The 121,896-nt window shown below is 37.5% G+C and overlaps 1 protein-coding gene and 1 pseudogene across 1 annotated transcript; one reads left to right on the forward strand and one right to left on the reverse strand.

The window, feature by feature from the left end:
• Positions 1-59,565: 59,565 nt before the first annotated feature.
• On the reverse strand, positions 59,566-80,182 carry GDF6 (growth differentiation factor 6). The gene is made up of 2 exons (XM_074207033.1): positions 79,717-80,182; positions 59,566-60,482 (listed from the first exon to the last, which is right to left on the reverse strand). Exons 1-2 carry the CDS (start codon positions 80,180-80,182, stop codon positions 59,566-59,568), a joined length of 1,383 nt encoding a protein of 460 aa, XP_074063134.1.
• Positions 80,183-118,634: 38,452 nt separating this feature from the next.
• Positions 118,635-119,481, forward strand: LOC141502344 (small ribosomal subunit protein uS5 pseudogene; annotated as a pseudogene).
• Positions 119,482-121,896: the final 2,415 nt, after the last annotated feature.

Raw genomic sequence — 121,896 nt, forward strand, 5'->3', positions numbered from 1 at the left:
AGTTCGAATGTGATCTCAGACACTTAATAATTACCTATCTGTGTGATCTTGGGCAAGTTACTTAATCCCATTGCCTTAAATAAATAAAAAAAATTTAAAAGAAGGGAAGGGAATATCATTTATATATTGCCCATGGTGGGCCAACATTTTACAAATATTAAGTCATTTGATCCTCATAATAACCTTGCTTTATAGTTGAGGGAACTGAGGTTCAGTGACTTTCCCAGAGTTACATAGCTAATAAGAACCTAAGTCCAAATTTGAACTCAGCTCTTCCTGACTCCAGGACACCTACTTGTCACTAAAAAGGAGATAGAGGAAACAGAAACAAAGAGAGAGGAAATAATTACTAATAACATTCTATCTTAAAAAAAACCCATAATCCAATAAGCAATGAAAATCAATGAAACAAAAACGGTGTGCCAGGGAAAGGGAATGAGGTGAAAATAGATATACATCTGAACCAAACTCCCTCCTGGATTTGCACCTGTTCAAGATTTCCAGGCTCTATTGTAACTACATGATGCCCATGTGAAGTGTGGTTAGGTAACTAATCCATTGACCATATCCAAAGTTGGTTGATTTATGCATGGACAGCAAATTGGAAGGAAGTTTTTAGTGGAATACTTTTGGGCTTTGCTCTCAGTCTTATTCTGTTCAATATTTCCATTTGGTGTCTTCTAGGAGAACATTAAATAGAATGCTTATGCCTGAAGCTGGAGGGAAGAGCTATTGTGATGGATGTCAGAATCAGGATGCCAAAAGATCTAAATAGTCTGGAACAATGGATGAAATATTATGAAATTTAATTTAATAAGGATTCATATAAAGTCCTATAATTAGCTCCATCCCCCCCCCCTCAAAAAAAGCTACACTAAAATAGAAATAGAGAGGGCTGCCTTGACGGTCATTCATATGAAAATATCTAAGAGTTTTAGCTGACTTTGCTCTCAACAAGAGTAAACAATGAAATAAATCTTCCCCAAAAATTAATACCACCTTCAAGTATAATAATGAATATACAAGGTGAAAAGGGAGGACAGTAATAGGCCTACTACATTGTACAGATGTGGACAGACACATATGGAATATTATGTTTCATTATAGATGCCCTGCATTTTAGAAAGGACATTTGACAAGTTAGAGTATGTCCAGAGGAAGGCAATCAGAATAATGAAGGGATTAAAACCAGACTACATAAATCAGTGAAAGAGACCAGAGAGGTTTAGTGTGAAGAGAGGAGTAAAAGGTGACATGATAGTCATCTTTAAATCTTGTCCTTTAGACAAAGAATTAGATTTGTTCAACAAGGATCTAAAAGGCAGAATAAATTCCAGTGGTAGAAGTTAAAGGAAATATATTTAGCCTCAATAATTTATAAAAATTAATTAATTACTTCCTTATAATTTAAACTGTTCAGTAATAGTTGCCACCATAGGTAGTAAGTTCCCCATTGCTAGAGCAGGTCAAATAGAGGTAGTTGATGATTCCTACCATAAGAATATTGTAGAGGAATTCAAAGAGTTTGGAGTTTATGGTCAGGGAAGTATAGTGGAAAGGAACCTAAATTGGGAGACAGAGGTTATGGGTTTGAACCTTTTCCATTTACTTCCCAAGTGACTTTTGGATTAGACAAACTTACTTTTCTGGGTCTCAGGTTCTTGTCTTTAAAATGAAGGAATTGTACTACATGACTTCTAAAGTCCCTTCCAAGTCTCTTTTTCAATGTGGTTCTTTCCCTCTCTTGCATACCATAATTATACAATAGGTAAGTGGCTATGGATGGTGATTGAACTAGAATTTATTATAGTGTTTAAGGTTTGCAAAGCTCTTAAATAACATCCTGTTTTGCCCTCCCAACAACCGTAAGAGATTATCCCAATTTACAGATGAGTAACGGTGGCAGATGGAGGCTAAATGACTTGCCCAGGGTCACAAAGCTACTATCTGAGGGCAAATTTAAACTCCTATTTCCTGACTCCTGGGCCAGCATTTTGTCCACTGCGCCACCTAGTTGCCTAGAATGAAACTGAGACAAATATCCTTGAAATTCCTGCTCTTAACTGGGAAATACTTGACTTTTGATCAAGTCCAACTCAAAAAAAAAAAACAAAAAAAACAGGTCCAGTTCTGTGTGATTGTTTTTCCAAGAGAGGAAGATCGGCTCTGGTTTGTTTTTTTAAGAAGCTGTATTTTTAGTGGAGCCCATTATGAATCTAACATTTTTCAAGCTGTCTTGAAGCTTATTTTATGTTGACATGTATCAAAGCCCACAGAGTTCTTTCTCAAACTGAGATCAGGAGCTTGAAATGAAAGGAAAATCAGTAGACATGAACATTTCAAGGGGGTGGGGGAGAACATTTGTGGAATCTTTCACTTTTAACATCCAGATATTGTCAGATCATATCTATTTACAATGGGCTGCAAACAGTGAAAGTTCAATTTAAACAATATGTCCCCTTTTTGCTGAGTCTTCAATACTTGTGCCTTTATCTTTTTTTTTTAAACTGTAGTTTGGCTTAGTGGAGAAAGGGTCAGCCTTAGGATCAGGTAGACTTGGGTTCAAAATGTAGCTAGGTGGCTCAGTGAATAGAGCACCAGCCCTAGAGTAAGGAGAGCCTGAGTTCGAATCCAGCCTCAGACATTTAGTAATTACCCTGTTGGGTGATCTTGGGAAAGTCGCTTAACCCCATTACCTTGCAAAAAAACAAAAACAAAACAAAACAAAAGATTGTCCTTAAACACATCCTCTCAAGTATGACCATAGACAAATTGTTTGATCTCTCAGTGTCTCGGGCAGGAAGCTTTTTATACTATAAATTATGGAGTCATTCAACTACATTACCCATTAATGATGAAATCATAGGTTCAAAACAAAGCAAAAAACAAACAGTCCAAAAAAAAAAAAAAAACCAAGAACCAAAAACCTCTTCACCTCTCAAGACATCTAATGTCTTTGACAGGGTTGATTTTTTTTAATGACTTCATACCTCATTATAAGATATTATATTCAATGACCCTATAATATTTTGCCACTGAACAGCTTTAATGTTTTTTAAGGTTTACTGATGCTTTTGTTTTTCATATTATATATTACATTCATATAATATACATCATATTCATATAATATTTAATATTATACAATATATTCATATTGTATTTCATATTATAGCCATATCTGTCTTGCCTGCCACCCTGCCATCCCCTCACCAACAATGAACATTCACAAAAACAATCAAGCAAGACCTGTTGATAAAATGACCACATGAACTTGGAGGTGAATGGGACTTTGGAGGCTATTGGGTATAACTCCCTCATTTTCCAAATGAAGAAATTGAAGTTGAGAAAGGGCAAGTAATTTTCCCAGAGTAATATAAAACAAGCAATTGTCTGAGGCAGAATTTGAAGTCAAGTTTTCCTGACTGCAAGTTCTAGCACTCTACCCATTGCATCAGATGTATTTCATATCCATTAACCACCACTCCCCCCAGCCCTCCACTTCCATATGGGGAGCAGAAAGATGTTTCATTATATGTTTTCTCTGACTATATTCAGTGATTTAGCAACTCGACTTTCTTTTGTCAATTTGTGCTATTCCTTTGATTATTTGCCTCATTTATTGTTCTCCTAGTTCTATTAGTTTCACTCTGCATGCTTCTCTGAAGTCATTTCTTTTAACAAAACTTTTATTTTAATTTTTTCCAATTACATGCAAAGATAGTTTTCAACATTCATCCTTTTGCAAGCTTTTGAGTTCCACATTTCATACTCATCATTTCTTACTGTATAATAAAATTCCATTAGTTACACATGCCACAACTTAAGTGATACCAAAATTGATCTGTTTCAAGCGCTTTTCTAAAAGAAAAAGTATTGTTATGAATATTCTTTTACATTTCTTTCTCTCTTTGACCTTCTTGAGATGCATGACTGACAGAGGGACCATAATGTATAAGATCATGGGTCAGGACATCAATAGACATGCCTAAGATATGGACATTTTAGTCATTCTCTAAATTTTCCCAGGAAGGGTCAGAACAGTTAATAGCTTCATTTTATTTCATCAGTATGGCTATTTCTTTGAGGAGATATGGAGTCATCCAACTACATCACCCATAATGATGAAATCATAGGTCCTCTAAGGAGCTTCTAAACTAACTTCCTTCTTTTTTTTAATCTTCATCAATCATCCCCTGTGTGAGGTAGACAAGTAGTCTTTAACATGGTTGTTAATAGTTAGCCATCCTTCTTTCAAGAACTTCCTGGTTCATCTCATTGGCTTGTTACTTATTGCTCTGATACAATTGTGTAGATTGCTATGTATCTTGGTTATCAGAACTGACACTATTATCCTAGGACTGTCATTTAGAGGTGTTTAGAAACTGTTTAGGAAGGGAAGGGAATAAACATTTCTATGTTTCAGGTACTCTTATTAAATACTTTACAAGTACTATTTCATCTGATCCTCACAACAACCCTTTAAAGTATTATTATTATTATTATTATTATTATTATTATTATTATTATTCCCATTTTATAGTAAAGGAAAATGAGGCAAACAGGTTAAATGACTTGTCCAGGATCACACAAATTGTAAGTATTTGAGATAAGATTTGAAAGCAGTTCTCCCTGACTCCAAGACTAATTCTTTATTCGCTGTACCATCTGGCTACTCCAAAAAAATTCCTTCTAAGTTTCCTTGGTGCTATATCCCATATTTAAGGACCACTGCTTTTTGCCTCACTTCTCAGTCAAGGACAGAACCAATGTTTTCAACATAATCCAATTCACTAGCTAGAAAACTAGTGCCTGATATGAGGTTGCCCACCAGCTGGCCAAAGTTGACCATTCCAGTGAACTGGGAAGGCCATTTGGCCATCTCTGATTTTCCACTCAAAGCTTGAATGAGCTCTCCAGAGTCTGTCAGACTGGATCAAGTTTACAGGACCTGGCTTATTCAACTGTCAGCTGAGTAAGTCAACAAAGTTCATAACCAGGCTTTGGCAGCCTGGACAAAACTTACACAAAAGGAAGTCTATGATGTTTAGAGTGAAGAAAATGCTCTTTGTAAAAATTTGATAATTGGGAGCTTTAATTCAATCAGCATATATAGCATTTACAATAATTAGCATCTCCTCCTCCACTCAGGTTCCAAACACATCTGGCTCTGATATTAGCAGGAAGGGAGAGTAACCTGGAAATCAACAGCAAGAATAAGCTTCAGCAAGTTTAAAGGCATTAGTCAGGCAAAACAAAACTAGCATAGTATCTAGCTAAAAGATCTTTGAGGATTAAAGTACCAGGACTAATTTTTTTGGAAGGAAGGAAGGAAGGAAGGAAGGAAGGAAGGAAGGAAGGAAGGAAGGAAGGAAGGAAGGAAGGAAGGAAGGATGGAAGAAGATAGGAAAAAGGATGAAAGATGAAAAAAGGAAAGGGGAGGGGAGGGGAGGGAAGGGAAGGGAAGGGAAGGGAAGGGAAGGGAAGGGAAGGGAAGGGAAGGGAAGGGAAGGGAAGGGAAGGGAAGGGAAGGGAAGGGAAGGGAAGGGAAGGGAAGGGAAGGGAAGGGAAGGGAAGGGAAGGGAAGGGAAGGGAAGAAATTTGTTAACCTCTCAGTGCTCTAGGCAAGTTTCTAAAATCATAAATTACAGAAAGGGTTCTTATGTACATTCTTGAGGAAGTTTTTTCATCCAAGAGTTCCCTTTGCCACTGAATAATAAGCTTACTGACTGACTGACACCTCCCTCATCTCTATTGAGACCACTTCCAATTCTAGATCTAAGTGCTCATGGGCAGTATAACTTTAGACCCAAAACAGTCAAAATGAATCTTCTGGATCTTGGGCACAATTAGTAATAGGGAGCATAAACCTTAGGTAAAAGAGGTTATCAAGGGGCAGCTAGGTGGTACAGTGGATAGAGCACTGGCCCTGGAGTCAGGACAACCTGAGTTCAAATTCAGTCTCAAACACTTGATAATTGCCTAGCTGTGTGACCTTGGGCAAGTCACTTAACCCCTTGCCTTAAATAAATAAAAAGGTTATCAAAACCACTAGGATTCTGGTTTTGATTCTACTAGGATTCTACTTGTTTCCTCCCCTCTCCTCTACTTCCCTTCATTTCTTCCCCCCACCCTTGACATTCATATGTCCGTTCTAAGAATGTGTTTTCTTCTATCAATGACTTCGTTCACCCTAGAATCTCAGATCTAGAAAAGAGATCCTGCCACATCTCCATCCCTATCTTTATCTCTTTTTCAACATCATTAACTTCTAAGGTATAATTCTACTTGTTCCTCTCCTCCTGCCTTGCAGTCTCAGAAAAGATAAAGAACTTTCATAGAAAGTTGAATAAGAGAAGCTAACAATGGTGAACCAAGATTCTGAATATTTCTTAGGCTTTCTTTTCCTGCTCTTTCATCTATTTAAATGTTTCAGTACAAATATCTTAAACAAATAATGAAGATGTATTAATTTCATATAACATTTGAATTACACTGTTCCTGCTGACTCATGGGATAATGGGTTGGCTATACCTCACTTGAAAAGATTATTACTGCCCCCCTCACTTAAAGTAAGCCCCCCCTCCTTCCCTCCCTCCCTTTCTCTAACACATAGTATTTTACAGCTGGTGTGTGTTATGTAGAACTTGTTTTATTTGCAAGTCTTGTTCTGAAAAGTGGTTCTTTTTTTTAAAACAATTACCTTGCAAATATTCTGTTATTCTGGGACATTTAATTGAGCTGGCATCATCCTGTTTTAAAACATTACAGTGTTAAGTAAACTTGACCTATGGTACCAAAGCTCTCATTCTTCCCCAGCGACGTCATACCATTGAAATGCATTTGCACATACGTCGTCCCCACCATAACTCCTCCAGCTGGAAGACCAAAGTCAATCTCTCTTAAAAATAATGAGGATAGTACCTTCATCTACCAAGAGTCCAATCTGACACTCTTTATAAAGTCCTAACTCCCACAGAGGCCAATGACATGTGTAAAAAACACCAAAACAAAGGTACTTTCAGTTCTTTTAGTGAGTTTGTGGCCACTATGTCTTCATAAAAACTTTGTGGGGGGTATAGAAGGTCAGAGGGGCAAGGATGAAGGGAGATGGCAAACAGAGAGTTTTCACCATATACACTCACAGGTGCTAACACACCTAGGAACTGTGCCAACTCTTGAAGGAAGAAGAGCAATGAGATCTAGAGCAGAGGCAAGTTGGAGACTAGGCAGAGTTGAGGTCATCTTTAGAAGGGACTCTAAGACTGAAATCAGAGGGGGAATGGAAGAAAGAGCTGGACTATCTTTGGGACCAGGGATTTTTAGACTTTTAAAAATAGAGGAAAAAAAGAATTAGTAGTGATTTATCATTCTTGGAGAGTCTTTCTGGCATATGTTCTAGGATGCTGTAGGAAATTAGTTTTGATGGAATAGACCAAGTTCTGGGCCAGCTTCAGAAAGAAAGGGAAATTATAAAAATTTAGAAGAAGAGGGAAAACAAAAGTAGGCAGCTTCTTTGGAGCTAAAATTAAGGAATACTCCACACATTTTATATGTTTCATCTTTATATCTTTAGCTATATATACATATATATATATATTATGAAATCTTAAGAGCATATCTTAGTCATAGAAAACTCCACTCTCCATGACACATTGGGATTTATTTCACAATATCTAGTCACATGTGTCAAAGTGAAAGTTAAAAACCTCTACTGAATGATCACATAGGGGAGCAAATTTGAAAGTTTGTCTAAGATGCACAAATGACTTATTATGACTCTCTGGAAACCACACAAGATTTTGAGACAAATAAGTATCTAGAAACACAAGGAGGGAAATACATAAGATGGAAGACACAAGGAATGATTGTAGTCTATTATTTAAGGGTGGAGAGGAAAGCTCTTTCTAAATTTATACCTCTTTTATAAATATAAAGACAACAGGATATGTTGACTTAAAAGGCAATAGGATATGCTGAATAGAGAGCCAGACTTGGAGCCAGAAAGACTTGAGTTCAAGTATAGACCCTGATCTGTCTGGGTGATCCAGAGCAAAGCAGTTAACCTCTCAGTGCTCTAGGCAAATTTCTAAAATATAAGTTACAGAAAAGGTGCTTGTGTGCATTCTTGAGGAAGTTTTCTCATCCAGGAGTTCCCTGTGCCAATGAATAATAAGTTTGGCCACTATCCTATCTGGCTGACACCTCCCTCATGTCTATTGAGCCACTTCCAACTCCAGACTTAAGTGGTCATGTACAACTTTACAAAACAAATTGATTAATGCTATCCAACTGAAAATCAGACAAATATTACTGCAGACAAACTAAAAGACTACATTCATACTCAATTGAATGTAAAAATATTTCAGTTATCTAGAATTTCTATCTCCAAGATCTGCCCAGTGAACTTCCACAGTCATTAGTCTGATAAAATATAAGGTACTTGAGGGCAAGAAGTATCTCATTTCTGTTATTTTGCTGACACATAGTAGGCACATATTAAATGTTTCTGGGATTAAAATTATTTGATATACAAGTTATTAAATAAGTTGGGCAAAGACCACAATATAATTTTTGTTCCCATTTTGTAAATGGGAAAACTAAAATGCTAAATAGAAAATTAATTTGCTAAAGTCGCTCAAAAATTCACTGACTGAACTAGGGACAGTCCTAGGTAGGGATTATAGTCCCCTGTTCCAACAAACTATGTCGGTATTTGTCAAGAGGCGAACTGATGACCAGGTTGCTCATGGATTTCATGTTATCAGCACAAACTTTTGATTGCTGCATCCCACTGTACCTCTTGCTTGTTTCTGTTTGTTTTAAAGAGATCATACAACCCTTTCTGCCCCCCCCCATCCCCCCCCAAAAAGAGCTCTCTCTTGCTTACAAAAATCACATAGCTATGTTATGAGGACCAATAAAACTATTAGCTGCTGGCTCAAAGCCAAGAATCCATTAATGACAGACTGGTATCTCTCCAGGAATGTAAAATGTTTTACTAAATAAACAGTAAAGCAGGAAACATTCAACTTATGCCATTTTTGTCATTATATAAAAACTAATTGTGATACTTTCCTGAAGAAAAGAAAAAGAAGTAAAGAGAGAGAGAGAAAGAGAAGGGAGGAAGGAAGGAAGGAAGGAAGGAAGGAAGGAAGGAAGGAAGGAAGGAAGGAAGGAAGGAAGGAAGGAAGGAAGGAAGGAAGGAAGGAAGGAAGGAAGGAAGGAAGGAAGGAATAAGAAAGAAAGAAAAGAGAAGGAGGGAGGAAGGGAGGAAGGAGAGAAGGAAGGGAGGGAGGGAGGGAGGGAAGGAAAGGAAGGAAACTCCTTCTATTGAACAACTTTTTTTTAAAGCTCCCTGGGTTCAAGAGGAACCAAAAAAACACAGTGTACAGCATTCTACAGTGTCTTACAAAGCCTAGTGTAAGGGGTTTAATGTTGTTGAATAGTGTCAATAGTGGTATTTAAAGAAGAAATGAAAGCCAGAGAGCTGTTTAGAAGGAAGTGGTGTTAGCCACCGGGGATAATGGTTAGTAATTAAACTATAATGACTGATTTTTACAGCTTCTCTTGGCTATGCAAACAAAAGATTAAGGCTAATTGAAATATAAGATTAAAATACCCCTCATTATTTGTTACTCGGGGCTAACTGTAGCTTTCTAACTTCTTTTGGGCAGCCATTTCTTTATTAAAATAAACTTATATGAAAAAATTAACAAAAAGATCTGTGATCAGTTCCCCTAAGGTACAAAGCAAAATAAAGAGTAAAAATAAATCCTCACTCCTCCAAACAAAGGTATGCCAAAACAATTACTTTTCCATGTGAACTTTTTCTGACTCCAATGTCAGTTTTACTGAACATTTTTCTTTCTTTTTTTTTTTGTTGTGTCGATAATACCTTAGGTATAATTAAGTTTCATAAGAGAACTTCATATTTAACTGCTTATATAAAGACAAAAAACAGCAATTAGAGACAAATTATTTTTTTAAAGTGACTAATGAGAAAATCTACAAACTGGACAATGAAAGGCATTGGCAGGAACATTGCAAAATTGTGTCACCAGGGAATTTTAAAAATTTGTCTCATGAATGGTATTAAGGAAGACAACCTGGCTCAAAAAAAAAAGTCTCATTTAACTTGAAAATATCCAGTATGTAATTTCCCCAGCTTAGCCTCTCTCTTGTCCTGTAAGGTTGAGTCTGTCATCTAAGTTTGAACACTCTCCACATCTTTCATCCTTAGGAAACCAAAGTGAATGCTAAGAAGATGACAAAGACATGAACTCCACTCTTAAAAGCACCTTCGATTGTCAGTCAATGATGACCTAGCTCAGACTTCACTTTTTGTAAGATGAGGCCATTTTCGGGAGATAGTTTTTCATCCCCGGTTGTCAGATGAAAGCTCAGTCACATGCTGTATGACTTGCAGGAAAATGCGGCCTTCAGACCAAAGAAATGAAAGGGAATTACACAAAACGTCCGGCAGCAGCTATAGCCCCAGTTTGACAGCAAAGGATGGCCCATTAAGTAGCTAGGAATTTAAGGGGTAGTTCCTTAGAATGCCAGGGTCAAGTTACTAAAGTAAGACCCTTGATCTTTTAAATATTGTTACCACCTGTAGATAACATAAAAGTAGGAAAAGCTCTGTGTGATGGCACTGAACAAAAGGTCACTGGCAGAATAGTATTCACCTGAATTATTCTGTTAAATTCTCTATACTCCTATTTCAAAGTCTAATTTTCTGGAAGATTTTATAAAATTTTTATTAACATATTTTTAACATACTATTTCCAAAAATGACATGTGAAAAAGTTGCTATCTGCATCTATCTGCTATCTGCAGAGAAAGAATTGATAAGTAGAACTATGTATAGAATATATATATATATATATATATGTTCATTTCTATATATTTATATATACACACACACACACACACATACTCATACATACCTGTGTCTAATGATAGCCACCTCTAGGACAGGGGGAGGGAAAAAATTTACATGATAATTTTTCTGTGTATTCGAAAGGAAGTTGTGCATAGTAGATATGCAGTTTCATATACTATGAAAGAAAAAGAAAGATAGAAAGAAAGAAAAAAGAAACAGAGAAAGAGCCAGAAAGAAAGAAAAGAAACAGAGAAACAGAGAAGGTAAGAATGAAAACAAAGAACAGAGGAGAAAGAGGAAAAGGAAAGAAGGAAGAAAGAGAGGAAAAGAGAGAAAGAAGAAAGAAGGGGAAAGAGAGAAAGAAAGAGAGGTAGGAAGGAAGGAAGGAAGGAAGGGAAAGGAAAGGAAGAAGGAAAGAAGGAAGGAAAAGGAAAGGAAGAAAGAAAATAAAGGAAGGAAAGAGAGAGAGGGAGGAAAGAGAAAGAGAGAAAGTATTTGTACTATACCATGGAAATCCTTTTTTATTCCATAAATTAAAAATAAAACTTTTTAAAATACTGTTCTCAAGCATCTCTCTTCCATCTTCCCCAATAGCAAACCAACTCATGTGACCTTTTTTTTAAATGAGGACTGAGGGGAACAGTCAAACTAATCAACATATCAAATAAGTCTGACAGTGTATGCAATATATTCTATAGCCAGCTTCCCCATCTGTCCAAAGAAGGGATAGGAATTTTCTCCTCTGATCTGTGGCTCTAAACTTGGGTGTTATAATACCAGCATTCAAGTTTAGTTTTTGTCCTCATCTCAGTCTCCTGGCTTAGTTTAAGTGCCACCTAAAATCCCACCTTCTGCCTTTCCTGATCCCCTTTAATGCTAGCACCTTCCCTCTATGATTATCTTCAATCTATCCTGTATATAGCTTGTTTATACATGATTGTTTGCATGTTGTCTTCCCCATTAGATTGTGAGCTCCTTGAAAGCAAGGACTGACTTTCAACTTTTTATTTTGTATCTCCAGGTCTTAAAACAGGACCTGATATAAGAGTAGGTGTTTAATAAATCCTTGTTGGCTTGACTTGACTTGACTTGTTCTTTCCATTCACTGGTTCCTTTAAAATTTTTAATGATTCTCTTTTTTTTATTCTTTTTTAATGTTGTACAAAGCACATATGTAAATCTTGTTTGTGAGCTAAGGTTTTTATAGTAGAACCAATATTCACCAATAAAAAATGAGGAATTGAAGAGCCTGAATTAGTTTTAAAAAAAGGCTAAAAGACAAATTTTTTAAAGAAAATAAACATTTTAATTCTTTCAAGTAAGTAAACTAATAATAAAATTGATAATGTTTCCAAATAAAGATGCTACTTGCTTGATTCATCAAGATTAAATAACAAAGAAAACCTAGAAGGAAACAAAAAAAATGCTGGTAGCTTTGAAAACAATGAATGTATAGTATTTATTATACAGGTTTTCTTGAAAAGGAAATTCATTGTTTTAGATTGAATTCTCTCATATTCTGCTGTATACATGCAAATGTTTCTTTCTTTTCTCATTTTGTATTTGTTTAAAATGAATAAAAGTTTATGCCAAAAAGGAATGAATAACTTATGATTAGTAGTGGCTGAATGATTATAACATTTATACAGTAATCACAGATGTATGATTATAGTAAAAATCTATTGTGAATCTGAACCTTCTATTAACCCCCGTATTACACTCTGTGTGTGTGTGTGTGGGGGGGGGGTGGTTAAGTGACTTTCCCAAGCTCACATAGCTAATAATTTTCTAGTGTCTGAGGCCATATTTGAACTCAGGGCCTCCTGACTCCAGGGCCAGTGCTCTATCTACTGCAACATTTAACTGTCCCAGTTTTATACTCTTAAGAGAAAAGACAGTCACAACAAAAACAAGCCTATACCCCTGATTTATTCAGAGAAAATGCCCACCTTACATTCTAAAATGCTTTCTGCACACACACACTTAATCTCAAGCAATCAGCAGTTATTTGTTAAGTACTAGGGTCTATGCTAGACACTGGCAATGCAAAGACAAATCAAAACAAACTCCTTGACCTCAAAGGAACTTCAGATTCTTCTAGAATGGACAAGGATCACTGCTGCTCTGAACTAAGACTCTGAATTCCTGCAATCACATCAAAAGAATATTCAATTATATTCAATATATTCTACTGGCATTGGAAAGAAAATATTGGGAAACTGAATTAATACATTTTAGAAATATTTTCAACAAAAGTTAAAACAAATGAATCTTTGAGACTTTGATTTAATTGGAAGTTAAATCAACCAGAGTACTTTCTTCCATATTAAAAAGCAATTTGCTCTCTGAGGTAGGCTAAAGATGCTCTCTACAGTTTTGTTCCATTTGTTTTAAGGATTAGTTTATTAATTTGTTTAGCAAGCTCAATCCTCATAAAAAACGCAAAGATAATTTTTTTTTGGGAGGGTTATTTTGATCCAACATGCAAATTGTATCAGATCAGGTTTGTTTTAATTTTTTTCATTTAATTCAGTTTAATGTTTATGTCTATGTGGCATTAGGGATATGAAGGAAAAAATGGGGGTGAGGAGCAAACATTTGTTATCTTCAAGAAGTTTAGTTTTTGAGATGGGGAGTAAGGTTGTCAAGGAATGTCTGCACCAAAGAAACTAGTGTCTATGTGTACACATATATGTATTATGTATATATGTATATGCATGTATGTATGTTTATTTCAGTCATACTTGATGCAGCATCAAAACTCAGGGTCCCTCTTAGAAAAGAAAAGAAAGAAAATGCAGGACAATAACCTGCAATGCTAAGAATAATAGCAGAACTAGGGGAGGTCAGATTCTGTTTTTGACAGGGTACAAGAATTGGCAGTAGCAAAGTACAATTTTTGAAAGGAAAGATTAACCTAAATTCCAGGAAAACCTTTTGACAAGAAAGCCTGCTTAACACCAGGACTGTAAGCAGTCTTGTCATCTGAAACATCAGGGTAAAAAAAAGAAAGTACAATCTATGACACAAAGTAGTTATGGAACAATTCAGAACTGACAAGAGGGGCGAGGTCACCTAATTAGTTGGTTTGGATTTTTTTTTAATCCTTAATGGCTCCGTTCCAATTATTAACTCAAAAGGAACATTTAACATACAAATGGAAAAGTAGTATATTGTGCATGAATATGAGGTATGGGTTGATGCCATGAGTTTTTTTTTAAATTATTCACATCAGAACATGCATAAAAGACCTTTTGCCAGTTCTATTACACAGCAAAGTTTTTTGTGAGAGTGCGAGCATGCACATGAGTGTGTGGCTAAACACTCTTTTCCACAACTGGCCAAAGTGTTCCTAAAACATTTGAAAGCTAAAAATAGGAAAAGTGAAGGAGGAAAAGAGTGATAAAGTCCTTATGACTCCTCTTAAATAGAGTTAAAACCTATTAGGTCAAATCCCACTGGGAAAATAAACTACTCCCTGGTGTAAATTGGAAACTTTTGGAGATGCATTAACTTCTTTTGGCCCCTAAGGTCCTATTTAGTAAATTACTGCTCCAGTGAATTCAATGATACCCCAGGGGTCTGAAAGAAGTAATACACCTTCCAAAAATGAGCAATTGACTCTGTTCTCACCAGTAGGATATCACCCACCTGCATGGGCTTACCTCATCCAATCTTGTGTTACCCTGACACAGTGAGCAGACACTTCACCTCCTGGTAAAATAAAAGTAGAGTGTTAATTAAGAAATCAGAAAACTAACCCACAAACTATTTATTTATTGAAAGCCTATCAGGTGTCATTATTGGGACTCAAACTGATGATGATGATGTTTGTCCTTCATTCTTGAAGAAGACCATGACATAAAGAAAGTGATGCCAGGATTTGAGGGAGGATGTGCTGTACTAAGTCACCAGTCTCAGTTTCTCCTCCATCAGTGGCCAGATATGGATCAAGATGACTGGAGATGGCCCTAGAATGAGCAATGCCCAAGGTCACACAGCTAGGGTCTGAGGTCAAATTTGGACTCAGGTCCTCCTGTCTTCAGAATTGGTGCTTTACTAACTGGGCCATCTATCTACCATACAACTAAATACATAAAGGATTGCCACTACCCCCACCACCACCACCTCGCCCCCCCAAACTTAAAATATTTTCTGTATGCATATTTTGCATGTCCATATTTCCCACCTCCAATCCTTCTTGGAATATCCTTCACTGAGAATAGGAATTATTTTTTGTCTGGCCTCCTCAATATCTAATATTGTATCTGATCCATAGTGGATCCTTGATAAAAGTGAATTGAATTGAAACTACGCAGTAGAAAATTAAAGCCAAGAAATTTGTGTCCAGTACTGCTAATACTACATATTTCTAGTAAAGTTCAGTTCTAATGGTTCATTATGGGGGAGAAGTAACCATGGATTATCTAAGGTTTTTCCAGTGAAGTACAAATTCAGGCAAGGCTCACCAAGTGAGAACCTCTTCAAGTATAGAATGATGATACACTGTCATCTGAGGAACAGATTTGAGGAGCAGGCTCATTATCAGAAAGTTGGTCAATAGGGTGCTGATTTGGTTTGGTAGAATAAGAATTCCAAACAATCTTCTCATATTGGGATAGAATGGACTAAAGGTAAAATAAATTAAAATTTTACAGGGATAACTTATTAAGTTTTGCACAATATATAGATGTCATAGTAGAAAGGCAATGGTAAGTTTTAAGTTACATCAGGCTTGACATGGATTAAGAATGTGATATAAGTCCAATGAATTAAAGCCACCACAGGGTTTTTTTTTAAGGTTCCTGGGTTCAGAATAAAGAAGATGATCATCCCACTTTGTTTTGTCCTATTCGGGCCACATCTCAAGTGAGTGGACTTGTAGACCAACTTGTAAGAAGAACATTGGCAAGCCAGGCAACTGGAAAATGTAGGATTAGTAAAAATAAGTAAGGAATTTTTACCTTTAAAAAAAAGCTCTGGAAGATCTACGATCATTCTCTTCATGCTTGGGGAAGGGAGTGGGGATGGGGGTAGGTGAGAATGCTATCATATGAAATGGGAATTGACATTATTCAGCAATAGGTAGAAATTACATTGCAGGGCCTGAAGGGGTGGCTAGGTGGAGTAGTGGATAAAGCACCAGCCCTGGAGTCAGGAGTACCTGGGTTCAAATCCAGTCTCAGACATTTAATAATTACCTTGCTGTGCAAAAACCTAAAAACAAAAAAAAATATTGACTGATTGATTGAAATTCTAAAGAGGCAGATTTGGGCTCAAAATAAAGAAAAGCATCCTAGCAATTAGACTTGACCAAAAAAATGAAATAGACTTATTCTAGAACAAGAGTTCTTAACTCTTATTTGTGTCATGGAAACTTTGGTGTCTGGCAAAGTCCATAGACTCTTTCTTTTACTGATGCTCTGATGCTTTTAAATAAGCACAATTTCATACATACATACATATATATATATATACTTACCATATATACATACACACATATACATACATATATATATGATTATAAAGGAAACTAATTCTACCAAAATACAATATTCAATATATCAAATTAAAAAGTTCATGGAACCTAAATTAAGTAACTCTGCACTAGAACTATCAAGTTCCCTACCACAAGAAATCTTCAAGTTGAGTCTGGTTGGCTTCTCTTTGAGAATGAGATGATTCTTGATTAGATACAGGCTCAATAAACTCAGAGATTCCTTTCAGCTCTGAGATTCTAGGTTAAAAGAAGGAAAATTCTGTTGCAACCTTTCATTGCATAAAGATTAGACTCAAGAGCCCAAGTAGTATTTCCCTTGAATATGTGAAGATACTTTAGAGAAACCTGAGATTCCTACTTAAAATAGTAGCTAGCAGGCACAAAGAGTGAGCAGCTTCTAATTAGGAAAACCTGAGTTCAAGTTCTGTCTCATAAACTCAGTAATTTTGTAAGCCAGTAAGCCACTTGACTTCTACTTATCTCAGTTTCTTCATCTTTGAGAGATGAGATAGGTTCTATTATTATTGTCCTAAATTCTGTTAAATCAGTGTGATGGCTCACACACAAACCCACCTTTGCAGAGGTTCTGAGATTTGTTTGAAGAAGGATATGGGTTTCCTTATCTTTTCCCCTTAGATTACAGCAATTCTACTTGAATTATGCCCAAGTTGTGTTTTTCTTACTCATATCTAGTGAAGTGGGCATGAAGCCAGAAAAACTCATTTTTCATGAGTTCAAATACGGCCTCAAACACTTACTAGTTATATGAACCTGGGTAAGTCACTTAAGCCAATTCACCTCAGTTTCTTCATCTGTGAAATGAGCTTGAAAAGAAAATGACAAACTACTTCAGTAGGGTCACAAAAATGACATCTCATGTCCACTCAATCCAAAAAACTTAAACGTAATTTCTGTAGGAGAGAACTCCTCTGGTAGTATATCAAGGCACATAACTTTCTTTAATTATCTATTTCCTCAACTATCCAAAACTAAATTGTTATAACATCTTTGTTACTGAAAGTAGATAAAAAGTTTCAAATGAAACATGAGATGTTTCAATGGAGAAGTGGAGAAGGGGATTATCTGAACACAATGTTACACATATCAGAGTATCAAAGTCATGACCTATAGGCAGCATACAGCCCCAGTGCTCCTGGGGAAGCAGATTAAAATGTAGCTGAGAGATTTTTAATAAAATAAGCTTTTAAGAAATAGATAATGCTCATCTGGGGTTTTCTGAATCAATATGCAGCAAAGGGAGAAGATATTGAAGGGATTTATCACTTCCTTCTCCAGCTCATTTGACAGATGAGGCAGAGTTAAGCAAATTGCTTCAGATCACAGTAACTATTAAGTGTCTAAGAGTGAATCTGAAGTCAGGAAGATGAATCTTCATGACTTCAGGTTTGGCACTCCATCCTCTTTTCTACCCTGGGTTGTGTATTCAATAAGAATTAAGTTGAGAAGCTGTTTGGCTTTGATCCTTCTTGAGCAGAGACTGTGTTCCATGTTTCAAATTCTAAGCCAGTCTAAAGCCTATAGGGTACTAATCCCTGACCAAAGGGAAACCTACAGTGGTTTTTACTCTGAATCAGTAGAGCTTTACAGATGGCTAATAGTAGTTGAGTCCAGCAGCAGTCTAATGAAACTCCAAATGCTAATCCAGGTCAGAAATTTGCAGAATTCAGACAAAAGGAAGAATAATCAAATTTTACCTGGATCATACCACTTTTGAATCACTGAAAACTTACAGGTCCCTAGCCTGAGCTGACCTTGAGATCTTGGAATAACGTATCACTCAGTATCTCAATAGAACAATCTCAGACCTTCTTTCCAAAGCACACAGAAATCCAAAGTCAAGAAGTAACCTGAAATGAGCAAACAAATTAAAAAAGAAGAATCTGATCATAAAGTATTATCATAGTGGCAGGGAATAGCAGGACACAAAAAGAAAAAGGTAATACCTTCAAAACATCTATAAGCAAAGTCTCAAAATAAAACATAGTTTTAGCAGGAAATCAACTAGAATTTCTGGAAGAGATGTTGCAAGAGTTTTGGGGGTTTTAAAGGCTAAAAGAATTTTTAAATAAATGAAATGAGAGCACTAGAAGAAAAAACAGGAAAAGAAATGAGAGGTTATATAAGACAAAACTAAGAAAGGAAATTAATTTTTTGGCACAAGAGGTACAAAATTTGGTTCAAGCAACAAACTCCCTGAAAAATTTGAATGGATCAAATTGGATTTAATGGATTATTAAGTTAATAATAAATATTTAACAAAATCAAAAGACAAAAAGAAATAGAAGAAAATGTAAAGTATCTCTTAGCAAAAACAACAGGTCTAGAAAACAGAGGAGAGATGATTAAAAAAGAACATTAGCTACCTGAAAGTCATGGCAATGGAAAGAACCTAAAAATCATATTTTTAGAAATCACAAAAGAATACCACCTAGATACTTTAGAAACAGGAAAAAAATGGAAATAAAATTCACCGATCAATTCCTGAAAGAAACTCTAAAGTGAAAACTTCCAGAAACATTAAACTCCCAAACTCGAGTTTTTCAATCAAGGAAAAAAATTTTGCAAGCAACCAGAAAGAAGGAATGCAAGCACCAAAGGACCAGCTCCAAGATTATACACAATTTAGAAGCTACCACTATAAAGGAGCAGAAAATTTGGGTTATAATATCCCAAAAGGTAAAGTATAGAGGCTTAGAGAAAGAAGAAAAACTTACTCAAAAAACCAAGTAAAGGGGCAGCTGGCCCTGGAGTTAGGAGTACCTGAGTTCAAATCTGGCCTCAGACACTTAGTAATTATCTAGTTGTATGGCCTTGAGCAAGCCACTTAACTCCATTTGCCTTGTAAAACCCCCCAAAACTAAGTATAATCATTCAAAAGTAAAAAACAAACTTTTAATAAGAGAACTTCCAGGCATTCCTAATTTAAAAAGACTAGAGCTTTGTACAAATTTTGACAGGGAAAGGTGTCAAGAGAGATATAACAAACACAGCAAAAATCATTACATTCTTACATAGGAAGATGATGTGTGTCCCCTCTGTACCCTATTATCTTTAGGGGTCATAGAGGGAGTCTAATTAGAAAGAAGGTCTGGTAGTAGTTCTATAATATCTTGATTACCTTAAAAGAAGAATGGAATGAGAGAAAAAAAGGGAAGGGACGGGGCAGAGAGAAGGTTAGAAAAAAATAAGGGTGTGCAAGGAGAGAGTTATACAATGAAGAAGGGTTGGGGTAGGGGCTGGCTCTTTAGCTTCATTTTCATGTGACTTGATCAAAGGAAAAAATAATATACAGTTACAGAAATTCATTCTCTAGAGATAATATATTTCCTAGAATATGAGTAAGAATTTGGGAGTTTGAAAATAGTAGGGCAAGTGAAAAAGATTAAACCTAATTTCCAAGTACTACCACATATCAAATATGTCAAATAAAACAACAATGATGTTAGAATGGAAAATTTAAAAAAACCTTCCAACGAAAACTACACATAAACAATAGAATTGAAATGAAGAAGAAAAAATGACCCAAATACAATGAATAAATACTACAGTGTATAACTTTTTATTTGCTCCAACAAAGAAAAGGAAGAAAAAAAGCAATATCTGTTCTCAAGGAGCTCACAGTCTGGCACAACACACACTACTATGTACAAATAAGGCAGCTACAAAATAAATTGGGGATAATCTAGGGAAGGAATGAATAAGCATTAAGGAGGATCAGGAAATGAAAAAAAAGAAGAAATCTCAAGAAGGAAAGAATCCTGCAATCACAATCATAATATCTATAAAAGAGAAAATGAAAATTCCAGTATAATCTTCAAAATGAACATAGAATTAAAATAGGATATATAAAAGAAAGTCTGGCATTCATGATGTTGGGATTATCACAGAAATATAAGAATAGAAATCCTAAGAATAAAAACAGTGGAGTTAATTGTCAATGAGTCAAGTATTTGAGTAAAGTATCCAAGAAAAAAAATGATCCAATAATGAAAGAAAAGAGGAAAAGGTGTAAGTGGCAAAACTGGGGAAATGTTTCAGATTTCTACAAATAAGTAGGAATAGTGACAATTACAATAGTTGACATTTCTATAAAATCTTAAGTTGGAGGCATTTTACAGATGTTCCTCACCACAACTCTATAAAACAAGTGCTACAAGCATTTTTAAACTCATTTCACACAGAAGCAAACTGGGACTGAGATGGGTTAAGTGACTTACCCAGTATCATAGTGAGCATGGAATAGGGTTCATACCTCAGCATTCATGCTCTAAGTCCAAATTTGATCCACCTACATAGAGGAAAGAACTTGGAAACTTAGAAAGAATATAGAATATTGATAGAGAGGAAACTGAAATTTAGCTCACCCAGAAATTTAGGTACCAGACACCACCAGAATTTTAGTATAACAGAGTCTTACAAACAGAATGAAGCAGTTCACATACCATGAAGCATAAATTTGAATTATGTGAGAAAATTCAATAATAATAAGATATAAAATAAAAGATTGAAATGTGGCCCACTGAAAAGCAAAAGAAATCACTCTGGAATTTAAAATTATCAATCTTACAAAACTGATTATAATCTCTTCAGAAAATTTTATTCTTTCCTATTGAGAAACCCAGACTTTGGAAGGGTTTTATGACTTGCAAATTGAGCCAGCAAGTAAGGTTTTGTTTGTTTTATTTCTTTTTATCTATACTCTGATTTTACCAGTGTAGAGAGCTCCTGTTGAGAATTTGCCTCTGTCAGTGCAAGGTAGCACCTTTTTTTTTTAAAAAAAAAAACAAATTATAAAGTCTTAAAGGATTTCTTGGAGTACTGTCAAATTAAATAAATTAATTACAAGGAGTCACACAGGCTTTATGTATCAGAGTTGAGGCTTGAACCCAGTTTGTCCTAACTCGGAAGCCAGAGTTATCTCTATCCACTATACTATGCTGATGAAAAAGAAACATAATTAATAAATTAATTTTAAGATGGTAATAAATATTTAAGTTAATTTCTTAACAAGGCAACAGACTTAAATACAAGTAATGAATAAAAAATCATTCATTGTCTACATGTTTAAGGAAGGCAAAGGCTCTAACTCAGTTTTTAAGTCACAGGTTGGACAAAACTCATTGAAAACAAAAAAAAAAAGGAGAAAGTCCCTTGAAAGCTGAGCAGATAGAACTAGATTATTTGGCAGAGTGGAGAGAAGTGAAATATTATTTCTTGAAATCAGACACTACAAATAAAGATCAATGCAAAAGAAAGATGTAATAGGTTGATAAATGTAAATAATTTCTAAACTATACTCTTATCTGAGCTGAAGAGATTGGGACAAATGTGTCTGTGGGTGTATTCTGTCAGTAAAAGTTCTGTCTGTTGGTGAAAGAGGAAAGGAAAGTTAAATGTTATATTTTTACAAAGCAAGATAACCTTTACCTATGTTTGGTTTATGTGTGACTGAGGGTGAAGTGGAGAGGGAACTTCTTGGAAATAATATTGAGCAATGAAAAAACAAAATAACTAGTACAAAGTGCTGTACTTGTGATGATGACGATGGTGATGATGGTGATGGTAATATTAAAGATACAATGGTATCTAAAGGTAAGGAAAAACTATCAGAAGGCCAGATAAGGATATTAAATGATCCAATCTCAGAAAAGGAAATAGATCTTGTTTCAAAAGAAATGCCAATGGAAAAAAAATTCTTAATCTGATTGATTCGCAGGAGAATTCTATCAAAACTTTTAAAGAGCAATTAGTACCAAAAAAAGAGAGAACAATTAGTCCCAATCCTAAGCAAATTATTAAGAAAATTGAGAAATAATACATACTATCATATTACTTTTGTGAGGTAAATATAGTCCTAATATGTAAACTAGGAAAGGACAAGAACAGTAGATCAATGTAATTCATGAACATTGATTAAAAATCTTAAATAAATCATGTCAAACAGACTACAATGATTCATCCAAGAGAGCATTCAACATGACCAAAATTAATTTATACAAGGGATACAAACATGATTCAATATTATGAAAACAATAATCATCATAATCATATTAAGAACAAAACCATCCCAAACCATGTAATTATCTCAATAAATGCAGGAAAAGCCTTTGACAAAATACAATATTTATTTATGTTAAAATTCTACAAAGTATAGACATAGAGGGATCTTTTAGAATATCATAAAAATCTAAAACCAAAAGTAAGCATCATGTGTAATGAGGAGCAATAAAAATTTTCTCCAATAAATACAAGCCAATCAAAAATGCCCAATCTCTCCACTATTGTTTTGTATAATTCTTGAAATGATAGCAAAAGCAATAGGTCAGGACAAAAAATTAAAGTCACAAAGAAAGGGAAAGAGGAGCTAAATATCCACTTATTGTTGATATGATAGCTGGTTTAGAAATTTCTAGGAAATCAGAAGAGATGTTAATTGAGATAATAACTTCAACAAATTGCTGAAAATAAAATAAAGCCTCAAAAGTCAACAACTTTTCTAAATAATAATTATAAAAATCCAAAAGACAAAAAAGAGAAAAACAAATCTCTTTCAAAATAACTACAATATTCATAGACATCTGGGGAATAATCTATCAAAGCTGCAAAAGAATTATATAGATTTAATTACAAAATGCGTCTTAAAGAAATAAAGTACAATTTAAATAAGTGGAGAGTCAGTGCTCAAGTTAGGACCATGCCAATATAACAAAAATGGCAATACTGTCGAGGTTAATTTACATTTTTAATTCTTTACCAATCAAATTATCAAAGAATTACTTTATAGAACTCAATAAAATAATAAACTCATTTGGAAAAATAAAAGATTATCAAAAGAAACAATAATAAAAATGAGTGGGTATGAAGAGATGAAAACTTTCAGACTTCAAATTATAATATAAATCAGCAGTGATAAAAACCATCTGACAATGATTAAAAATAGAGAGATAGATTATTAGAAAGGACTAGACAATAAACTGGAAAATAGAAACTACTTCCTGTTTGATCAAGAACTCTCTCTACTTGATAAAAACTGCTGGGAAAACTAAAATGAAGTCTAGACAATATCAGGCTTAAATCAACAATTTAAATCATATTCTACAATATGTTTAAGTTGAATATATAAAAGATATAAGGATCATACTCCAAAAAAGTAGGAGATCATAAACCTCTCACAGTTATTCTTTACTAAACAAGCAATGAGGGGTGGCTAGGTGCACAGTGGATAGAGCACCGGCCCTGGAGTCAGGAGTACCTGATTTCAAATAGGGCTTCAGACACTTAATAATTACCTAGCTGTGTGACCTTGGGCAAGCCACTTAATCCCATTTGCCTTGCAAAAATCTTTTTTTTTAGATTTTTTTTTCAGGGCAATGGGGTTAAGTGACTTGCCTAAGGCCACACAGCTAGGTAATTATTAAGTGTCTGAGGTCGAATTTGAACTCAGGTACTCCTGACTCCAGGGCCGGTGCTCTTATCCACTGAGCCACCTAGCCACCCCTGTAAAAATCTTTAAAAAAAAAGTAAAAAAAACCAAGGAATGATACCATTATAAAAGATGCAACAGGCTAACTCTGATTATATGATATTGGAAAACTTTTACCCAAAATCTTAGGATAAGAAAGGATATATTCAAATTAAAAAAAAATGTGTCAAACATTTGATACAGGTTTGGTATTCAAAATAACATAAACAATTAACAGAAGTTAATAACACAAAAGTCATCTCCCAGTACATGTGTAATCAAAGGATATGAACAAAATGTTCTCAAAAGAACAATTGATCTTGTTTCAAATGGAATGATAAATGAAAAAAAATTCTTAATCTGATTGATTAAGTGGATAGATTAAGTAGCACAGTGGATAGAGCACCAGCCCTGGAGTCAGGAGGACCTGAGTTCAAATCCAGACTCAGACACTTAATAATTACTTAGCTGTGTGACCTTGGTCAAGTCACTTAACTCTATTGCCTTGCAAAAAAAAACAAAGAAAAAAGAAGAAAACTATTAACAACCATATGAAAAAATGCTCTAAATCATTAATAATAAAAGAAATGGAAAATAAAACACCCCTTAGGCTTCACTTCATACCCTGAAAATTGACTAAGGATAACAAAAGATGGGAATAGTCAATGTTGGAGAAGCTGTGGAAAGATAACATACTATAACATTGTTGGTGGAGCTGCAAATAAGTGTAATCATTTTAAAAAGCAATTTGAAATTTAGCAAGTAAAATGATGAAATGCCCATATCCTTTACTCCACGGATTTCATTACTAGGTTTATACCTTAAGAGAACATTTATAAGAAAAAAGTTATCATACATGCCAAAATATTTATAGCAGCACCTTTTATGCTAGCAAGGAACTAGAAACAGTATATTCCCATTGTTGATTGGTTGATGACTAAATGAATTATAATGCATGAATATAATGGAATATTATTGTTATAGGAAATAACAAATGTGATGAATGCAGAGAAGCCTGATCTCTGAATGAATTAATGCAGAATGAATTCAGTAGAGCCAAGAAAACAATATACACAATGACTACAACAATGTAAACAGAGTAAATATTGATACACCCCAAATTAAAGTCAATATTGCAAAATTATAAAGAAGTATGGATCAAAAGAAATGATATGAAAAGATGCTCATATCACTTTACAGAGGTGGAAGGTTCACTACTGTTTTACATTGTACATCTATTTCCAGACTTTTTTGATATACTGATCAGTCATGTTGATTTTGACTTCTTTTTTTTGTCTTTAAAAAAATACTGTTTGTTTTGTAGGGTGACTCTCTGAGATGAGGAAGGAAAGAAATTCTGGAGAAACTTTTGGTGACATAAAATAAGGTATCCATTGAAAATTTATTTTTAAAAATATATGTGCTACTGAGAGGAAGGAAAAGGATATGAAGAAGAAGGTAATAATAAAGCTAAAAATAAGAGTCAAGGAAAAAGCTTTTTCAATGAAGTGGAAAGGGGGAAGGCAAGGGGGAATGAGTGAGCCTTCATTCTCATCAGAAATGGCTTAGAGAGGAAATAACATACACACTTAATAGGGTAAGGAAATCTATCTTACCCTACAGAAAAATAAGAAGAAAGGGATGGGATAAGGGGCAATGGGGGGAAGGGAAGGAGGGCATAGGTGATAGAAGAGAGGAAAGATTGGGAGAGAGGGTACTCAGATGCAACACACTTTTGAACAGGGCCAGGATGAAAGGAGAGAGAGAGAGAGAGAGAGAGAGAGAGAGAGAGAGAGAGAGAGAGAGAGAGAGAGAGAGAGAGAGAGAGAGATACAGCTAGTAATGGCAACTGTGGGAAAAATACTGAAGCAATTGCAATTTCTCTGGTGGACTTATGATAAAAAAAGCAACTCACTCCAGAGACAGAGCCATTGGAATCTGAACACAGACTGAAGTACAATTTCTCTCTCTCTCTCTCTCTCTCTCTCTCTCTCTCTCTCTCTCTCTCTCTCTCTCTCTCTCTCTCTTCTTGAGGTTTTTCATCTTCTTGTTTACTCTTATATTTACTCATATAACACATTCAATTTACATCAATGTATGGCATGGAAACAATGTAGAGAGTGTCAGACAGTCTTCTGTGGGGGAAGGGAAGGGGGGTAAAAAAATTGAAGAATTCAGAACCTTGCAAAAATGATTGATAATATTATTATTGTATATAATTGGAAAACAAATAAAATGTTAAAATGTTAAAAAAAATAGAGAAAAAAATATATGTACTAAAAACAGTAAATTTTCCTAAAGAAAAAAACTAATAAATGGGGGGGGGGTACAACACACAACTAATAAGTATCCAAGGCTAAATTTGAACTCAGATCTGCCTGACTAAAGGTCCAACACTCTATTAACTGTACCACATAGATGTTAAAGAAAGATAGACAGACCTATCTGTATATACTTGAAGAAAATACCAAAAAAAATCTAAACAATAGCCCTATGGATATTCCTTAAGGGAAATCTTTAAAAAATATACATAACTGTTAGACTCTTAAATAAATCATAGAAATTATACAAAATTTCATCATATACTAAGAAACAAGAATGCAGAAAGCTAGAAATAATAAATTCAGCATTTATAGATTGTAGCATAGTTCTTATACAGATCACAGCATGATTGTAATCAATAAAGAAAATACAAATAAAAGATGAAAATACAAATGGAGACTTAATAATGACAACCTAAATTATAAATGGGTCCAAAAATTATAGAAACTATAAAGAATTATGGGAAAGAGAATGGTAATACTGACACAACATTCCAAAATGTATAAGATGCAACTAGAGAAGTCCTTAGAGGAAAATGTATATCTTTGAAACTTTATATTATCAAAGGAGAACAAGAGAGAACTATTGAAATGAATAGGCAATGTTTTAAAAACCAAGAAACCAATAAAAACAAGAATTCCAAAATAATCACAAGAATTTTTTCTAATAAAGAGAGTGGAAATTTTCAAAAATTAAACTCATAAAATAAAATTCTATGCTAAAAAAGAATAAAAATTCACAAGCCATTATCTAATTTGATCAAAGGGAGAGATACCAAAGTAGCAAAATGAAAAATGAAAAGGTGATTTCACAATAAATGGAGAGAAAATACAGAAAATTATCAGATACTATTACAATGAATTATTTGGACCAAAAAACCTGAAGTCAAATGAAATAGTTGAACATATACACAAGTACAAAATATCAAAACTAGTTGGACATAGATAACCAAAGTAAGGCACCTCAGAAATAAAAATTAGGCACATAATAATTGAAGTATCATAAGAAAAACTTCCAGACTCGTATGTTTACAAGTCAACTCTGACATTTAAAATTTTAAAAACACCTATGTTATATAAAACTGTATTCAAAACTAAATACAGAACTCTAACAAACTCTTTCTGAGACAAAAAATGTTGGGATAAGGGATAATAAGGGATAATGCATAAATAAATATTTATCCCAGAGACAAATAAAAGGAAAGACAATTCTAAACTTATAGAAAAATATTATTAATGAATATTTATATATAAAATTGTTTCAATTAGCAAATAAATGAAAGCAACATATTCCCAAAGAAATTCATTATAACCAAGTTGGATCCATGCCAAGAATGCAAGGAAAAAATCATATTAATAGTTTTAAAAAAGTAAATATTTACATGAATATATAAACATTTAGATAAAATGACAAAATTCTACCACTCATTTATATATATATATTTTAAAAATTAATACAAAAATATAAGTATGAAAGAACTTGTTTCATTACATACATATCCAAAACAAAGAACTAACATTATTTGTCATGGAGAAACAATAGAAGTTTTCTTATTAAGATGAAGAAGCAAGGATGTCCACAGCATTATTATGGTTTCTTCTCCTAGAATTACACATACTATCTATAGAAATAAGAAGAGAAAAAGAGCAAAAGGGGAAAAAATAACAATTAAAAGGGCAGGAGGAGACAAACCTCTCTATTTGTATAGTATATGATTATTCATTTTGGAAAAAAACTGAAGAAGCAATAAAAGTTATTAAGAAAATGGCTACAAAAAGCAAAAGAAATTCAAATAAATTATTAACATTTCTTTATATTAATAACAAAAAGAAGCCAAAAGACTTAGAAAATGAAAATTATTTAAAATAACCACAATATGCATTAAATAGCTAGTGGCAAACCTGGTAGAGAAGATGGAGAAATAGCCTCAGAATCAGGTAAATCTAGATTCAAGAGCCACTTTTCACATATACTGTCTGCATACCTATGTCATGCCATTTAACATCTCAGTTTTATAGGCAACTCTCCAAGACTATAAGTTGTAAAGGAAGCATTGAACCATAATTGGCAGAGGGAGTTTTCTTTTAAGTTATTTCCTCGGTATAGAAGCATGTAAATGTATACAGCAATGTATTGTTCATTAAACCCAAGAATGAAAATTCTGAAGGCAGAACTTTTTGTTCAGTAAGAGCTCTAGGGAAACTGGTTATCTTTTTGGCAAAAACAAAAGATTTAGAACATCATCTTACACCCTATGCAGCAACAATTTCCAAAGTTATGAATGAACTAAATTTTTGAAAAATATGACAAAAAATGAAGAATTCTAAGAAATATGGGAAGATGTTTGATGTAATGAGAAGGAAACAAAACAAAACAATAAAATAAAACAACATATGCAATTATACAATTATATAAATGAAAACAACTTTAAATAGCAACAAAACTCAGATCAAAAATCTTTGGACAATATTTCGTACTAACTTAAAATGCACCTTCTTTCTCTTTCCTTCTTTTATAATACAGACACTACTAAAGTGCAAGAATATATGAATTATCAAACAAAAATCATTCTTTTGTGCTTTGCATAATACTTTGGGGTTTCTACTTTGCAGGGCATTTAATTTTAATTCTTTTGAGGTTGTTTGATGTGTCAAGACAATAGTTGTTCATCTTTGAAAGGAAATTTTTTTTAATTTAACCACCAGGTGGCACTGATAGCCACTCACTATGGTTTCCAACACTCACCCTAGTGGTTTGCACATGCTCTGCTGGCATGGACATGTTAAAATAATTAATGATAATAATAGTTATAATAATAATAATAAAGATTATCCAAGTCAGTGACTTTCTATTCCTCATTTATGCCTCTTTCTTCAGAGCTACACAACTACTTGTAGAGATACATGGATTTGCAAATATACCAGCTTGAATTTATCTCTGATCCCCCACCTCCTTTTAACCAAGCTATGTGTCAATGAGAAAAAGACACAAGACTTTGACATAATGGAATTCATTCCCTTTGGAAGCAGTCACATAAGCTGGAATACTGCAAACAATATTCTTTTAGTATAGAATCAATAAGCAATTATATTTACTAAATGACAATAAGACAAAGTATAAGCATCAACCAAAATGCTCCAAGCCGCCACTTTCTAAGATCCTAAAAGTCTTCCTGGATAAAAGATATACCTAGGCAGGAGTTTAATAATATATTTTGAGTCTTTCCTTGAGTAGACAAAACACAAAAACAAATTTCATAAAGAATGTCAAATTTACATTTTCCTTAGAATTAGTCATCAAAGAAAGAGAAACCCTAGAGGCAGTGTCTCAGTTCACTCAGTTCAGAAGAATTGATGCTTCTCCATCTCATCTGTCTTGTTGGCAGGGACCTCTGACCTTATCCAATCACAGCCAACTCATCATTGGGTAGGATAAATGCTATCGGTAGCTGGCCCCAGCAAGGAGTCAACACCAATGTGTGTTCCTTTCACTATAACCTTGACCACTCCTTTTTTCCCTTATCACCCCAAAGTCGTCCCTCATTGCTCCTTAGAGCATAGAAGTGGGACAGCTGTAGTGTCAGATGGTGTCATATCTATAAATAGAATGTTGAAAAAAAATCAAACCTGGGTTTAAATAACAAGACTTGTTGGATCTATGAAGTTAAAGACAATATGTATGCAAACTGTAAATGGAAAGAAAAGTTGATACTGTTAATAAAATTTTTAAATAGAATATATTTACACATATAAACACAAGCATGTATGTATATGTGCATATACATGTGTATATATATATATATATATATATATATATATATGTTTGGAGAGAAGACAGAAGAAGAAAAGGGAAAAAGTTATAGATAGTTTTCTATAGGACTTTACAATTTATAAAGTCCTTTTTCTTAGGCCATAGATAGTATAAGTATCCTTATCCTATGCAGAAGTAGGTTCAGTAATTTGCACAAGAGCTGTCATCACAAATTGTCAGTGTTATTTTAAAATATTTGAAAGGCACACAAAACAAGGGGGGAAATCTATTAAGCCTATTATACTAATAATACAAGAAGTTTCAAGCTTCAAACTCTGTTACCACACCTCTCCTGCTGGACTAAATGACCTAACAGATTAATTCATATTGTTCAATCCTTTCTTTGACAGGGTGCATGGAAGATGGGAAGCAATGGCCTCCTAAGATCAAAAGCTCCACATTCTGCAAAATGCCTTTCCAAACACACCTACCAGTGTCTGTTCCCAACTTCCAAATATTCTTCACTTAGGAGGCCTGGGTCTTGTAGCAAGATTTCAAGAAAAATAAAAAAGTACAATAAGAGTCAGGTACCATAGATTACATTTGCAGAGGAGCCCATCACAGCTGAAAAATAAAATTTACAGTCATGCTAAATGCTTATTGCCCTGTTAAGGGCTCATTTCCATGATGTTCCCTCATACTCAGCTATACTTTCAAATCTTTTTTTTTTGTCATTCTATATTGTCAGCTTTATAGCATGGTAACATACTGCAGTTTAATTATATGCTGAACAAGACTGTCTTCAAAGAAATTACTGAAGCTCTGTTCTTTAAAAAAACAATGGAAATCAGGTATTTTCTGGCTAATGATTTAGTTTCTATGAGAACACTTGCTAACTTTCTAGCAAGATCACTGCTAAGATGTGGTAAGAGATTTCTTCAGTTACTGCTTCTGTTCATTAAAAAGGTGGTCAAGACTAGAGCAATAACCTCCGATTATTTTTTTAGGTTTTTGCAAGGCAAATAGGGTTAAGTGGCTTGCCCAAGGTCACACAGCTAGGTAATTATTAAGTGTCTGAGACCGGATTTGAACCCAGGTACTCCTGACTCCAAGGCCAGTGCTTTATCCACTACACCACCTAGCCACCCCAATAACCTCTGATTATTGAAGAAAATAATGTTTCTGTGTTTTAAGCTTTGCAAAGTATTTCATATACATATCTCATTTGACCTTTACAAAGAATAATAATTTTCCTCTAAGATTTGCAAAGCATTTTACATGCATTATCTCATTTGATCTTTACCAAAAAATATCCTGGATTTATAGTTAGAAGACCCATATTCAAATCTCAACCCTGACACTTTCTGTGTAACATTAAAAAATGATGGACCTCAGTTTCCTCATCTGTAAAATGAGAGGTTCAACTAGAAGGTCTCTGAAATTCTTGAGATCTGTCATTCTCTGAAAAAACTCTAGAATTGGATACTCTTATAAACATTGCTTTACAGAAAACTGTAACAGCCCAACCTGAAGAAAGGAACCAGAAGCGTACAAATGTTAAGTGTCTAAGATGGAATTCCAACCAGGTTTCCTTGATCAAATCCAGCACTGTATCTCCTTACTACCCACCTCTACCTCTTAGAGTGTAAATAGAAAAATAATTTTGTACAAAGCAGTCTCATCCAAATCTCTCTCCCCCTGACCAGACAGACTTTTTTAGATAGCTAGTTTCACAAGCTAAATGAGTTTCCTCTCTGCTTTCACCTTTAGATCCAACTGAAATGATTGATTAAGCCAACTATTAAAAGAAATCTTATCTTTCTCTCTCTCCTCCCCTTTCCCATTCCCCTACTGTCTTCTCCTACCTAAGCTTCCATTCCCATACCTTTTTTTTTATTCTTCTCTCCTTTTTCTCCAACGCCCAGACTCTCTCAGATTGCAGAGACTCAGCCTGCCTAGCCAATCTCTGCTTCATGTTGCTCAAGTCCACAGTCACTGGTTACTTTGCTCCCATTGTTTCCATCCAGGACCACACACTTGGGCAGGGCTCAGGTACCTCTCACTTCAAGGAGGCCTGTGAGAATCTCCCAGAAAGGAATGAAAAGAACAATGATTGAACAGGACTTGGAGGGGACAGTTAAATGTCAGACCCGATTAATGATAATGATAATTTAAAATCTGCTTATGGTTTCCATTGTTAAAAACGTTGCCAAGAATTCAGAATGTGCTATTTGCAGAGCCCCAGTGCTGGCAAATGATGGTAACTTACTCTGGGGGCTGTAGGTGAGCAGGGCGTGGAAGCTTTAGAGGCAATGGCATAATTGACACAGAGTTCCCTGTTATTAAAGCTTGTCCTGTCTGGTCAGGTGGGTCTGTGAACACAGACGCATTAATGTTCACTATTACCTACTCCAGAGCTGCTTTCAGGGTGGTAGCTCTTTGGAGGAAAATAAAGGAACTTTATTTATTCCTCTAACAAAGCAAAGTTATTGGTTTCTTCCCTCCCACTTTGCTATCCCACTCCACCCTACACACACACACACACACACACACACACACACACACACACACCATGCCCCAAAGGTATTTCTGTACTAACAAAATGGAGACTCTACCGTGTCAAAATGGATAACTCATACCTTCAGTCGTAAAGGTAATGAAGAGCCGAAGAGCTCTTCTTCTATAACAAGGAATCTTAATCTTTTTTGTGTCAACCTTTGACAGTCTGGTGATATCTATAGACTTCTCAGAATAATGTTTTTAAAGACATAAAATAAAAGACATAGGATTATAGAGGAAATCATTTATATTGAAAAAAAAACAGGTGCCATAATATTTTAAAACAAATCCACAAATCCCAAGTTAAGAATCCCTGTGCATACATTTTGACACAGCAGATCAAATAACCTAAGGAGATTTTTTAAGACAAAAAGGACCAAAATGAACAAAAAATACTTATAGTACCCAATATGGTACCCACAAAAGTGGTGGCGAAGAACTGAAAACTGAAGTGATACCTATCAATATGACTGAACATATTATAGTATATGAATATATATGAGTTATAAGAAATGATGTTGATGATTTCAGAAAAGTCTGGGGAGACTTCTATGAATTTATGCAAAGTGAAATGAACTTCAAGTGTGATACATGGCCCCATAGAGCATGACTGATTCTCTCCAACCAATCACAAAATATTTCTTATGTGGCATCATCTGCTTTCATCCAATGATCAAAGTACTTTAGTCCTTCGAAATAAATTAAGAACAGGTTCATACTTTGTCTATATTTTTAATTGATTAGGCTTCCCATTTAATTGGGATGGGGTTGAGCCCACAGTCTTATTTATTAATATTGTTGTCCCCAGTAAATAAGTTGGATTGCTTTGTGCAAAGTTCACAATCCCAAAATCTGTACAAATCAAAATGTCTTGGAGATATTTGACATAAGTTTTTCTGAATGCCTTCCCCAGTATCTTGTACTAAAGAATTCTGGGAAAGTTCAAGTGGCACCAATCTTATACTACCCCCAACATAGAGACAGAAATTGCAGTTGTCCCCAAAACAGAATAATGCAAATTCAACCACCAAAAAATATTTTATAAAGTTTGTCAGAGACTACTTCTTGCTTAGTGTTTGCAAAAGGCATCTCCAACTCAAAATACAATTTTATAAGGAAAAGAAAAGCCTCCCTTCTCAGAGGGAAAGCTCTTTCAGATCACATGGGTCTCCCCCCCCACCAGGATAAGGGACTTAGGGTGACTGAGAGTCATGGTTCATCTGACAGATGAAAAACTAATTGTCCTAGATGAAAACTCATCTTTGATTTTCTTTACCAAACCAGGCAATCCAACTAGAGGTCAAGATCCAAATTTTCGCTGAGTTTCTGTGCCAAAAGGCCCCATGTTTCCCCAAAGGATCCTCACCAATACATTAAAACTGTTCAGGGGCGGCTAGGTGGTGCAGTGAATAGAGCACTGGCCTTGGAGTCAGGAGGACCTGGGTTCAAATCCAACCTCAGACACTTAATAATTACCTAGCCATGTGGCCTTGGGCAAGCCACGTAACCCCATTGCCTTGAAAAAAACTCTAAAAAAAAAGACTGTTCAAATGAAGTTCTTAGACCAGCTATCAGGAGGACAAAAAGGTTAACAATCAAAAGAAAACAATTTCAGAAAAACCCCAGAGCTTCCCAAAAGGGATTAAGAACTTTAAGGTTGATCACTCAGCTTTTAGGTCAACAGGAAAACTATATTCTATGGAACTATAGTTCATAAAGATCTTAGGCAAACTATCTGGGCTCATATCACTAAGAAGTAAAGCGATACAATTCTGCTTAAAAGAAAAAGGGAAGTGGGGGGAGGGGAATACATTTATGAGTACCAGTACCTTAGGAGAACAAAATTCAGAGTTCTCATAAGAACTGCAATACTCATATTAGATATGGTATTGGGCTTGATATTAGTAATACACATTCAAACAATCAAAAGTTAACTCAAAAAAACAGGTCTGATTCATAAAAAGACTTTCCAAAATGAATGATGAATTCAAGGGGGTTTTGAGGGGATAAAAAAGAGAGAGAGAGGAATAAGTTCAAGAGGAAGGTCCCCTTTTCTCCTAGTAGCAGTTGAAGTAAAATCCAGTAGCACCCCACTGGAAGTGTTTAGTAAATATTATTTGATTAAGGCAAAGAATTCTGAGACTCTGATATGAACAGTATTTATATATATTATATCTATAAGCATTATCTTAATGAACTCATCCCCCCCTTTTAAAAGATTGCTATAATGCTCAATTATCTCTTTAAAATAGTTCATAATAGTCTTCAGTCAGCCTTCATGTGCCCCAATAAAGAAGTTTATTACAAGAGTCAAATAATGTGGTACAGCAAGAGGAATGTGGTACAGAGAAAGAGTGTTGGGTTTCGAGTCATGATAAACCTGAGTTCAAATACTGTTTTAGCTATTTCCTACCTGCTTGATCCTGGGCCAATGATTTTAACTCTGTGTACCTCAGTTTCCTCATATGAAAAATATAGAGGTTGAAGTTAGTGACTTCTTGGGTCCCTTTAATCTCTAAATCTATGATTCTAAATAGGTAGTAGTTTATTATCTTATCATTTTAATCTATTTCCATGCCTTTAAATACTCATCTTTGATTCAGAGAAAACCTTAACATCACCTGCTTATTATTAATTCCATATTTAATCTCCAAGTCTTTGCTTATACAATTTGTCTTTTACTCTTCTCCACTAGATTATATCTTTTCATGCCTACAAAATATTCAATCCCATATGACAAATATTTGTCAAAGATCTACTCTGGGTAAAGCATTGGGGCTAGACACCAGGGAAGACCAAAATTTTCAGAAGGCATATTATCTGGGGGTGGGGAGGCATTCAGTTTTTACAGAACTCTTGGACAGATCATGTTATCATGGTTTCCATCCAATATTAAAATCAAAATTTGTGTCTATGACTTCTACCCTTCTGAGTTCCAGTAGGACAAATCTAATCTTTCTCCCACAGAGCAACCTGTCAAAGTCTTGAGGACAGCTATACTATTCTCCCTAAATATTTTTTACAGTCTAGTAGGGGGTTATAATATGGAAAAAAAGCCATAACATAAAATAATATTGTCAATCAATAAATTCCATAAATATTCAGTCAATTCAGTAAATAAAAATTTCTTAAGCACCTACTATTGCCAACCATTGTGCTATGCACTGGGGATACATACACAAATCAAAACAAAGACAATCCCTTCCTTCAAGGAGTTTATAATCTGATTTCAATTAACAAAAAGTGAGGAGAGTGAATGGTATGTGAGACCCAAGGGGTCACCAACCAGGAGAGGCTAGAGAATCTTCACAGAAGAGACATTTGAGTTTGGGCTTTAAAAGATGAGTTGGAATTCAACAAGTGGTGAACCAGAAGAGATGGGGAAAAGAAAATAATGGATGTATTCAGGGGATTCCAAAATCCTTTTGGGAGTCCACAAATAACACTAAGTCTGAATTTGTCTATTGAAATATTTCTCCATTTTCTAACTACAAATGTGTGTGAGACCAGATTTTCTTCATATACTTTACCTTAAACAATATACTGCAGCAGACTGAATGTAGAAGAGGATAGAAGAACCAGCTATTTACTATTAAGTTAGATCATAAAGAAATCTCCAAAAGCATATAAAACAATGCTACTCTTCTCAATATTCTTTGTTTTTAAAGATATTTATCATAAAATGTTATTTCTTAACATGAGTTTGTTATTTTTAATGAATTAATAAATTAATATTTTAAATTTATGTTTCAATATTTACTATGATAAATATCAGTAGATACAACCAAGATAAACAAAAGCTCATAGGGATTATCAATAGTTTTAAGAATGTAAAAAGATCTAGAGACCAAAAAGTATTTAAGAATCTCTAGATTAGAACATAGAGAAAATATGGAGAGTAGCAACTTGCTATACTGCTTCTCAGTCCTTATCAAATATATCTAGATGTGATTGCAACAAAACCCTCTGCTATCTGTAGAAATGAAGAAAGGGTCCAATGAAAGTGTTCTACCAAGATCAGGGTACAAACACTTCATAGCTTCAAAGGATCAAAGAACAGTACCAGTTAGATGGCTCAGTAGACAGGCATGGACCCTGGAGTCAGAAGGACCTGAGTTCAAATCCAGCCTCCAACACTTAATAATTGCCTAGCTGTGTAACCTTGGGCAAGTCACTTAACCCCATTGCATTAAAAAAAAAATTTTAAAGGATCATAGAATTAAAAGGGACTTTACAGTTCATCTTGTCCAAATCCTCCATTTAACAGATGAATTAAAGTCCAAAGAAGTTCAGAGATTTGCCTAAAGTCATATTGCAACCTCAACTTCTTTGGATCTCAGGAGTGGTGGAGTTAAGAAGAATATTTCTAGTTAGAAAAAATTTTAAAAATTTACAGAATCAGAATTACAGAATTTTAGAGTTGAAAGATTCTGTATGGCTAACTAGTCAAACACATACCTGAAAGGATTCCCAATTATAACAAATAATTAAATGATTGTTCAACCTCTGCTTAAAGACCTCCAAGAAAAACCAAGAAAATAATAGAAAATATAAAAACTATTGGCCATTGTTTCTCAGTCTTTTCAGTCATGTCTTATTCTTTTTGTGAGTCCATTCGGAGTTTTCTTGGCAAATTTATTGAAGTATTTTGCCATTTCCTTCTCCAGCTCATTTTACAAATGAGGAAACTGAATCCTACAGAGTTAAGTGACTCATCTAGGGTCATATACCAAGCAAGAGTCTGAGGGCAGATTTTAACAGTTCTTAAGAGTGTAAAAAAGTCCAGAGACCAAAAAGTTTAAGAATCTCTAGATTAGAGATAGTTGCAATATGAAATAAAATGTTTTCCTGACCTCAGGTCCAGCATGCTATTAAAAAGTTAATATAGAGCTTAGAAGACATTAGGGAAAATATGATATCCAAGACAAGGCAAGTAATATCCTATTGACATAGCTAGCTAATGAATATATATTGATATGAACCAGTGAAGAGATTTAAGAACATATGAAAATTATCTGAAGGCATTTGGGTTGTAGAACCTAAAGAAAAGATTTAGGGAGAACATTAAAGCTTATTTATGGGTTTAATGGGCTGCTCTTTGGGGGAAAAAAGGTTGGATTTGTCCTACTTGAACTCAGAAGGGTAGGATTCACAGAGACAGATTTTTATTTTAATATTGGGGGAAACTGATAATAAGATCTGCACAACAGCCCACAAAAAATCGGTTTTCCATCACATAAATTTATCAAGAAGAAATTTAGTGACAGTCACAGTAAATTTTTAAGTACTGACAATGTCCAGATCCTGTGCTGCTAAGAAATGAGTGACCATATATTGGGGATATTAGGGAGGATTCAATGTTTAGTTATCTGTTAGAAGAGATGACCTTAAAATTAAAGGTCCCTTTCAATTCAAATATCCTGTGATTCCGACCACAAAAATAAATTGAAGAACCCTTTCAATTCAAATGATCTGAAGTTATCTTTCCTGTTTTATCTCAGATAGCCTGGCTATGATTATAAAATATTGACATGGACAGACTTGGATTGAGAGATGAAAATTTTAGAGACATTCTCTGAGGACTTTGTTTGTTCAGGACCCATTCTTCTCTCTCCCTCACTCTCTGATGTCAGCCTTGAAGGAGCACCAGTTGAACATCCAGCAAGATAAGAGCTATACCTCTATTAATGACAAGGGGAAGGGTTCACTAGAAATCAAGGAGCTCTCCACATGGGAAATGGCATGAAGGTTTTGTTTGGGGGTTTATCTAGCTTTTGATCATTTGGACAGGCTCACAGAAGAAAAGTTAGTGTTTATTTTAAAGTTTAAAATTGCTCTCCCAGTGCAGCAAGCAGGCACCACAGCTGCACTTTAAGGAGGGAAGAGTAACTGAGCCGGTTTCAACTCATGTCCATAAGCAATTAACAAAAGACAACTGGATTTCATGTGTGGATAGAAAAGGAACTAGAACTTCCTAAAAGTCACTTCTGGTTACCTAAGAGGACAAAACAACCATAAACCAGCACATAATATTACTAATAAACCAAGTCATTCTTATACTATTAAGATAGTCAGGGTGGCAGAGCAGCAAGGAAATGGTCTCAGGAGTTCAAGACTTAACTATTTCTACTTTGCCTTCTTATCAAGTGCTTTTGTTCTGAGTTGATTGCTTTAACTGGATAATTATTAAAGGTGAACTCTCAAATCAGAGTATGTCAGTTATAATATTAGGATTACAGTCCCACAAAATATTAAATGAACCGGAGATAGTATTTACTCCTTTTATCCTGGTTACAATTCTCCAGTTTGAGAAAAAGTTTGGGATGTAACTCAGAGTGGAAGCCACAATATGGGGTTTCATCCAAAATATATAAGGGTCTCCTATAAATCTGAAGGGACCCTCTGGAGAGATTCTCCATCCCACACTCCTCTGAGATGCAATAGTATTGTTGGGGATACATTGGAGAAAAAAATTATTTTTTTCTTCTTTTTGCTTTAGACTCCAACATTCTGCTGTCCATAACCTCTTATCTTTCTTGTTCTCCCTGTGCTTCATATCTTCAAAACATCAGTTCTATCTCAAGTCATAGTCATTGCAGAGTCAAGAGTACAGTCCTAAAATAGTTTGAGAGCTTAAGACTTTGAGATAGGTAGTAGCCACATGGAATGTGACAAGTATTCCTCTACCAAAGGGCTTCTCACCCTATTCCTATTGATCATGTCATCTTGCAGTGTTCTACCTACCCAATAAGACACAGTACAACCAACAAAGATCACTTCAGAGCCAAGCAGTTTGAGGCAAAAACCAGTTTAAAGGAGAAAGAATTCTAGCAGCACAGAAAAGAGTTTATTGTAGATTCAAAAGATTAGCCCTGCCAATCAAGAGTCAAACTGAGTGACCCTCTTAGCAGAGACATTATACCCAAAGAGGAAAGAGTGTGGACTCAAAAAGGAAGGATATAAAGGACACCTACACCCAAGATGTAAATTGCTTGATTACATGGGTACCTCTTAACTATTGTATTCTAAATTTTCCCTCTTCCTATGAGCACCTACCTTGTGTATCTGTGAGAAAAGACATCTCAGGCATATAGAAGGATGTTTTGTAACTATCATTCTTACTATACCTTATTAATAAATGACTTTGTTTGAAGTTAATTGTGTCTACCTGATGAATGTTAAAGTTAAATTCATTGGTGGGGACTAATGAGCTATAATTTTAGGTGAGCAGAGCAACAATACCAGTAGTACTCCATTTGAATCCAAATTGAGTCTTTTCAGTGTCTTCCACAGGATCATCATCCATGTATAATTTGTATGTTTTGGTGAACCCATAAGTTGTGACCTCCTCTACTCTCTATATTCTCTCAATAATCTTATCAGCAATAATGAACTGAATTATCTTTTCTATGCAAATGAATTCCAAAATTATTCTCTCCATATCTCACTTCTCTCCTGAGCACCATTCCTTTATTACCAACTGCTTGCTGGATATTTCCATCCAAATTATCCATGGACATCTCAAACAAGTGCAAAATGTTGTTTCAATAGCATCCTCAACTATAAAGATGAGAAGATGGATTTCTTTGGCTTCTAAGTTTCCCTCTGGACTTAAATCTAGGATCCTATGAATAGTTTATTTTTCCCCCAACTCACCCCTCTTCTTACCTTGCCTATTTTTATTGAGAGAACCATCATCTTCTAGTCATTCAATTAGGAAAAATCCTCTACCCTTCATTCTCATTTCCCCTATCACATTCAATCCCTTGTCATGTTTTGTGAAATGTACTTCTTCAATATCTCTCCCATGCCACTCTTCCCTCTGCTCACACTGAAGTCCAGGCATTGTCACCTCTCCTCTGAACTTCTCCTATATTTTTGTAACTGGTTTTCTCATAGCCAATCATTCTCTTCCAATCCAACTTCTACCAAATGCTACCAAATAAATATTCCTAAAGCACAGGTTTGACTTTTTCACTGGACAAGAAGCTTCAGCATCTCCTCACTGCTTTAAAAAAAAAATACAATCTTTTCTGTTTAGAATGTAGAGTTTTTTCATATTCTGACTTTAGCCCAAGCTGATTACACAGTATTCTTTTTCACACAATCAATGTTCTATAAACTGGACTTGTTGGTCTCCATAGACATCCATGTCTTTGCAAAGGCTGTCCCTCGTGTCTGAAATTTTCTCCCTCCTCATGTTTACCTCTTGAAATTCTTCATTCTCTTTAATTCCTACTTTAAAAGATACCTCCTTCAAGAGATTTTTCTTGATTCTGACAAATGTTAATAAATCACTGCCTTCCCCATATTTATTTTGCATTTATCCTTATACATAAAATATAAACTTATAAGAATATAAGCTTATAGAAAATAATCAATCTCTTTAAAGATAAAGGCTTGACTCACATTTTATTTTAAATGTTTTAAAAAATTTTTTTACCAATCATTTTTTAAATTTATGGAATAAAGCAAGCATTTTCATAACCTAGTAAAATTTTTTTAAAAAGATGATTACACATGAAATTGCAAATCTATTATATACAACTTGCAATTCTTTTTAAATATATAATAAGTTAATCATGTAAATTTCTTTCTTCCCTCTTTCCTCTCCCATCCCAACCCTAGAGATAGCTACCATTTGACACAAATATATATTTATGTAAAATCATTCTCAACATACTTCTATTTGTCAATTCTTTCTCTCTATGTAGATAATGTATTCCTTCATAGGTCCTTTATAGCCAATTTGGGAAGTTTTAATAGTCAAAATTATTTATTCACTGCAAGTCATTCTAAAAGAATATTGCTGTTACCATATACAAGTTTTTTGATTTTGCTCACTTTACTCATCATTACTTTGTACATGTCTATCCATGTTTTTCTAAGATCATTGAGTTCACCATTTCTTATAGCACAGTAATATTCATTATTTACCACAACTTGTTTGGCCATTCACCAATAGATTGGCATCTCCACAATTTCCAGTTCTTTGGCACTAAATATTATTTTTATTCTCAATGATTAATATAGTGCCAGACATATAATAGTGCTTAATAGCACTTACTTTCTTAATTCTTTTTTCTCTCTCCTTCCTTCAAAATCCATCTCCCTTAATTACTTACCATTCATACTTTTATAACTTTCTGTTATATCTTCTGCTTTTATGTTATTCTTTTTGCCCTTCCCAAAATATCAATAACCCAGCTTATTGCCATACCTTTTATTGACATCTGTACTTCCTCTTCTTCTCCACTTACTCTCTCCTATCTTGATCTCTGCTACAAACCCAAATCATTGGCATCCTTGTTCCTCAACACTTTATTCCTCTTTGGTTCTTTCCTTTCTACCTCCCTTGGAAATTCCCTAAAAGCTCTTCACATAGCAGATGCTAAATTCAAATTTATTTACTAATTTAAAGGTCCTCCACTTTCTGATCCCTTCTCATCAGATGCTCTTGTTATTTTATTTATTCTTCCTCATCCAAATGCACATCATAAAATTCTCCCACTGCCTAAAATTTAATCATAACCTACCTCTCTGACAGACAACCAAAGACCTTAAATTTCTCCCTGCTTTTCTTATTTTACTTTTTCTTATGGTTCTGTACATATTCTTTGACTTCCTATCACCTTAATAATCAAGGAACATTTATCCTATATTTATATAAACACTGTCATACTACTCCAGAACAGTTCTGAACTCATTTTTAAAGCATCATTACATTTAGACCAGGAAGGGACTATAGAGATCATCTAGTCTAACTCCCTCATTTTGCAGATAAGGAAACTGAGATTCAAAGCTATTAAGTTATTACATCATACAAGAAGTATATAGAAAAGTTGGGATTTGTATCCACATCTTCTAATTATAAATTTAGCATTCTTTCTATTATTCTGAACTGCTTTAGGTAAGTTGACTTATCCAAAGACATAAAAATAGTATTCAAATATTTATTGCATTCAAATCTAATTTCTCTTACTCCAAATTCAATACTGTTTCCATTTGTGAATAACTGAATAACTCAAATCTTAGGAGATGTTCCTGGAAAGGGAGAAAGAGAGAGAGAGGGAGAGAGAGAGAGAGAGAGAGAGAGAGAGAGAGAGAGAGAGAGAGAGAGAGAGAGAGAGAGGTGGGTTATGCTAAATCACCAATCTCACTCTCCCCTCTAGAGTCATCTGGATTCAGTGGCCAGATATAAATCAGGATGACTGGAGATGGCCTTGGATGTGATGCAATCAAAATTAAGAAACTTGATCAAGGTCACAGAGCTGATCAGTGTCAAGTGTTTTGAGGTGGGGTTTGAACTCAGATCCCCCCAGGATAGTCTCTATCCACTGTAACATCTAGCTTACCTATTTACTACTGTTTCTTTTGCACCTAATGTATTCTATTGATCTACCACTTTATTTCTAAGCCTTCTAAATATGTATGATGATTGCCACTGTATAATATAGTTTTAGATACAGTATGATTAGGTTGCATTCCTCTGTATTTTTTAATTAATTGAGGGAGAGCATAGGGAAGAGCCCTTGCAAAAGCACAAAAACAGAGGATGTCATGGCAAGTGTGAGGAATAGAAAAGGAGGGCAATATGGTGAGATTGTAGAATATTTTAAGAATAGCAGAAAGGTAGAGGCCTAGTGGGGGATGTACCAAATGACTTTATACTTGATTCTGGAGAGATAGTGAGGGGAGGGGGGGAATAGTCAGACATGTGCTTTAGAAAAATCATTTTGCACATATACCAAATATATCTTTACCAAAATAAGGTTGAATTTACAGGGTATAGAATTTACACATTAAGGGTGATACCATAGACCAATTAAGAGAATAAGAAATACTCTGTCAGATCTATGGAGAGGAGAGAAGTTAATGATCAAACAAGAAGAGGACATTTTAAAATTGCAAAATGGATGATTTTGACTATATTAAATTTTAAACTTTTGCACAAATAAAACTAATGCAACCAAGCTTAGAAAAAATGCATAAAGTTGGGAAACAATTTTCACAGTCAATGTTTCTAATAAAGGATTCATTTCTAAAATATATGGAGAACTGAATCAAATTTGTAAGATTACAAGTAATTCCTCAATTGATAAATAGTCAAAGTATATGAACAGGCAATTTTCAGATGAAGAAATTAAAGCTATTTACAGTCATATAAAATGCTCAAAATCAATATTGAAAAGAGAAATGCAAATTAAAACAACTCTGCAGTACCTTTCAACACTTATCAGTTTGGCTATGATAAAAAAAGGGAAATGATCAGCGTTAAAGAGGATGTGGGAAAATTGGGACATAGATGCACTGTTGGAGATCCAACCATTCTGGAAAGCAATTTGGAACTATGCCCAAAGGGCAATAAAACTGTGCATACTCTTTGATCTAACAATACCACTACAAGACATATATCCCAAAGAGATCATAAAAATGGGAAAAGTCTCATATGTTCAAAAATATTTATAGCAGTTTTATTTAGTGTCAAAGAATTAAAAATTGAGGGGATACCCATCGAGTGGGGAACCACTGAACAAATTGTTATATATGAATGTTATGGAGGACTATTGTTCTGTAAGAAATCATGAGTGGCCAGACTTTAGAGAAGCATGGAATGAATTACATGAGCTAATGCTTTGTGAGGTGAGCAGAACCAAGGAACATTGTGCACATTAACTGCAACATTTTGAGATGATCAACAATGCAACTCCTCTTAACAGTTCAGTGATCAAGGACAATCCTGAGAGATTGTATCTAGAGAACAAACTGAATTCTGAATGCAAAACGAAGCATACATTGTTCACTTAAAAAAACTTCTATGATATATTTAATTTCTTTCTCATGCTCCACCCCCACCTGCTTCATTCTAATGCTTCTCACAACATGACTAACATGAAATTATATGAAACACGATTGAATGCATATAGTTTTTAACTAGTTTGTTCACTGATTTGGGGAGGGGGGGGAAAGAGGATGGTAAAAATGTGGAATTCATAAACTTGCAATAAACAAATGCTAAAAACTAACTTTGTGTGTAATTGGAAAAATTAAATAAAACTTCAATAAAAAAAGAAAAATCATTTTGGTAACTGAATGAAATTGGAGAGAGGAGAGACTGAAGTAGGGAGACAAATTAGAAAACCAGAGTATTCATTTTTGAATAGACAGAATATCTTGAATTTAGAGAAACTTTTCCAGAAGAAAGGAAGGCATGTACAATTGGAGGATTGCATAAACTTCCAACATTATTATTCTTTGTATTTACCTGAAGATTTTGCTTCTTTGATTATTCTCTTCCTTTCCTTCATTCATCATTAACATTTTGTCTTGTTTCTACTTTCCAACACCACTAAATATATTCATTTGTCCCTTTTAAAAAAAGAGATGGAAAAAAATACATTCTTCTATTGCTAGCAACACACTCCCTCTCCCTTCTATCCATCAACCAAATCTTCATCTTCATCCTCCCCTTCTGTTCTTTGATTTCTGGACCTGTTTCTTCTTTCTTTCATCCAATTCTGTCTTATAGTATCCTTAAACAAGCTTCCATCCTCTTCCTCACACTCTCTATCAACATTTGCCCACACCCGATTCTACCATTTTGACACATCAGAATGTTCTCTCTGATAGCTTCTCCCATAGTGTTCTCTAGCTTCTTTCTTTTCTTTCTTCCCAGTAAGAGTAAGTAGACAACAGGGTTTTTCCAAGAATGCTGAATCTATTTCTATAGAATTTGCTAGCGGATCTACCTCCAATTTCTTTGACCCCTCTAGTCCTCTCTTATTAATTGAAAGTCTAAGGATTTTAATTTTAGATGGCAAAAACCAAGTTGATCTTCCTTGAAGTGTTCCCATTTATTGCCTATTGCCCTTCTCATTGTTTCCTGTAAACCATCATCAAATCCTGATATCTCCTCAGTCATCTCACTTTGGTCCATCTCCAACTCACATATTTCTAACCACAGAATAATGAAATAGATTGATAAATATCAAGGGCCAAAAATGACTTAAAGTCTGTCTATTTTAACAATTCTTGATCATTTTTTCTACTAGGGACTCCTTTAGCATCCTGGTGAAGCTCAGAGATGCCTAAGAAAAATGTCCTTAAATGAAAAAAATAAAAAAAGATATGGGATTGAAAAGAAACAAATGATTAGTGAAACTAAAGATGCAATCTTTTCCCACTTAAGTTGATCAAACCTTCAAGGACTGATAGATTCCTGGCTGAAATTCCCAGATCTAATCCAACTCTTTTATTAGCTAGATGAAGAAAATAAAGTTCAGAAAGGAAAACTGGCTTGCCAAAATCATAGAGCTAATAAGAGTCAGAACTAAGATCTCACTCTCAGTCTATTGCCTCTTCCACTCTCCCATAATGCCTTTTTGGGTACAGTTTTTTTTAAATGTTTAAATTAACTTTTTTAATTAACAGAAATCTTATTTTTTCTACTGTCTACCTTAGCCCCTTGGGGAAAAAAGAAAAAATACATAACTTATAGCAAATATACAGTCAAGAAAAATAAATTCTTCCTCTGTCTGTGTCACTTTCTTCTTACTCCAACTTGTTTTTGATCATGATTATTTTTTGTCCTCTCTCAGAGTTAGATTTAACCTAAATAGGTTAGTGGGGATAGGAGAGGGAATGCTTAAGATGTTAGAAAAAGGAAACCACAGAGCTCCATCTTACCCACTTGGATGGAAGCTCAAACCCACAGACATATCACTTAGAATTGAGGGGTGAAAAGGCTAGAGAGGGGCTAGGGTGTTGTACTTAAACTAAATCCTGTTGAGATTTATGTTGTGTTTACTGTACTGCCTTACCCTTCTCTTTGTATACTATATAGATCAAGAGGTGACTAAAGGGAAACAATGTGATATAGGCATTAATTTCATATTCCCCCTAAGAAGTCATTACCTTTTTATGAACTGATTATTTAAAAAAACAACTGCAAAAATTTTTTAAAAGAATAAAGAAAAATAAATTCTCTCATTAGCCATGTTCAAAAGATATATCTTATTTTGTACCCTGAATCCATTACTTCTCTATTAGAAGGCAGACTGCATATTTCATCATTAATCTTCTGGAATTATGGATCATCATGGTACTGATCATAGTTCTTGCAACTTTGAAATCGTTCTTTTCTCCTGCTTCTCATTCATTCTTCATCAGTTGATAAACATCCTCAAAACTTTTCATTTTTGTAATATCAATTCTATTGTATAATTTTTTTCTTCTGAATCTGCTTCTCTTGCCATCAGTTAGTATAAACCTTTCCCATGTCTCTTTGAAACCTGTTTCTTAATATAGCATAATAGTATTTCATTACATCATATACCCAATTCTTTTCCTATTCATCCATATTGCCTTAAAGCAAAGTGCCTATCCATTGTTTTTGTTATCATGTATATATACAACTATGACATTCTTTAATGTCCTCTCTGTCTTCAGGATGACCTCATTTTAATTCATTCCAAAATGTCACTGCTAACACTATCTCTGTTGTTTATTTCTAGATTTACATCCTTAAAACCTTACTGTAAATTCTTGTTTTCTGCATTATGTTCACAATTCTCTCCAAATCTATCTAATCTAAATGATATTGTTCTACCTGCTCCTAGAAGGGCAGTCTTGTGCCCTTCTCTATATCTTGCTCCATTCAGAGGCATAAGCAGAGTGAGGTAACCAAGAGCTTTTCCCCAAAATGTTGAAATTTAAAAGGTCATGATAGTACTTGAACTCTTTCAACAATTAAAAACAGTTTTGATTAACACCTAGTTAACAAGAATAATTATTTAAAATAAGAAACTACCAGATGTTTCATTTCCCCACCCATCAGTGCCATGTGGCAGGTAATTTTCTTCCTGGCCCATCCTCATTCTACTTCCTTCTCCATCATCCATCATCCATCTCTCTACATGAATTCTGACAATGTCCCCAAGTCTTTACTACTAAGGGCAACTGTCCCTGTTCCAGGTCCCAACAGAGTCTCTTTCTAATCTCATCCCCCTACTTCAACTGCTTGCTCTGAGCACCAGAATTATTAGTTATGTCTACTTCCATCCTTAACAACTCTCTCTTCAAATTACTGACTCCTATTGCTCTTTGTCTTCATCATCTCTGCATTCAACTGCCCAGAGAATCCTGTGCTGACTAAAGAGTAGTAAGACTTTTCATGCTTCCAGCAAAAACCTTTGACTTTTCATTCCATCCTCTGAATTATCTAAAAGTAAGAAAAAAACATATAAATAGAATGTTTGTGCATCTCATCTTTTCAACTATTTAAAATTCCTTGACAGTACAATTCATTCATCTTTTAGATATCCACAATATTACCATAGAATGATTGTTCAGAGGATGAATATACTATAATAACCTCAAGAATAATAGTAATCTACTCCAGAATGAAAGTGCATTCTAAGGACACTAATATTCTGATGCTCCTTTTGCTTTTAACAGCCTTTGTGTCAAATGCTGCTTAGTATCTACTGAATACAAAGATATTGCTATTTTCTGTAATAATGTCATGCAATCCAGAGTATCTAACTTCACATATGCCTGCATCTGTTTTGTCCCTAACATTTAGAAAATTTGCCTCCCTTTTGGGAGGCTCCCTCTGGGAGAGGAGGAGTGCAATTGGGATAGGAAACCAAGAAGATAAAGGGGAAAGGATAATCTCCCCTCTCTTTGAGCATGCAGAGTTAGAATATGAGAAATTTTATATAGATCTGGTAAATGAAATGGAAGGACGCAACATAACTTTCTTTCATGCTCACCCCCACTACCCCCAACTCAATTATCAAATTTGGATTTATCAGTTCTGAAAGCAGGAGGTTCAGTTTGACCAAAGAAGTCTCCTCAAACACACACACACACACACACACATACACACATACACACACACACACACACACACACACACACACACACACACACACACACACAGTCCCATTGCCAGCTCCTTCCCTCAATGATAAATATTGGTTTCCTTCTTTAAAGAACAGTTGAAGTAGCTGTGTGGCCTTGGGCAAGCTACTTAACTCCATTGCCTTGCAAAAAAAAAAAAACTAAAAAAAAAAAACATTGAAGGCCCACCAAGTTTCCTGGTATCTCTGTACCTCTCCCCTTTAGAACTGTGGGCCCTGCTCCTTGTCAGTTTTACAAAAGAAGCATAGCCAATTTGAAAAGGAAGAAGACGGCAGTTCAGGTCATTAGAAAGAGCTGCCAAAAAGTGCTCAGAAGATGAAGAATTCATTACGGCTGTCAAAACAAGATCCTGAAGGAGGCCAGTTCAATTTCCAGCCTTTCTCCAGTCCAACATACCCAAGGCTTTGTCTTTGATAAAAGATGAGGTGAATTCTAAGAATGTTTGCGATTATGCTGCAGAAACCTCCTGCTTCTCTTGGAATTTAGCAGATATGGGGAGAGGAAGTCAAAATGGAAGGTGACTTTTCATTTCTCATCGGCATCAGTTGTCTATCAGGCATGCATGGCTACATATTCTCATTAGTGGGTGGTAGAAAGAATGCTGTGAAGAGTTAGAAAACCTGCATACAAATCCAGGCTCTCTCACAGTAATCACTAGTCATCAGCAGACTCAAAACTAGAAGAATTTTGAGAGTCTAATTCTCTCATGACACAGATAAGTAAACTGAAACCTAGAGATGTAGAGAGAGTGACTCCCAGATCATTTAGTAAGAAGTTCTGCCAAGATTTAAACCTCCATCCCCAGACTCCCAATCCAGAGCTATTGCTATTTTACCATGTTGTCTTTTGGTTAGAGGACTGAATCTCAATGTCTTTACCTGAAAATGGGCATCATAATATTCAACTAGCTAACTTGGGGTTGTGGTAAAAATAAAGCAAAACCACATGTAGAAAATAATTTATAAACCATCAAGCACAAGTATGAAATATGTGTGTATAAAATATACCTAGTTTCTACAACATAAAATGGGCAACATTTTTGTTCATGTTTCAGAGATAAAATCAAATTAAATACATAATTACTAAATGTCTACCCCATGTGGAATACCATACTTAGTGCTAGAAGATAAAAAATAAAATGTATCTAAAATACTGACTGCCCTTGAAGGAGTTTATATTTGAATCAAAAGTATTTTTAAAATATACTGAAATTCACTCTACATATTGCCTCCTCAGGCATTTTGTTTTAATCCTGGATGCTTAAATCTTTGCCCAGACTTCAGAGAGAACCATGAAAATTGGAGCCCTTGGAGATGGTTCACTGGTAGGCAATAGTTCACTGACTCATTAAAATGCTCCATGTGAATGTGAAAACTGGAAGAAAAGAGGAATATTTTTTTGTTGCTGATCCCCCCCCCCCCCGTGAGGCTGTAGATGACACATACATAAGGAAAATGGAATTTGAAAACCAAGAGGCATGCTATTTTTTAAAATTGCTTCTTTTAAATGTTTTAAGAAAATGCATCTGTGTCAACATCATAAAAATAATTTCACAACTTACTGGTTTTCTTCTTCAAGCCTTGGGGAAGTACTTACTACTTTAACTCTTCCAGAACTGTTGGGCAGAGTGGGGCAGTTTCCCAACTATTGTCTGTATATGCTTTTTTTGGTCCAAAATAAACTGAAATTCCATCTCTAGAAATCACCATTCTTCACCAACCTCTATATACTACCTAAGGCTCAGTTCTCAGTCATCATTAACTGCATAGTTCAAGAAAAAAATCATATGTTTAATCAAGGCAAGAAGTCAGGAAGATGATATACACATATTTATAGATTTAAAGCTCAAAGAGAAACTGTTGTAATTTGTTTTTATATTTGTCCTCAAAAACGATCAATGACAATACAAGAATGATGCTTAGACTTGCAAATTAAACTAGACTTAACTGAGGCAGAGCTGTGTAAAGTCATTAGCCTCACTGTCTCCTCTAGTCATCTGAGTCCAGCTACAAGACATAGGTCAAGCTGACTGCCAATGGTCTCTAAAAAGAGAAATTAGAAGTAATTTAGTCCAACCCTCTCAGTTTACACAGCAGAAAACTGCTATAAGATCTCTAGCAATTAATTCATTTCAGTAAACATTTATCAAGCAGACCTGGTAATATATAATTATAAATGTGACCTGCCCAAGTTTACTTTAGAAATAAGTGTAAGGAGTAGGTCTTTAGAGGTAGGGCAGAGCAAGCAAGTGCAGAGAGCACAACTCCAATGGGTTGGCCATGCTGTTCAAATACCAAATATATGCTAAGGTGCCTATTTTATGGAAAACTCAAGGTTGTGCTCACTTGGTAGTCAGAAGTGATACAAGAATACACTCAAGTTCCTTCTGAAGAACATTGGAATTGGTTGTTGGACATGGGAGAGACACTGGCAAAGGACCACCCAGAATGGTATGCTTTCATCAAAGGTACTGTGCTCTATGAGAAAAGCAGAATTGCAGTAGTTCAAAAGAAACATAAGATGGACAAAATTAGAGAAATGTATCACTCCAAATGTTATTGTGGATTATTTGTTCCCAACCTGTGTCAGAGTCTTCCAAGCATGTATTGGTTTGATCAGACAGTTGGAAACACTGTAAATTCATTCTAACATACTGATGCCATTTTTGTCCTCTTTAAGAATGAAGGACAACAACCAATCAACCATGACTGGAGGAATGAGGATTAGATTTGGAGGACCATGCAGTTAAATCTTAACTGTTCTACTTATCTTGAACAAATCACCTCTCTGACTTTCATTTCTTCTTCTGTAAAATCCTCATTTTTTGAGGATGTTGAATCAAAAGTCGTTTAAGTTTCCTTCTAAATCTAAATACATGATATTGGAAATTTGACAAAGGGAATCTAAGGTGCCTGGATCAATCATTTAAGAGCTGTTAGCAGTATATTTACCTCTGGCTGGGTCCTTATTGTTATCATTTGAACCAAACTAATCATTATTCTCCTTGAGTCATCTGATTATTGTCTTCCCCAAAGACCATGCATCTTGTACTACCTCAACCCTGTCCAGATTTTAATTTGTCAGTGGAAGCCTTTGAGCAGAGTTGTGCTAAATTACCTGATGTCTAGGTTTCTATAAACAGAGGAGCAATATTATTGCTCTCTCAGTCTTTTGCCTTTAATTATTCAACACTAATCAACAACAAAAAAACATGGAATGCTGAAATCTCATCTAGCACAGAAATTCTTAACTTTGGGTTCATGAATCCTCAGATATACAAGTGAATTGGAATGGACAAAAAAAATCATACACCCCCACCACCAGCTTCTCATTAAAACCAAGCATTTCCATTAACTATTTAAAAACCATAATTCTGAGAAAGGGTCCTTAAACTTCATAGTCTGACACACAAAAAGGTTAAGAATTCCTGTTCTTGTCCATTTTACATATGAAGGAAATGAAGGCTTGTAGGTAAAGTGATTTGTGAATTCTTACCTATTACTTGTGCTAGAATTCAAATATCTTGACCTCTAGTCAAATGAAGACTTTTTATATCACTATGCCCTCTGTACTACATAATTAAAGCCAAATAAAACATGTCCTATTGTCTATAATATAGCAATTTTGTTAGGATCAGGTGAGCCATCTTCACTCTACCTCTATGGGACACTCACTCTCTCAGGTTACAATCTAAATAAATGACTGGTCAATTTGTGATCAAAAGCAACTCTGTTCGTCCCTCTACTGCTCTGGAAGGGCTACAAGGACCTACCAAGATTGCTGAATTGGAGTTTGTTTTAAAGTAGTCCCCAGAATATCTGATCCTGCTGAAGAGTGCTACCAGGCCCAGGAAATAATGGAGAAAAGGGAACTCTCAAGTCTTAGGGGACATAATTCTAGGTAGAAATCAAGTAAAAAAAAAACATTGTTTAGTGCCTACAATATTCTAGGCACTGTGCTTAACACAAACTATCTCCCCAAGGGGACTCAGAATTTCCAGCATAGAATGAAAACACTGGAAACAACAAACAGTACTTTCTTTTCATCTAAATCAAAAGATCTAGGATCACCTGTAAGCCTCTTAAAACTTTGAAGGCCCGGGGCGGCTAGGTGGTGCAGTGAATAGAGCACTGGCCCTGGAGTCAGGAGTACCTGGGTTCAAATCCAACCTCAGACACTTAATAATTACCTAGCTGTGTGGCCTTGGGCAAGCCACTTAAACCCATTGCCTTGAAAAATCTAAAAAAAAAAAACCTTTGAAGGCTGGAATCACAGAAGGAAGATAAGTGAGGACAGTTGGATGAGATAACTTCTGGGGTCACTTGTAGCTTTCACTCTATGACTTCCAGGACAGAATATTGTGTATGATATTGGGTTCAACCTGACAGGGGAAAGGGTAAGATGAGAAATGATCGTGATTCAAAGAAATGCTAAAGTCAGCTCAAACTGGTTCCCAAAAGTGATGAAAAAATTGCTAATAATGCTAATTAAACTTAAAATGGAGTCTTGAGTTTTAAATACATCACTTGATATGTTAAAGAAGTCAATAATTTGAATTTTTAAAAAGATTTAGTGGGAGAAATATTCACAAAACATTTTTTTTAAAAAAGGAGGTTTCCAGGAGTTAAAAACACAGACACATACACCCCCACCACCACCACCTAATTTCTGGGAATTCTTTGCATATTCATTGCTTGATCAGGTGCCCTTCCACCAAGAATCAGTTGATTATATGGAATAGAATAACTAATATTGAGGTGATTATTAGCAAGACATTTTATAATAACTCCAAAGAAGCCTTGAAGTGTGGGGGATTTGGAAGGTGGGGTTCTTTCTTTCAGGGGTTTTATCTAGTCATACAAAAAGCACCTTTAGATGAAGCATACTATCCACCTCCCAGAGAAAGATCAATATTATCTTAATATAGACTGAAGCATACCATTTTTTTCAATTTCCTTCTTTCCTTTCATTCATTCACTTTTTTGAGTCTTCTTATGCAAAATGACTAACATGGAAATGTTTTACATGTTTGTAAATGTATAAACTAGATTGGGATTGCTTACCATGGGGGGAAAGGGGACAGAAGGGAGAAAGTTAGAATTTGAAATTTAAAACTTGAAAAAAGTTTCAAAATTATGGGGGGAAAAATCTTATATTTGTAAAACTGCCTTTATAATATCCAATGCCAGCCATTCTTGGTTGCTGTTGTCATACTTAGCTGTAATTATGGTAGCCCTCTGGTCTTTGATGAAGGCTGGGTTTTTAATATGAATACTGAAAGTTTTGTTTAAACCTAAACCAAACAATCTAGTAAGATAAATACAGCTCATCTGTTCTGGATGGCCATCTAAAAGTTTACAAAGAAAAAACTCTTCTTGATATGGACAAACCATGAATAAGAGCTATAAACTGACTACCCCTAAACTAGGACCCATACACAGTCACTAGAATGTGTTCAGTAAACATTTACCACAAATGACAATAGTCACAACAATTTATCTATAAGGTCAGTTCTCTTTGTCTGCAGTGGTAAAGTGGGAAGAAGAGTGTTAGGAGTCAAACTTTCCTCAAAATTTGAGTCCCAGGGGTGGCTAGGTGGCACAGTGGATAGAGCACTAGCCCTGGAGTCAGGAGTACCTGAGTTCAAATCTGGCCTCAGACACTTAATAATTACTTAGCTGTGTGGCCTTGGGCAAGTCACTTAACCCCATTGCCTTGCAAAAACCTAAAAAGAAAAAAAAAAAGCTTTGACTCCCAATTCTACTTTCTACCTATATGACCTCAGGAAAATCATTTAATTCCTTTAGACTTCATTAGAAATTATAACATCCTCATCTGTAAATACAAGAAATTGGCCAAGATGACTTTTAAGATCCCTTGTAACTCTCAACTTATAAACTACTAAATAAATACTTACTGATTTCTCCCAAACATTTTACATCTAAGACCAGGGACAAAAGAAGGTCTAGCACTTAAACTGGTGCATGGCTCTTTTAAACAAAGAAGAGGGGAAGCCTTCACAATTTTAGATAACGGAACTGTTTTCAAGGCAAAAGGATAATGACATTTGGCATTTATGGTACATCTTTCTCCTAACAATCTGGAGATTGTTAGATCCCCTAACAAATTTCACAAATTACACAAGGAGAAGGGTACCAAACAAATCAAAAAAAATTTTTTTAAAAGTTAAAGCACAGAGAAGTGAATTCTGTAGTTCAGTGTTCTCAAATAAGTCATTCGTGCAGAGAAACACAGCTGATAGAATGCTGAATTTGGAAATTTTAACTTGGAATCACAGGACTTGAGCTCAAATACTAATCCTGATACTTTCCACCTTTGCAATATTAGGAAAGTCTTTAATTTCTATTTGCCTCAGTTTACTGATCTGTAAAATGAGAAGGGTGGACTAGACAATTTTTAAAGTCCCTTTCTACTCTAAATATATGATTCTCAGGTCCAGACCAGGATTCTGGCCTCTAGACAATCAAGATATCAAATTTTAGCTGCCACACTCCTATCTTTGACAATACCTATACTATCAAAGGCCCCAGGTCAATAAGAACATTTTACTCTTTTGAAATCACTGTAACATGTGGTTCATTCCTTAATTGTTTCAAGAAAATGAAGACATTCATCATGATGGATTAGTTTCTCAACACTTATTACTATATTATCCTTACAGCAGAAAACTTGTCTATTTCGATCTAAAATAATGTAGAATTTTCAAAAAACACAGATGAACCAAAGGAGCATAATTCAGTTGAACAATAATAAAGAGTTTACATACTCCTGTGCCTCCAGTAATAATGATTTCTAATATTCCTCAATAAGGTACATTTATGGTATAGTATGGTACAGCACAGCAAATAGAAATGAAGTGGGGAGGGTGGCTAGGTAGCACAGTGGATAAAACACTGGCTCTGGAGTCAGGAGCACCTGGGTTCAAATCCGGTCTCAAACACTTAATAATTACCTAGCTGTGTGGCCTTGGGCAAGCCACTTAACTCCATTTGCCTTGCAAAAAAAAAACCTAAAAGAAAAAAAAGAAATGAAGTGAAACTCAAATAGAAATGAGATACATAAGGACTCCTGTGGACTGCATGCTGACAGTAAACCACATATTCATATCATCTCCTTTATTATATTTTTATTTTGTTAAATATTTCTCAATTTCATTTCAGTCTAGTTCTGGCTGATCTTAGAAATATTGGACAAATAAGGACCTCAAGCCCTGATTTGTTTGAAACATCTGGTGTAGAGAATGGAATGGCATCCTTAGCTTCAGATACACTTTGCTGTCATCTACCACTTATGTGACCTTAGACAAGTCATTTAACTTCCCTGCACCTCAGTTTCCCACCTATAAGAAGGGCAATGACTTAAGTTTTCCTCCAACTGTAAAGCTCTGATCTTAGTTTCTGGTGGTGAAACCGTGGACAATTCACTTACCTTCTTAATGAACCAAGCAATTTTTGTAAATGTGAAATTACAATGAGATGCAAATGTGTATCTCTAGAGTAAGTTTCCACACTGGAAGTTCCCTACACTGATGAAACTATAGGTCTGAACAAAAGACTCAAAAAACAAAAAGCAAAATCATCAACCAATTAATTCCTCAACTAGTTCTCATGTAAGAATTTAAAAGAAAAAAATCTTACATTTGCATGGTTTGCAGTGTACAAAGTATTTTACATATATTGATATTTTCATGACTCTATGGTATCAATGTGGATATTCCCTTAATTGGCATAAATTACAACTCCTCCTTATCCTGTGTGAGTCTCATCCATGTCTTTCTAATACAGAATGATACCATAATATCTAATACATAGTATATTTCCCATTCTTCAATTTCAATGTATAAAAAATTCATCCGTACCTAAGTGGTTCAGGACTGCATCTCTTTTGTATAATAGCATATTTTCAACAAAATTGAGTTGTTAAGTTTGCCTCTGTATCTCAACTGCTTTTTTATTTTTTATTTTTTCATTTTGATTTGCAGGCTACCCATCTTCCTAGATTGTGAAATAAAACCAAAAATGTCTTGGGAGATCATCCTGGAACTGCTAATGGCACCTCTGAAACTTATCTTTTAGTTACTGAAAATTATTCAGCAATGTAGTACAGTGGAAATAAAACTGGCTCTAAAGTCAGATGGATCGAATTCAAATTCTGCCTCTGATACTCTTTGTGTATCAAGTTTTCACAGTGATAAAAGTCTCCACACCCACCCTGGCAATTAGCTTCTCCTGATATCCCTAAACCACTAAAACTTAAGATGAACTGGTATTGAATAAAGCAATGACCATTCCATAAAAATAAATAATGAGCATTTAGTATCTTTTTGATTCTTGTGTTACCAAGAATATAAATCAGTACAGACACCAACAGTAACTACAGACGTATTGGCAGACTCTTGTCTTCTCTCTCCCTCCAACATTAAAGAGGGAAGAGAAGGAAGCCAAGGGATCTTTAGGCCCTGAGATGCTGGAACAGGTCATATTCTCACGAGGATTTTTCACAGGTTGACATAAGATGGGGATTTAGCCCAGGGAAGAACAAATGTCATAATAAATGTTTCATGAAAATACAAAACCATCTTGAATTGAAAGAGCTACTGTATGAGATTAAAAACAAACCAATCCAATGACTTTGCAGACTTCCAAACCCACACCCCCTCAATTGTGTTTATACTACAACCAACATTTCTTTGAGAAAGTTTTCTCCAAAAAGAACATATGACACCATACTGAGAGTTTGAGAAAAGAAGTTTAATAATACAGTAATAGTTGGAATATCATCCAGGAAAAGTGTACTGTAAAAATGTTTTGAATATTAATTTACCTCAGGTCATTTTAGAGTTGTAAATACTTGCATTATAGTGAGGTAGACAAAAACAAAAATCTCCATTAGACAGAATTTAAATTTTGTAATATTATTTAAAGAAATGATAACATTAAGTAAGAATGAAATATCGGATTAATGCGTAACTTTGTACAACTCAAATATAAACTTTAAAAATATTAGAAATTATAACATTTCGAGTGCATATAATGTTTTGTACATTAAAATGAAATGTATGCTGTTCATTTCCTTTTTGCACTTTCAGGCTGCTTAAATAAACAAATATATACAGTCTTAACACGAACAACAGTGCATCCAAAGCAAATGTGCATTTTAAATTATTGCTCCTGGCCAAGTCTTTTTTTTTTAGTTAGTATTTTATATTATTATTTTTATTATTATTATTCCCATCTTTTCTTCGCCAGTTTATAGTTCTGTGAACCAGACAAGTTAACAGGGTTAGACTGAGAGAGAGCAAAACTACAGGGGTGGGGGCGAAAAACAATCCAGATCTTGTTTTTCCCTTAGCTGTTCTCTTGGTCGAGGAAATTTCACAAATCAAAGGTGGGGAGCAAATAAGTCCTTTGGAGGACCTACTTCTAGGGCAATGCTTACAAATAATACTGGTGTAGGCTGGGGCGGGGAGGGGAAGAGTTCATGTTTTGCTCTGAAACTAAGGAATTAAACAGTACTGTACCCAATTCCCTGCGTTAAGACTGATTCCACCCACCATCATCACCCACTGCCCCATTCCCCTCCACACGTTTAATGTAACACTTTGCTCTTTTCACAGTTTTTCATTACTAAGTTTTTAAAACATAGCCTAACTCGTAATTACAATCCGACACAATTCTTTTGGGGGTGCCCAAGGCAATTTCTGTCTGGTAATCTTTCAGGAATGTCAGAGCGAAAAAGGGAGAAACTTTTCAGATAAACTTCAGAGACAGGCTCTGCTATACTCTTGGATCCTTTCTCTGCTCCTTTCACTCCTTTTCTCGTCTTGTGGCAGGTCTAGACTCTCCCATCTTGCTCTGGGTCGGGTGGGTTAGTTACCATTAACTACCCTCCAAATCTGTCCCTTGGCTTCCCCCCCAAAACACAAAACAACCCCCCCCAAAAAAACCCTTCTCCGCTACTTTACTCTTTCTCATATAGTTCTCTCTTTCCCTTTCTCACCCCTTTCCCTATCCCTCCCCCTCTCTCCTTTCACTTGATTGTTTTTTGTACTTGGGAAATTGCCTTCACCTTAGAAGGAGACTTGGATCATCAGATAATCCTGAAAGAAAGAGGCAGCTCAGGGGGAAGGGGTGGGACCAACTTCCTTGGGGGGGGGGGGAGCGCTTTGCCTCATTTCTCTCCTGGCTCTGTCCATTATCCTAAACTATCCCTGGTTTAAACTGATTCTTGTCAACTCTATCAGGCATGAACTTCCCTGTTCCCCACCACCACCAATAACATTTTTTTTTAAAAAAGGAAAGTTTGCAAAATAATCCATATCTCCTCAGAACAGGAGCCCCACAATCGGATTGTGATAGTACTGAGAAAGGAATGGTGGGCAGCTGTGGGAAGCTGAGGCGGTGTGTGTGTGTGTTGGGGCGGGGGGGGGGGTCAGATTGAGTAAGAAAGCTATTCAGGCCATTTGAGTGACTTAGCCCACTTGTACTAAAATTGTCTTGGAAGGTGGTGCTTTTAAGGGAAGAAGATTCTGAACAAAGCTTCCGGGTCTCTTGAAGGGGAGAGGGAGAGCTTTTGCAGATTTAGGATATTCTGTTTGGATGGCCACAGAGAAAGCTGACTTCACCCAGAAAGGAAATTTAAAAAAAAAAAAAAGAAAGCAAAACCTCAGCGTGGTCCAAAGACTGAGATTTGGGATGTGGTTAGAAGTGAATCTCCTCCCCCTCCCCCGACCCCCAACACACAGCCCGTTTTCTTTGTAAATAATAATTTTCAATCCATGGGACAGCTGTGAAACACAGGGCCGTTTCCTCTTCCTACCCCTATTCAAAACGCGTGAGACACACAGGTGCTTCGAGGAAATTGAAAAAGCAATGACAACAAACAAATGCTTGACTTGTTTTCCAGGGTGGCCAGGCAAGGTGTGAAAAGTCCATTTCCCTCTCTCTAGGCGAAAGGAAGTGTTCAAGGTGGGCTCCGACGGCCACTCCGCCCCCCCCCCCCGGCAGTCCTCCAGGTCCATTTCTCGGGGCGATGCCCCCTCCATCGGGCACCCCCCCTCCTCCTCCCTTCGGCGCTGCTCTCCCCTCCCGTCCCCGGGCCGAGACGGCGGGACAGGCGGCGCTACCTACAGCCGCAGGACTCCACCACCATGTCCTCGTACTGCTTGTAGACCACGTTGTTGCCCGCGTCGATGTAGAGGATGCTGATGGGAGTCAATTTGGTGGGCACGCAGCAGCTGGGGGGCGTGGAGCCGGGGTCCATGGAGTTCATGAGGGTCTGGATGATGGCGTGGTTGGTGGGCTCCAGGTGCGAGCGCAGCGGGAAGTCACACACGCCCTCGCAGTGGTAGGCCTCGTACTCCAGGGGCGCGATGATCCAGTCGTCCCAGCCCAGCTCCTTGAAGTTCACGTGCAGGGGCTTCTTGCTGCAGCGGAGCCGCGACTTCTTCCCGTGCCGCTTTCCGTGGCGGCTGGCGAAGGCGGTGCGGCGCCAGCGGCGGCCCGGCGGCGGCGGATGGGGCGAGGGCGAGGGGCCCGCGCCCCCCGGGGCGGCCGCGGCGCTGCCCAGCTGCTCGCGCATCTCGGCGAACAGGTTCTTGCGCTTGGACTTGGCGAAGACCACGAGCAGGGCGCGCTCCTGCGGCGGCCGCACGCGGCGGCCGAAGCCCAGACTCCGCAGGTCCAGGGGCGGCTCGGCCTCGGGCGGGGGGCTCTCCCCGCCGGGCTCCCCCCAGGCGACCCGCAGCTCCAAGCAGAGCTGCTTCCAGGGCTGGTGGCGCCGCAGGCCCGGCCACACGTCGAAGACCTCCCAGCCGGCTCGGGGCGCCCCCTGCGGGTCCAGGGTCCGGGCGTCCAGCATTCGGGGGGCCAGGCAGGAGTAGAGCTGCACGTGGAGCGGGCCGCCCGGGGGCCCCGGGGAAGCCGAGGGCGCCTGGCGGAACAGCCGCAGCTCCGCGCCCACCAGCTCTTCTTTGTCTGAGAGCGTCGACACATCAAACAAATACTTCTGTCTCCTGAGAGGAGTGTGCGAGAGATCGTCTGCGAGATAAAAAATAATTACAGTCAGCTTCACTTAAGGGGGAGATCTGCCCAGTTCTCCCTGGCAGCCCCCTGGGAGGAAAGGCCGGGGCTGGGGGAGGGTAGAGGTGGGGGGGAGGTGAACCGGGGCCATCCCAGGTAGCTGGGCAGCCCCGGGGGCCTTACCACCCCCAGACTCACCCAGCCTGAAAGAGCAGCGGGGTCCAGGGGGAAAGCGGTGAGCAGAGATAATCCTCCCGCCCCGTCAGCTTGGGGTAGTTGAAGCTGGGGGGGGGGGGGGGGGGCGGAAGTCAGACAGGAGCCGCAACATCTTCACAGGCAGAAGGTGGAAAAACCATCAGTTTGCCTTTTGTGACAACGTAAGCTTCTAGAAGGAAGGGGTTGTTTCTTTCTTTGTACTTTTATCTCCTGCGCCTAGCCGAGTGTCTGGCATAGAGTAGGCGATTAATAATTGCTTATTGATTGATGGAAGCATTGAAAACCTAAGCAGAAGGCAGATACTCCTGTATCAAGAAAGAAAGAAAGAAAGAAAGAAAGAAAGAAAGAAAGAAAGAAAGAAAGAAAGAAAGAAAGAAAGAAAGAAAGAAAGAAAGAAAGAAAGAAAGAAAGAAAGAAAGAAAGAAAATTCTTTCCCCAAATAATTCGGTTCTCATTTAAAAAAAAATAAAATTTTGGACATAACAGATCTGGAGCTATAACAATCCAGATTGGCAGTTTGCATGAATCAGATTCCTTGGCTTTTCTTCAGTTCTCCACTTAATACCGGAATAGACAACCTAGGAATACCTCCAAATAGAAAGCATACGTGTGCCTACTAGTTAGACTTTGGGAACCTTAGGTGTACGCAGAAGAATTGCAGCTTTTGGGTAAAACACAGAAAGTGTTGCAGGCACCCACCAGTACAGTGATATTGGCCACCACCAACCAGAAGTCATCTTGCTTTTACTCTCCAAAAGGTTCTAAGAGATGGACTTTCAGGACACATTCACAACCAGGGGAATGATATTTTGGGGAGTATGGGGAAGATAGCTTTTATAATCCAAGGAAAATTCTATGGGACCGAGGTAAACCTGGACTTCTTTTTTGACACGTCCGTGCATGAAGCCCAACACCAATCCAATGTGCAAGGCGGAAAGCTAACCAGATTTCCCCCATACTGCCTTCCCATAAAATGTTTACAACCCAGCAAATACAAAAATCCCCAAAGCCCCGGGCTTTCCCCAGAAGCTAGTAAAGTTTAGGTAGATTTCAATAGTAAAAGTGTCACTGGAGCTTGTGTTCAACCCTTGCTGCCTTTCCAAAGCCAGCTAGTACCAGAACTAGAAATAGAGACTAAAGAAACACTCTATGCCGGCCCTTTATACTTTTCAGAGATTGTTGCTCTCTAATAGGCACATGCCCCAACCTGAAATGGAGCAGCGGAAAGGGTTAGTGGGGAGGGGGTGGCGTGCGCAGAGAGGGAGGCCTTCTGCAGAGGACAGCCAGTTGATTTATGGGAGTCGAGACCTTCAGACCAACCAGGGTCACATCAAATTCAACAGGAATTCAACATTCTCTCCTTTCTACCTCCTTTAAAGAGCCCTGAGTTTGGCCCTGGATTCAGCCACTGATGTAGTTAAGTCATGGGACCTCTCACCTGGAGGCTTCATTTTTCCTGTGTCAGAAATCTAATCAATTCCTGGCTTCTCACAGCAAGAAGGATATAGCAAAAGAATAATGAAAAGTGTCTTTTAAGTCCTCCCTACATATACTATAGTAATATCTGGACTACAGTAGAGGCATGAAGGAAGTTAGCCAAAGCCTTGTGACTTTTCTTTCATGGAAATTACAAAAAAAGGATTAAACAAAATTTAATAGCTGTACAGTCAGCATTCCCTTAGGAAATCATTTCCACTTCTGTTTTTTTAAGCATTCAAAAGAACCAGGTTTTGGCCTCGTTTGTGATAGGTCAAGACCCTGATTTTTATTTACTTTGCTCACATGCTTTTGGAGAGAGCTCTCCCCAAAGTATAGGTTGGTATAAATAGTTGCAGCATTGGATGACATTTTGGTGGTTTGAACATTAAGAGTAAAACTCATAGTTTTGGCAGAAATCATTTGGTTAAAAGATCGACCAATAACAAAACTTCTTTTGTTCTCACTCTTTCCTCTTCAGTTTTTGTCAATGATTAGTGACATTGAGTATGTCCTTTGTGGGTCATTCAGAAAATTTAGCACAACAGCACACCTTCCTCTAACTGCCTACAATTGTTCTACTTACCCACAAAAGGCAGAATTTTTGAGTCCCTTTTATCTTAATCAAAGGACTACAATTCCTGGACATCCCACCTTAATCCCTGTCGAACTCTGGCATTATAAAACTTCTGTTAAACAGTTTGGGCTATATTGTTTTTGTTCACTTGTATCTGACTCTATTTGGCAATGTCCATATAGGGTTTTCTTGGCAAAGATACTGGAATGGTTTGCCATTTCCTTCTTCATTTCACTTTACAGATGAGGAACTGAGGCAAATAGGAGGTAAGTGGCTTAGCCAGGATCACACAGGTGTCTGAGGTCACATTTGAACTCAGAACTTCCTGCTTCCTGGCACTCTCACTGCGTCTGCTCTTTGAGCAACAGTCTATAGAAAAAAAAAAAGACCTAGGTTCTAGTTTCACCTGTCACTTGCTACATGTTTGACAATAAGCAAGTCATAAATCTTCCAGGTCCTAGTTTCATCATCTCCAATATAAAGGGGTTGACCAAAAGAGCTCCAATGCCTTTACCTTCTTTAAAGAAACAAAATTTTGGCTATGATTGTAACATCACCCTCTGTTCCATTCATCTTGAAACCTTACTCTTATCATTAGATAATTATTCTTCAAGAAATTAATCTTCAATTTTAAAATTAATTAAAATGTAATTAGATCATAAGGGGAGTGCATTTTTTATTCTGAAGACTGAAATGTCTCTAGCTAACTAGCGCACTAGTTTTTGAGGGGTGGACTCAACAAAGTCTAGACTCAACCAAGTCAGACTCTCTAAGAGGAAGAGGAGGAGGAAGAAGGAAGGCATTAGTACTGCATGTCTGAGAGGTTTTCTTCAAAAATAAAAATTTTTCATTTAAAACAAGACACTAGGAGATGTAGTGGATAAAGTGCTGAATGCAAGAACACCTGAGTTCAAATCCTGCTTCATATTAACTATGTAATCTTGTGGAAATCAGTTTCCCCACCTGTAAAATGGAGATAATAATAGCACCTATCTTACAAGGTTGTTATGAGATTCAAATGAGATAAGTTGTTTAAAATCACTTTGTAAATGTTAAAGCTAGATGGTTCAGTGAATGGAGCCACTAGGCTTTCAATCAGTTTCATCTTCATAAATTCAAATCCAACCTCAAACATTTGCTGGCTGTGTGACCTTGGGCTAGTCTCTCGATCCTCTTTGACTCAGGATCTCATTTGTAAAATGAACTGGAGGAGGAAATGTAAAACTACCCCATTATCTTTTCAAATGAGGTCAGCTACAACTGAACAACAACAAAACTTTAAGGCAATATAGAAGTGCTTATCAATATTATCATTAAATAGATTGATTCCCTTTTGAATAAAGGGAAATTGAAGTCAGGTCTCTTGTACCATACTGTGATTTGGAGCAAGGAGTGTATCACACTTGGAATCAATTCACTAGTCACCTCCTCTTCTCCCCCCACCCCCGCCCCAAGACCCACTCTCCTCCCTGGAAAACTAGCCCAGATCACTATTTTTTGAGGAGTCACAGGCATACTCACCAATCTCTCAACTCCTCATCAGATACCTTGCTCTGCCCCATTTTCCAGCTACCCTTTATATATTGTCCCGACCTATAGGATGCACTGATGGTGCTGAATTAGAGAACAAAGTCAGCAGAAAGAAACAAGAATGAAAGAAAAAGGAAGAGGAAGAGAGGGTCAAAAGAAGGAAAGAACAAAGGACAGAAAGAGGGGAAAGAAAAAACTCAATGCAGAATTTCAAAATGACTGTGAAAGTTCTTACATTTCCCACTAAGATTATCATGCTTGTCATGGCATCACCTTCCTGATGCTGTGGTCTTCTTCGAAAATGAAGGACAAACATTATTATTAGCATGTACACAAAATTCAGTCTCTTGAGTTTTCTCTGCTGGAAACTCACTCACAGATGGTGTAATGCAGTACAAAGAGGGCATATTTTAGAGATTTGAAGTTATGGAAACCTGTTCAACTAAGTTCTGCCAATCATTACTTTGGGCAAATCATGTAATTTTTTGGGATCTCAGTTTCTTCATCTATGGTCCTACTATGTGTATGAATATGTGTTTGGACAAAGGAACTCACAGGGGGCAAAAAAAAAAAAAACAAGTAAATAAAAATCTGTTGAACAGTCAGTCATTGCATACCTGGAATGTTTCTTATGCTTCCATGACCCTTCTCTGGTTTAATCCAGAGATTCAAGGTCCAGTTTAAGAAAAAAGCAAAATTGTCTCTCCATCTGGGGCTAAGGCCCTCTGGACTTAGTTTGGAGGAGAGAGCTAGAAAATTCACTCAAATGTAACCCTTTATTTCTTTAACTGTGTATTTCCAAAATTTTGATTGTGAGTTTATTGGGGGAAAGGAGCAAGAGTATGGACAGGGAGCAAAAACATGAAATTTTATTTTCCAAGGTATTGCTGAGATTTGTGGTCACAGGACAATCTGAGTTTTTCTTGAATGGATTAACATGTTTTCTCTCTTACCAGTCTGACCTTTGAATATGTAGGTAGGCTGAAACTCCCATCATTCTTGGGAGGTGCACCTTTGCTAAGCTGAGCCAATCAGCATCTCCCAGATTCATCCATCTTGGTGTGCTAGATATATTTCCCATTATTCTACAACAGGAGGGAACATTTCTGTGAAAATTATGATGGCCTATTTTGAAATATACCAACTTAGTCGGCTAGGGTGAGATGCAGGGGGGTAGGGGCAAGCGGAGGTGGGAAAGAGAAAATAAATATGATTTAAACAGTCAGAACCCAAGACTTCAAAAATCTCTTCTCAACTATAAAGAAGTAATATCACTTAACCTTCAAATCTCCACTTCTTTCCAGCTGCCACATTAGTCTTGTTTTGTTTTGCTGAGAAGGGAAAGAAGGCTGTAAAATTCATTGGCTACTGACGCATTCTAATAGAACTTCCAGAACAGAGAAGGAGCTTAGATATTATCTAGTAAAACCTTCTCATTTTATACAAATGAACAGTGAGACACAGAGGCTGGGATTTGTCCAAGATCATGCAGCTAGTTAGAAATAGGAGTAAGACTCAAAAGAGCATATTCTGACCAGAATTTGGACCGGTGGGGGGGGGGGGGCAAAAGAAGATATGGGAGGGGAGGGAGCTGGGATAGGGGTGAGAAGAAATTGAAATAATGGATAGTTTTACAATACCTCTATAAAAGTCAATGGGTATTTATCAAAATTGAAGGTCCAAAGAGGTATTTAAAGGTCAGATATATGGAAATGGTGTCACATTTGTGCTTCTAGACTCCATGAGAAAGAACCATGGAAGTTGCAAAGACAAAAATTTAGTCAAAAAGTTAGGAAAAAAATTTCTGACACCTAGAACCATCCAAAAGAAAAATAGCCAGCCCCTCATTGAAAAGTTTCAAGTAAAGGGTGAATGAACATTTGTCTGTTATATTGTAGAGGGCTATATCAACTAATCAATAAGTATTTGTGTAATATATTCATTGTCCTATGAGAGAGTGGGGTGAAATAGTTTCTGTCTTCAAAAAGATAACATTCTTTTGGAGGGAAGACTAGATATACATATAAGCATTTATAAAATAGGGATAGGGATTAGACATGTGATTTCAATGATGTAGAGAACTTCCAACTAAACTCCCTACATGAAAGTAGGTGGAGAAATTTGCAACTTGGAGTTTCAGAGAGGTTTTTACCTAATTTTAATCTAATTTACCCAGAGGATAACTAAGGGACTTGCCCAGAGACAAATAGCCAGTATACATCAGAAGTAGGAATTGAATTTAGGTCCTCTGGGTTCCAAGACCAGCTCCCTATACATTAAATTATGTTACTTCTTTTGTGTACCCTCGCCTCCTACACATGCATAAATACACATACTTATAAGAAATGTAAGACAACTTTAGAGGATTAGAGTCAAAAAAAGATCTCATAGAGGAGGTTTCTTTGAATTGACCAAAACTAAAAATTATGAGACTGAGGTGAGAAGAAAGACTTCATCTCAAGCATGATCCCTGACCAGTTGGTATATCAGATATTTTCCAATTCTGAGATTCTATGAGGGCATAATGGCTCCTATGGAAGAATGGGATGCCTTCCACATAAAAAGGAAATTTTTTTTTCTGGTGAAAGAACATTGGAAATTACCCTCTTCATCACAATAAAGGATAATTAACAGATCATCAGAAATTCATAGGTCATTAGAATGATTGTTCTGGGCCCCAGAGGGGAGAACTTGGACCCAAGAGAGGTACATTTCAGCTCAATAGAACAGAGACAATTTACAACTTTACAAAAATGAAATTGGCTACTACTAGGTTAAGGAATTCTATATCATTGGAAGGTCTTGAAGTGGCCGTTTAGATGACAGCTGGTTGGCATGTGATCCAGAGAGGTCATGTTTCTGATAGAGATCATACCTTCCAATTCCAAGCCTAAAGTCACATGTGCCACCAATAAGGTTCAAAGCCTCCAAGAGACAATAATAAGGTAGGAATGCAATTTCAAAGCTCTGCCTAGAATGTATTTCTTGATTTCTAGTTTAATGCTGATTCAAGCTGATTCAAATTAGCAGGACCTTTTTTTAAATGGGTATGGGGAGGTCAATATCTAAGAAGAAAGGCCAATGGGGAATATTTTGAATATGTTTATTCATACTACCTATTGGACTACTCCTTCTAAATCAGGGAGTTCAGCCTTTTAATTCTTCTGGGCTATATTGCCCAACAAAAACTTATCAGGATTTAATATTTATCCACAATCATAAATAAATATTGAATTCTATATGCAGCCCTCGACAAGTTTTTGTTGAATGATGCAATCTATAAGAGCTAGAAAGGTTGGACACCCCTGCTCTAAATTTAATCTCTAAAGTAACCTTCATTCACTCAATAAACAATCATTTATTTACCAAGTGCCTATACCTTCTGGCAGGTATTTTGCTAGATGGCAATTGTAGGGCAGCTAACTGGCACAGTACATAGAACTCTGGCCTTGGAATGACGAGGACAGGAGTTTGAATACAGCATCAGACCCTTGATACTAACTAGCTGTGTGACCTTGGGAAAGTCACTTAACCCTGATTGCCTCACATCCAAGGGCCATCTCCAATCATCTTAATTCATATCTGGTCACTGGATCCAGATGGCTCTGGAGGAGAAAATAAGGCTAGTGATGTAGCACAGCATCCCCTCACTCAAATCCAGTTCATGTGCTTGTCAGGAAATCACCTCCCTGATGTTACAGTACTTCTTCTTGAACTAAGGACAAACATCACCTTCATATTATCTGTCAAGCTTATTGCTAGATACTGGGTATACAAAGGCAAAAGAGAGGCAGTCCTTTCCCTCAGGGAGCTTATAGTCTATCAGGAGAAACTTATCTTCACAAATAAATGATGCAAAATATATGCAAAATAAATACCAGGTAGTTTGGGTAGAGGTATCAGGAGCCAGGGGGAATAGGAAAGATTTCAAGGAAGAGGTGGTGCTTGAACTGAACTTTGAAGTAAACTAGGAATTCAAAGAGTCAGAGGTGAGGAGAGAGTGCATTCCAGGGATGGGGAATAGGCAGTGCAAAGACACTGAGACAGGAGATGGAATTTCTTGAATGAGCACAGCAAGGACATCAGCTTGGCTAGGAGAGTGATATGTAACAAGCCTGTTTCTGATCAAACAATTTGGGCAAGACCAAGGGGGCAAGAAACAATGATGATCAAGGATGAGAAAAACCAGTTCCTCTCCACAGTTCCCATAAAGTATCCTGAGGCTTTTGAGATGGGTGAGGGACTGGAAAGAATCTTGGCCCCAAGCTTCTCTTGAGCCTGTGATATTCCTGGAATGCCCATTTTTTTTCTCTACAATGCATAGTAAAGCCCACCCTGCTGGAAGAGTCTGCCTGGTCAGGTGTATTCTGAGTGGGGAAAAAAATTCTGAAGCTCTAAAGGGGTTACTATGCTGTTGAATATTATGACTAATTTGTAGCATCATTATAGTTCAGATAGAATTTAAAAAGGCAAATATTTTACCTTCTTTGTGAGAACATGGAAACAATCTGATCGAGCTAGGGGTATTTCCTGGAAAATTCTGTCCATCTACCATAGACTTCTGACAAACTTGAACTTGATCACATAAGTTCAGGTTAAAATCTGATGATGATTTTATCTCTCTCCATCTCCACTTTCTTGAAGGTTGAAGTGACAGTAGGCTAGCAAAAGGAAATTTGGTACTGTAGGAAAATCACTGGATTTAGCATCTTAGAGTCTAATCCTCAACTCTACTATTTATTAATTATATGACCTCAAGTAAGTATCTCCATTTCTCCCGGACTCAGATCTTTAGATAGTCTAGTCTCTAGACTTCCAGCTTCAAAATTCATAATTGATCTCTATGTCTATAGTCTAACTCTTTCCTTAGCAGAACTAAACTACTTTAGAGAACAATCAAGCAACCTTAGTTTTTTACCAGAATGAGCCAAAGGTCTCTGACTCAGGATAATCTTCAAATCCCTCCCTCCTTCCCCACCCCCAAACTCTGTCTCTCAGTCTGTCTGTGTGTGTGTGTGTCTCTCTCTGTCTCTGTTCTATGTTTCTGTGTTTCTGTGTATCTCTTTATGTCTCTGTGTCTCCCTCTCTCTGTCTCTCTCAGTTGAACACACACACACACACACACACACACACACACACACACACACACAAACATAACTTTCTACATTTTCTTGATTGAGAAGGAGCAACAACTCTTCATGCCAAAGGTCCTGGCATCCTGGGAATTTTCCCAGATTGCTTTGAGGAAATAGTCCAATCCTGCCCCAGGGAACACATTTCCAAAGGTTCATTTGAAGGGTAAAACTGTGATACAACAGATCACCCCTTCCCCCCCCCCAAAAAAAAGCCACTTCACATTTTCTGCTATGGCTCTTGGAACTAAGAGAAGAAACAAGAAAGAATTTACCCTACCCCCAAATGGTTTTTTTTCTAAACTGAACTGTTTTTGTCACAGATTCAGAGGCCGCCAAACTTCTATTCCCTTATGAAATATTGGTGACAGTTATTTGGGGGGGGGGATGGAAGCTGTTTTGGAGAGTTCTAAGGCTCAGATTCTCCCTGAAAAGACAAAAGCTCACCCTCTTATCTTTCTATCCTTTGTGGGCTAACCTCTATCAGTGGACATCCTTTCTCCACTCACATAGTCTGACCCTGCATCATCAGTTGGCTCCGCCTGACCATTTTGAGTAAAGTGAAGGCAAAGTTCCCAGGTCAGAACTTCATTCAATGGAAGGCAATGTCATCGACCTACTCTATTTGGCAAATATCCCCTGTTTAGTCAAAAGGTTCTTCATCAATTAACAAAACTGCAGCAGTCACAATAACTCAGCGCTACATACCCACACAGCAGTATGCTACCCCAGGAGACCAGCAGCGCATTATCCGCAGAGCAGACACACAAGTGCTCTTTCCAGGCAGGTCACACCGACACGGGTTCTCACGAGGTATTCCTGTGTTTCTTTCTACATGTGTCTCTTTCTCCTTCCTTCTCTTGTCTTCCTTCTCTTGTTTTTTCCTTCCTTCCTTTCCTCTTTTTCTTGCTCTTCCTTCCTCCCTTCCTTCCTCCCTCCCTCCTTCCCTCCCTCCCTTCCTTCCTTCCTTCCTTCCTTCCTTCCTTCCTTCCTTCCTTCCTTCCTTCCTTCCTTCCTTCCTTCCTTCCTTCCTTCTCTGTCTCCGTCTCTGTCTCTTCTCCCTTCTCTCTCCTTCCCTCCCTCCTCCCCCACCTTAATCGCCTCTCTCAGAGAGTGCACTGATTTCAATCCACCTATTCCACTACTCATTTTATTCACTATATTCCACGATTATGACACCGCTTCTTGTTTGTTCTCTTTGGCTCCCTAGACCCTGATTAAAGTCCAGTTTAAAAGCCGAGCATTTTCAGGTTTAGTCTTTGTGCCTCTGGAAGATGGGTCCTAGGGTGGCTATTGATTGAGGCAAGGTGATGGGAACTCGGCACTTGGGAAAACGTAAACGGAAAACTTCCAAGTCCAAAAGGGAAAAAAAAAAACCCAAACCACAAAACACTGAACTCTTGGTTCATTTCCCAGAGAAGGCGGTGATGCTGCTGTTACTAGAGTCCACTCTGTTTTTCAGGCGTGTTCTCCTTCTGCCCTGTAATCTTTCCCCTTTGGGAGGAGATTCAACCGTGGGAAAGTCTTGGAGAGGTGGAGATTTCTAGTGCGCTTACTTAGCACTTTCTTCGGTAGACTGGAAAACTGCACCGAGACGCAAGGCTTCCTAATTTTCTAACCAACCTGTTTTTGACTCGCAAGAAAACCGCCAAAACCTAGCCTCCTATCACCACCTGCACCAGCCCCAGTCAGCCATCCTCAACTCTCACCAAGCATCTGCTGGCCACCGCGGCCTGATTTTTCTTTCCGTTCCCCAAACCCGAGGTTGGGAGGTCTCCCTGACCTCCGGCTCTGAAACTCTTCCCTAGACTCCACTGCTTCCCGTGAGTGGTAGGAGGTGCCCCGAGAGGGAGCAAAATCCGGGGTTAATGAAAGTTTCCCAGTGTTTCCCCTTCGCACAGTGGATCAGGTACTGGGCTCGCGGCCAATTCATCAGGGCTCAAATCTTAACTTTACATCACTGCAAATTACACCCAAACCACAACCTGTAGAGCTCTCCCCCTTCCATCAATCCCTCTCCCCTCCTCTCCAATTCCTGCTTTGCTCTGCCTTCCTCAGTTCGCTTTAAGCCCACTCGCCCGTGCCAGAAGCTGTTATTAGAGGTCTTCATGGGCAGGGGGGACGGGAATCTGGCGGGGGAACTAATGTTTAATGTGTTAGGACTTTTAATTTAATTTCTTTTCAATTTTAACCCCAAACCTATATCACAAGGCAGTTTCCAGCTGCTATGAGCCAGCCGCCCCTCGACCACGGAGCGGAAGTGTTCGGGGGGCTGTTAGACCTTCCAGCCGCTGCCTTGGTGTGTGGCCCTCCTCCGGGCAGTCCAGGCGGCTGCATTCAGCCCCACGCTTTCTTCTCTCTTCTCCTCGCTGCTGGGTTTGCGGCCCTCTCCTCCCTCTCTACTAGAACAGGAAAAAAGACCTCATTCGACGCTATTTCTATTTACTCCCCATCTGTTCAGTCTTCCAAATTGAACCAAAGCGGCAGGGGCTAGCATTTTACCTAGTTGGAGCTCTTAGTGCCTAGAGTGTTCCGGCCGCGGCCTCAACTTTGTCATCATAGTTATAATCCTGCTTCTATCTCTCTGTACATCGGTAGCCCACACACATCCTCCCCATCAGTCTTAAGAACTGAAGCTCGGTGCTCCTTAGTAAATCTAAGGGTTGTTGGAGGAGGGGGAGTTCTGACTTTCTTTTTCTGTCAATTCAACTACTGCTTATGAAGTGCCTACTATGTGCTAGGCATTCTGCTAAGAGATGGAGAATGAAAAGAAAGACTCTCCCCCAAAACTCTTCTTTTTGTCTTTGCCTGTGATCCTCTTTTTGTTCTTATTGTTGTTGTTGTTGTTGTTGTTCTTCTTCTTCTTCTTCTTCCTCCTTCCTTCTTCCTTCCTCCTCCTCCTCCTTCTTCCTATTTCTTTTTCTTTCTACTTCTTTTCTCCTCCTCTTCCTCCTCTTCTTCTTGTCTTTCTGTGCCATTTTCTCTGAGTCTCTCTGCGGGTTGTTTCTTTCTCTGTCTTTGTCTCTGCCTGTATCTTCCCTTTTATCTTCTTCCCCTCTTATTGGGTGTCTCTATTTCTGGTTTTTTTTTCTTATCCCTCTCCTCTCTCCTCTTTTCTGGGTCTCTCTCCTACTTAATATCACCAACAAACTCCAAAACCAAAGCAGCTGTTTGTGTTTCCCGAACTCACTTCTCTGGTTGAAATGCTCCCAAACTCCAGGAGTAAACACCTACCTATCCAATTCCTTCCTCATTCCCCAACTCCAATCCTAGAGTTGGTCACTTGAGTTCTCGGGGCTGGCAGGAGACAATTTGTTTAAGACCTTTGCAGCATAACAACCCGTGGATACCAGTTGCTTTAGCAACTTTACAATATACATATTAGCAGGTCCATTTCATGAATACCTAGTGTATCAATTCCCCCAACAGCGCTAATTGATTCCCCTGGATTCTAGGATCTAGAAAATAGAAAAGGAAAATCTCTGGAACCCATTATGCGAATGAAGAGCTATTTAATTCCAGTAAACAAGAGACTTCACTTAGCAAACACTGAGCTTAAAAATAAACTGCCCGGCCATTAGGGAGTGTAGCAGCAGCCTCCAAACAAAATACCACTATCTCTATTAGCCTAAATTGTCTGTACCCCTCAGTTACTCCCCCCCTACCCCCAGTTATCAGAGAGTCTTATTTGCCAGTAGTTAGTAATATGGTTAGTAACCATATTCAACGTTCTCTTTACTTAAAAGACTCTTGGGCGGAATTTTAGCTACTACTTGAGAATTTGGGCAAACAGCAGCCCTGAGAGGAAATAGTTGTTTCCTTCCCCATGGAATCTTCCCAAACTTTTTCTTTCTTTCTCTTTACTTCTTTTTCTTCCTTCCTTTCTTTGTCACATCTTCCTTTCTCATTTCTTTCCCTTTCCTCCCTTTATTTTCTTCCTCCCTCTCCTCCTTTTCTCTCTCTCTGCCTTTTCTCTTCCCTCCCTCTTTATCTTTCCTTCCTTCCCTCCTCCTTCCCTTCTTGCCTCCCTCCTTCCCTCCTTCCCTCCCTCCCTCCCTCCCTCCTTCCTTCCTTCCTTCCTTCCTTCCTTCCTTCCTTCCTTCCTTCCTTCCTTCCTTCCCTTTCTGGACAAAAAGTAAAACCTGATTTAAAGGATATATTTATTTAGTTTTTGATTCGCACTGACTTTTCTGAGTTCACTGTTGTTATTGATATGTTGAGAAATTCAAACCCCGGGCAAACCAATTTTTTCGGGCCACTGGCATAAAGATTGGCCAGAAAAGACCCACACAATCCCACCCCCGACCCAGTAACAGTCACTTAAGGTGTTTCTAAAGGGGGAGGGGGTTGTATTACTTTGCTTGTTTTCAGATTCCATTTAAAAGAGGATGGAATCAATGAAACTCGTTATATAGATATGCACATATAGAGACCACGTTTTTGATGGTGGTGGTGATAAACTGGAGAACAGATTATTTGGGAACATTTCAGAAACTTCTAACCCCACCCCCACTCCTACCCCAGACCACCATTTTAATCCTGCAAATTTGAAGGCTGCCTGATTCCCTTAGTCAATAGAAAGGACCGCGGCATAATTCTCAGATCTGCCTTTCTGAGAACCAAAGGACTGGCCAAGAACATCAAGAGAATTAGGACGCTTTACAAAAAAACAAACTGTCCAGGTAGCCTGTAGGCATCATCGAAAGTAGATTGCAGGCAGGTTTAGCTTCTTGCTTTCGGAATCAAACGCCCCTTTAAGATCTTGGGCTGAAGAACTATCCATTGATCTTTAAAGAAATGTCAACCGGATAAAAGGTAAGATTATGGATTTTTTTTCAAGTCTTGATCATCTCACCCAGAAGACCAGATCAGACATCTCAACCTGGCTTCCTTCCTCTTCTCTTTGACTCTTTCCAGGACCTGTCTATTCACTACGATAAAAGGGGCCAGACTCTGGGACCTGAATTCTAGATGACACTTTAAATTCACATGCTATGTGTGTTGCGGGTACACAGGCATACATGCACACAAACACACACTCTTGAATTCCCTGCACTTTTTCCAAGGCTGCTACCTCTTACCAGGGAAATAAAACTTAGATTGGAACCTTCTGCCCTGCTTCCTCACTTCGGCCGTCTGGTCTGCATTAGTGTTTTTATAAGGGACTCGAACAAATCGAATACAAGGTCACCAAATAATTAACAGTTGTGAATTCCCTCCGTCCCCATTAAAATACTTCCCTGCTTATATTTCATTTTCCTTCTGCCAACGACAACACTGCCCCGGCAAAGGCGCTGCATTGATTACACTATACCGAGGCTTCAGGTCCACCCAGAAACCCGCTGTTTAGCATAAACATCCCCCAGAAGATGAACCTCGATTTGGAGTCTCACTCTTCTCTCCTGCCACTCTAGCAGCTGAGCAACGTCCAAGACTCCTCCAGGGCCCCCCCTCCCCAGCTTTTCCTAAAGTTTTCCCCTTTTAGATTGAAAGTAATAATCAGATTCCTAAGTGTCTCCGTAATTTTCTGCTAGAGGAAAAGCAAAATAAAACAAGACAGAGAAAAAAAGATCCTAATAGAGTTTAACTGGTCTAGGATTTAAGTCCTCCTAAGAATTGTTGGATCTCTTGTCTCTCATTCCCCGTGCCCCCCCCCCAGGATCCCATTAAAAAAAATTTTCATGGTTTAAAATCTTCTAAGAGATCCCCTTTCTTCCTCAACTTGATGGCTACAGTAAATTTCCTAAATAATAATTTTCTTCTCTACAGACAAAAAAAAAATTCCTTCTGTTGGAATCAGGTTGCTTCTCTCCACAGTTTAAACATGGACAACTAAAAACTATGAGCACCTCCTTCCCGCTTCTCCCTTCTTTTTTCCCCTCTTTTTTCCTATCCTCTTTTCACCTCTCCTCTCTTCCCTCCTTTCTCTTCCCCTTTTTCTCAGGCCTTCTCAAAGGCTTGGAGAAATCTGTGAGAATTCTGGCCACTCCTGCTCTCCTGTGGAGCTGCTCCGATGCTGGGGGTCCCAAGGCCCTCAGGCACCATCTGCTTTTTAATGAGTTATTTCACGTGCCAACTGTAATTTTCCTACATTCATCCCGTCCTCTATGATATTTTGACCATAACAAAGCATGAGGGGTGCAGTGTGGAAATCACAAACTTTTTACTGCTCTCCTTTCCAGATTCAGTTTCAAAACAGTTCTTTTTCAAAGGTCTCTCTTCAAATATCAAAAATCCCCCTGCTTAATATTCATACTGCTAAACTAAGAGGAAAGAAAGACCAAATATCAGAAATTTTGATCCTCAACAGCCTCCTGTCCCCAACTGCCACCCATTCAATCTGCCCTGCTCCCACATGCTTAGTTTGTCCCAGTTTGCTTTCCTGCCCGTCTTCCAGGTTTGATGATGTGTTATTAGCATGAGATCGAGTAGGACACATTACTGTTATGTTCTTTGACTTCTGATTCATACAATAATAATACCTCGAAAACTCCTCCAGAGATTCCTGATACTCCCACCTATTTGTCCGGCAAACCCAAAAGGCATAAACATTTTGATTAAGATCTTTTGACCACAATGACACAACCCCGTTTTGGGGTTTTTTTTTTTGTTTTGTTTTGTTTTGTTTGATAATTGGAGGAAGAATAAGCCCTATCTGCTTTTAAATCCAACTTACTCTACAGTCAAGGTGAGCTCAGTAGAAAAAAGGAAACAAGATTGCTTCTTTCCTTCTCACCCACTCCGGAGAACAGTACGCAAATATTATAAAAATACTTAAACAAATGGGTAAGTATAGCGAATCTGAGTTCCTACTCGACTGGAACCCAGATCAGAACATGACTGATGCTACATCTTCAACTTAGAAACCCATCTAAATGAGTGAGCTCAGGGACCACACTGTCTGTCGGCCAGGGGACTGATGAAGAAGCTTTCCTGAGTTCTGAGTCTTGGGCGGCGGCTGCAGCGCCAACAGCCGCCGCCCAGTCCCAGTTCGGCTCTGCAATTAACTGGGCGACAATCCCACCGGGAGGTGGGCAGTAAAAAAGCTACCACTTCAGAGGAACGGAAGTTCTCTTGAAGTTTCTGGGGATGTGCCATTGGCTGAGACCCCTTCATTATGGGAGACTAGACAATATTTGATATGTTATGACATGCACACTCAATTAGATCACTGAGCTGAAATACTCCAATCAGGGACTTGATGCTAAGCAACCCCCGGAAGGTCCAACCCAAGGTCACAGCCTGTGACACTTCAAATCAAAATCAGTGAAGGGAAAGTGAAGCTTTCCCTTCATCAAGCCTGGATTGCTGTCGGCAAATCATTACCACCCTTTCCATTCCTCCTCTCCCCCCCCCCACCAGTCCTCTTTCCCTCCCCTACCTTCCCACCAACCCACACTCCACCACCCAGAGGAAAAATGTCATATATGTAAATACACACCCATGCACCTAGAATAGACATACATATATATCTTTAGACTGGGGGGTGGGGGCTGGAATGGTAGCGAAGAAAGGAGGAAGTAATCTAGAACCTAGATTTGTTTTTCAGAAGTTCCTGCTTGTCTTTCTTCCTGAGCAACACCCTCCCAGCTAGCTCCGTGATGTTTCCAGCACTTGCTGGCAGAAGCGCAACTTGTGGGAACCTCAGTCCTGGAGGAAAACTCTTCCCGCATTGGGTGCTTTGCGGGGACCTTCACCTTAGGGTCTGGAGCAGCATTCCATTCCCACCTTCACCCCACCCACCCACCCACCAGGCCGGGCCTTTGGTCAACCTTCCTCACTCCAAGTCTGCAGCCGTGAGCGCGGACCTGAGGATCCCTGGGGGCACCAGGAGCCCCGAAAAGGCAGGGCTACACTGCGCTCTACAGGACAAGACTAAAGAGAAACACGCCAGTCAAGCTTATTCACGCGCTGGATCCTTTAAGAAGCAATTTACTTCCCCAAAGAGCCAAGAAGCCCACCATCCTCTGAGCCCTCAACGGAGAGCACACGTGGGACTCAGCTCTGGAGGCCACTCCAAGTCCGACCAGTAGAGATGTGGAGGGGAGCGGGAATTCCAAAGTTCGCAGCAAGGACTCTTTGGAGCTGCCACAACTTTGGATAGAAAGGCAGAGATTTTCCCTCTACAGACAAGTTCCTGTCGGGAGAGAAGTCTGAAAACTGTTTCTTCTTCCTTGCTCAGGTCTCTGTCTGTCTCTGTCTCTCTCTCTCTCTTAACATAAATTCAGGGGAGCCGCATCTTCTCCTTGAGAGATAGAGAGGCCCCATGGGGGAGGTGGAGTCTCTACATGAATCGCAACTTTTATGGAAGCCGGGGACCAAATCGCCAGCTCATATAACTACAAAGAAGCCATGTGGTTTTTCCAAGTCGACGTTGTCCTGAACCCAACATAAAAACACGAACTTAATTTGTTGTCTGGGGCTTTCAACAGCTAATGAACCCCTCTGACCCCTCGGCCAAGCTCCACCGTAGGGAACTGAATGGGGGCAGGTTGCGAGAAGCAGGTTACGCGCGCAGCCAGGAGGACTGGTGGGCAGGTTGGAGAGGCTGGGGAGGAGGTCCGAGAGCGCCAAGGGGGCGGGGGAAGAATTTACGACCCTCATTAAGGGTCAGTTAATTAGTCTGCCATTAGTGGCTCTGGAAAGAGATAAGGCAAAGCATCTTAGGGTGTGTGTGTGTGTGGGGGGGGGTAATTTCTCTTTGGAGTTACTGAGTTCTTTAAGGATCCTCCTCACCTCGTCACTGTCTTGGGCTCCTTGGAACCTCAGTATTCGCAGGTAGCTCCCAGAGCTAGAGTTAGGAGTAGGGTGGAGGATCTTATTAGGAGTTAGTTGCAAGGAGTTTGAAGAGGACGGGAGAGTAGATTACTAATTTTCCCCCTTTTCTTTTTTCTCCTTCCTTCCTTCCTTCCTTCCTTCCTTCCTTCCTTCCTTCCTTCCTTCCTTCCTTCCTTCCTTCCTTCCCTTCCCTTCCCTTCCCTTCCCTTCCCTTCCTTTCTTCTTTCCTGCTTACCTGCCTTCTTTCCCTCTTCTTTTTCTTTTTCTTTATCCATTTTAGGGATAAAGTTCGTAGAACTTCTGGAACATGGGACTGTTTCTTTCTGGAAGAGTAGTCAGGAAAACGAGCGTGGGTGGTGAGGTATAAGTAGTGTGTGTGTGTGGGGGGGGGGGGGGAACGTACCACACAGAAGAAACCACCCGGGTGGGGAACCTGATAAAAGTAGCCGTAAAGGTTGTTGTTGCTAGAATGAGAAAAATGCAGCATTTTCCTTCTGGCTCTGGGAACCTAGTATGTTTTGTTTTTAATAAAGAAAAGCAAAACGCAGTGGCTCTCCCTCCCTTCCCTCAGTGTTCCTCTGCATCCTCTTTCCCTTATTTTTCTGAGATCTGGTCAACTGGTTCATGCTGACACCTTTACAAGCTTTACCCGAGTTAAAGAGGAGCAAATCGAACCCTGGAGGAACTCGCTTCCCGGTCTGGCTAACCGGTTTCAAACTTATCTCGGGAACACAGAGAAAAGGACTCCGGCGTGTTCGCTTACAGAGCTAGCGGGCTCTTACAGACAGACACTGGCTCCGCCAGCACGTCAGAATTTTGCTAAACTCGTCTCAAAGTTGGAAGCCAGAACTTCCAAAGAGGTTTCTATCTCTCTGTCTCTGTCTGACTCTCTCTCTTTCTCTGTGTTTCACACATAGACACAGACACAGACACACAGACACAGACACACAGACACACACACACACACACACACACACACACACACATACACACACGCTTCAACCAACATCTATTCACAATCGCTAGGAACCTCAAGGCCCCAAAGTTTCTCTGATCATTTTCCTAAACCATCATACTAACCTTCCTCATTCAGACAGGGTGGAACCCCCCCCCCCCCCGCCTCCCGCCCCTCCATAGGTACACCAGCCTTCGCCTTTTACCTAGGTTCCGTTCCCCTACAGCCAGTGCGTGTTCTGCCGCGGACGACAAAAGCAATACAGAAAATGAATGCTTTTCCGGACGGAAAAGAAAGGAGGGTACAGGTTGAAGTATCATCTGAAGCAGCCCTTATCCTGGACAGCTAGATTCGGAAACTAAACAAGGAAAGTCAGTAGTGTCTAAAGCAAGCAAGGTCTGAGTCTCGGGAAAGAGAAGGCGACCTAAAAGGGGAAGGGGAGACACGCCAACTCCAGTCTTCGTGGTCGGGTGACGGATCTGGGATCGGAACAGATCAGGGGAGAGGAAGGCAGCTAGCCGCCCGGGCGCAGGGGGAAGCGGGCTGCTTCGTTTGGGTTTTGTTCTGGCTTTTGTTATTTTAACTTACCTCGTCCCCTGTCTACAAAACTAGTAATAGTATTGGCAGCCTTGGAGGACTGGAAGAAGCTGGCATTGATCCCCAGTTTTTCTGCGATGGAGTAGGTCCTGTAAATGGACAGCATGTACTCGTGAGGCACTACCCGGGGACTCCTGCCCGCCTGCCCGGGATCCTGGGGCTGCTGCCGGCGGGGGCTGAGCTGCTCCGGCTTGGGTCCTTGGCGTCCGGACTGCGGGCGCTCCTGCCCCGGGTGGCCCTGGCCCGCGGCGCTCTCTCGCGGCGTCCGGGACATCTTCCCTTCCTTGCGGCTTCTCATGCCCTTGGCTGAGCCCAGTTCGGCGGACGAGGAAGAGGACGAAGAGGACGAGGTGGACGTGGAGGTGGAGGATGAGATGGAAGCCTGCTGGAAACCGGGTAAATCCCACAGGAAACTGATGAGGAAGACTGCCGAGAGCAGGGCCCGGGGAGCATCCATGGCGAGCAGCGGCCGATGCCCCTCTCCGCCTCTTCCCCTCCCGCGGGTGGAAGCGAGGAGAGCGCGGCGGTTTCGGGGCGCGGAGCGGCCGGGCTGGACAGCGGCTGCGGGAGCGGGCTACGGCAGGGCTTTCCGTGCGGCGGAGAGTGCAAGGATCCCCCTGTCCCGGAGCACTAGCCCCGGCCCCGCCACGCCCCCTCCCGCCCCTTGCCGGGAGGGGAGGGCTAGGACAAGAGGCCGGAGGGATGCGGAGAGGAGTCGAGGAGGAGGTGGGGTGGGGGCGAGAGGGCGGGAGCGCGTGCGGGAGGGGGAGCCAGCGCCCCCGCGGGACGCGCACTGGGTTGCTCGGGGCTGCGCGTGGCTCGCGGTGGCTGGACACTGGAACTGGGGAAAAGGGAGAAAGCGGCGGTGGGGGAGCGGAGACGGAGCGGGGCGGGGGGGGATGCTGCAAAGTCAGCTGCGGGACGGGGGAGGGAAAGAGGGAAGCGCGGGGCGGCCGCAGCGACCCCCTCAGCGGGCCCTAAGCTGGATGCTTCGCTGCATCCTGTCCGCCTCCTAATTCCTCACCCACCTCCAGCTCTCCCTCGGAGCTGACCCGTTGCAAGGAAGCAAAGGCGGCGCCCCCCAGAGCCGACTCCAAGGAGGCGCACCTCCAAGCGCAGAGCGCAAGCTGCAAGCTAGCTCTCGGGTCACGTTCTAGCCCGAGCTGCCCCCTTCGCCTCCGGTTCTGGGTGACCATTCAGGGCCATTGAAGCCCCTCAGGTCAACTTTACTCTAAGAGTCTAAGACCGAAACTCCCCCTGGAAGACTCTAGCTTCCTATTGTTCCTCAGATAAGGGGGTGGTGGACAGAGGAAGGCATCCCCCCAGGAGCCCTCAACTCAGCCTCCAGAGAGAAGAAGCGAGAGGGCACGAGGCTACTTTGCTCTCAACGTTCTCCGTTGCCACTTTCTCAACTCTGACTTTCCTCTTCTCAGTCCACTTTTTGCTAGTCTTCAGTTTCTCCCTACCTCAATTTCCACCCACACCCCAATTCCATTCACATTTCCTCCCTCTTTCAGTACTTCCTCCTTTCCAAAGTTCCAGAGCATTCCTTATTTCTCCTGCTGTTTCTCTTTCCCCATTCTTCATTTTCCATCCTTTTACCTCCCACCCACCTCGCTGTCCTTTCTTTGCCCCAAATTCCTTCCTTTCTCTTCTACTGTACTATAGCTCTCCTTCAACCAACCAACCCCAAACCCTCCCAAAGACTTCCTTAGTTATTTCTACCTCTAGACCATAGACTTAGAATTGAAAGGTACAGAGTTGCATTCCTTTGTCGAGAAGTCCTATGGCTTGCCTAAAGTTAACAAATGAGTTAGCTGTCCCCCTTGAGCCCAGGCTTTCTGGGCTCCCAATTTTCAATTAATATCCTTGATACTACTCCCACTTTCTCTTGCCGCTTTCCCACTCATTCTTCCTTCCTATTAGGATGAATTGTCCACACACAGTTTGGTATTACATACACACACACAACAGCAGCAACAACAACAACTGAAGATATTCCCCTCACACTTGTTTAGAACTAGTACAATGACAAGGAGGGAGGAGGGAAGGTGCTAGAGTGAGTTCACTATGACTTCCAGCTAGCTGAAAATCCCTCTTCTTTTTTCTCTTTTCTTCTGGGTCCCTTCTCTTGCTTTCAAGTGACCTGATTCATCTAACTTTGCCTGGCTTCTTTTCTTATTTTGATTCTCTTTGTCATTCAGCCTCACAAATAAATCTACTTTCATTTTCAGACCCCTTGCATTCCTTCTCCTCCCTTGCTTTTGCTTCAGTTTCCTGCACTGTCCTGATCTTTTTTGTTTGTTTGTTTTCTGGGTGAATTTCCCTGTTCCCAATTTTGATCTCTTCTTAAGATAGACCCTTGATGATTGAGGCTCTCTCCTCTGCTTTGATTCCCCTTTCTTGCCTGCCTCAATCCATTTCTAGTTGTTTTTTTTTCTGGTCCCTATAATGCTGAGTCTCATTTTCCTACAGTTCCTTCCCTCCTTGTGCCTTTTTTATCCTTTTCTTTGCTGTTCCCCCTTCTCCGACTCCCAACCAATCCCTTTCATTCAAAGCTGTTATCTGACTCTCCCCAATGACTGTTGCTACCTCCCCCACCCTATCCCAACCATATACTGGCCCTGACCATTCACTTTGACAAAGATGAAGACTCAAAATGACAGATTCCCTCCAAAGGGTAGGAGTGGAAAAGGACTGATTTTTGTCTTCTCCCTACCTGTTAGTGATAAAACAAACATAGATGCTACATGGCTCATTTTACATTTTCCTTTGCACATCTGGCTATCAAGTGTATCCAGTGAAGGGCTTCTCTTATTTTGTTTTCATCCCTACCCTTAGGGAAATGAAAACTTGTGGTCTGTATTATCAGCATTTAAATTTCTATCAGGGTTACAATATGGAGTCTGATTAATAATGGTTCATGAGTTTTACCTTCCTATCCAATAGCAGAGCTGCCCATTAGCATCTGCACCAGCCTGTTCTGTCTTCTCTTTGCCCAAAGCAATTATTATCTGTTACAAGTTATCGGTAAACAGGAAACAGAGTAATGAACATATTTGCTGTGGCTCAAGATCTTTCCGCACATGTGATAGATTTCTGTGGAGCATTAAATGATTCTTGGCCTAAGACTACAATGGATATAGTCTCTCCTGCTTACTTCAGCATTGTCCTTGTAAAAATAAAAATAAAAAAAATTTAAAAGATTAACCAAATTTTTTATTTTACCTACTACCCTGGAACTCATTTTGGAAGAATGACTAAAAACTTTAAAACCAGAAAAGAGATAGAAAATATCTGACTGTTGCCACCCTCCTTCCACAGATGAGAAAACTGAGACCTAGAGAGGCTGTTTCTTACCTGGGGACACATAATCAACATCAGAGCAGGAATTAAAATCACTTAATTCCAATGCCTTTCCTGCATTAAATATAAAACATTCTTTCTCTTTCCTCCCCCCAATCCTTATGATAATCATATACATTACTACAAGCCGACTGATGCTGCTTAGGTCCATGAATATTATTCCAAAAAAGGGACAATGGTAAAAAAAGAAAGAAGAAATTTATGGTATTACCCTTGATTTGGATGTTTTTTTAAATTGTCTGCTTCCTTCCTTCCTTCCTTTTTTCCCTTCCTTCCTTTTTAATAAGAAACAATAAAAAAAAATCCAAAAGTCAAATTTGCTTTCATATCTCCCCCATATATTTGAAATAATCTCAGAGGAAGTGTTTGACAACTTGCCTTCGGACCCATCATTCATTCCCTTAGAACTCTCATCCAAGAAGAACACAAAGTGAGTGAGTATCCAGTCTTTCTTATAGTGAGATCTCACAATTAGGAGGGACAGAATTAGAGCATTGTGGCAACATTCCTGTTGCAGACTGATTGAGGCAACTGTGCTGTATGGTATGTTCTGCCCCCCTGTGGATGCTGATAGAAGTCACAGGTGGAAAATGAACAGAACTCTATATATGGTCCTGATAGGAGATTTCAATGTTTTATGAGGAGTAGTTGTATTCCTTAATTATATTACCCACTAGGCATCTGCCAGAAAATTTAGACATTCTTCAATGAAGGATTTGATGTTATTTTTTTCTGTGCTAGATAAATGAAACAATTCACCAAGGGACTTAGACTAGAAGAAACCTGTCTTTTTCTAAAAATAACAACTAGAGGAAAAAACTGTACTAAGAAATAAATTAAACACAAAGAAATTAATTCACTTTATTATTTATAGTTTTGATTCACAAAATCTGTACTGTCCATAAGTGAAACTGTCAGCTGAAGATACAGTTAAAGAGTGCCACAATATCCTATATACACTTCTCTCATTTATCCATCACCAACCTGCCATGGTATCTCAAAGCCTTCTTTGAGTTAAGGCACAACTTTCAGAAGGGTTAAATAAAAATGCACAACAATTACCTGAGAAAGTTCTCTTTATTCACTGTTATACCTTAAAGGATAACAGTGAATAACGTGCCCAGCTTGTGGTAGAACAATCCAAGCTGATCAGTCACAGTTAGACACAGTGCAATTTGTCTCTAACATGGTGATATCATTTTGATCTTCTTAGATAAATGCAGGACAAGAACCAACCAACTAAATACCTTAATGGATGATTGTTCTCATTAATGTGGGTATTCTATCCACTGGTGCAAAACATAACTCTGCCAAGACTTCTCATCCTTTATGCCAATAATTTTTCTATAAAGAATCCCACTAATTGTCCATAATTGTCATGATTTTAGAATTATTATGGTAGCTAATTATTGACTTGAAAAGCAGATAATAAGGATCCAAAGGTATGGAACACAGGATGAGTAAATTTTAATTACCTAGGAATTGGGGAAATCTGAAAAGATACGAACCATGGAGCATTTCGGGTAAGGTATCTTAGGTCTGGATGATATAAATTATCATGGGGTCCAAAATAATTCAAGAGAGGTAGGAGGGTAATAGTCTAATAAAAGGAAAAATAGGCTCCTTCACATGTTGGCTTTTTTTTCTAGAGCCTTTCTCCACCTTCAGGGACTTGAAGATAATCTAGACACTAGTGTCCTCTTTCTCAAAGTTGAAAACTAGAACTTCAAGATCTCTCTTCTTCTTTCTCAAGCTCTTGACATCTCATGGGGCCCAAAACAGTTCAGGGGACCTAGGAGGCTAATGGGTCCATGATGCAGGAATGGAGCAAAAGAGTAATCAATCTTCACTAATAAGGAGAGTTCCATGAAAATGGACTTTGAGCCATGATTTACATATTAAAACTTTGTTTCTTCCTTAAATTTTCATTTTTTCCAATTACATATATAGTTTTCAACTGATTTTTTGTGAGATTTTGAGTTCCACAGTTTTCTGCCTCACTCCATTCCCTGCCCCTGCCCCATGGACCTGATATATGTGTTTTATATATAAATATAGATATACACACACAATCATGTTTAACATATTTTCATATTAGTCATGTTGTGAAATCAAAATCAGAACAAAAGGAAAAAACATAAAACCAATTTTAAAAAGGGAAAATAATATACTTTGGTCTGCATTCAGACTCCATAGTTCTTTCTCTAGATGTGGGTGGTATTTTCCATCATGAGTCTTTTAGAATTGTCTTTGATCTTGGCAGTGCTGAAAAGAGCTAAGTGTATCATAGATGATCATCACACAATGTTGCTGTTAATATGCATAATGTTCTACTGGTTCTGCTCACTTTACTCAGCATTAGTTCATATAAGTGTTTCCAGGTAAAATTTTATTTCAAGCATTGCTTTGGTCTCCCCTTTATAGAATAAATTGGTAAATAAAGATAAAATACTGGGGTTTTTTTTTTACAAACTATATTCTACAGTAGAATATATTCACATTGTTAAAATTAATAGATTTTAAGGTTTTTGAAAGCTTGGACTGCATCTTATCTTTGCATCTTTCTTGATGCCTTGTGCCTGGTAAATACTAACTCTATGGTTGTTGAGCTATGTAAATGTGTCAGGAAAATATGGGTCCTTAAATTGTCACTTGGGCAGAAATATTTTCTCTGCATCTCTTTGCTATTGAAAGGTGTGGTTTCAAGGGAAGCAATCTATCCAAATCCTAAGGGGATTTAGGGCCATCAGGAAGTAGTGGGGGTGGGGCAAGAGATGAGAGGGAGTCTGGCATATGTGTCTTTGAAGTGGTTGGAAGTCAGCCTGGAAGCTGTGATTGCTAAAGAACAGAAAGGGAGGCAGTGGTTGTGGTGAGTGTGCCTGGGTGTGCCTTTCCACATAAGAGTGGCAAGTGTAAGCTGACATGTGGAGCATTTGGGGGGGTTGGCACAAAAGCAGGGAGAGACCTCAAGGGTGGGGTTGGAAGCTGGGAGACTGAGCCCCTTCCAGTACATCCTAGGAAAAGTCTGCTAGTAGAATCACAGTGGGCAAGTAGAGGTTGGAAGCATTCATTAACAAAAAAGATTTTCCCCATAGAACCTACTTATGATTTAAGGCAGCACACACACAGAAGTGGGGCTTATGATCTAATTATTAGCATTGCCCATGCAGCTCATAATAACTCAGAATATGCAATTATGAGAGTACAATTTGTTTGAATCACAGTTATAGCTGAGTATATATCCGTGTTTCTGAAAAAAAGTACTTGAGGGATGGAAGGATAGGATGGAAACTGGGAACATAATGAAAATATTGCACTAAGTCATCACCCATATGATCAGCATCAGAAGTGTGACCTTGCCATTATTTTCCTGTATGCCTATTTCATGACTACTCACTAATTTGTATGTATGTCAAACTCATATGACTAACAGTATTGTCACAATGATCGATTGAGATGATAATGTAAATAAAAGCAATGTGAAAACTGGGAGGCAATGGAAATATAATCAGCTTAAAAGTCAAGAGAATTGGTTCTAGACCTTTCTCTAAACCAACTATCTTTGTATTTTTGGACAAATTACTTTTGACTTCTCTGAGTCTCATTTCTTTATATTTAAAATGAAGGGATTAGTATAGATTGGGAGTTTTTGATCTTGAACATTAACTTTAAAAAATAACTATTTTTCAGTACACTTGATTTATAATTCTATGTATTTTTATTTTATGCATTTCAAAAGGTTATTCAATGGTATAGATTATATGGTAATATCTAATTCCTTCACTATAAATTTTCATCATACTGTTTACATTAAAATCATTTTGGTCCAAACCCACGATTTCATTGGTGTTTGGAAATTGATAATTGAGTAGATTGCTGAGAATTTGTTCAGCATTCTCATATCAGACCCAATAACTGTACATATATATATGTAGTATGTACAAGAAGTAAGATTTGAATCTTGGTCAGTCTTCGTGACTCCAAGGCTGACCCCCATTTATTATGACAAGCTGTCTCTCCCCTAATAGTATCAAATAAAAGAGGAGCAACCACAGCTTGAAATCCTCAAATGAGGGTAAACTCACCGAGTCCCAAGGCAAGTCACTTTGAGATAACTCTCATTGTTACCAAGATTTTCCTTAGTGAGTTTAAATTTTACTCTCTACAAGCCGTTTTTTTCCCTGTGTGGCCAAGTAGAGGTAAGGACTGAGCCTGTCATTTGACTCTGGAAAGTCCCAGGTGAGAAAATTCCTTCTTTGTCACATTTTTCTACAATTTTTAGTTTTAGGGACTTTGCTTTCAGCAGGTCAAGGGACTGACTAACCTGCTCAAGATCCAATAGCTAATATGCATCAGAGAAAGGACTTAATCCTAGATCTTCCCAAATTGAAGGCCTGTTCACTAACCATTACATCCTACTGTCTCTTAGTGGAACAAAGCTAAATCTTTCACGTAGCAATCTTTCTAATACTTAAAAATAGCTATGGTGTCCTCCATATAGTCTTCTCTTTTCAGGACAATGATCCCCACTTCCTTGAAGGAATCATCATATAGTGTGACCTCAAGGTTCTTCATTATCTTGTTTGTTCTCTTGTGAATGCCCTCCAAGTTATTTGGAAGTACTGGAATTTCTATTTCATGATATCAACAGGATCTGTGGAAAAGGTTGCAGAAAATCACATCAACTAACTCATTTGGACTTCCTGACTTTGCCAAATTATATTTGCTAGAGACAATTCATCTACTCATTAGAAAGAGTCCCAAAGACCTGAATTTAAATCCTGATCTTGCCACTTACTAGCTGTTCCATTTGGGGAAGTATCTAAATTTCAATTTCCTCATCTCTGAAATTGGGATAATAATATTTATACTACCTACCTCACTGAATTGTTGTGAGAATAGTGTAAGATTATTCAAAATGTTATATGAATCAAAATATTATTTGTTATTCCAAATGACACCTAAGAGCCATTGTCATGGCATTCTGGTCATTAAAATTAAAAAAAAAACTACCTGCTCTCAAATTAAAATAGAATTTCCAGTAGGGAAGTTTGGGTTTTAAAGTGACATTATTTTCAAGGAGAGCAGATATTACATTATAATAATAATAATAATATTGACTCACATAATATATATGTATATATACATATATATATGTTGATATGTGTATGAGAGTTTTTATCGTTGGTAATAGCATTATCATTGCAACTACAACATAGATTTTGGTCAGTCTTTGCTGCCTGGATAGTCCCCTGAACTCTATGATAGAAGTATACCAAAGAAAATAGCTGATTGAGCCAGGGAGAGAAACTACCATAATTTAAGCTACTACATTCAAGCTATGAGATACTTAAGAGTAGACTGATTTTTGTTTGCCTTTCTTTGGATCCCATTCCAGAACTCAGAACAGAGGCTGGGACATTGTAGGGGCTTAAAAATGCTTGCTGAATTGACCTATTGACTTTACCAAAGGTTCCTCTAAGCCATTCAAAAGTACAATGATAGAAATAGCCTTGTCAAACAAGGCATGTAACAGAGAGGAGAATATTTCCCAGAGTATTCTAATACTGTCATGGTAGATTCTCTGCAAAGTCCAAGGGGTTGAGGGATTTTAAAAGATGAAGTTCTACAAATCCTCTGTTTGAGAAACATTGTGAACATGCCATAAACCCCAGAACACTAGGTAGCATCTTGGATAAACTCCATGACTCAAGGAGTTCAGACTGGCAATCAACATGGGACAAACCTAGTGGATAAAAATACTTATTATCCAGTACATGTTATGGATCTCCAGATCCATAGATAGTCTATTGAATTAGTTCATTAAAGGATCATAGATAGTAAGATGGAAGAGAGGACAATCCAATTCCTTCATTTTGCAGATAAGAAAACTGAGGAATAGGCTGCTCTGAAATGTGGAGTTTTAGAAGACTGTAGCACTCCGAGGTTCAGTAACTTGCCTAGAGCCACACAATCAGTATGGCTTAAAGTTAGGATTTGAACCGAAGTCATCCTAACTTTAGAGTAAGCTCTTTTTCCATTAAATGCCTTACCAACTAATTAGTGACACTACCTTAGTATTCAGGGTCAGCTAGGTGGCCCAGTGGATAGACCATTAAGTTTAAAATCAGGAAGACTCAAATCCCAGCTCAGATATCTTCTAGCTGTGTAATAGTAGGTGCCCCTGTTTGCCTTAGTTTCCTCATCTATAAAATGAGTTGGAGGAGGGGATGGCAAATCACTCCAGTGTCTTTGCCAAGAAAACTCCCAAAGTGCAGTCACAGAGACTTGAACATGACTGAAACAACTGAACAACATAAATATATCCTGATATCCACAAAATAATAAAAAAAACCAACAAAAAAGAAACTGAGGGAAGGATTATCAGTGCAAATGAGTAGATTCTTTATGGATAATTTATGAGAAGACATGAACTAGTTCCAAACAAGATAAAAACTTAGGATTTGAAGTCTGAAAACTTGTGTTCAACTTCCAGCTTTGTCACTTGGTTGCTGGGTAGTCTTGAACAAGATTCTTATCATCTCTAGCCCTCAGCTTCCCTATCTGAGGTGTTGGTCTAGAATGATGTTTGACTCTAAATCTGCTTACAAATTCTGTACCAATAGAAGAAGTGCTCTCACTGAGAACACAAATCCATCAAAGTCATCTGAGTAAATTAAAATAATACATGGTCATATTGACTGACTACTCAGTCTTAGATTTAGAACCAGAAGATAAATGGCTTCAGAAACCAGCTAGTCCAATTCTTTTATTACATTAGGGAAACTGGAGAGGTTAAATAAGTTCACATAGTTGGCAAGTATCAGATGTAGGGTTAGAACCTGGTTTATTCCATTCTTCCTCCTCCTTTGATCTAGAACTCTTCTATTACACTGGAGCTTAGATCTTCAGAGGAAGGGAACCTTTGAGACCACTGAGTCCCTCCTGAAGATTTACCTACCCAAGATCACCTACCTAGTACAATCCAAACCTTCAAGGAGAACCCAAATTTCCCCAATGTCAGTCATACAGAATGTTTTCCCTTGTACGGTTTACATTGCCTGATTTCATTTAGAATGAAACAAAGGCACACCAAAGTCTTAAGAAAAGAAAGAACTAAATTCATTTGACACCAAGAGCTTTTTAAGCATTTTACTGTGAACTAAGATCAACAATGTTTTTCTGTAATGATTCAGTGTATTTTAGGTTGAATTCCCTCCCTCAAACAACCTTGATTAGAACCACATTGGAATTTTCTAATAGGTGTCTAGATACTTAAAATAAGCAAAAGTCATTATGAACTGAAGCTCAAGACAGCAATAGAAAGAGAATGTAATTATCCTATGTTGTCCTGTGACTCTGATCCCAAATATGGATGTTAAAAAGGGTTCAATGAGAAAATTTCCTAATAGACAACATTTTTCTATCTAAAATGTTAACTATCATGTTATGAATCTATCAATAATATAGGTAACATGACATATCAGATTCAGAAGGAAGTTCCACCTTGAACACATACTAGCTGTGTGACTCTGGTAAAGTTACTTAACATGTCAGAAGACATGTCATCTGGGAATTCCATATGTCAATGAAATCATAGGTCCAATGCCATTCCTTGTTAAAAAATATTTATTATACTGGCCCTGGAGTCAGGGGGACTTGAGTTCAAATCTGAACTCAGACAGTTAATAATTGTCTAGCTGTGTGACCTTGGGCAAGTTACTTAACCCCACTGCCTTAAATTTAAAAAAAATGACAAACACAAAAATATTTATTGTATGCAGCATTTTTATATGTAAATTAGCTTAATTGCTTTCACTTTGTCCCCCCCCCCCCCGCAGTTTCCCCAATTGCCCTTTATCCTTGGAAATCTGCACCTTGATTCTTCCTCCCAATCCCAAGAGCCACTATCTTTCAAGTCCTAAAGTGCTTCATGACCAGATAACATAAGAAATAATTCACTTTAGGAATGATCTGACTTTTACCAAATCCAGTATAGAAAATCAAAGAGAGAAAGGAAGTTTCCTTTCCTGTTTAGGATCAGATTTGGTTTAAAAAAAATCTGCCAACTTTGTAAACATTAAAATGGACTCAATAAAGATGTGAAATTCCACACTGGGGATCTACAATGTTTGGATAATTATAAGCACATGGGCACTTTACATGAGGTCTCTGTTTTGAGTATTTACTAGTGCTTTGGGAAAACAGAGGCTCTCTGATTTCTTGTTTATTTTCATTCACAGAGAATGTCACTTTTCTGTCACAGTTTCTGCTTCCTAACTCCAGGTATTAGTAATGATTAAATGATGATGCTTCTAATTACAGAATAGCCATCTTTGTTCATGAGCAGGTGGCTCTCATTTTTCAAATCATGTTCAAATCCAATTCCACTAATCATTTGGAAGTCAAAGATACCACTTAAAAGCTTCTTTGGGAATCTGGAGACAGAAGCTAACCTAGATTTTAGCAAAGCACCTTGCAAAGTCCCTCATGTCATTCAGGTAGAGAGGTAGAAAATGTTAGTGAATTAGGTGATTTGGAATTAGCTGAATGACTGAACCCAAAGGATCATAATTAATGCTTCTAGGTCATCTTGGAAGAAGATCTCCAATGAATCTGTGCTTGATTCTATGCTCTTTGGAGGCTTTTGGGGGGTGTGTGTGTGTGTGTGTGTGTGTGTGTGTGTGTGTGTGTGTGTTTATCAGTGACTTGGATCAAGGCTTAGAGGGTATGTTTCTGTCATCTGCAAATGACTCAGAGCTGGGAGAATTTGCTAACCTACTGAATGAAAGAGCCAAGATCTGAAAATATCTTGTCAGACTAGAACATTGAACTGAAACTAATTAGATTCTTTTTATATCCAAATGGGTATTCAACAGGATATTCACACTGGCTTTTCTTTAAACACAAGACCTTCAAGTGAATTTAAAATATTAAATTTATTTTTATTTCCAGAAACAAATCTATGAAAATAATGGTAACTGACATTTATACAATATTTTAACATTTGAAAAGCACTTTACATATATTATCTTATTTCAGTCTCAGAACATCACTACTAGATTATTTCCCAGTCATTATCCTCACAATCTGACTCCAACTCACTTTTCCTGATTTATCTTCACAAGAGTCTTATGAGATAGTTATTACCCCATCTGCTCTATTTTATAAAACAGAAAACTGAAATGCAGAAAAACAAGTGACTTTCCTTTTCTGTGACTAGTAGTTAGGGAAAACAGTCTATCTGACTAACTAAACTAGTGCTCTTTAGTTCATAGATAGAAGACCATCTCTCTGAGGTCATTGTGATGTGCAGCTGTGAAAGGAAAATGTCCATTGACAAAACTACTGATATTCTGAGGTAGAGGCATTATGAAGAAGAGTCAAGAAGATGTAAATACAAATCCTGAGTCTGGCCCTGAGCAAGTCACTTAATAGCTCTGAACCTTGTTTCCTCATTTGTAAAATGGGCATGGTAACAGCACCTTCCCTCCCATCAGTTCTTGTGAGGATAAAATAAGATCAGTTTTGCAAAGAATTTTGCAAATCCGAGGGGCAGTTAGGTGGCACAGTGTAGATCACCAGCCCTGGAGTCAGGAGGACCTGAGTTAAAATTTGGCCTCAGATAATTAATAATTACCTATCTGTGTTCACCTTAGGCAAGTCACTTAACCCCATTGCCTTGCCAAAAAAAAAGAATTTTGCAAACCTCAAATTGAGATATAAATGCTAGCTATTATATTACTCAGCTATAAAACTGGGGAGTAGGACTCAATGATATTCAAATTTCCTTCCAATTTTGATGTTATAAACCTACAAAATAATAGTAGCATTGGAAGAAGGGGAAAAAAGCTCTTGAATTCCAATAACTCAGGAGGAAAAAAAAGAAGACAACCTTCCTAATATTCACCCCTTTAACCCTATCACTTGTTCAAAGGACAAGAACCAAAGGGGAGAGTAAAGAAGGAAGTATTAAGAATAAGGAAGACTGATCACTTGCCTTTTGAACCTGGTACACCATTGCACCAGCATCCCAGAGTTGTGCCCCAGTCTCCTTCCTCCTGAGTTCCCATTCTGACAAGTTAACTTGGGTACATAAGCAATGACCAAGTAGATATTAAAGGGAGCAGATTAAACCAGAGACAGATTAAAAAATGTAGTCAATGCCCTCAAAAGGCAAGGTTTCTCAGGGAAGCACCTTAACAAGCTAATGTTTCGTTATAGCTTGTCTGCAAAATGTGCAAGCTGACAAAATGTTTACAGTATTCCTATTACCCGGCCAGATAGGTTTACCTCAAGGTAATCACTCTGATTGCTCTATAATTACCAAAGTAATGTGGTTATCTTTCTATATGGCTGGAGATTAAATAAAACCAATAGCTCATAGCCACTTAAATCTAGCTCCCTTTGCCCAGAAGCACGTGATTTTTATATACTTTTCCTTATGATTATTTTGAACCAAAATTCACTTTCACTGAACAAATATTCAACAATTACTTAATTATTATTCTTTTTTCAATCTTGTTCTACTTATAGACTCTAAAATGTTAGACTAGAAGCTATCTCAAAAGAAAATTTAATCCAACCAATCCTTTGCATATTTAGAAGTTAATAATAGTAAAGTGAATTATGAACTTAAAATTCCATTTTTGTTATTTTGTAACTTATTAAATGGATAAACAAATCTTGGATTATCTGTTTTCAGGGGGTGCACTAACATTTCTAGGGAGATTTATTAAAATATATTTGACTTTTAGGATATTTCTGCATTAGACTGGATCCATTCTGTCAACAAATATTTTTAAACTTTTTCTATCTGTCTTGTATCAGTCCTTATTTCTAGATCTCTTTTTGAAGATAATTTCATGAAATAGAAAGTCCCTTAAACTTTTAGCATTTGGCTAAATTTAAACTGAAATCAAAGTGTTTGGCATGCCTGATCCATCAGAGCCAAATAATGCAAATAGTATTTCAAGATTCCTTCATATGGCAAAAACAAATAAATCATGGTCATAGGCAGCACCAACTCCTTTATTACACCAACCACCAGGACACAGAATGCCTGTGTAAATGTTACAGACCTATAATTCTATAGGAGCAGCTAGATCAAGTACAGATGGAAAGCTTTTAAGTTCTGACATAAACATAGAAGATTCCGAAGACTACAAAAAAGGAAGGTGTCTGAAAAGACTTGTGTATGTCCATGTAATTTATTGAATAACTCATTTTTAAATAGGTATGTAGAGAAGATGGGAAAAAGGGCTGGTGAATAAGAATGAATATGAATGAGTGACATTTTTCTGTAAGAGTAGTGTTAGGTCTCTAAAACCCAGAGGGGAATTGAGATTTTCCATGAATATTAAAAATAACTACAAGGACTTTAGGATGGGGGGAGTCTACATGAGAGGTAAGAGACACATGTCATGAAGGACTAGAGGAACTTTGGGGGGAGATAGAATGAAGATAATGAATGTCAGAGGACATTCATTCAGAGGAAAGACAGCTCTAATCTTTCTTGTGTTTGCTCTTCCTAAGCGAATATTCCTTAGCCTGGGAAGTATGGCAAAGAAATCACTACAATGAAATTGTAACCCAAGATGAAGAGAGGGGGCGGCTAGGTAGTGCAGTGGATAGAGCACCAGCCCTGGAGTCAGAAGTACCTGAGTTCAAATCTGACCTCAGACACTTAATAATTACCTAGCCGTGTGGCCTTGGGCAAGCCCCTTAACCCCCTTGCCTTGCAAAAAAAAAAAAAAAAAAGACGAAGAGAGAGATGCTAAGAGAGCATCTGGATGCCCTTAATAAAGTCAAGTTCAATTACAAGATTGTAAATCCTGTGAGAACCCTGACCATCAATGTAATTTTCACATTGTCTAGAGCTATAGTCTGCACACAGTTGTCACTTAATAAATTCTTATTGAATGAATAAATTATTGAATGGATGGATGATGAAACAATGAATAAATATTCCTAGACTTAAACTATATTTCAGAGTATTAAATGAACTCATGGATTTAATCACAGAGCCATCATCAATAATCATTAAAAAAACATTAAGCAGAATGGCAAAGACATGATAGGAATAAGGAAGAGCAAATGTGTAGATTTTCAAAAAGAAAATGGTATAGACTGCAAATGAGAGCTGCTGAGCTCATCTTCAATTCTTGGTAGGATTAAAGAAATGGTTTATAAGGTCTTAGGAAGTTGAATAGTGATTTCTACAAGCCAAAATGCTTTCATCAAAAAGAGATGTACAAGTTAGGTAACACATTTACCAAATACCTATAATGTACCATTTTGCTAAGTACTGAGATTATAAAGAAAAAAAACAAAAAACAGTCCCTATTTTCAGAGTTGACATCTAATGACAGAAATAACATGCAAGTAACTTTATTTTAAGATATATGCAGATATATAGGTGATAAACACAGAAGAAAGGCATTATACTAGACTATATCTCCTCTTTTAACAAGGTTATTAGAATAGTAGATATTCAGCAAGGCATGTGATACAGTTTCAGGATATCTTTGTAGACAAAATGGCATAATAAGTGCTGATTAAGAATATACTTAAGGTAAATTTGAAACTGGCTCAAAAACTAATCCGAAGGAGGACTTTTAAAGAATAGATATCAACCTAGAGGGATGTCTTTAGAGGAGTATGCAATTCTCTACCATTAACTGTGCTCTCTATGACATTTTTATTAGTCATTTGAAAGAAGGTATTGATGGTGTATGTAACAAATTTATGGGGAACACAGCCAGAAGGGAGAGCTACATTCTGGTGAAAAGATGTAGTATCCCAAAGGACCATGAGAAAAACTGATAAGATGGTATGCAGTAGAGGTAAATGTAAAGTGTTCCTTCATTGTAATCCAATACAAATCCCACAACATGACACAGATAACACAGGGTTCTAGATAGTTATGCTCGAACACATATGATACTTGGAGCAGAATAAGACCAGCCAAGAGTGGACTGATTCATCACAATGGATCATGAAAGAGATTAAAAATAAATAAATAAAAATAAATGCTTCTGGAATGTAATTGAAAAGTGATAGAAAAGGTTGTGAATAATTACTCAGTTTTATGTCTTCTATATATCTAGTTAAAGAAATGGAAAGAATGCTAAATTTGGACTCAAGAAAATCTAAGTTCGAGTATGATCTCCGATACTTACTTACTGGTTGTGTGATCCTGGATAAATTAATGACCTCTCAGGCTCAGTTTCCTCATTTATAAAATGAGAATAATTATAGTACCTACCTTCCAGGGATATTTTGTAAATTAAATGAGATAGTGTTTATAAAACACTTTTTAAACTTTTATTAAAGCACTATATAAATGCTAGCTATTGAATATTAACTATCTACAAACATTAAACTGCTGATATTAGTATGTCTGTTTTCCCAAAATCTCACCAATATTTAACATTTTCTTCTTTTATGAGTTTTCCTAAATCGATGGGTGTGAGTTGCCTCAGAATTGTTTTAATTTCATTTCTCTAATTATCATTGATTTGAGGCATTTTCTCAGATGACTATTGATAACTTGAATTTCATCCTTTGAAAACTGCCTTTGCTTATCCTTTGATTATCTATTGAAGAATGCCTCTTCTTATGAATTTGAATCAATTCCTTATATCTCTTAGAAATGGGGTCTACAACACAGAAACTTGTGCTAAAGACTTTTTTTCCAGTAAAGATTTCTTTCCTTAACACCATGCTGCTGCCTCCTAAATAAAGTACAATTAATGTAGGAAACTCTATTTTCACCATATCTATTAAAAAACTAAATTTATTGTTTGGTGGGATTTTTTAAAGTTTTGAAAGCCACAGTCTTTTTTAAAGTCATGGCTTGAATCAAGTAACAAGACTATACTTCTGCTTCTCTCCAAGTCCCTGTTTGAGTTCTGAGTAGGAAGATGCCTCAGTCACACATCCTTGTACTCAACTTGATTAAAAGCATTCTAAATTATGAATAGAAGAAAATAAGATTGTTTGATCTCTCCTTAAATACAAATTTACGTTCTTGATTGATTCCTACCACATTGGATTACCAGTTGCTTAAATGATAATTTTATTTAGCCTTAAAATAATTTCTTAATTTTGAGATAGAGCGGGATAAAGGAAACTTTGACCATTTTGTTATTAGGGAACCAAACTTAAAAACAAGCACAAAAAAACTTTATACCTAGATAAATGATTGGTTTATGTTTCACTTAGGTATTAACCTATCAAATTCCCTTTCTGTCCACAGCAGCTGCAAAAGTCATGAAGTGGAAAGGTTAAGAGTGCCATCTTGTGTACAAAATGCAACTTGGGCTAGTATAATGTCCAGAGCAGAGAACTTGTTAAAACAGATATGAATAATTAAAAATTATTCTTCTGTGTTGGACATGTTCTCAGTAGCACATGGTGTGCATGAAGGATTATCTATACTTCTTACACTTTTCCAGAGAACAGGATGAGATTTATTCAGTCTGTCAGTTAATAAATATTTATTATGTTTACTATGGGCTTATTAAGTGCTGGATGTATAACTATAAAAAAGTAAGGCAATACCTACCTTCAAAGGATCCTACAATCCAGTGGGGGAAGATGACATGCAAGATGAATCTGTAAAGGGGGAAAGAAGTCCCTGGCATTGGGGCATGACGGAGAAGATCAAAGAAGTGTAACCAGGTGGGAAATAAAAAGATGACTGGCATAGCTATCCTCCTTAAATAAAATTTTCACAAGGTGCTCAGCACTCCATCCTCCAATCAGAGGAGCAAAGGGTACTGATGACATCTGAGCACCAAGGCTCATGTGATCTTTCAGGATGATGAAGTTAGTGAAGGTAGAGATGGAAAAGTTCAAAGAAGGGCATTCCAGTAGAAAAATGAATATTCTTCTACTAAAGTGCAGCAGGGCAGCAAACTCTTCCCAGAATTATGGGGGGGGGAATTCCTTTGATAATTTTATTCATCAATTATTTATTAAATGCCTACTGTATGGAGTGCTAGGCACTTCAGATACAACGTCCAATATGAAATGGTCTTTGCCCATAGTTCTCTCTCTTATTTTCCTCTACATTTAGGGTTAGCCTGAACCTCTCTCCAATTCTCCTCTGTATTCTGAGTCAAGGCTGGTTTAAGGGTATATGAATGGGATAGCTGTGTGGCACAGTGGATAGAGTATCTGGAGTAAGGATGATCTGAGTTCAAATTTGTCCTCAGACACTTAATACTTACTTAGCTGTGTGACCTTGGGCAAGTCACTTAGTCCCATTGCCTTGCAAAAAGCAAAAAGAAAGTATATATATATATATATATATATATATATATATATATATATATAATCACACACATATATACATACACATACACATACACATACACATACACATACACATACATATACATATACATATACATATACATATACATATACATATACATATATTCAGTAGCCCCAGGAAACTCCTAGTTTTGGCAAGTGATAGTAATGGAGGTAATGGTATTGATAGCAATGATGATAATGGTAATAGTGATTAAGAAGACTGACACCTTTCTAGCACAGAATGTGAGCATCCAAAGGATCTCCAATCAACACTATATAGAACTCCCAGAATAAAAACTCTCTCCTCTAACAAAGATTGCATACCAACTTAATAGCTAAGATTTAGCAAATAGTTTGATTATGAGGCCAACTCTCTATCTGGTCCCTCTGAACACAGTTCAATTTGTGAGGTCTTTCAACCAATCTGAAGACTAAAAAACTCCTTTCCAATAAGGTGTTGAACAGATATAAGCTAAGATTATAGATTCTTTAATAGAGTCAACCACAAATTGTGATACCCATACAAGACATTGCATCTTCCAGCTCTGGACATTTTCACTGACTTTTCTTCAGGCCTGGAATCATCTGGAACTAGGCTCTCTTCATCTCTGGCCTCCCTCACCTTTTTTAAGTTTCAGCTAAAATCTTATCTTCCACAAGAAGTTTCTCTCAATCTTCCTTAGTCCTGGGAGGTTCCCTTTGTTGATTCTCTGCAGTCTTTCCTATATGTAGCTTATTTGTACATAATTGTTTTCATGTTGTCTTCCATCAGTCTATGAGCACTTTGAGAGCTAGGACATTCTTTTACCTTTCTTTGTAATCCCAGTATTTTATAAAGCATCTTGCACATTGTTGTTATTGCTGCTCAGTTGTGTCCACTTCTTCATGACCCCACTGACATTGTGGGAAAACCATTGGGTTTTCCTGGCTAAGATACTGGAGTTATTTGCAATTTCCCTTTCCAATGGATTAAGGCAAGCAGAGGTTAAATGACTTACCCAGGACTATGTAGCTGATTGCTGAGGTCAGATTTGACTTCAAGTCTTCCTGACTCCACAATTAGTGCTTTATCCATCTAATTGCACCTGGCTCATAGTAGATAGTTAATAAAATTTTTAATGACTGACAAATAACTTTTCAATTATCCTCTAAATATCAGAATCAAAGATGAAATAAAGCAGAGATTTTTGATAAAAGTGTCTGTCTCTTATCAAAACAAGAGAGATTCCTGACAAATTGTGATGTTCTTTTTATTTTTTAGATGACACTGTGCTTACTACAACAAACCACAGAATATTACAGACCTTCTCAATGAGAAGGCTCAGTGAAATTCATGTTCCTTCAAAGAGATTGGTTTAACAATGAGTGTGGGACCAACCAAATGTATGAAGAATGCCTGTTATTCATACTTTGATACACATTCAGATGACCAATTCTTTGAGCTGGCCCATTAGAAAGGCAATTTCTATTTTCTAATTATATCTCCAGCATTAGTACAGGGGCTAGCATAAAGCAAGCATTACATAAATGCTTTTTCATTCATTCATTTTGTACATGTATCTGGGAGTCGATGGTACTTTCTGGCCTCTGTGGGAAGCCATTCCAAGTTCCAGATGTTCTCTCCACCACCTACAACTCCACAACTTACCCTACTTGGCTGCTCTATCCACCCACTTTCCCAATACACATTGCTACCTATTGCCTTGAGACTGCTTACTTTATCATGAACCATGATAATCTATATGAACTCATTCTTCAATGATTAACAAATTCCCATCCCATTGATTTTTGAACTCCTAATGACCATTGTTAAACTCTTTTTTACTCCCCATTTATGATTCTCTTGTATTCTCATCCTCTCCAAAATTCCTCTCTAAATCTCCTTTCCATTGAGTCCTCTGAAATGCTGCTCCACCAGCAACTCTTTCATCCTTTTTTCCTCTCTCTTTTTTCTCTTCTTGTATATACTGAGACCCGGCTCCTCCAGACATAGTGTACTAGGCCACCCTTGCCAGTACTGGTTGTATTTTCACACATGTGTCATCATCCTTTGATTTGGAATACTCCTTACCTTTTCATCTCTGCTTACAGGCTTCCTGGCTTTCCCTCTATCACCATTATTCAGTAACTTCTCTTCCTTTGATGCTCATTCAACATATATTTGCTACCCAATTGTGATTCTGGTGGCTGTCATCTACTGGTGTACAGGACACACTTCTTTTCTTAACAAATTCAGTGTCTAGTTCACAGTATTTCCTTTCCAACTCCTGCCATCATACTAAGAGTCTTCATATTGCTACTCATTCAAACATCCTAACCTCCAAGTTCAACTTACTTATTTCCATGACCTATGTCTGATTCCATCTAAGCCATAGATAGTGATGGTCATAACCCTGATCTTGCCATCACCCACAAATGCACCACTTTCATGTTCATGAACTCAGAAATTCATTTATCTGATGATTGTATGCTGTCTTTCTACCTCTCCTTCTGCCTTGTACTCATAAATCTATTCTTATCCTCAACATGATCTCCAATTCTTTTAGTTCTTTCCTTGACCATGACTTTTACACTCTCCCTCTGTTGCTCAACTTTGTGAATCAGTTCAACTCTACATTCTCTGTTTCTTTCCTTGACCTTCTTCAACTATTGAAGATATTTCTCCTACCAAGTCTCAGTCTTGGATTACTCTCACCATCTAAGGCCTTTGCTCCTACCCTATATTGTTAAAAGAAATTGAAGAATAATCACAAATCATACTGTCTAGGTCCACTAAAAATTTATCTTATATTATTTCAACTAAGCCTTCTTTGTAGCAAGACAATCCTTTTACACTTCCTTAATTGACTCAATAAATCAATCAACACAACTTTCCCAAACATTGTCATCTCTCCTCAAAACTCATAAGACCTGGCTTAACGCACTCTCTTAGCTGAAAACCTTGCTTCATATTTCACTGAAAAATGAGATGATTCATCATGAGGTCTCTTTTCTGACCTCCTAATTTCACCTCACTTTCTCCACCTTCATCTCTATATCATGTAAAAAAGATAGTCCTTGCTATATATAGTTTGCTCTCTCTCTCTCTCTCTCTCTCTCTCTCTCTCTCTCTCTCTCTCTCTCTCTCTATATATATATATATATATATATATATATGTATATATATATATATATATATATATATATATATATATTCCTTAGGCAAACCCCTCTACAAACATAAATGACTATTCCATCTCATTTAATACAGTAAATAGTCCCCCTCTATTATCCCCCCAACTATCTTAAGTCTTATTACTTCTCCACATTCCTTTCATCCTTAAAACCCCAATTCAAATCTGATTGTGTCTACTTGTTATCACCCAAATCTCTTCTCCCTTTTGTGGCTGAACAGTATTCCTAGAGAAGGATTTTCTATAATCAATTTTCCTACTTCCTTTCCTCTTATTCTCTTCTTAAATATTAGCAGTATAGCTTCTGACCTCATCATTCAAATTGAAACTGCTTTCTCTAAAGTTGTCAATCATCTCTTACTCATTACATAAAAACCTAAAAACTACCCTCTTCTACCACCTTATATCCAATCAGTCTCATGGTTTCTACCTTCATCTCATTTATGCCCAATTCTCTTCAGTGACACTTTAACTATCCTGATGTGTATATTTGTCATTTCATGCCTTGGACTATGTGGATTAGTCTGCTTTTGGGTTTCACTACTTTGAATCTCTTATCACTCCAATTCATTCTCCACTCAGCTGTCAAATCAATCTTCCTAAAGCATATATCTGATTATGACACCACCAGCTTGTATACAATCGACTCCAGTGACTTCCCATCGCCTCCATGATAAAATTCATTTTGGCTTATAAAGTCCCACATAATCTGGCTCTTTCATATCTTTATAAACTTCTTATAGCTCACACCAACACTACAACTTACACCACCCCCAAGTATGATGCAATCTATTAACACTATTCTCTTTGCTATTTTTCAACCAGAACACTCCAACTCCTGACCCTGTGAATTTTCATTGATTGATTTTCATGCCTAGAACATTTTACCCCCCTCATCTTATCTATCTGGCTTCCCTAGTTTTCTTCAAGTCTTCAGTTAAAGTTTCATTCTATGTAAGAAGCCTTTTCCAATCCCACTTAATGCTAGTGGAATTTCTTTTGATTATCCTCAACTTATCACATGTATACTTCTTTGTACATAATTGTTTGCATGTTGTATTTCTCACTAACCTTGTGAACTTCTTGAGATCAAAAACTGACCTTTTTGTTGCCATTGTTATTGTTGTTATAGCTTCAGTTTAGCACAGGGCTTGGCTTAATAAAGTCTAGTTAACCTACCAACAGACTTCAAATGGACAGTGAAGTGAGCTACACACTAACCAAGAGAAAACAAGCATAAAAGATAGAATTTGCAGCATTTCTCAGCACTTTTAACAGTCTCAAACTTTTCCCTTTCATAAAACCCTAGCTTTGATAGTACCAATATACTTTTTGAGGATGCTATATGCCTTTGAATCACACACCACCACAGTATCTGAAGATCTAGAATTGTGGCTAACTCAAAGTGTGTGTGTGTGTGTGTGTGTGTGTGTGTGTGTGTGTGTGTGTGTGTGTGGTCTGGACCACATTTATATCTGGCAGATATAAATAGGTAGTCAACAATGACATGCACAAGTGGTATAAAAGATTTCATACCAGAAATGTGAATAGAAAAGGATGTGGGTTAGTCTTGGAGTAAGTGTGCAGGCTAGAGAGAACTTGTGTGTTATACTGGTAACCACAGAATATTAAAAGAGAACTAGAAGAAAGCCCCTCTAAATGTTGGATAGACTTTCTCTGGGAGATTTATGGAAGGTCACAGATAAGAAGTGCACTAGAATAATTGATGTGGACAGGTTATGGTCAGCACTGTTGGAAAAAGTATCCACCTCAACGAGATGATAGATCCATTGAAGTATAGAACAAAATACCATCTTGTGACTTTACCCAATAGTTCTCTTCACCCACCCCAGGCTATATTTTTCATGCTCCTTCCTAAAAAGTCAGCATTCTCTTCCTTTCCCATATTACATTATAGACGTTCTCCACTTAATCACAGGAAAAAGTAGTTTCAAATAATTAGGGAAAACAAATCCTACATTTAGATTGGAGAATAATGGAGATAAAATAACTCAGGTGATAATTAGGTTTTAAAACATAAATTCATAATCATGAAACTAAGTAAATTTGAAGTGCCATAATTTTAGCTTTAATTCAATAACAATTTATTAATTAAGCTGCTAATGTCCTTTGTGCAAAGCACTGTCCTTGGTGCTGAAGATGAGGTTAAATTATTTCCAGTCTCAAGGACCTGAAGGTCTATTGAGTTTGTAGGCAATAAATTATAATGTAACTGGTGGAAACAGAGACTCTTAGAGTTTAAGAAGTCATTTAGGCCTCCCTTTCTTTGTTAGGACAAGACTACACTCAAATTATTTCAGGCAGGATATGGCCTGGATCTATGACAAAGGGCAAAGGGAATTCTCTATACCTCCCTATACCAGGAAACTCCTTCTACAAGGAAACTCATTTAACCAAAGCAAGCCAGCATCTTCTTTTCTACAACTTACAGAGAGTTGACAAGATCACTGAGAGTATGAAATTTGGTCAAAGTCACACAGCCAGTATGTGTCAGAGGACTCAAACCCAAGACTTCCTGGCTTTGGGACTAACTCTCTATCCTCTATGCCACACCATCTCTCATTTCAAATGAAACAAAACCATTAATTCTTATTGTTCTTTCATCTTCCAAACAAGACAAATCTACAATTTCTGTTGACAGCCTGCTCTGGTTCAATGATTTATTAGATTGCATACAGATATCATTGATTATCATGTTCAGTCAAAAAGCCAAGCCATGTTGCACCAAAATAGGGATACATACACTTGAATTCAGTGAATTAGGGAAATTTCAAAACAAAACAATATCTTATTCCCATCCACCATTCTGCCTTTCCCTTTTCCTATGCTAGCTACACACACATACAAATACACACAATTATGTATATGTATATACATATATGCATGAATTATATATGTGTGTGTAAATATAAATGTGAATGTAAAATGTGTGTGTTTATATTTTTAGCTTGGCCTTCTGGAGAAGGCAGAGGAGGGTTGCTGCTCATTCAATTTACCACAACAGGGCCCCTAGTCCACCTAAGTAACTATTTATCAACAGTCAGGCAACAGGGATAGTTCCCCATCCAGAGCACATGGTTAGGGTGGGAGGGAAAAGTTATGTCAAAGTGAGTGAATTTTAGATCTTATTCTGACCTACTTTTTCTCTTCAAGGATTCCCATTTGTCCCAATTTCACATCTTTATGAAGATCTGGCAACTCTTAAAAGATATTTCATATCTACAAAAGAAAAATACAATCTGATTTGAAAACAGGGCCAGTCCTAATCCTTGATCAAAGAAGAAATTACTTCTCTCCTCCAAATAAATCTTCCACTAACTCATCTCTAATATCTAAAGTTTTTCTATTAGAAACCTCAAAGTTCAGAGTCTAATCCCCCTGAGAAAATACAAATAACCACTAATACCTAGGAAGGGATAATAGTGAGCAATAGTAACCTTTATGTTAGTTAACTCATTTATCAGAAGAACATTTTCAATAGGAGAGCTAAAGTAGATCAGACTTTCATAATTGGGTATATCTAAAGCTATAGTAATTTCCCAGAACTGACAGGCATAAGGGGATCATGGACAATTTGAACTGAAAAGCTGTAAAGAGTATATGGAAGGAGCAGCTAGGTGGCACAGTGGATAAAGCACCGGCCCTGGAGTCAGGAGTACCTGAGTTCAAATCCGACCTCAGACACTTAATAATTACCTAGCTGTGTGGCCTTGGGCAAGCCACTTAACCCCGTTTGCCTTGCAAAAAAACCTAAAAAAAAAAGAAAAAGAGTATATGGAAGGAGAATATATTATTAAGGAGAAGCTACCATGTTTGCTTGATAAGGATTCTACCAGACTGAAATTAGGTTGGAGGTAGTCCCCAGGGGCAGAATGATTTAAAACAAAAAAAAAAAGCATGATTTGTGACTTAGAATTCATGACTTAGGACTTGGGTACTCATGAACCTAGATAAAGCTGATCAATTATAAATGTCTTGATTTTCAATTCACTAGAAGGTATTTGAGGAATTCTAACAATAATGAAAAAACAGTTTGTTGGCATGGGCCTCAATAGCACATAGAAAGTTCTCTTAGAGTCTGTATGAGGGGTGACTAGGTGGCATAGTGGATAAAGCACCAGCCCTGGAGTCAGGAGTACCTGGGTTCAAATCCAGTCTCAGACACTTAATAATTACCTAGCTGTGTGGCCTTGGGCAAGCCACTTAATCCCGTTTGCCTTGCAAAAACCTAAAAAAAAAAAGTCTGTATGAATCATGGGCTATGTAGTATCAGGTTGCTGATGTTGTTTGTCTTTTGTTTTTGAAGTACATCTCAAGGTAATGTCTTTTTTTTTCTAGGTTTTTGCAAGGCAAACGGGATTAAGTGGCTTGCCCAAGGCCACACAGCTAGGTAATTATTAAGTGTCTGAGACTGGATTTGAACCCAGGTACTCCTGACTCCAGGGCTGGTGCTTTATCCACTATGCCACCTAGCTGCCCCTCAAGGTGATGTCTTGATTTGCTCAAGAACTATATATAAATATAGAAGAGATTGCACAGTTACAAGCTTCACTCTCTCTCTTCCAGAGACATTGAAATCCAGTGAAAATACAAAGATCAAGAGAACTGGAGATGGCTCAAGATACAGTGGATGGCCTTGTTATCTTTGATGTCTGACCAAACCCTAAGTGCTCCACTGAGCCTGTCTCAGCCCCTTAAAGAGCATTAGAACAGATTGTTCTCATGCTCCCATGCTTGGGGTAGATATCCTTCTTACTCACCATTAGGTTTGAGACTAACCTGTCAGTTACCCTCAACCTGGTTTAGACCATTGGCCAGGACAGTTTCACTGGGATGTAGCCACTGTGCATGCCACAGCTTCTTGGACCCAGAGGTGAGTGTTGGTTGAAGGTAAATGGTTGGTCATCAAAAGGGCTCAGCAAGCCCTCACTTGGGGTTAGTCCTCCCTGAACATGCCATATACCCCTGAACCATTCATAGCCTCAGTGGAAAGTTAACAGCTGATGTTAAATACCTGAGTCACATTGGACAAGACACTTAATCTTCCTGAGTCTCAGATTCCTCATCTGTTTAAAAAATGAGGGAGTTGAACTAATTGGGATTCTTTTTAAAAACTTTTTATTATTTATGGCAATGGGGTTAAGTGACTTGCCCAAGGTCACATAGCTAGGCAATTATTGTGTCTGAGGCCAGATTTGAACTTAGGCCTCTTAGCTGCTCTAATTGAGGTTCTTAACCTGATTTCTGAAACATGTTTTTGTTTTAAATAATGTTTTTGATAACTGTATTTTAATGTAATTGGTTTCTAATTTCCTAGGCATTTTAATTTCAATTTCCTATATATTTTATTTTATGCATTTAAAAATACTCAATGACACTATCATAGAATCATGAGCTCTCTAGTTTATAGCACTTTAGAGATCATCTAGATTAATCTCTTATTTTCCAGATGAGAAAACATTGACTCAAAAATATAGTGACTTGTCCAATGTCACTTGGCATATATCTGATGCTAAAACTGATGATCTTTCCAATACATCACATTGCCTTTATATGAGCATGATGAACTTTTTGAATTCTCAGAGGACTCCCCTAGGGTCAATAACCCTTTTTCAAAAAGGAATATACAATAGAGGTCCTGATCATTTTCCTTAGAATATGTCTCTGCATTTGCTGATTATGGTTGAGCATTAGTTTGCTAAAAGAAGGAACCCTCTACAGCCCATGAACACAGGAATCTATTTTTTATTCTATATCCTTATCTGGTCTGTAGAAGGGACATTATGATGTTGGAGGAACCAGGTCTAGTAGAATGGTACTCAAGGCTATTATCAGGGACTGAAGGAATTCTGATAGGAGGTCCCCTAATTGAGAATGTGGCACAAGAAATAAGATCCCTATGTCATTAATTCAAACAAAAGTATAGATTTTTCTTTGACACTTTGTATATATCAGTATAGTTGCTTGGAAATCTGAGCAGGCCTATACCTTCAGGTGGTATTTGGTATTCCTTGACCTTTTCAGAAAGAAACATAATGAATCAGCATTTTATACTTGGTAGAATCCAAATTTTGGCCAAGGCCTATCATTTGAATTTTAATCCAAATTATTAATCCAAAATATTTCCAAATTTAAATGTTCGGTGGTATCCATTTGCAGGAAGAAAAGTCAAATTCATAAACAAGATTTAAGACCAGAATTGGAGCATTATAGGCTGGTAAATTTTTCTCACACAGTATTCCATATGGTAAGAACAAATTGAGTCTCTGATTTCTTTCCTTTTTTAAAAAGATCATAAAATATTACTCATTTGTTTAAAAGAAAAAAAGTGAGTTTTTCTGTCATTCACCATAGTGAATGAGTAGAATCCCCCATGCCATCAAAAAATTAGTTTGAACTTTAAATTTGTAACATAATAGTGCCCATTATGTGTTCTGGATTTATCAAACAATTTTGTTTCTTACTATGAAGGAACTCCTGAGTCAGACTCCTTTAGAAAACCAGGTTGCAGGTGATTCCTGGGAAGTTTAAGGAACATTTAAAGCAATGTCTGAAACTGATTAGAGTCTTCAGAGAGAAATGATTTGTCTGACCTTCCCAGAGGAGACTGTCATCACACTCAGATGTAGACCAGCAAGCCCCCAGTAACTCACACCTGACAACAGGACTGAGTGGACAGCACTGGGAGGGAAGCTTATGGTCATCTCAATGGCATGCAGCAGGGCTGATTTGGACTCTCCCTGCATAGGCAGGTGAGGAAAGAGCCTTCAAAGGCTTCATAGCACCTGGGATTTTATTGCTGGAGTATTCCAAAGGGAGAGGAGTGGTCAGAGAGGAGTGTTCTGGAAGGAGATCTCCCTGAAGGCTTATAACCCATTCTCCTCAAAGTCCTGGATCATATCAGTTTCTTCTTTTTTGAAAAACTACATAAGAGTTGGTCATGTAGCCCATCTCTATCACCATTGCAAAGGGAAGGGCTGTCCAAAAGAATGACGTCATGTTTTACCTGTTCTCCTACCCAAGAAAGAACCAAGAATCAAATTAGAGGCTTGGAGATAGAAGCATTAAGTTCTGTGTTGTAGTGTATGTACCTGCTCAAAAAAACTTCTCTGACAAAAGTTTAAGGACACTAAGTTCTTTTCTAACAAATAATTCTGACCAAACTGAAATGTTCATTTAAAACATTTCACTTTACATGCTTCTTACATAAATTTGCCTGGTGCCTTTCAGGGCAAGTTTTCCCAAATATGAAGTTATCAGTCATGCTTTATATATAATGTAGGCTGTACTTATGGAACAGGAAATGAGTTGGATACATACATAGTTAAATGTTCTTCTTAAAATCCTAGGGAGATGTGTCATGATTAATCATGTTATCACAGTCCACAAAAACTGATCTCCAATTTTTTAAATATAAAATAAGTGGGCGTTTAGCCTTTTTGCCCCCTTTTCCTTCAATCAGAAAGATGAGGTCTAGGTGGCATAGTGGATAAAGCACCGGCCTTGGAGTCAGGAGTACCTGGGTTCAAATCCAGTCTCAGACACTTAATAATTACCTAGCTGTGTGGCCTTGGGCAAGCCACTTAACCCCATTTGCCTTGCAAAAACCTAAAAAAAAGATGAGGTAAAATCTTAGGGATATTTTGCATTTTAATATCTTTCATGGGTTATCCTGTCCCAAAATATGATCATTAATGGGCCATTTTACTACTGTAATACTATGACTAGACCTTGCTTTCTTGATATGGTAGAACCTGTTAGATTTTATGCTGCATCTGTACCATAAGGAAGCATCATGTTGATCTTAAAGGTCACCCCAAAAGAAAAGGGAGAGTCTGTGGGCAAGTACAGACTGCAGCCCATTATAGGAAATGCACAGCAAAGAAATAAAGGTATCATCAAAAAAGTATGACTGAAAATGTATGAAATTTTTATGAAAATATTTGAAAAAAAGATGGAGAGCTAGAGATAGCTATTGAGTAATTTGTGTCTGTTTGGGTACTATGCAATGGGAAAGGGTTAAAAAAAAGGTTCCCAGAATATTGGGTGAACCTCCAATGTAATTTACAGAAAAATGTTCAACAGATCATATCTTATCTCTGATACTAATAGGTGTGACTTTGAACAAGTCATTTAACATCCTTGGGTCTCAATTTCTTGGTATCTATATCTAAAATCCTTTTTTCATAATAATTATCACCAATCAAGTATAATCAATCAATAAACATTTATTAAGCACTTAATATGTGTCAGGCATGATCCTAAATGCTGGGGGGAAAGGTTAAAAAGTCATGGCAGAAACTAGACATAGACCAACATCTACAACATTCCATAAGATAAGGTCAAAATGGGTCCCTGATTTAGATATAATGGGTGATACCATATACTAGTTAGGAGAGCAAAAAAATAGTTTAATTCTCTGATCTATGAAGAGGAGAAGAATTTATGACCAACAAGAGATAGAGATCATTAGGAAATGCAAAATAAATAATTTTGATTATATTCAAATGAGAGATTTTTGCAAAAACAAAACCAATACAACCATCATTAGAAAGAAAGCAGAAAACTGAGAAACAATTTTTACAGCCAGTGTTTCTGACATCAGCCTCATTTCTAAAATATACAGAGAACTGAGTCAAATTTATAAGAATATAAGTCATTTCCAATTGATAAATGATTAAAGGATATGAACAGGAAATTCTCAGATGAAGATATTAAAGATAATTATAGTCATATGAAAAATGCTCTAAATCCCTATTAATTAGATTCATACAAATTAAAACAATTCTGGGGTGCTACCTCATGTCTATAAGATTGACTATTACAACAGAAAAGGGAAATGATAAATGTTGGAAAGGATATGAGAAATCTGGGACACCAATGAAATATTGGTAGAGTTGTGAACTGAACCAACCTTTCCAGAGAGCAACATGAAACTATGACCCAAAAGCATACCCAACACTATTTAAGATATCCATATCTTAAAGAGATCATTAAAAAAGATAAAAGACCCAAATCATAAAAATAAGGTGGCAAAGAATTGGAAATGGAGGGAATGCTCATTAATTGGGGAATATCTCAACAAATTGTGGTATATGAATGCGATACAAAACTTACTATATAAAAAATGATGGGTAGGTGGATTTCAGAAAAAACTGGAAAGACTTAAATGAATTGATGTTGAGTTGAAGGAGTAGAATCAACATAACATTAGTTCTTCTCAGTAGTACAATGATCAAAGACAATTCTAAAAGATTTGTGATGAAAAATACCATCCACATCTGGGGAAAGAATTATGGAGCCTGAATGCAGACCAAAACATGCTAGTTTCAGTTTTTTTAATTTGGGTTTTTTCCTTTCTCATGTTTTCCCCCCTTTTGTTCCGATTCTTCTTTCACAATGTGGCTAATATGAAAATAAATTTACAATAAATTTACATTTGTGCAAATGTAACTTAAATTAAATTGCTTGCTGCCTTGGGAAGGGAGGAAGGAAGAGAAGGAGGGAGAAAATGCACAAAAATGAATGCTGGGGGCAGCTAGGTGTCGTAGTAGATAGAGTACCAGTCCTGGAGTCAGGAGGACCTGAGTTCAAATTTGATCTCAGACACTTAATAATAATTGCCTAGCTGTGTGATCCTAGGCAAGTCACTTAACCCTATTGCCTTAAACAAATAAATAAATAAAATTTAAAAAATGATTGTTGAACTGTCTCTACATGTAATTGGAAAAATAATAAAATACTATTTAAAAAATCAAACAGTCCTTGCCCTCAAGGATCTTATACCTAATAGGAAAAGAGAGCATGCATACAAATAACCATATATATGTATACACTATATAAAAATATAAAAATAAGTGAAATATAAAATATATAAATGAAAACATAAAATATACTATGTAACAAGACATAGAAGTATATACTACATGAAATATAAAATATATAAATACATATATGTATATACTATATTCAAATGAATAGCTTGTAGCCAAAAGGAATGTCTTTATTAAGTGCCTTTGAGTCAGGTACTATACTAAGTACTTTACAAATATCACACAAGTAGCTGCATGGGACCAAAAAAAAAAACTTCATAAAGAAAGTTATATCACCTGTACAAAAATGTTCATAGCACCTCTGTTTGTGGTGGCAAAGAAATGGAAACTGAGTGAATGTCCATCAATTGGGGAATGGCTTAACAAACTGTGGTATATGTATGTGATAGAACACTATTGTTCTATTAGAAACCAGGAGGGATAGGAATTCAGGGAAGCCTGGAAGGATTTGCATGAACTGATGCTGAGAGAGATGAGAAGAAACAGAAGAACATTATACACCCTAATATCAACCTTAATGGACTTGCTCATACCAACAGGGCAGCAAACAGGCACAATTTTGGGGTGTCTGTGATGGAGAATACCATCTGTATCCTGAGACAGAATTGTAGAATTTGAACAAAGACCAAGGACTATTACCTTTAATTTAAAAAAAATGTTGTCTTATCATGTAATTCTGCTATATCTCATACTATATGTTTCTTCCTTAAGGATATGATTTCTCTCTCATCACATTCAACTTAGATCAATCCATACTATGGGAATAAAGACTAGCAAACTGCCTTCTGTGGGAGGTGGGGGGAGGGAAGCAAGATTGTGAGAAAAATTGTAAAACTCAAAATAAATAAAACCTTTCTAAAATTTTTTTAAAAGTTGTTTACATCTAATTGATTCAAGAAAGGAACAGTTCCATTCATACTCAATTTTGATTGTTTGAGTCAAAGAAAAATTTTACATCTAGTCAAGGCACTGGGACCACATGAACTGTCTTTACATTCACATTCCACAAATTTTAAAACTTAGCTTCAGTCCCCACCTCTGACTACTTTGCAGAGGAGTTCATGAAGTTCCAGCTTGGATTTTGTATTTAATAGGATTCTTTTAGTCATGGAACATGATTTATGATGAGTTAAAACTCAATAGAATAATCTAGACAGACTCCTTAAAACAGGGAGGAGGGAAAAGGGATGGGGGGTAACCAAACAACATAGACAGTGATGTCATCTGAAAGATCCAACTTCATCAAATCTCTTTGACACATCATTGAGAGTGATCCCCAATTTTCATCAGCTCCTAAGTTGTATGGCCTGACTTGGAAAAACTGACCTAGAGGGGCTATACTTCTTTTGTCCTCTTCCCAAAAAGAAAAATCATTTTTAGAAATGAGCCTTAGAAATGGTAATTTAATCTGTGGCAGATGTGCCCAAAAGCTATGATATCATCTGTAATTCAGATCTTTCCCCTAGCCCTCTGCAGGAAAAAACCATATAACATGAGGGGATTTATCAGGTGTATTATCACTAATGTTCCCTATATCCTTAAGTGCCTCCGTGGATTGGCCTAAATAAGGTAAAAACAGCTGTTGTCTCAGAATTGGGACAAGTGCAACAGAAGACTAGCAAGGCATAATGCAAGGAGTCGAAAAAAAAGATTTCCAAAGAAATATTCTCATCTCAGAGTATTTATGAAGAGCCTACATTCCTTCTAAAGAACTGCAGTGAGGTTATTTTATCTGCTATCTTGTCTGCTCTATTTTCTTGTGCTAGGTTGCCATCAGGAAGTAGTAATGAGATTCTGGGCAACTGTTAGAAAACTGGAATAACTGAAACCCCTGGTTCCTTCAAAGTTCACCTCAAGAGCCACCTCTTATATGAAGCTCTTTCTTAATCCTCCCAGCTGCTGGTGTCTCCCTTCCCTATCCCATTGATTACCCAGCATTTTGCATATACTTCTGTACATTTACCTGTTGTCTCTTTCAGTAGGATATGTCACATGAACACAGACAGGTTCCTTTTTGCCTTTATATCTCCAGTGTCTACCCTATCACATTTTTTTTCTTTTTTCTTTTTTATTTTTTTAGGGCAAATGGGGTTGCCTGGAGCTGCATACCCTATCACATTTAAGCAGCCTTAGAAAGGCTTAAATGCTTATTGATTGATTGATTCCAGTGGATTCCACTATTGCATTCTGCCAGTTCCAGTCTCAAGATAACTTGGAGCTTTATAAACTGGGGCAACATCAACCCCGGCCAGGGAGGAATCTATAATGAAAATCTAGGAGTCTTCTATGACCTGAGAGAAAACATGACACAGTAGAATACAAGAATTCAAAAAGAACTCATTTAATTTTAGCTCCATCCCTAACTATGTGATGATGAGCAAGTCAATTAACCTCTCAGAGACCAAGTTTCTTCATCTGGAAAATGAGATTGATATTATATACTAGCACCTCCTACCTCACAGGACAGTAGAGAGGATCAAATGAAACAATACATGCAAAGTACTTTGCAAATCTTATCTGATATAAATGCCAGCTTATCATTACTAATGAAGATTTTACTAATTTTCAAGCTAATGTCCAAAGAGCCTGTTCAAAGCTATTGATTATACTAAGTTGGTCCACCTATAGACTTTTCTCCAATTATGGATCATATCCCTAAAATGAGATCTTTTTGAAATAAAAAAATTTACAGGTATATATTTGGATGTATATAGTATGCTTCATTAGAATGTTTATCCAGGGAATTTTTTAAGGTAAAAAGTTACTGAAAGCTCAATCAAAAAGGACATTTTCATTATCAAACCAAAGGAATAAAACTTAATTTTTAAAATTGAAACAAAATTATATATAAAAATACAAAGTTTTTTTTATTAAAGATATTATTTGAGTTTTACAATTCCCCCCCCAAACTTACTTCCCCCCCCCCATGGAAAGCAATCTGTCAGTCTTTACTTTGTTTCCATGTTGTACATTGATACAAATTGAGTGTGATGAGAGAGGAAATCATATCCTTAAGGAAGTCTAAGAGGTAACGAGATCAGACAATAAGATATCTGTTTTTTTTCTAAATTAAAGGGAATAGTCCTTGAACTTTTTTCAAACTCCACAGCTCTTTATGTGGATACAGATGGCACTCTCCTCTGCAGACAGCCCAAAATTGTTCCCAATTGTTGCACTGATGGAATGACCGAGTCCTTCAAGGTTGATCATCACTCCCATGTTGCTGGTAGAATGTACAGTGTTTTTCTGGTTCTGCTCCTCTCACTCAGCATCAATTCATGCAAATCCCTCCAGGCTTCCCTGAAATCCCGTCCCTCCTGGTTTCTAATAGAACAATAGTGTTCCATAACATACATATACCACAGTTTGCTAAGCCATTCCTCAACTGAATGTCATTTCCTTGATTTCCAATTCTTTGCCACCACAAACAGGGCTGCTATAAATATTTTTGTACAAGTTATGTTTTTACCCTTTTTTATCATCTCTTCAGGGTATATACCTAGTAGTGGCATTGCTGGGTCAAAGAAATACAAAGTTTTTTTTTTAAATGAGAGGTAAAATGCTAATTTGAGGAAAACAGGATTCACTAGGTCACAACTAGGAAATATTGTGTATGTATATGTATGTATTTATAAAACACACACACACACATATATATAGGTATATATATATATATATATATATATATATATATATATATATATATATAGGTATTCATTGGAAAAGCTATTTTTATAAGATTGCACTAAGTTTTATTCATTTATCCATTTGGAAAGATAATCTTCATTGTATTCAATCCAATATCCTGACTTCTTTACATGAGATTTTCCTTTCAAAAGTCAATGTTTGGCAAATATTTAAATGATAACGTTTTTAAGTTCTTGAAGGAGTGGAAGTAACATTGTGTAATCAATGAATCTTGTCCTCTGAGACTAAGGAAGGAATTCAGTGGTTCAGGTTGTAACAATTCATTGTAGAAATACAGTGGGGCAAAAATTGTGAGTTGTAATTAATTACAAATGGCACCTCATCATTCATACCCTGGAAATTAAAATATATTGGGTTTTTTTGCAGAGCATCACTGAAAAAATGTCCCTTTCTTGTAATATCACAGGGATTGATATCATTTATTTTAAACTGTTAGTTTGCAGATGTTGGTTACCATCTCAATCAGTAAAAATTAGTGAGTACCCTTCTCTGAACTGAAGTTGAGTTATTACTATTATTATTATTTTGATGGACACTTTCATCAGGGTAGGGTTCTCCTGATAGGAACTCCTTCTCTACAAAATAGATTGGCAGGCATTCTCTAACATAGCTTTGTTGAGTTGCCTGGGAGACTGAGACTCAGTAATTTGCTCAGGGACACACGAGACAGTATAAGTCAGAACAAGACTTGAAAACAGGTTTTCTTGAACCCAAAACTAGCTCTTTGACACCTAGAAAAGACCCAGAACCTGGTGAGTGTTGTACAGTCCACAGAAAGCACTCTAGAAACTGTGATGTCATGAAAAAGGCACTATCTTTAGAATCAGGATGTTCTAAGGTGAAAACTCTGGTTCCACTACTTACTAGCTAGAGAATTTGAGACAATTAGTTAACCTTTGTGAACCTCAGTTTTCTTACTCATCTAATAAAAATGAATTTCATAATACCTTACAAATCACAAAATTGCTGAGAGGTACAAATGAGATAAAGCTGTGAAAAAAATCTTGTAACTTTAATGTGTTATAAAAAGGTAAGATTTATATATGTCTGTAGAAAAGATCTTAAAATACAATGTTCATCACCCAAATATGGATCTACTAATAAACATGAGATGTGAAATAAATTGAAACACCTAGATTACAGATAAATATCACAATTCTTATTTACATAGTACCTCAATGTTACAAGGTGCTTTCTTTAAAACAATCCTCCCAATAGTTAATCTATGGACAAAGTCTATTGATTTTTCCCTTCATAACATCTCTTGAATAATCCCCCTTCTCTTTTCTGTCACAGCCAGAGTGAACTCCTTTATTACAACCTCACATCTCTCATATTGCAGTAAGCTGCTGGCTGGTCTTCCTTTCACAGTTGTATCTTCACTCCATTCAACTATCAAAGTGATCTTCTAAGAGCATAGGTTTGACCATGTCACCCTCCAAGTCACTAAGTTCCTGTCATAAAATCCTGTTTGGCATTCAAAGTTCTTTGTAATCTAGTGCTTCCTTCCTGCCCTCTCTTAACCCTCACCTCCATGTTTCCAGTCTTCCTACCTTATTCCATCTTTTGATCCAGTGACACAGGTCTCCTTGCTTGCTGTTCTTCACATAAGACACTCCATGTCCCCACTATGGGCATTTTGTTTTCTTTAAACATTTTTTATTTATTTTATTTTTAATATTATGGAATAAAATACTAATTTCCAAAATATAATATAATAAAAAAGAAAGATAATTGTACATAAAAGTATATATCTAGTATGTCTAATTTGCTATTCCCTTAAATATAATAAAATTACTGTGAAATTTTCCTCAACCTAAAAAAAAAAAATTTCCTCCCCCAACCCTGCCCTGGAGATGGCTACCATTAGACACAAATATGGATGTGTGTATCTGTATACATACATACATATATATATATGTGTGTGTGTGTGTGTGTGTGTGTGTGTGTGTGTGTGTGTGTGTGTATACATATACTACAAATATATGCAAAAATATGCATGTTTGTAAAATCATTCTCTACATATTTATTTATTTATCAATTCTTTCTCTGGATGCAACAGCCATCTTTGTTCATAGATTCTTTTTTAATTAATTTAGGTATTTATAATAGTCAAAATTACTTATTCACTCAAAGATGTTCTTAAAACATTATTGCTCTGGCTTTCCCTCATGCCTATAATGTTCTTTCTCCTCATTTTCATCTCCTGGTTTTTCTTAAGTTCCAGTTAAAATTTCAAGTAAATTCAAAAGAAGCCTTTCCTAATTCTTTTTCAATTCTAGTGCCTTCTTTCTGCCAATTATACTGCACATAGCTTTTTTGTATATGGTTGCTTATCCCATACTGTAGTTTCATGAACACAAAGACTGCCTAATTTTTCTTTGTATCTCCAGTGCTTTGAACAGTCCCCAATAAATAGTTTTATTATTATTAACTGACTGACATAAGTAATTGATGTATTATTTTTGTTATTATACAGATGAAAAGATCAGAATCTTAAAGGAACTATATGATTTGAACCCAGAACTCCTTACTTCAGATCCAGGATCATTGTATCTGTATTCCTACTCAAACATTAATTTCACAAATAACTCCTTGAATGTTTACAATGGCCAAAAGTTCTAGGCACTGGAAGAGTTACAGTGTTTATATAAACATTATCCTTATAGTTGAAAAGTAAAGATTTAAGTCAGTCACATGTTTTCTCTGTCTGGTTTACATGACAAGTCATCTCAGTTGATGATTCGGTGTCTGAAGTTCCAGTAGCCTCTCTTCATAAAAGGTGGGATTGGAAGAAAAATGTTAAGGGGACCAAGCAACTATTCCCTACATGAGAAAAGTTTGCAGAAAAGCTTTGAGCTAGAAGAAGCCTACGCAAGGCTGAAAAAAGGGATGGATCTAGCTAGAATGGAAAGAGATTATAGATGTGTCACCTCAGATGAGATAATAAGAGATGAACTGGTAATGAATTTTGACTGAAACCAGTTTTCCATACTTCCTACTAAAAAGAACATTGGGGGGGCAGCTAGATGGCATAGCGATAGAGCACTGGCCTTGAAGAGGAAGACCTGAGTTCAAATCCAGTCTTAGACACTTAATAATTGCCTAGCTGTGTGACCTTGGGGAAATCACTTTAAACCCATTAACTTAAATAACTATTTTTTTAAAAAAAAAAGAATATTGGAAATTTGAGTACAAAGATGTATGTTTGTGTATATCTCACTCTTATTTTTTTCCTGCTTGCTAAGTGGAAGAATTCCTATGTATGTTCTATATATAGGAAGTATCGTTGAACTAGCTTTGATCACTGTACTTACTCTTTAGTTATGAACATTTGTAACATGGTGACATGAATTGGACTCTTTGGACAATAATACATCTAATATGACTTTTCCCCCCACAAAATATACCTCATCAAAAGGAAAGTAATATCAATTTTTCATTCAAAATTATGTATTTCACTTCTACTTCCAGCCAACACCAAATGGTGGACCACGCCGGTGCTGCAGGAGGAGCAGGAGGCCCCAGAGGCCCGCGGTGGCTTCGGCAGCAGAGGCCGAGGCAGGGGCTAGGGCCGTGGTCGAGGCGGCCGCGGGGCCCGGGGAGGAAAGGCCGAAGACAAGGAGTGGGTTCCTGTCACTAAGCTGGGCTGCCTCGTCAAGGACATGAAGATCAAGTCTTCAGAAGAGATTTCTCTTTTCTCCCTTCCTATAAAGGAGTCTGAGATCATAGATTTCTTCCTGGGATCTTCAGTGAAAGATGAGGTTCTGAAGATCATGCCTGTTCAGAAACAAGCTAGAGCTGGACAACATACCAGGTTCAAGGTTCTTGTGGCCATTGGTGACTACAATGGCCATGTTGGTCTGGGTGTCAAGTGTTCCAAGGAAGTGGCCACAGCAATTCGTGGTGCCATCATTCTGGCCAAGCTTTCCATCGTTCCTGTGAGACGTGGCTACTGGGGGAACAAGATTGGCAAGCCTCACATAGTGCCCTGCAAGGTCACTGGGCGATGTGGGTCGGTTCTTGTGTGCCTGTTCCCCGCCCCTAGAGGTACTGGCATTGTTTCTGCTCCTGTGCCTAAGAAGCTCCTAATGATGGCTGGAATTGATGACTGCTACACTTCTGCAAGAGGCTGTACTGAAACTCTGGGCAACTTTGCTAAAGCTGCCTTTGATGCCATCTCTAAAACATACAGCTACCTAACCCCAGACCTGTGGAAGGAGACTGTGTTCACGAAGTCTCCCTATCAGGAATTCACGGATCATCTTGTGAAGACTCACACCTGAGTGTCTGTTCAGAGGACCCAGGCAGCTGCTGTGGCAACCACATAGATTTGTTTTTTTTATAAACAAGGAATAAATTTAGCTATGCCTGCTAAAAAAAATTATTTGTGCTGAATTTGACCAGATGGGAAAACAATAATTCAATAAACCCACTACTGGTGAAATACATAATTTTGGGGGGGGGATTAGTTAGCAGAAAATTCACAATATGAATCAGGCAATTAAAAAAAGGAATCAAAAAAAATCAGCGCTAAGGATTATTTTCATTGGGTCCAAATCACTCATACAGAATAATTCCAGTGTAAAGATTAATCATAGAAGCTCTTGATCAGTATTATGAGTCCCTCCCATCAACTTGACAAGATTACAGAGCAAGGACCTTATGACTTCTAAAGAATATCTCCCACAAAGATAGACTTGCACATATACCTTTCTGAATAGATTTCAAGATTGGAGCTGCCTCTGGTAATTATGAGACTCAGGAAGATTGATGCTTATTGGAGGAACTGTCTCCTGAGAGTTATATAAGAACAAGCTTTGTTATAGGTCTTTCCAGGATATTGCTGTGAAACTATGTTGGGACAGAACTAGACCCATTAGAACTATAAAGTCACAACTTTATTTAAATAGTTGTATCTTTCTGAGTTTCTTTTGAATGATTCTAAAATAGCAGTCTATATATCTTGGGTATATTTTTCCCAATTAAGTAAAAAGAATTTTATTCTTTAATCATCTCTTGCTAGCTTTCCCTTCAGGACAGTCCAGTGCTTATTTTCCCTTTGACCCACTATCTAAATCATATGTAGATAGCTGTTTGCATCTTGTCTTCCTGGTACTGATGCCTGGTACTGATCCTTAATGCTTGTTGACTAGCTAAATGAATGTCAACTGGCAACTCTCAATGAATTTCTCAGGAATAGATATTGCTAAGAACCTCCTCTCTGTGTATATACATATATATGTGTATGTATGTATATATATGCATGTGTATGTGTGTGTGTTTTCTAAAATGTTTTAAGGTTTACAAAGCACTTTCCTCACAATAGTTGTGTTAGGTAATTAATGCAAGTATTATAAGTCCTATTTTAGCAATGAGGAAATTGAGGAATACAGGCAAAGAAAGAGAAACTCTGGGTCTTCTGTCTCATAGCAAAAGTGTGACTCTATATTTAAACTAGCCTTCTTTTCAGGTGGTGCAATGGATAGAGCACCTAGCCTGAAGTCAGAAAAAACTTATCTTCTTGAGTTCAAATCCAGCCTTAGATACTTCATAGTTGGGAGACCTTCAACAAGTCACTTAACCCTGTTTGCTTCAGTTTCCTCATCTGTAAAATTAAAATGAAATGAAATGAAAATGAAAAAGAAATTGCCAAATGGGATTTATCCAAAAGGAATCATGAAGAATCAGACTTTACTGAAAAATGACTGAAAAACAACAACCACACACATTCCACCCTACCCACCACTCCTGCGTGGCCCTGCTTGGTACTTAACTGTCCCTAGAGATCAATAACATATTAGTTAGTATCTGCTAAGATTAGCTACAGGCCTGAGGACACAGGCTGCCTACCATTGTTTTATGACTTTTGTGTGTGTGTGTGTGTGTGTGTGTGTGTGTGTGTGTGTATCAATACAGGAAATTACTGGTATTCAGAAGTCACTTGACTAACAGAAGAATGATGTAAATCAATTGATCTTTTGCTGTCACAATAAAGTTGTTTACTTTAAATATGTGATATATGGTCCTTCTAAAATAATATGTAGATCTGTGAAATTGAATGATTTGTCTAAGTCATACATCCAAGAAGTCTTGGAGTCAAGACTTGAGCCCCAGTTTCTGAACCAAGACAAAAGTTTTCTTATCCCTATACCACCATGCCAAACTGTATTATTAGAGTGTGCTTCAGGTACATACAACATTTTATAATTGTAAAGTGTAGGACCTTAGACTACTCTGAGCACTTAATCCTTTCAAATAAATTTATTTTTAATTACAACAAAATGACAAGTACTATGTATTGGGCATTGTGATATTTTACAAATACCTCATTTTATTCTCACCACAACCCTGAGAGGTAGTTGCTATTATTATCTTCATTTTACTGTTAAGGAAAAAGATACAAGCAAAGGTTAAGTGACTTGCCCAAGGTCACAGTCAGTAAGTGTCTGAAGAGACATTTGAACTCAGATCTTACTAACTCCATGTTAAACACTCACCACTTCACCACTTGGCTGTCTCTACAACAGGGAATTATTTTTCAAAGCTGAGAAAGGTGTGATTCTATTATAAATCCAAAATGTATCCATATCTATTACTGTAGTTCTTCCAAGTCTTGGTCTCAGAACAGAAAAATACAGAAACAGAAACTTGATGAAGTACACAAAAGGGAGGAACAGGTTTTAAATAAAAATGGAAAACCACTCTGGTTCAGACATTGATTATCTTCCACCAGTTGTTTCCAG

Source organism: Macrotis lagotis, chromosome X, assembly GCF_037893015.1.
Source record: "Macrotis lagotis isolate mMagLag1 chromosome X, bilby.v1.9.chrom.fasta, whole genome shotgun sequence".
NCBI lineage: Eukaryota > Metazoa > Chordata > Mammalia > Peramelemorphia > Peramelidae > Macrotis > Macrotis lagotis.

What these genes read in the sequence shown, in the direction of transcription:
- GDF6 (XM_074207033.1), bottom strand. Translation starts at nt 80,182, where the DNA reads ATGGATGCTCCCCGGGCCCTGCTCTCGGCAGTCTTCCTCATCAGTTTC. An exon ending in TTTTGTAGACAGGGGACGAG is followed by an intron (nt 60,483 to 79,716) that starts GTAAGTTAAAAT and finishes TTTATCTCGCAG; the next exon opens with ACGATCTCTCGCACACTCCT.